The sequence below is a fragment of the Sarcophilus harrisii genome, chromosome 1 (genome assembly GCF_902635505.1).
Source record: "Sarcophilus harrisii chromosome 1, mSarHar1.11, whole genome shotgun sequence".
In the NCBI taxonomy this organism is placed as follows: domain Eukaryota; kingdom Metazoa; phylum Chordata; class Mammalia; order Dasyuromorphia; family Dasyuridae; genus Sarcophilus; species Sarcophilus harrisii.
Window position 1 is genome coordinate 62,010,233 of NC_045426.1, and position 144,179 is coordinate 62,154,411.

The 144,179-nt window shown below is 36.2% G+C and overlaps 2 protein-coding genes across 3 annotated transcripts; both read right to left on the reverse strand.

Moving 5' to 3' along the window:
• Nucleotides 1-11,634: 11,634 nt before the first annotated feature.
• LOC100931381 (tripartite motif-containing protein 54) lies at nucleotides 11,635-26,125 on the reverse strand. The gene is made up of 4 exons (XM_003762514.4): nucleotides 25,884-26,125; nucleotides 23,823-23,981; nucleotides 17,392-17,562; nucleotides 11,635-12,381 (listed from the first exon to the last, which is right to left on the reverse strand). The coding sequence occupies exons 1-4, from the start codon at nucleotides 26,055-26,057 to the stop codon at nucleotides 11,734-11,736; spliced, it is 1,152 nt and encodes a 383-aa protein (XP_003762562.1). The 5' UTR covers nucleotides 26,058-26,125; the 3' UTR covers nucleotides 11,635-11,733.
• A 9,178-nt stretch (nucleotides 26,126-35,303) lies between these two features.
• PTPDC1 (protein tyrosine phosphatase domain containing 1) lies at nucleotides 35,304-100,106 on the reverse strand. 2 transcript variants are annotated; one of them, XM_031956762.1, is made up of 10 exons: nucleotides 99,991-100,106; nucleotides 58,549-58,635; nucleotides 49,741-49,912; nucleotides 48,528-48,608; nucleotides 48,198-48,316; nucleotides 46,590-46,727; nucleotides 43,810-45,077; nucleotides 40,809-40,994; nucleotides 39,748-39,858; nucleotides 35,304-36,913 (listed from the first exon to the last, which is right to left on the reverse strand). In XM_031956762.1, the coding sequence occupies exons 1-10, from the start codon at nucleotides 100,103-100,105 to the stop codon at nucleotides 36,797-36,799; spliced, it is 2,394 nt and encodes a 797-aa protein (XP_031812622.1). In that variant the 5' UTR covers nucleotide 100,106; the 3' UTR covers nucleotides 35,304-36,796. The 2 variants fall into 2 exon arrangements, with proteins under 2 accessions (XP_031812622.1, XP_031812614.1); XM_031956754.1 differs by lacking the exons at nucleotides 58,549-58,635; nucleotides 99,991-100,106 and adding an exon at nucleotides 50,392-50,943.
• Between the last annotated feature and the right edge of the window lie 44,073 nt (nucleotides 100,107-144,179).

The window sequence follows — 144,179 nt, forward strand, 5'->3', positions numbered from 1 at the left end:
ATAAAAGCACTGCTAACAAAAAACAGAAACAAAACCCACCCAAATCCCATAGCTCTAGATAAATCTCAAGTATGCAAAAGAATATGAGAAAAAGGCCACAATGGCAAGCCCATTCCATTCATTGCTTAGTAAGCTGTTGTCAACCATGTATTAACATTTTCACAGCTAAAGCTTGTATGAGGCTCTCCTCAATTTTAATTTTCTCCAAGACTCTTAGGATCTTGATTCATTTTTAGGGGTTCTGCCTTTATTCTAAATAAAAGATATTTACTACATTATTAAACATACTTTTCTGTCAAAACCTACATTAAAAAAAATATTAATAATCTTACTTGCTTATGATGACTTAATAACTGGAAATCCCGTTTGCAACATCATAATAGGCTGCTGTGGAAATAACAGAAGATTAAGACAAAGCAAAACAAAACAAAGCTATGTTAAAGACTTTAAGGAATAAGACTTAACCATGCTTTACTTTAGGAGCTGCCTTATTTTAAAAAATATTTATTCATCTAAAATTTAAAAGCATTAACATTCTATATTATAAGTTAATCAGAAAACTACATAATAAAGGAGAACCTCATTCTACTCCCATCATTTTTACTTATCTAGGAAACTAAGTAACAAATAAACTTGTCATTTTTAAAATGACTACAGCTGACATTCTTTGGAAAAGAATTATTATAAATTAAATTGCTGGTGGAGCAGAGAACTTAGTTATACAACTTCTTCTAAATCTAATTTGAAATCAGGGTACAGAATCAAAAAGGTCTTATGCAAGCTAGAAGACCATAAGTTTTTTTTATAAAGTCAAAACAAACAAACAAAAAACATATAGATTTCTCTCTCAACTTTTGTAAAATATCCATACCTTGGTACTTGGTAAACTTTTTTGCTTTGATCATTTGTATTCCAATTTCAAAATTCTAATCGACATTCTGCTAATCATATCCTTCATGCCAAAATATGCCATTAGAAGAGGAATGGAAATTGAAGAATTCATTTCATTCTATCATTTCCTAATATGAAACTGGATGCAAAGGGTTCAGAAAACACTGAGTGGCAGGGAAGAATGCTGAATTTAAGAGTAAAAAAAAAATTAGTTCAAATTTTGGCCTAACCACTAAGTGATCCCGGGCATATCAACTGATTTCTTTGGGCCCCAGTATCCTCATCTGTTAAAATGTAGGAGTTGGCTAGATGGTCTCCTTTTAGCTGAAAATCTATGAACCTAGAATTTAAATAGTAAATGGATATTGATACCGATAATACAGTATAATAGAAAGGATCAGAGAGATACGGTTATTCCTAATACTACAAATTAGCTTTGTCAATTTTTAAGTAATATTTTTGATCTCATTCTTCCAGAAGATACAGTGGACTAGATCATCTTTATAAACTGCCTATTAGCATCACCTTTGAACCATTCTATGTTTGGGGTGGAGAACAAAATAAAGCACATAAAACAAAATTAACCAGAATTCTACCATTCTACTCCCATGTGAAACAATTCATCTTTAGAAAAACAAAATTTATTTAGATTTTTAAAAAATAAACTTTCAAGATGTCCTGAATTCCACAGATATTCATTCAGACTGCCTGAAAATCAGGATAAAAGAATATTTAGAATGACCAACAGGCTAAAGACAAATGATTAATACATTAGTAAAGTTTCTAATAATGTGAAAATTAAAGGAGTTAAGGAAATATCACTCCCTGAGCATTCACATTTTATTGTACTTAAATTATAGTGAATATATATAAAATGAATGTCATATTACTCATTTTTATTTATCATTCTTTTCATAAAATTATAAAACCTTCAAAGGGTTCCTCAATTATAGAAAGTGTGTAACTTTAAATAGGCAATCTAGTCAGTTCTAAAAAACTTTCTGCACCTGTTATTTCTAGTATTAAGAAGTGTAACTAATTCACAACAAGTCTACAAATATTTACAAAATGTTTCAAAAACATTCAAAAAATGTATGCAGAAAGCAGGAAATATTTTGATTAATTCAACAAAGTATAGGTTACATGATTTTAAAGATTTAAAGCTTTAAAAAATACCTGTTATATATTTCTACCATGTTTAACATGTATTGGACTACTTGCCATCTAAGGGAGAGGGTGAGGAAATTGGAACACAAGGTTTTTCAAGGGCTAACGTTGAAGAATTATCCACATGTTTTGGAAAATAAAAAACTTTATTAATAAAGAAAAGAAATAGAAACACTTTCATATAGGTAACTAAAACAAAAATACCAATTACTTCCACCCACCTCTATGTGGACTTATTTGTTAATTCTCCAGTGGTACAAAGGTGTATTCAAATATTTAAACCACAAAATTATTGATCTAAGTCTTAGATTCCTTGTACTCCCTTACCTGTAAAACAGGTATGATATAAACCTACCTCCCAGGAAGTTAAGTCTTAAAATTATATACACACACTGGTGTGTGTATATTTTCTTAAGAATTCTTAGAAAAAAGTTAAAGAGCAATGAAAAGTAGTTTTTAATCTTTCAAACAATAAATTTGTTTATTCCTCTATCATATCAGAAAACATTCCATCATGTTTTAATTCAAAAATATTGCACTTTGATCATCAGGTTTCCTATTATGGTTAAAATGAAATTGTTAACAAGAATTAAATGTTTAAAATGGAGCTTTCTTAAAAATAAACAGAAATTTGCTCAGTTTTACTTACTCATAAATCAGAAGTATTCTAAAGAAAATAAACTTATTTAAATCTATGTACTGGATATTAAAGATTTCTATGACACTGTCAAATATTAACTAGATGATTAATCTGATTATAATACTCTATAAATATTCTTGTTAGGCAAGCTTTTCCATATAGTCAAGTGCTATTTCTTTTCTGAAATTCACAATACCATATAATGGCATGTTTAAGCAATAGATTACTGACCTGCCCTATAATTCCAAAATAAACCCAAAACCCCCAAAAGTTTTTAACTTTCTCCACAAACTTTATATAAGTGAAAATGAGCAAAATTTTAGGTTAGTCTTCAACTCATAACATGTAAGCATATTATACTAAAACTATTCTTCTAAATCCTCAAAGACACTATCTTTGAAAACTATGAAGAGTACACATGAATTGACTTAAATTGATTATATCCCGGATTTCAAATTTGGAATAGTGTTAAGGATATATTCTATAACTCTTTGTAACAATTAATATGTTTGAAAAAGCTAGGATAGTGCACATTTCAACTCTTCTGAACTAAATCTAATGATTCAAAAAGAGGATCATTATGACTATGAATTATCACAGGATTTAGATCCAGAAGAAACTAGAGACAATCCAGAGCCATATAGAAGTCAGAATTTCAAGTCAAAACACTTGACTATATCTAGTACCTTTTCAATTTTATTTTAGTGCCTATAGAAAAACTTTGGTTGTCTCACCTTTTACAGTTTAGTTTCCAGAAAAACAACTTAAATGCATTTAGCTTCATTTCTAGTAATCACAATTAATTTTCTAGATGCGTCTAGATTTATTGGGAAGTTGAGGCAGTATTTTATGTGAATCTTTACTAGCTAGTATATTTAATGAAAACCTCCAAGAAAATATATAACCAAAATTTTAGTTAACTATATTAACATAAAAGCTGTAAAATTATTTCAACTAGAGATGAAAATACATGCTAAAATATTAAATAAAAATAAATTTAAAAATAAAAAAATACTAAAATAGCTGTCAACTGGAGTCATCATTACCATTACTCACTTTAACACCATTTAAAGTTCTTAAAATATTCCTAAAATCTGTTAAAACTATATAATTATCATCTTGATATATATTTTCTCAGAACACATCCCAGATCTCAGAATTCCCAACAGCCTTTTTTTTTTGTTGTTTTGAAAGAGGAAGGAAATCTTTAATCCTTAAAATATGGAGAAAGAATGAAAATGTTTTGCGAAGACTAACTTCACAAAAAGCTGATAACCATAGCATATCATCACATAATTCGAGAATCTGAAAACACTTTGGGATAGCATCTCGTTCAACTCCTTAATTTTTTAGGAGTAAACAGTGAAAACAGAAATTTAAATTTAAACAGTAACTTTACTTTTTGAAAAACAGTTAACTAATTTGAATTTTCTGTTGTGGCAAAATAATTTGCATCATGTAGAATATATTTGTGAAATAAAGTACATCATACTCTATTTTATTAGTCATTTTAATAACCTTGGGAAGCAAAGGAAGAGTTATTCACAAGATAAGAATTCCAGGCAAGGAGATTATAAAGTTACTTATAAAGTTACAAAGTCAGAACAAAGGAAAAAAAAAAAAAAATCCCTCCCCCCCCAACAAAAAACCTAGCATATTTATGAACAAGAGTTTAGAATAGCTTAATTCTAAAGTTATGTAAAGTAACTTTATAGCTCATTCAGGAATACAATATTTTACAAAGCCATTTGTACTAGAATAAAATGGCTAATTCCAGAGTAGAACAAAAAACAAAATAAAACTTTTAGCACTCAAAATAAAAAATCACTCCTACAAACATTAAATGTATAACCCCTCCTCCCTCAGGTCTTAAGATGAAATGACTAGCCCAGGATGAATCAGTGGAAACCAAGACTGGAACCTTGACTTCAAAAACAAGATTACTATTCTTTCTATTATATACATGTTGGTAATTAATTTAAAAAATTAACTTTGACAAACACCAAAGTATGTTCACAGACTGAAACACAATGCTTTTTCATACTGGAAAAGACCAGGGCTATAAACTGGAAATAGAAAGAAAATAATTTTCAAAACTACCCTCCTGAATCCACAAAATGGAACTACCTAGAGAATAAGGAATAAACAAGATAAGATAATAAATATGTGAATATAGGCAGACTTCTCACTAAACAGTCAGGGCCAAGAAATCTCAGTGGCAACTATATAAATACTATTAAAAAAACAAACAAACAAACAAACCACTTTGGGGTATGTGAGTACCGGTCTAGCAATTGGGAAACTGGTTCTACTTTCAGTTCTATCACTAACTAGTTCCATATGGTGGTGGTCAATCACTTTAGCTCCCCCCTTCCACACTCTTCATGACTTCATTTGAGGTTTTCTTGGAAGAAATAATGGAGTGGTTTGCCATTTCCTTCTCCAGCTGATTTTAAAGATAAGGAAACTGAGGCAAACAGGATTAAATGACTCATCCAGGGTCACAGCTAAAAAGCTTAAGAGGCCAGATTTAATTCAGTAAGATTCATAAGTCTTTCTGCCTCTCTATCCACTTTGCCATCTGACTGCCCATGGGTAAAATCATAGATCATTCCATTTCATTTTTCCAGGCCTCAATTTCTTCTTCTATTCAATGAGCTAGACTACATTAAGCCCCTAGATATCTATTCTCCACACTCTAAAATTACACAAAAAATTTAAGACATTCTAAAGAGTTTCATCAATTTCTCAATTCTGTGGGCAATAAATGCTAAATTTTCTAATTTTCAGACAACTTGTTTTAAAACAAAGAAAAGCATTTCCCTAAGTTGGTTCAATGGAATATAAGAAAAAAAAAAAAACAGGAAAAAAAAAACCCTGCAAATTTCCTTTTCCGTTTCTTTAATAGAGTTAATGTGTTCCTCCTTATGATGCAGAACTTATTCCTTCTAATTTTTGACTTTTATCAATTACAACCAACTGTAGATGATGCCAAACTATTTTCATAAAAATTTACACCAAAGCAAATGGTTAACAATACTGGGCAGTTTCATTCCATATGAAAATATCAGCACAAATCTAAAGGAATTTTTCGAATGATTTTTCCAACTTCAACTTTTAGTGATTTTAAATGGCCACAAAATTAATCTTGAAATTCCCTTTACTCTCAAGCAAAAACTTTCCATACATACCAACCCCCTTTCTCACAGACCAACCTGTGGCATGTAAATTTTACTATAAACACATTGAGAGAGCAATCGATTTTTAAAGATCCCCAAAACATAGTTGGAAAATTGCTTGTTAAATGCTTAAGATGAAAAAGTCTTTCAAATCTGTTTCGGAACTGCAAGGTTGCCAATTAGTAAATGCAGAAACAAAGAAAAGTATCGGTCTTCTCACGCCACAAGTTTTGAGTGTTTGTGCATTTAAGGTAGCGCATTAAATAACATTAATAAAAGTTGTAAGGGGGAAAAAAAACCTTTTATCGCTAAATATTCCACCAACAATTAAGCACTTATGTACAAATGGAATTGACAATTCTATACCTGCCCCATTTACTCATCCATAAGGTTTTTCTTAAATATTAGTCCACAAACTTCAGATTGTTTAAAAAAAAAATTATTTCCCACCTCAATCAAAGTTCGCCGCCTTTAAAGCAGTAGGCAGGTGGTCAAAGGGAAAACAAGATTAGGCAAAAAAATTTCTGGCCAAGGACATAGAGGTTAATACATTGTTCATACTAGAGCATCCCACAGCAAGTTTATTAGCTAACTATATAGGAGAGCCTCGATTTCAAGAGCCCACAGAAATGACCCCAAATGACCCCCAAATAAAATTAATTTATCTAGCTTTAAAAAGCTGAAGAGGCAAACCTCTAGGGCTGGTACTTAAAGCTGTTTCCGGTGACTCAACGAAGCAAACCTGCTGCTCAAACCCGCGAGCCCCATCCCACGAACTCAATTTCCTCCTTCCTTCCCTCCTCCCCCTCCCTCCTCCCCAAGGACGGCTGCGGCGGCAGACCTTCAGCTTCAGCGGCAGCAGCTGCTGCTCCGGGGATTGGAGGATGCAAATAGCCCGATAGATAAAGGGAGGTCAGAAGGAATGCAGCAGCCCCTCCGAACCCTCCCCCATCCTCCCCACCTCCGGCCCACCCCTTCCCTTCAAGTTTTCCCTCCTCTCCTCTACTCCCCTCCCCTCGCACTCCCTACCTTCCCTCCTTCATCCCAACCCCTAAGGCCAAGGTCTCCCCGGCCCACAAACCTGATAGCGGAAGTGACGGAGAGCTCGCAGCCCCCGCGGCCTCTCACGCTGGGGCAGTGGGCGCCGCCAGCCAATGAGCGCCGGCCGGGGAGGAGGGATTTTCAGGCGCCTCAAGTTTGATTGAAGTGCGGGGAGGGGGAGGGGAAAAGGTGTCTCTCCCTCTCTCACTCTCACTCTCTTTCCCCACACTCCCCTCCCCCTCCCCGCCGCCTGCTCCCGGCCGGAGTAACCTCCTTGGGCCTACTTCAGGCCCGGTGCGGGAGGCCGCATTTGAGCGGTCTTACTCCCCGCTCTCCCCACGCCTCGCATTGCGGGCACCTGTCACCGCGGGCGCCGCCGCGGGCCCGGGCCCAGCCCGCCCCCGCTCCCACCGAAGCGGCCCGGCAGTCCCAGGCATGCCATGGGAGAAGTGGCTCCGCCGCGGCTCCTCACCCAGCCAGGCCCTAGCTCTCCCCGCCTGGCGCGACCGCCGCTCCCCCCTCCTTTAGCCTCACCCCACAGGCCACCACCGCCACCTCTTCCTCCGCCTCGGAGGGCGAGGAAAATGGCGGCCGCTCCTGCCTCACCCACCTCAGGGCTGAGGGGAGGACCGAGGCCCGGGCCCACCGCCTGCAGTCCCGGCCTCGGGCCCCCAGCGCCGGCCGCTTCCCCGGAGCGCCGTACGGGGTAACCCGCGGCGGCGAGGACCCGGATGGAGTCGCGGGGGCGAGCGCCGCCGCGGCAGCCCGAGGTAAAGGCATCGCGGGAAGGAAGGAAGGGAAGGAGGGAAGGAAGGTAGGGCCCCTTGGCGGAGCTGGCAGCTCCCCGGCCGCTCATTGGAAGAAAAGAAAGGAATGACAGCCCCTCCGATCCATTCCTTCCCGCCGCGCCTACTTTCTCCCGCTCCCACTGGACTAAAGCAAAAGGAGCCCGCCCACCTCGAGGCTGAGATTCCCGACTCCCTTTGGTGAAGGGAGAACGCTGAGCCCGCCTTCCCCGGATCCCATCCTCCTTTCCCATTTGTGTAAACCGAGGAGTGACAGGCCTCGTGGCCACCCTCTCTGCCGTGTCCCCAGCTCCGCTCCCGCCCGCTGCAGATTGACAAGCCCGCCGTCACGTGGCCGCGGGGAAGCCGTTAGGCCCTCTGTGATGCAGGGGCTGAGGATCGGGAGGAGGCCCACGCCGAGGGGGCTTCCCTCGGCCAGTTCCTAGAGCCCAAGACTGCCTAGGTTTCGCTTTCTGTGATAATTCCCTCCCAAACCTCTTTGTAAGGGGAGCGGCAGAGCCAGAGCTGGCGCTCATTCTCATTTTTTCAGAGGAGCCGGGGCCCAGAGAGGTTCGTTGATTTCTCCAAGGTCACACAGCGGGGCCAGGTTGTGAGCCCTGGTCTCCTGAGCCTCGCAGCTCCCCTGCGGAAGCCTGCGGACGACGGAGACGAGGCGCGACTGGCTCCGGGACAGGGCGGACGAGCAAGGATGGGGGGTCAAAGGTGAAGGACTCCACGTCCTGTCCAAACTCCGCCTTTGATCCGCTTTGGGGCAACCTCTGGCAAAGGGTGTAGAGCAGGGGGGAAGCTTCAGAGGTGCTGCGGGAGCGCTGCGCCCCATCCCCGTTCCCCTCTCCGCCCGCCCCCCCTGCCCGGGCTCAAGGCCTCCCACTCCCACAGAGCCCCCCCCCCCCCCCCCCATGTGCGCTTCCTTCAGAGCAGGGCTCGCGCCCCGCCTTGCAGGGGAGCCTTTGCCGGTCCCCCACCCCCACCCCCCCGCCGGTTGGGTGCTTTACAAATGCTCTGTTTCCTGCCCCTCCAGCTGGAAGAACTCGGGTGCAGTGAGTGGTCAGCTCGCAGTTAGCAAGGTGGGGGGTTTGAGACCGGCCAGCCTGGAGGCAGCCGCCCTAACCAGCAGCTAGTGCACGTGGGCTGCGCTCTTGCGAATCCGCTAGTGAAGGTCCTAGGTTTGTGTCTGATGCCTCAACGCTTTTGCCTTAAGACGTTTGAGATAGAACTTGGCAAGACGTGGAGTTGGAGAGACAAAGCAGAAACGTGCGGCTTCTCACCCCGCTTTGTATACCGGGCGCGTACCAAAGTAACTTCTTCTAGAAAAAACGCAAAGGCAACTATTACAGCCCTGGTAGGGGCCATCCTGGTTGAAAAATAGGAAATGGAAACCTCTTAGAATCCTGCTCTCTTTCAAGGGAACTGAAGCTTTAAAATATGGCAAAGTTGTAGCAGAAGGGAAGTTTGTGAAGTTGGAAAGGTCCAGGGACACCCTCCGATCCAGGTGCTTCTATTATAGATTAGAAAACTAGGTCCGGAGGAAAGTGATGGACCCAAGCTTGTGACCTTGGACACTTAAATTGATGGTCAAACTAAGACAGTCACCTTTGGCTCCTAACTCCAAGTTACTGATTTGTTTAGGAGTTTCATCATGTTTAAAGACCTTTAGGAGATATATACTCTTCCCTTCTAAACTACTACATGTACTGTGCACAAAGCTTGACAGAATAGAAGCTTTGTGTGATAGTGAAGACAGCCCAACAAGAAATGGAACTGTATAGAGGTCCTGGTTGGTGGAATTCCTCTAATGATAGCCCCAAGCACATCCTCCTTGATGTACCAAAATGCCCACAGCATGCAAGCTTAGACTGCCATAACTTGGCCATTGTTTTACAGAGGATGATTTTTTTTTTTAAATAGTATCTTTAGCTATTCAACTCTACCTAGTCCCTTATTGATAGGATTGTTTAACAGTCAGAAGCAGCTCTCCAAAAAAACAGCAGGGTCCAGCTTGTATAGGTAAAGGAAAGCAATCTGGACAGAAGTTTACTCAACTATAGTTTAGAGAATGATGAAGTTATAGTTTAGAGAATGATGACGTGGGAATCCACTGAAATGTTACATGACTTACATGTAGGCCCAGGACCCATACGTGGTAAAATGTTTTTACTTATAGTTTCCTTTTTCTCCCTCCCTGTACCCTATCTCCTTTTCCCGCCTTCCCCTTCCCCTTGCCTAGAGCATTTTGCTATCCTGGATTCTTTAAGATGCATCTGACCACTCATGTAGTATCCCATTCCACTTAGCTTCCATGACATTCATATTCCAGGTTTTTTTTCCCCCCTCCTCATTGACTTACCTTTCCTAGGACCTTTTCCTTCTGCAATTTGTACTTAGCTAATCTGATAATTTTTCTTTAATTGGTGCAGGTGCTCCCTTCTCTGATGCTGATCACTACTCCTCTGTATCATAGTACAGTTTCACTGTACTTATAACTGAAAAAGTTAGTTGCCCCATGATCAACTCTAAGGATAATCTGTATCTAAGCTGATCCACAGATGACTTAACACTCCATTCCTGAGCATAGTCAAAAGCTTTTTTAGCTTGCTAGGACGTGTCATAGCTTGCACTCCATTAATCTAAAAAGGTAATAGTGAATAATTTTGGTGGAGATGCTAATGTAGTTATAGATATTAATGGGTTACTCTTTGCATTCCTGGTTAACAAATCTGCCTTTATCACTCTTGGGACTCTTGGATTTATAAAGTACACAGCCTATTTCTGATAATTACAAGATTTAAAAAATCCTTGAAAAACACAAGTAAAACTTTAAAGCCTCAATACCATTGTGTGGGAGGAACATGGATGCTTCCAAGTAGATTATAAACTCTTGGATGGCAGGGATTACAGTTTACAGTTTACATTTATTTTATAGACTCTTCAATCTCTAGCTCAATGCCAAAAACACTAGAAAGAGGCTACAGTGGAAAGGGGATTAAGGGGAGTCAGGAGACCCCAGTTCCAGTTTGGACTCTGCTTCTCATTCACTGTGTAAATGGAGACAAGTCCCTTCACCTCTTTTAAACTTCTATTTCTATAAGATAGTGCTAGCCACTTCCTAAGACTATTTGGAGGGAAGTGTTTGAAGCCACTAGAAAAATGGGAGCCATCACTTTTCCCCTTTCTAAACTGAGGCTCTTATGGGTGCTTTTTTTTTTTTTTTTTTTTTTTTTTTTTTTTTAATGGAATAGAATGTAGAACTAGAAGGAACTTGGAATTATTCTAGTGTTAAAACAGATAAAGAATCTGAGGTCCAGAGAAAAGGAAGTGACTTTGCCCCAAGATCACAAAAGGTAGTAAGTGGTAACGTCAGCAGTGGAATCTAGACTCTGGTGCTCTTGGGATTGTATTGTGCTGTCCACTAATTGAGACTTCTTTTGATAAGTATTTAGGAGGTAGAAGTATTTCCTCCACTTCTGCAGAACTACAACAGAATTCCTAAGGGAGGCTTTTCCCAGCAGTTAACTTCATTCAATAGAAGGGGAAAACAAAGGGGAAGAAAGCACAAGCAGGAATTTCTCCAAGGCTTTCATTGCTGTGGAAAGAAATGTGTTAATAGAATTTCTAACCAATGAAAACTGTTCTTAGGCCAGCCCTAAGAACTGACATTCTATGGCAAGTAATCGGAGATAATCACTCCTCTACCCTCCTGCTTTTTTGTCCTGGTATATTTCTCTTCTCATTAGCCAAAAACTCAGTTCCCAATCTTTCCAGATTGAAAGCACTCACTTGCTGACCTGAGATATAATCAGTCCACAAGTAAAGCTTGAAAAAAGATCTACATGAAGTTTCCATTAAAAAATAATTCTCATAAGCTATATTCCCAATGAAGCCCTTTGATTTCAAAGAGAGGGAAAAAATCACAATTTGAAGAGTCCTTTTTTTTTTAATGTAGTTGTGTCTTTCTGACTGCATTTGCAGTGATAGAAGCAGCATTCATCTTCATGCACTAAATATTGCCTTATACTGTTGACTCTTTTGACCCAGCATCACTTTCTTGAGTGCTAATGGGAGTAGATGGACTACAAGCTGAACAGGATGGGTTTCGAGGAAGGCTGAGCTCCTTTTCATTAGGTTTTCGAAACAAACCCAGCACAGTCTTGCAGAAAATCTCATCTGGTATATCTCCTGACAAAGTGCTTTGTGTCGGACACCCTGATCTCCAGGCTTCACACAGTTCGGCAGTATTCACCAACACCTGGTCTGTTTTAGAAAGAACAAAATCAGTGATGTTCATGCCTTTGATGAGCTCTTGAAAATAGTGCCTAATGGAAATGTTATCTTTTATTGGCACCTTTGGGAGAGAGTTGCCTTCCATAAGTCTCTCCATTTCTGTCCTGAGCTTTTTATCTTCGTGAAGGAATTGCACTGCATTCAGATGTTGCTCCAGAAGAGTTTTCATCTGTTGGTAAAGCTGTCTGGGAGCTTGAAGTTCCCTGGCAACAAGCTGTAATTTCTCTAACTTGGTAGAATGTTCATTGTCTAATTTCTTTTTCAGTGTGGCAATCCTAAATTTGATACCATTTAATAGGCTGCTTCCAATAGTGTCGATCATAGCTCGAGTGTCTGCTGTGCTGGTGATGAGCTCGCTGATCAGTTTTTCTGTTTCCTGTCAAAATGGCATACATACTTTTTTAGTGAGTCACTTCCACATCTCTTTGTCCTAGTCAGCAAATATGTGAGGCATATAATATTCAGGTACTGAGTTATGGACATGGAGAATATTATTGTTGTTAAGATCTGTTAGTCTGACCCCAGAGAGGCAGAGGATCTAAGTTCTAATTTTGAGGCTCTGTTCTTTGTGTGTGTTTGGTAAAGTGTATGTTCTTGTATGTTCTTGATGAATTCACTTTACTTATCTATGTCCTTGGTTTATTTATTTTTTAAATGAAGGTTAAAGTAGATGGGAGGAAATCTTAACTTTTTGTGCGTGTGTCATGGACCTTTGAAGTCTGCTGGACCCCTTCTCAAAATAATGTTTCTTAAATACATGGAATAAATTGCATAGGATTACAAAGGAAATCAAATATATTGAAGTATAGTTATCTATTTGTTTTTTTAAAAGAAGCATACAGATCCTAAGTTAAGAATCCTTGAATTAAGATTTGGGGAGAAAAAATATCATCTTGGATAAAGTCCTTGCTAAACATATAAAGACCTAATTCTGAATCCCATTTCAGACTTTGTGATACAGGGCAAATCATCTCTCAGGCACAGTTTCCTCGTCTGTAAAATGTGGATGATTATAACACAAATCTCATAAGGTTCTTGTGAAGACCGAACCAGATGTATATAAACTGTTTTCCAAACATTAAAGCTTTATCTAAATATGAGCTATGATTTCTATGTTCTGTTCTAGTTTTAAATCCTATGATATCTTTATTGAATGTGTGTGTCAGGGGAGAGAATGGCAAGGAAATATTATTCCTGTTTAGATTTGGGGGCAATTCAGAGTGGACCCAGAACTGAAAGGAATCTCAGATCATCTACTGATGTCTTCATTTTTTGATAGGAAAAAGGACATCTAAAAAAAATAAAATGACCACACATGTAGCAAGTATCAGAAAGAGCACAAGATGGGGAAAAAAATGCTGGATTTAAAATCTATAGACTTGAATTCAGCCTTGGTCCTAATAATTAGAGCTAGTTGTTGGATCAGTTGGCAGTTAAGTCCTTATTAAGCCCTTCTATATGCTGGTTACTGTGCATATATTATTAGGGGATTTAAAAACAAAAATGGCAGTTTCTCCTCTAAAGAAACATATTTTGTTGGGGGAAATCCATGCACACATATAAATAGCTACAAAATGAATACTGGATCATGTTGGGGGAAGGGAAATTTTAGCAGCTGGAGAGATCACGAAACATCTAATGGGGGTTGGTCACTTGAGTTGAACTTTGAAGAAAGCTAGGTATTCTAACAGGGAAGTGAGGAAGGTATGGACTTCAGGCATAGAGAATGGTCAGTGGAAAGACAAGGGTAGAGTTGGGTGATGGAGAGCCAAGTGGGAGGAGCAGGGAGGCTAGTTTGGTTGGACCTTAGAGTGCATGCAGGGAAAGGAAGTAATAATGAAACTAGAAAGAATAGGTTTAAGTTGTAAAGGACATTAAAAGATAAATAGAAGATTTTACTCGTTTATATTTTATCCTAGAGGCAATAGGGAGCCATTGGAGTTTATTAAGTAGGAAAGTGGCATGATTAAGGAAAATCACAAGTGGAAAGACAGTCTGGGAAGGCAATTAAGAGACCATTGCAATAATCTTAAGTGAAAGATAATAAGGACTTGAATGAAGATGGCAGCTCTGGGAGTAGAGACAAGGGGTTAGATTGGAGAAGTGTCATGGAAATAGAAATGACTTAGCCACTGATGGTTATATGGGGTGAAGAAAAAGAAGGAATCAAGGGTAACTCGATGGAACCTAAGAGCCAGTCTCCAGTGCATCCCTACCTCATCTCTACTGCTTAAAGTTTTTACCTTCAAGGCTCAGCCCAGATGCCACCTCCTAAACTAAAGATGTTAGTACTTTTTCACTAGAATTACTGTACATTACCTTTACTTATCTATTGTTCCTGCAGTAGAAAAGTTACTTGAGGTCAGGGCCTCTTTTGTTTTTGTCTTCCATCAGCCTAGAGTAGAACTTTAATAAATGCTAGTTTAGTTAAGGTCACTGCCCACTCTGGGTCATGTATCCTTATCTATAAAATGGAGGAAACTGGGGGATTGGGGTCAAGACAGCATGGTGTGTTGGCTGGATTACTGGATTTAAAACCGAAGGACCCAGGAAGAAATCAGCTCTGCTATTGATGATCTTGAAAAAGACCCATTTTTTCCTGACTTGATTTTCTCTAAAATGAGCTGGGGTTGGACAAAATCTCTAAAATCACTGCCAGCTCTAAGTCCTGTATTTCTATTGTGGGGTGTGGGAAGCTGCCTAGGGGCTTCCCACAGATGTAAAATAACATCTAAAAAAAATCTCTTCTATTCATGGAAATTGCTAGAACTACAGTCTACCTCTCCAGTTGGAGATGTAACTCCACAATGCAGCAGGCTTAACAGATATATATGAGAACTAGAACCCCAGGAGGCAATACAGAAATATAGTTGGTGGTTTGCTCATTTATCTGAAATAACCATTCTTACCTAACAGCTCTGGAGCATGAGACTGTAGAACAATGTTTGGGTTGGCTCAATGTTGAAGTTTATGCTGAGCATTTGGTGAACATTCAGGTGATGAACACACACACACACACACACACACACGTTTAGTGGCCTACTGGCTTTTGGAGCTTTCCCTTTTCTCCCCTCTTCCATCTCCAGTCTAACCTTCAAACTATTTCCAGAATACACCTAGCTATGTTATTCCTCTAAACAAAACCTTTAGGGTTTCTATCGCTCATGAAATTCAAAGCTTTCTGGTTAGAATTGAAGACCACCTAGCATTGAACATCCTGTGTTCTGGATCCTTTTTATACGCTAAGTGACATTTTATCCTAAGTCCTTTCCAATTGATACTGAAATGATACAACTTAATATGTGTGTGTAAAATAATGTTATTGTGCATATTCATGTAATAAATTTCAATATATTTCACCTTTTTTGTTTGATTTTTCTTTCTCATGTTCTTTTTTCCCTTTTGGCTTGATTTTTCTTGTGTAACATAACAACTATGAAATACATTTAAAAGGACTGCACATGCTTAACCTATATTAGATTATTTGCTGTCTTGGGGAGGAGGAGAGGGAGAAGAAATTTGCAATACAAAGTCTTACAAAAATGAATGTTGGAAACTAGATGTATTTGGGAAAATGAAATACTACTGGGTAAAAAAAGATAAAAGAAAAAAAAAGGCAGTCACAAACTTTCAGAATTAGGACAGTCTTCACTGGACAGTCTGACATGGAGAAGAATGCCTGGCTTTCCTTATTCCCAAGTTTCAAAATATCTTCATATTTTTGGTAGAATATAAGTAAATATACTCAAGTCTTTGGTCTGCCTGAATTATGCATTTTGTCATTTAGGAGAGGGCATTAGAGTGTTAAGTGGTCAGTGAACAGAGCCCTAGGCCTAGAGTCAGGAAAACTTGAGTTCAAATGTGGCCTCAGACACTCACTAGTTGTGTGACCCTGGGCAAATCACTTAACCCTGTTACCTTAATCCACTGGAGAAAGAAATAATCCACTGGAGAATAGAAAACTATTCCACTATCTTTGCCAACAAAACCCTATGGACAGTATGGTCCACATGGTCATGCAGAGTCGAACACTACTGAATGACTGAACAACAACTAGTATAGAGAGAAGCCAAGATTTATAGTCAGGAATCCCAATTTCAAATCCTGACTACCACAGAGCTGTAAATAGGAATTCTTGTCCCTGAAGCAAATTCACTTGGGGTAGAGGTAGAGAATTAACTTTAGAGTCCAAACACCTACTTTAAGATCCCAGTTCTGCCATATTCTAATTGTATCATATTGGACAAATTGATTTAATTCCCTATGTCTCACTTTCCTCATCTGTTAAGTAGAAAGTATTTGCCTTTGTACTTCACAGGGTTATGGGGATCAAATTAGATACATTAGGCACAAATTATTATCTAAATAAGACATGGTTTGTTATGTTTAGGATGAAAGCTTAGACCCACAGTGTCTATTGCCAGATGACAACATAGTTGTCCATAGAGATCTATAACTTTGATCATTTTCTTTGGTTGTCAATATATGCTTTCCAGATTAACATTTAACATAGTTTACAAGGGAAAACTATATGAATGCAAGAAAAACAATGACCTGACCTATGTAGAAGCTGAGATGTGGCTAATAATTTGGACTTGAAATAGCATAACTCACTGGAGAATTAATCAACAGTTGTCTATAGCCTTTAACACAAATCATGGTCTTTTGTACATAAAAATGAGCAGAATGTAAAAGTTAACACATTTCAGAGCAACCTGATGAAAAACAATTTGCTGCTAAGTGAAATGAGCAGACCCAGGAGATCATTGTACACGACAACATTAATATTATACGACGATCAATTCTGATGAATGTGACTCTTTTCAACAATGAGATGATTGATACCAATTCCAATGTGATGAAGAGCCATCTACACTCAGAGAGTGGACTATGGGAACTGAAAGTGGATCACAACATAACATTCTCACTCATTTACTTTTTTTTTTTTTTTTTTTGGATCTGATTTCTTTTGTGCAGCAAGAGAATTGTATAAATATGTTTATACATATTGCATTTAACATATGTTTTAACAAATTTAACATATATTGGATTGCTTGCCATGTAGGGGAGAGGGTAGGAGGAAGGAAGAGAAAATCTGAAACATAAGGCTATGCAAGGTCGATGTTGTCAAATTATCTGTACATATGTCTTGAAAATAAAAAGCTTTATAAAAAAATAAAAAATTAAAATAAAAAACATTTTCTACCAAAAAAAAAAAAAAAACCAATTTACATAGCTTATGCTATGTTATTCTTTCCTTATGTTTGGCCCTCCTCCCTCTCTCCCTTCACCTCAGTGCCCCAACTAGAATACATGTTTAAACTTGAACAAAATATGATCTGGCTATGTCTGTGAGTTCAGGGGAACAAGTCACATAGTCCCCTACCTCTGTTGCTTGAGTTGTGCTTTCAGATTTCTGAAGTACCAGCTGTATATCCTCAGCAAAAGTAATTTTCCTCGCTGAATATGCTTCTGAAATTTTTGCAATCCTGTGAGGTTTATGGTCACCAAAGAGTTTACAGATTCCACATATTGGTTCATCATCATTCAGGCACATCTGAGATTTTGAGAAAAGAAACTGCCGTCAAATCCTTGATTCAGCTCTGAGTCAGAGTCCATTTCCCCTAGATTCCATCAGTGAATGGGAGACAGTTTGACCCTGAGATGAGGTTTTCCTGTGTACCATATACTATGAGTGTTACTGAACAGGAAATATGGAGGCCTGCCAAGACTTGTGAAGTGGGTGAAAGATCACTGGTTTGGGAATGAGAAGATCAAGCTTTGAGTCCCCAGCTTTGCCCCCTACCAGCTATGGGCCTATAGACAAGCCATTTAGCCTCTGTGGGCCACAGATTCTTCATACATATTCATGAAATGGGAATAGTAATCCCTTGCTGAATACTTGCCCAGGATATTGGGAGGAAAGCCCTTTGTAAAGTGTAAAAACTTGATAAAAAACATTTTGGTTCAGAACACAAGTTTAACATGGCTGCCATTCTATAGGATAACTATTAAAATGAGAATTTAAGCCATATATCTTCCCCAACCCTTATGTCTGTATTTGGCAATAAGTGTCTAGGGCTATGTCTGTAAATCAATTTCACCAATTCCATGAATTTGGATTGGGGAGGAGAGGCAGATTGACATTTTTATTTTCATTAACCTTTGGTTTCTAAACTTATTACCAGCTTGATTCATACATGGGAATTACAAAGTATAATTAGTCACCTCATAGTGTGTCTATATTGCCATAATTGATTAAAAGAACATCAAGTGTCTTGCAGGACATTTCTCAGTATATCTACTTATCACATGAACAAAACCCCAAACCATCCAAGCCAAATCAGATTATCTTCCCACCTTACCCCAGAAGCAATTAAAGCGGCTACTACGGATATGGTGGTAAATGATCACTGCCTTTTAATGGCAAGTCTTATAATATTTTCTACCCTCATTTCTTTATTCTTCATTATTCTTATTGACCATGAATTGTTTCTGGTTAAGATCTTAGATAGACTGAGAGACAAATCTGCAAGGTTCTTTACAATGTCACGACAAGGGGTATAGTCAGCATGAACTATAGTTTTGGCCTGAGGAAGTGCTAACTTTTTCTTTATGGAACTTAAGGTAAACTGAAGTGCAGAATTTTGAGCTTTATCAGTTTATATGAACTGTTAACAAAGTGGGTCAAATGGCTACCTCATAGTTAGGTCAATGATCCAGAGGAGGAGGCACAGCTCCTTTATATAAGCACAGAACAAACAACAGAACTGAGAGGTGAGGGAAAATATATAATTAATAACATGACTGGCAGCATTATGGGAATAAGGACAACACAATTGATTGAAAACTGGGCATGAGGGTCTGGCAACAATTCTCTCCTTTCCTCTGGTGATTAAGAAATGTTCGTTATTTGAATCTATCTGTAAAGACAGAGATCATGGACCAAGCTTCTTTGGATAACAAATCAGACATCCTTGAAGGGTAGCTTTATGGTGTAAAGATACTGGACCAAACCCTCTGGTGGCCACCTGCATTCCTTAAGGATAACAGATTTTCTTAAGGCAAGACTAGAACAGTGAGTAGCAGAACTGAACTTCTAAACTTAGTTCAGAGGCTAAGAGACAGAAATGTGGCTTGAGCAATCATACAAAATGGAATCGGTTACAAAATAGAATCAAGTATAAAATGATAGATTCAATTTAATTTCTTTACCTTAAAGACGAATACCCTAAAATATGTACAGGTATTTCTGAGGCCCCACCATTCAAAATGAAAAGATTTCAAATTCAGCATCCTCCTTCTTGCTTAAGAGTTACAGCTGTTTGGGGGCCTTTAGAACTCAACTCTAAGATAAAGGTCCAAGGGGGAGACTGAAGATGAAGAATCACTCCAGAGCAAATCGATTCTTGACTTTGTCTCTAGCCCTTTATCTGCCTACAAAATGTTGCCAAAAATCTATCCTCAGTTGCTAATCAATGGGCATTCCCTGTCTTTGTCTTGGGAAATCTTTATGTAACAATTAGTGTTATTACATATTTGAAGCTGATTTAAGTAGAAAACACATTGAAATGAAAACATTAGGCTAAACACAATTAATTTCCCTGAGAATGGAGCAATTGTACTCCTAGGTATATATCACTCAAGGAGAATATTGACAAGAAGAAATTTCCCTGAACTTTCTTCCCTGAAATCTAAATATTGATAGCGGCATTTTTTGTGGTAGCAAAGAACAGGAAACTTAAGTAGGTGCTTATTGATTGAGGAATGGATAAATAATTGTGGCACTTACGTTACAATGTTTCAAGAACCCATGAATATGATGAATACAGAGAAGCATGGATAGACTTAAATAAACTGATACAAATTGAAATAAGTAAAGGCAAAAAAAAAAAAAAAACCCAATATATGTAGCTAAGTGTTAATGGAAAGAACAGGAATGAAACAATTGAAAGTGAATGTTGCAGAAAGGAAAAAAAAAGAAAAACAAAACCCTAGTATGGACCCAAAGAACTATGAGTAGGTAACTTTTACCATTCATTTGCAGAGATTATAGAGGTCCAAAAATATGTATTGAGTGCATGTTTGGACTTTTTTGATGTATTGATTGGTTTTACTGATTATTTTTAATCTTCCTCTTTTTCTTTAAAAAGATATTCTTTGTTTTATATGTGATGGCTCTGTGGGAAGGAGGAGGGGGAAAGACAATTGAGAGAAATTTAAGTGATGGAAAAACAAGAGATATCAATAAGCTTTTATTTTTGAAAAAAGAATGGAAAGTACATGGCATTTGCTAGCTTGACTTGAGACAGATAGCCGTAGTTGTCTTTATCATAATGGACTAAGGTCAGTATTTTTTTTCTTTTTGGGGAACGATTGTTTACTGTAGTGAATCATTTGATTAACTGTATGTACCCTTTACAATAACTTGATTTTCCTTCAGAAACCCTAACTAATGGTTTGAGAACCATTGTTTTAAGGCTTTATCTATGAGAGAATGCATTCGAAATTCTGAGCAACCAGTTTACACTGTTTTGTTTCTTTATTTTTAAATATGAAACTGATTATATAACCAAGATTGGAAAAATCTTATAGTTGTCTTTAGGATGGGGAGAAATGGTATCTAAACAAAATGGTTTATGTAGAAATGTAATAACATGTATATGTAATAACATATATTCTTATAAAATATACTTTAATATAAAATTGTGATTGTAAGGCCAATTATTTTACTCTTTTACCCCCAAACTACACTTTTTTTTAAACTGGTCTTCTTCCTTCCCCACCTACCACTTACATATGTGACATATTAACTGCTACCATGTTGCTGCAGACCATTCGGAGTTATTACATCAACAACGTATAATGGACTTGGAATAAGGAAAGTCCAAGTTAGAGTTCTTGATCTCCCACTGGCTAAATGACCTTACATATGTCATCCTTTCAGAACTTCATTTTTTATATGTATAAAATAAATAATCATCCCTATGCCAACTTATCATACATTATGAAATACAATAAAGCCATCTATAAATTTAAGTTATTATTTTTTTACATTTGGTGAAGCAGGGCACAGACAAATAACCTAAAATTAGCTATATAAAGACTAATTGACAAAGAACTACTAGCTTAAGGAAGAGCTTGATTTGCTCAGAGTTCTCTTTCCTTGCCAAGTTTTTGCTCTAAAGAGGCATGTACTTGCTGTATGTAATAGGAGTCAATCAATCAATCAACAAGATTAATTAAAGCCTAATATGTGCCAAACACTATGCTAAGTGTTAGGAACAGAGAAGAAAAGCAGATTTTGTGATTTCCCATTTATTACAATAGAAATATCTTGGCTTCTGCTTCCAGGGAAAGGCTGCAGATGTACTTAGGTGGCCAACTTGGGTGGTGATTTTTAAGTCAGGAATATGAACATTTAGTTACTGACTACAAAAATGACAAATGTAATATTTAGAAAACAAATATTTTGCTCAGTCCTCCACTCTGGCATTTCAGATAGTATTCTCATTATTGCTTCTACCCCATTGCTACCACTCATTTTTATTCTACTCTGCTTAAGATATTAATAGTTTATAAGGTTTCTGGGTACAGGGACTGTGCATTTTTTCATCTTACTATCACTATTTCCTCGAACCACAGTGCTCTTCACTGTGCTACAAATATGTGTGTTGAATTGATTCAAATCCCTAACAACTTCCTGTGGCTCATCAGATCAGGAAAAAAAAATACTGATTTTGGAAGCAAAGAAGCTGGGTTTGAATCCTTGAGTTTTACTACTTGAGTGACCTTGAGCAGAAGACTTAACTTACCTGGCCCTCAATTTCCTTCTCTATAAAATAAAGGGACTGAACTCAAGGATCTTTAAGGTCTTTTCAGCTCTGAATGCTATAGCTTGAACATCTTTGTAGCTTTCCAAGCAGACCTGCCATAATTTAATCCCTCTACCTTTTCGATCCTATTTAAAAAAATTTTTTTGTAAACACTTTTGAGCTTCCATGCACATATTATCCTCATAGTGAATCTTGTGCTTCATTCAGTCATAACCAAGCTGGGGCTAGGGGCAAGTCAGGTATGCAGCTGCCTAATACACAGCATGTGAAGGAACTGGGGAAACAATGAGGGACACTATGCAATTAATTTTTACACATTCACATGTTTTTAATACTGGAAAATTCCTCTCTGGCATATAGCATTTTATTTTATAATAAATCAAGTGTGTACAATAATGTCTCAAAGCTTTTAGTGGACAAGAAACGGTGGGTGGGGACCCACATTTTCAAACTTTGCCTGAGGTATCCAAAGCCTATTGTCTATTCTGATTTAGAATTCCATCTCCTTAATCTTTTCATAAGCCCTAGCTATATATTCATCATCCATTTCCATCTATGTCTCATTTTTATCCTCATTCTGTTCCCTCTACTTAAATGGCCCCTCTGATTTTCCATCTCTTAAATCTTGTCCATCAAAAGCCAATTTAAATCTTTCTCTCCATGAAACCTTTCCCAACTACTCTCACTATACAGATTTCTTTCTTTTCCTTCTTTGCAGTTATAGAACTTTGTTTTTATCATGCGCCTTAGTACTGACATATTAGGTTGTATTATGCTGTGGCCTTGTATATACCTGAGGAGCAAGACATAGGAAGTACTTATTAATAACAGTTCTTTAGTAACTATGGTTTTCTCTGTTAACTTTTTTACTTTTCCGAAGTAGTCTAGTACTCCGGAGCCATTTATCTTGGATAATTTTGTCTTTGGAAGTTGAAAGGATTTTAATTAAACTTTTTATTATGTTCAAATGTATCTTTAAGGGAACCAGAAGGCTCTGATATTTCTCCATTTGTCTGACTTCCTAGCTCCTTTCCTCCCTCTTTCCTCCTTTGAGACATCACAGGCTAATCTTAGCACTGATCTATACCGAAGCTTTACAGAAACTTTAGCCTGTTCTTTTTTTTCCTGACCTGAGCTGATTTGCTCCTCCTTAGCCAGCCTTGTAGCCCTTTGCTTCAGAGAATTCATCATATTCATGTTGGATTCAATGTGAACACATAACAGGCTTTAGATTTTCTGCAGCTCAAAACCTCCATATTCAAGTGACTCACCAGCATAGTAGCAGGAATCATAAACTTTGGCCACTGTGTCTGGCTCTGATAATTATTTATAAATATTTCTTCAACTTCTTTCAGTAGCAAAGCTTTTCAGGTACATTCTTTCATTTAATAAATATTTACTATTATATAGACACTTTGTGCTAAATGCTGAAGATATTAAAAAATAAAACTTGTCCTCTGCTCTCTAGCATAGGAGTCCCTTCTACTGTAAGATAGAAGTTAGGGTGTATATAAGAAATCAATATAAGGCATTGTCTGATAAGTTAGGAAGGCTGGGAAAAGAGCCAAAATGAGAGTAAAAACATTTAGTCTTAAAATCACTTTTGTCATGACTACATGTGAAAATTGGGCAAGTTATTTACTCTCTCTGGGTTTATTGCCTCATATGGGAAACGGAAATTTAAGATGATTTTAGGATCCCATCCTATTCTGAAATTCTGAGCACCACATTGGGAGTTTAGAGGAAGCATGGGTCATTTCTGACGGTGGTGATTAAGGAAAGGATTAAAGGAGGAGGTAATATTCAAACTGGAACTTGAAGGATGAGTTTCTCTTATAAATACTGGAGAATTAGTTTATTTGGGAAAGTCCAATCCTCCTATAATTCCTGGCAAATATCAGACCACTTTGAAATGAGTAAAATTACCGGTTAAAGATTGATTAGTTGGGCAGCTGTGTAAAAGGAAAACGTAAGATGATACCAGATTCATAATTTCTCCATGTTTTTCACACATTTGAGCAAGCTGGTTTTGCTCCTTGGCATGGATAGTCTCCAGTTCATCTTTAAATTTTTCCAGTATGTTTTCTGCCAGAATGTTCCTCTGCAATCCATTTGTCCCCCTTCCTCTCAAATATATGACCTAAAACACAAAAAAACATCATGAGTTTGCTCTACCACATCTCTTCTTGAAAAATTCAAACACAATATAGACAAGATAGAAAAAATGTACCTGCATTCTTCATCTTTTAGAATGCCTAAACACTAAAGAAAACAAACGCCATTGAAATTATACATCACAGCACTGCAGCATCCTTCCCTCAAGTGACTCTATTTTATCAGCTGCTGGAAAAGTGATGTTGTATAGAAATTGATCACCAGCCTAGGAATCAAAATACTTGCGGAATTTGATTCCCAGTACTACTTCATACTATGTGACCTTGCCTTAGTCAAGTGGCCTCCCCATTCGTCCCTCCACTTTTTAATTTTAAAATGAGGGAATTGGACATGATTATATCCAAAATAGTCCTTCCTGAATCTATCATTCTAAGACTCTCTGAATGGTGTTTGTTACTTATGTGTTAAGTAATGCCCTTTTTATTTGTCTTAAAACATTTTTAAGGTCATATGAGCACTCTTTGCTGTATTATATGAAACTGAATGAATGTATGAATTCTGTCCACGCACTTTAAAATTTTTAAATTAAAAAAAGATTGGTCTGTCTCAATGTCTGTCTATTCAGGTTGCTGAAAAAAACTTTCTTCCTATTCCATGTGTACTATATTGACAGCTAGGTATTCTATAAGAAGGCGGTAAAGAAATTTGCTGGACTAGAGAGATGGAAGAATTTGGTAAGGGAGGTTGTGGCTTGAGTTTGAGACCTAAGTGGTGAAGTAGTTTTAATTACTGTGCCAACAGATGAATGGAGTAGAGATAAAGGTGTCTGGAGTTCAAACAACACAGTCTACTATATGCTATCCATTATGCAAGATACTTTGAGGGAGGCAAGGAATTACGAGGTTATAGTATCAAATAGGATAACAAGAGAACTGTTTTTTTCTTTGATAAGAAAAATTAAGTATTTATTGAATGAATGAAGTATTTATTAAGTACAATAGCCCAGGAGATGGAAACTGGGCTATTGTACTTAATAAATATATTAGTATATATATATAATATATTATGTACATAATATAATATATAACATATTATACACACATATATAAATATAAAAAGGAGACCTATGAATAAACAATATGGCTGCCAATCCCCTTCCCCCACCAACTCTGCCTTCAAGATTTTTGGCTGAATAATAATGGCATAGAATGATAGATTCCATATATTGGGTCATTCTAGGAGATAGATGTAAGTGTTTTGGAAATTTCCATCAAGATTTAGGGATTCCAAGGAAAACATGATTTAGATAAACTTTATACCATAGAACATGGGTAGCAAATCTAATAAGTTATTATATTATTTTATGTTCAGTAAATCTATTTTATGTTGTATGTTTTTTTTTCCATTGGGAAAACCATATTGCTCATCTTCATTGCCATATGCAATTTAATTTCCAAACCCCATCCTCAGTCTCTGCACCCCTAACTCCTTATCTCCAACATTCCAGTGTGAATCTATTTTCCCAATCCTTATAAAGCAGGGAAAGAAAAAGTAGTTGTTGGCACAGAGACCCAAGGCTGCTCTCATCTTTCTACCAAGGTATGGCTGATGGAAATTATTGGTCTCAGCATGACTCAGTCCACTCAGTCTTTTACACCCACTTTCTGGATTAGAGGACAACATTGTACTCCAAAGCCCGGTAACCACACATCTGGGTACTTAATAAACATCATTCACAAGCTAACAAACTCACAGAGCTACTTCCCCAAGTATCCCCTCTCCACTTAAGTGGGAATGACATTTTTGGTTTCTAGCAACTTTACGAAAATAACAGTATCACCTTTACTCTGTCTTGGGCTCCCTATTGTATTAAATATGAGAAAATTAGCTTGAAGTTAAAAGTATTTCAGAGAAAGGTGAATCTTACTTTCCTGCATACTGGACAGCAAAACTGCCCATTCACATGGGTGCAATTCTGGCAGAGAAGGATCTGCTCCAGGCACTGTTTGCAGAAGTTGTGAGAACAGGAAAGGACAAGAACAGGTGGGGTGAATAGATCCAAACACACTGGACAGGAGAGTACCTTCCCCAAAGCCTCCATGACACACCTAGAAGTCAATTCTCTTTACCAAGTGGTCCTGTCATGATCTAGGGTTCTAGAATAGGGTTGGGATGCGTCTCCATGGAGACTGGCAGTAACAGTGTAACAGCAGGACTAGATAGATACCAAAGCTTGAAGTTTAGAAGAACCCTGATGGGCTTCTCAGAGTCAGCTGGGGAGGCAGAATTTTTTTTTCTCATATCCGCTATAAAGTGGAATCCCAACCCAATTCCCCACTTTTTTTTTTAGGTAACCTGCTAGTTAGGTGTATATACTTTAAAAAATTTTTATTTTACTTTAAGATCTGCATTTTTTTTCTTCTCTCTCCTGAGAAAACAAGAAAAAACAAGCTCTAAACATATAGTCAAGCAAACAAATGCTTATGCTGGTCATGTCCCCTCCTCTATCTCTTCCCCCCCCCCCAATGTCTCAGTCTGTACTCTAAACTGATCAGTTCTCTAGAGGTAGGTAGCATCTTGAGTCCTTTGGAACTGTGGTTGGTCATTATGTTGATCAGAACTTGTCTGTTTCAAAATTTCATACAAATATCAGGTTCCTCAGAAACCATCCCTTTCATCCTTTCAGCATGGTGATAGTCCATCATATTCAAATATAATTTTTTTCAGTTTTTGATTTATTAAATGATATATGTGATATATCATAATTATTATATGTAGATATATGCAGTATGTCAAATATTACACATATCTGATATATTTGGAGTATATGTAGACCTAGAAAAAGTATCACTGCGTCAAAGGCTATGCATATTTTTAGTAGCTTTTTGGGAATAGTTCCAAATTACTTTTTAGAGTGACTGGACCAGTTCAGTTTCAGGAATAGTGCCTTAAATGACCTGTTTTTCCACAGCTTCTTCAGCACTTGTCATTTTCCATTTTTGTCAGTTTTGCCAATCTGATGAATGTAATGAGGTGGTACCACAGAATTGTTTAAATGTGCATTTCTTGAACTTTTAGGGATCTAAAACATTTTTTTTCATATGGCTTTTGATAGCTTGGGATCTCTTTGTCTCTTTGCCAGTTTGGGAATGGCTCTTATTATAAATTTGAATCATTTTCCCTGAATATTCTCAAAATGAGACTTTTGTCAGAGTAATTTTCTGCAAAAAATTTTTTTCAGTATTACTTTTCTGTGTTTACAGGAAAAAACTTCACCATCCATCCACTGAGTGGTTCTTGAAAACTTTGTTGAATTATTTAACTCTTGACTTTCTTAACTAAAATAATAAATATATTTTAAAAAACAATTAGGAAAGTAGAAACCATGTGGTAGGAGAATCAGCTGAGGACACAAGAAATATTTAGCTGAAAAAAAGAACACCTGGGAGTAGGGGACAAAACATGTTCATGATCACCACCTTCAAATGACAATATCAGGGTTTCTTCACTGGATTAAAGAGATCATGGATCTCTTTAAAGCAATATGATGAAACCCAGAGACTCCTAAGATGATTTCTAAATGCAAAAAAAAAAAATTAAATACATGGGGTTACAAAAGAAATAGATACCAAGGTATTTTAACAAAAAAATTCACAGGCCCCATGTTAAGAACCCCTTACCTAAAGTTATATGTAAAATGAGGAGACTTGTGTTCTGTTCTATACATCAGAGACTTAGAACCAATGATTAGAAATCAAGGGGAGGCAGATTTTTTGATAAAGTGAACATTTATTGAACACTTACTATGTGTCAGGAAGAACTTTTCTGAAGTTATTGCAAAAATATGTGTTATTTTGAAAGATGGCGAGTTTCTTATCACTGGAGAGCTTCAAGTAGAAAGCTCTATGACTGTCAAGAACTCTGTAGATGGTATTCAAGCTTTGGCTATGAGTGAGACCAGATGACCTCCGAGATTCCTACTTTAAAATCTCGTGATTCTATAAAATACAAATGGGATCTCTTTCTCTCTTAACCCAAGCTTTCTTTTTTAAGGTAGTTGCTTTTGATTTTGTATTATATGTAATCCTTCCCCCCTTTCCCTTACTTTTTACCCTATTATGATAACTTCTTTCCTTACTTGTCCCATTTCTTGTCTCATTTCTGAGATGTTTCTGTCATTTCTACCCACCATTTTGTCTTCTTGTAAGCCACTCAGATATCCATAAGAAACTTCCATTTCTTGTCCTTGCTAATTCACACATTAAAATATATTTTCACCACCACTTATCTCTCAAGAGCTCCAAGAACTTTTAAAATTGCATTTCATAAATCTTCTCAGATTTGACTAACAACTCTCTCTGGTCTCTTTCATATGTCTGTGTACAGGAAGGTAAGGGCTTTTCAGTAGATGTTTGCAACTTGAAAGAGTGATGAGTCTCATAGATAACTTGTTCATGATTAAAGATGTAGTGAGTTTACCCCATTCCCCCCATTGAAGATCTTCAAATAAAGTCTGGATGACCACTTTGGAGGCATGTTGAAGAGGGAAGTCTTTTTTTCTGACATGATTTAGACTAGATGATCACTAAGATGCCTTCCAGCACTGAAATTCTGTGATTCTGTGAAGATAGGAGCAAAGGATTATGTATTTCAAGAGATTCTTTCAGATTGCTTCCTCTCCCCCAAACCAGTGTAGAAAAATATGTGCCACAGGGCTATTTCCTGAAGATGTTTCCCCTTAGTCAATTAAAAAATATAAAAATAATGATCATCTTTTTTATTCCATTTGGTTTCATGAACCCTGATTTATGTGGTCCACAAAGAAAGAATTTGGTTTATTTATATGGATTAAAAGAAGTTTATGATCTCTTGCTTAATATTCACCAAAGTACCATTTTACATTTCCTTACTAGAGGGTTTATTTGACCCAAGAGAATTTCTCATGAGCCATAACTGTTGGGCATAATTTTTCCCACCTTTGGTTAAGAACTGTGATTTTATTGGAAGAACTCTCTGTGGACACTGATTCAGATAGGCAACTTCATAAGTTATGGTTTTAGAGAGTTGCTTGGAACATCAAGACATTAAGTGACTTGTTCACAATTATACAACATTATATCTCAAAGGCAGGCCTAGAACCCAGATGTTCCTACATTCAAGGCTGGCCCTCTAATCATTTTACTATACTATTAGATATTATATCATATCAAACCTTTTTTATGTCTAAGAATTTGTGGACTGTTCTAATTGGGATCTCCAACAAGAGTAAGTCTTTTTTTAAAAATTTAAGTCAAATGAACAGAAAGCCTTTCAATAAAACTGTAAGTTAAAACTCTAAATTTTTTGTCTTATAATTAGCAGTTAAAAGCCATTTGCCAAATAAAGAAGTCCATGAACAAAAATAAGTATGTGGCTTATTATGTGGCTGCGACCAATAAATTTCTTTTTAATCTTTAAATATAGAAAACAAACATCTGGTGAATTATTTTGTATTTTGAATGGGTGGTGGCCAAAAAAACCCCAAAAAACCCAACACAAAATACAAGCATTAGTCAGAAGCTATGAAAAATGTTTTACTTCTAAAACAAGTAATATTTAGAGAGAGAATTGAGCAGCATGTTTGGTGGCATCTGCAAAAGAACAGATTTTCTTTTTTCTCATACACAGCATCTTAAAGTCTCAGTAGCAAATGAGAAATCTGGATATTTAATACCTAGTCCAAGATTACTTAAAGACACTTTGGTTCATAATGTAACATGCAGAGTTAGTATTTAGAAAAGAAAAACTTGTGAAAATTTTTGCATCTAGATTTCCTAAGACTAAATCAAAATACCTGATGAGGAAAGATTATAAAAACCCTCAATAAATATCCCAACTCATTTCTCTACTGCAAGCAACATGTGAGAAATGCATTAAGAAATTTCTTAGGACACCCTCTCATGGTGTTTACATTCTCATGTTAAGTGAAGAGCTATATTAGTGAACAATTCTTTGAATCAATCATTCCTAAGATATTGATTTTAGATTGAATTTTTTCATTTCTGATCTCAGATTGCCTTTCTTCCACTGACAACGTTTTGACTATAATTAATTTGGATTCAGAATTGAGGTGGTTTTGGACTGCATAACCTAGGTCAATATAAAGTTACTAATTTCTGCAATTTTTCACTGCTAAAATCAGGGAAAGTACAGTATCCTGCAGCTATATGGAGAATGTTTACATAGAACATTGTAAACAACTACAATAGCTCTTATAGAGACTCCATAAGGTCATGGAGATCCGTGTATTACTTAAACTTTGGCTAATCCCCTTTTGTCTAGCATAGTGTTTTATCTAATTGTTGAAGCAAAAAGATCCTGAGCATTCAAGTCTAGGTTGATTTTTTTTTTCCAAGGACAAGACCTTTTAATTCTTACTAAGAGTCTAATCCTAATCACTTTGGTAATCTGATTTCCAAATTTAAAAATTATTAGTATTGAATTAGAATTGGGTTGGAAGGAGAAAGGAAGAAAAGGAAAGTCTTGAGGCAGATATACTCCTAGAAGAAATAACATTGGTCATGGAAAAGATAATCCTAAAAAAGCAGGCAAAAGAAATTAAAACAATACAACAGCCTGGGGCTGTTTAATGTAGGGACAAAGAGCTTCACAATCACAATAAAATGGTGGCCTTAAGAGTACCAAGACAAGGTCAAAAATATATTTACTCTTATCCATTAGAGAAGGAAGAGAAGTATATTGTTGTTTTGGGCCCAGAAGATTCCCATCACCTGGACATACTATTGTTTTGCTGCTATATGTCTTCTTGAAGGGCATATGAAAAAAATGATTAACAGTTCTTTCCAACTTTGGAAAGAACAACTTTGGTGGAATGATAAAGTTAGAGGCTCGATTGTAATGGATCAAGAGAGTTAATAGCCTTTTTGGGGAGTTTAGTTACAAAGGGCAGAAGAGATATAGGATGACAATTAGTGGGGATAGAGGTATTAAATGAGGGTCTTCGTGCTTGTAGGTAGTAGGAGATGAGGTTGCAGAGAGGGAGAGATTGAAAATACTTGAGAGTGGGGATGATGGAGGGATTGCTAATCTGTTATAAGAGACAGTAAGGAATGGAACAGTTTGGTCAAGTAAAGGAGAGAGAATAGGGGAACCTTGGGAAGCTTAAGAAGAAAGGAAGAGATTTTAAAGAGCTGGTATGAAAAGGAGGACAGTGGGTTGATATGGGAGGGATATCAGGACTGCCTAACAGTAGTGAAGGCCCAGTTGACATTCTATAACAAATACATTTGTAGTAGATCCTCTCAGAAGTATTACATGATTTTCTCCAATTTTTAAAGTAACACAAGGTTCCTAGATTGGTAGACTGGAAGAATGCCAGAGATATCATTTACTTAGATTTTGGCAAAGCATTTGACAGTGTCTCATATTATTCTTGTGGAAAGATATAGACTGGATTCAATCCTGGTTGAATGAAGAAACTCAGAGTAATCCACCAAACATTTTCATGTTAAATTGGAAGGAAGACTAATGGAATATCACAATTACCTGTGCTTGGCTCTGTGCTATTTAGGTTTTCAAAAAAAAATCAATTATATAAATAAAAAAATACTTGGTATGGTTATCAACTGTGCAAATGACACAAAACTGGGAATGATTACAGAGATTACATATGTTAGGTTCCAAAGAGATTTTGACAGGCCAGAACACTGGGTTGAATCTAAGTTGATAAAATTTAATAGGACTTATGTTATATTTAAGTTCAAAAGCTCAACTTTACAAATAAAAGATGAGGGTGGCAATTCATCTGAAGAGCATCTGGGAGCATTAGTGAACTGGAAACTTAATATGGAAGCTCAAAGATGTGAAGCTGCTGCTTCAAAAAAGAAAATGCAAACTTGGGCTATGTTGAGAGCTCTATATTCCAGGCAGAAGATACTGCCATAGTCAGACCACATGTGGAATACTGTACTGAGTTCTGGGTGCCACAGTTTAAGAAGACAACAAGCAACTTGACAGAGTTCAAAAGGCAAACAAGATTGTGAAGGACCCTGGATCCAAGTCATGAATTCATATGAAAATAAAGGGAACTATATAGTCTGAAAGACAAGAGGGGAACAGGATATATATATTCAAGTATGTTGAAGGAGTGTCACATGAAAGGGGAATCAAAATTTTTTTTTTCTGCTTAACTCCAGAGGGCAGGGAGCAATAAGGTAGCAGTGGTTTAAAAAAAAAAAAAAAAAAAGGAAAATTTAAGCTAGATATAAGGAAAAACTTCCTATCAATTAGAGCTTTTCAAAAATAGAATGTGCTTCCTCTAGAGCTGGTGAGTTACCTGTCACTTGAGATCCTTGGATAGTTACTTGTGGATCTGTTGAAGTGGGAGCTCTACTTGGATAGGGTTTACCCTAGATGGTTGCTAAGACCTCTTCCAACTTTCGAACTTCCAACTTTTCGAATTCTGCAATTAGGGCTATCCAAAAATAGAATGAACTGCCTTAGTGAAGAGTGGGTTTTATCTCGCTAAAGAATTTCTGGCAAAAGCTGGATGTTCAGTTGTCAGTTATCTTGTAGAGAAGGGATTCTCTTTCAGGTTTGGATTAAATGACCATGTAAGAACTCTTTCAACTCTGAAATTCTGTGATTCTGTGACCCCCTAATAGGAACTATCAGTTACAATACCTTGTGTTGGTATATTCTTTGTAAAGAAACTGTTGTGGAGTTTGTATAAAATAATTCTTCCCTCCTCGGATTCCCTGAGTAAATCATCTTTCCTAAAAGAAAGCATTTAATTAAGAAAGAATGCCAGTAGAATGGAGCATAAGATAATGGTTTTCTATTGCTATGTAAATTCCAAAGGATATATGAAACTTTTCATTTTCAATGAAAGGTATCTTATGACACTATTCTCTTAGAGGGACTCTATTTTTACCTCCCTAAAATGACTGAACCAGATTCAATCACGTTGTTTTAATGGATGTTAGCATAGTAGAAAGAAGGTTGACCACAGGACCATTATGAATAATTGCTCCATTGTGATTGCTTATAAATCAGTCTTATTGTGTGTATTTCAGCTAATCAGAGATCAGCTCATCCATAAAAGCACAATTAAAATATAATGCAGCACTGTAAAGAAGAAAGCTTATGATTGGCTGAATTCTTCTCCTGCCATTTTTATCAGTAAATAATGGTCAGCCATCTAGCACTGTGAGTCGCTACTTAACTTCCTTCTACTACAAAACTAATCTTCTGCCAATTTCCCGATAAAGCATTAAGGACATTTAAACTACATTCTTGAGTTTATCTGCATTCAAAATTTATTATTGCTAGCTAATTTGGAACAGACACAAAAAAGATTCTGTACACTCTCATTCTGAATGAATTCCATAAGTAAGCTTTTTGCTCAGAATTGTTTAGGAATGATGGTACACAGAGAGATTGTAAGGGAACTGAAGGTACAGAGGACAGGCTATTTGCAATGTACTCACAAAGCTCCCAGTGAGTTTTAAAAGAAGACAGCAGTGGACAACTCAAGAGAAAAATATCTTAAAACAACCTAGGACTAGTTTGAAATAGAATAGGACCAGAGCTTATCTATAAGCATTCTCTACTTAATATGAAAATGGAGAAATTATGTCTAAATTGGCTTGTGGTATTTGCGGAAAGGAGTGAATGGTGGTTCATGTTTTATAGTGAATCTAATCCAAAATTTACAGACTATTTCTCAAAGCCAATCTCGATAGGACTAAAAATATCAGCAGCAGAGCTGTTAGTGCTTTTGAGTTAAGCTAACAGCAGAGATAAGCAGTCATTGAATGGATTCTTGATTGGAATGTTTAAAATAGAGGTGGTTTGTCACAGAAGGCAACAGCAAATTCTGGAAATATAGCTCAATAATCACCCCAGGAAAAGGAGAAAGTTCTATCAGTTACAACAAAAGGGATATGCTGAAGGCCTTTGCAAACAAAATACAAGCAAAGTTTCCCCTTTTGGTCAGAAAAGATATTTTCACATTTGGTGGAGTATAATGGGGTGATTGAATGTGCTGGAAGAAACCTACTTCTGTAATCTTCCTTCTGGTGCTTCTTATGACCTTGGGCAAATGATTTACCTTTCTAGCCTCAGTTTTCTCATTTGTAAAGTAAGATATTTGTACTAGATAAACTTTAATATTCTTCCCAGCTGTAAACCTTCCAGCTGATGATTCCTTGAACTTTACAGCTACTATTTGTACCCCTATCCCTATTTTGCAGATAAGTACATTGAGGCCCATGAGAGCAAGTTGCTTTAGGCAAAGACACATAGCAAAAAGCTCATTTAGATGGTGGGCAAATATTGTCTCTATGTTGACAATTAAGATAATCTTTTAAAAGGTACAGTTAGGACCGAGGATGTTTCCATCATCTTGGCTAATTTTTTTTAATCCCAAATCATTTTGTATTCCCTTAAAGGTTTTATCAACTTTCCCATCCCCTATCTTGAGCTCACCAGTGTCATCATGATGCTCATTGTGAAAGGAAACATCAGGAGACTAAAGAAGTACACTGCTACTATTTGGGGTTCTATTTTCCATTTTTATTAAAATTAATACAATACTCATCTACAGCCTGATTTCTTTTAGCTTTTCATTTCTTTCAGGTCCTTGGCATATACTAATTTTCACAACTGTTTTTAACTATAGAATACTACAATAGCATCAGGAACATACCATACTTGCTCTTCAAATTGAAATTAACATTGTGTTTGTAAATAATCAATTTGTGAAATGAGTCATGGCTGTCATTTGCATATATATATATATATATATATATATATACACACACACATACAGTATAGGGCTTACAACATTTTGATTTAAAATTTTATTTTTCTATAATCTTGCTACTCCTTTTAAGTAAAACAGAGGTTGTTTTTGGTTGTTCTTCCCACTTTTTAGGCACTTGAAAATGAATAATTTTAGGCATGACTTGGTCTATACAAATGGAGGCAAATCCAGTTCATTACAAATTACTGGAATGTCCCTTCAAGAAATTTAACATCCAACAACTAAGTTAGTAATGTGGAAAATGACCATTATTTCTGATGAACAGTAAATTTGTAACATAAAAGTCAGAGGGCATATTTCAACTACTGTAATTCAGTTGAGCTTTCCATGAAATTGTCTTTAAGATAGGTAGTATCCTCCCCCTTGGAGTTATTTCAGTAAATATCAATAAAATAAGGGGTAATTTCTCCTGGATGCCATTTCAATTCTTGTCTTCATTATGATTACGATTAACAATGCCAGTGATAACTGACATTTCTATAACCCTGACAATTTGCTTTGCTAGGAACTAAGGCAAGAAGTCAACTTATTCTACATAACATCACTCAGTTGTTAACTGAAAAACAGTACCCTGTTTGGACCAAATTTAATCCATTATAATCCCAAAATGATAAAATCTTAATAGGGCAAACCTTTGGAACTACGTGGTCCTGATGAGATAGGGTCCATAAAGCCCCAGAACTAGAAATGGTATAGAAGACAATGATGATAAGACAAGAAAGCTTTGATGCTAGATTCCCTTTAATATCTCTTCCACTGTGCCTAATATTCTCAGTCCCATCATCATCATCTCAGCCTATTACCTCCTATCTCAAGATATGGGAGTTTCCATAACGGAACTAGGGATTTATAAAAGGAGCTCTAGATGACGTGGAGTAACCATACTTCTAGAACAACTTCTAGAGGAAAAAAATCTTTAAAACCTTTCAATCATGCCCTCACTCAAAAGGACAGAATATGCTGGGGTTAATGAAACTCCTTTAGGATTCCATAATCCCTATAAGAAATTCTTGAACCACAATTTTCTTTACTATGAAAAATGCTCTCAGTGGTCATGGGTCATTTTATGAAAACCTAGCTCTGTCTCTTACTGTCAAATCAGTCCTTTATCCTATTTTCTTATTGAAGATAATTTGAAGATAAGCGTGTAGCTATTTGGCTAAGCAGTTACCCAGTACAGAGGAAATAAGGCTTTAGGTCCTGAGAATGGATACTGCCTTCCTAGGATGGCAAAGGCTGGTGTGCGGCAAAGTTCATCCATGGTCCTGACAAATAAAGCAGATCTACTTTTCCCAAATACAAAATTACCAAACCAAATTACATTCAATCTTTTAACATCAAATTACTTATATTGGAAAAATATACCTTGAAATATTTTGCCATATTAAAAACAAGAGAAACTCAAACAAATGAAAAAAAATTCTTTAAAAATCTTGCCACAGAAACATAGTCACAAATATAAAACAACATTTCAAGACACTTGGTGACTTATTTAAGTTACATATCAGGAAGGAATGGCTATATAGTGTTGTTTTACTATTAAAGTATCTATTTTTTAAATTCCAAAGACATTTTAGTCATTAAGACAATTGTTTTGGAAAGTAGTGTCAGTTATCTACAACAATATAAAACAGAAAAACATTAATGTAAACATCATGTACTTCAAATGTTAATACAATAACATTAGTTCAATTCACTAAATAAAAGGAAATGGCACTGACTTTATGGCAATTGTTCAAAAACAAAAATAAAGCATGTGGTTGTGTTTTTCAGAATCAATAAATAGCCTCAAAATAATATCATACATAATACAAAATGATATCACTTTAAATGAAATGCCACAATAAAACCACAAAAAAGCAGCTCTTAAGAACTTCAACATATTCACATAGGAACATAAATGTTATCATGGTCTTCAGGTTAAGTTAAGATAAACATTGAAGGGCGAAAAAGTAGCTGATTAAACAGATCCTTCTTGGGATCCACAGAAGACCCCCAACACAGAACTGTAAACATTAAGAGGTGTGTTCTGATCCTTCTTTTGTAATCTTTCTTTTTTCTTCTAATGCGTGCTTAAATATTTTTTTCAGAGTGTGGTAAACCACTGGTCCATTTTCAGAATCAAAATTAATCTGGTAACAAAGAAAAACTTTATTAATAGAGCTCATTTATAAAATGTTTTCTTAGTTAAGGCCAATGAAGGAAAAGAAAAGTATATTCTGCCTTTAAATTATTTGAGATGAAGAAAATGCTTTTCTGACCTATTTCCAAATCTCATACAAAATTATATACAATTTTCCTAAAGTATAAATAGAATGAATTTCACAGATTCTGAGTTTTTTTTTTTTTTGGGGGGGGGGAATAGAGGGAAGTTAGAGGATACCTGTAGAGGGCTAAAACTCTGAGTCGATGCACCTAGGTCGGACAACCAAGCACTTAAGGCTAATTACCAATTGGACAATACTCTATAAGCATATGCTTGGAAAATGGGCCTTCCCACTATCCTGTGCTGGTTCAATGATTGGTGTATACAGAGGATTGTTGAAGGGACTAGAGGGTAGAGTAAGACTAGCTAGGGTCACTTTTGCGGTGGACAAGGAAGAAGGAGGTTGTGGAGATCTTGCTCCCATTCCCTTCACTTCTACCCCTAAAGACTAAGGATTTTTGTTTATCCTTACTCTGGCTGATTCTAAGGTATCCTGGGTGCTAGCAAGGTCATCATAGATACCTATGACCTTCAATGGAAGAGAGAGCTTTGGGTGACAAGCTCCCTGCAACAATGAAGGTCAATTATTGCAGGCTCCCTAACAGTTACTTAGGCCTCTTCAAGAATGGCTTGAAGCATCCCAAGGTGAAGTGACTTCATCTGTATCCCACAAATCTACGATGAGTCAGAGAGGTACCTGCACATACTCATTTTAAATCAAGAACTATACCAGATTAGGTTTCTTGAAAGAGCAAACATTTGGATAAAAACTAAAAAACCTAATCTGTTTAGCACCACATGGATAGCAGAGAATAAATAGGACTGAACGTACAGGTGATTGTTTAAAGATTATGAATTATTTGACTTAACACTCCAAATGAAAATTAAACCTTAACAATAATAACTTGTTTCTTGAACTAGACACTTCAGCTCTCCTGTCTAATCATTTTTCCTGGCTGCCCCCCAATATATAGTTATCCTCTCCTTCTCTATCTTACCTCATATCTCTACCTCCTGGCTTCCCTGAAATCACAGCTAAAAAGCTTCTTTTCTACAGGAAGTCTTTCCAGTCTGTCTTACTTTTAGTATCTCCTCTCTGCTGAGAGGATTTATTTGTTATATACTCATGTATCCAGTATTTATTCACATATTGTTACTTGCATGTTGTCTACCCAGTCAGACTGTGAGTTCCTCAGATTGTCTTTTAACTTTATATGCCCAACACTAAGCACAGTGCCCAGCACTAAGCAGACACTTAATCCTTATTGATTACTACTATCTTCCTCACTACCTTCCCTTGTATTATCATTTAGATTTGATTCAATCTGGTTCTGCTTACCATTTTAATTCAAAACATAAGTGTCCATGTATAACAAATGATCTGAAAGTTTTCTAAAGTTTAAATATGAACAGAAATAGATAATGTTATAGCTGAAAGGAATTTTGGAGATAAGCTAAACTAATACAATTAAGTGTCCAGATGAGGAAGCTCAGATCTGGAGAGCTTTCATGACTTTCTCAGAATTACTCAGTTAGCTAATGACCTTAGAGAAGTTACTCATGAAAAATGAGGGATACATGTTTTTAGTAAAATTTTCAATTTTTAACAAAAGTGATTTTTAAAAATAAAGATATATATATACTTTAAAGAATGACTTGTATTTTTGCAGATTCATGCATAAATTTATTTATTACACGCTTCCCCAAATATATAATGTTTAGAAATTATCTACCATAGCAACACCAAGGTTTTCCTTTCTTTAAAACTTTATTTTCTCTTTTTTGCATTCAATGGCATTTTTTCCATTAAATGTAGATAGTTTTCAACGTTTCTTTTTGTGCGATTTTGAGTTCCAAAGTTTTTTTCCTTCCCCTTTCCTTCCCCCCTCTCCAAGACAACAATCAATCTTATATGTTATATATATATATGTGTGTGTGTGTGTGTGTGTGTGTGTGTGTGTATATATATATATATATATATATATATATATATATATACAATCATGTTAAAAATATTTCCAATTAATCATGTCATGAAAGAAGAATCAGAATAGAAGGGTGAAAACACAAGAAAAAACAAAAAAGTGAAATTAGTATGCTTTGATCTGCATTTAGACTCCATAATTCTTTTTCTGGATGTAGATAGTATAAAATATAATTTTCAATATCAACCACTAGGAGGCACCAGATAATTTGAGAAAGAAAAAAAAATTTTTTCCCCTTTTAATTCTGAGACTTTCCCCTGTAAGTAGATAAAGCAGTCTCTCTTCAAAGACAAAAAGTATCTGTATGAGCAGGAAAGTCTTTTTTTTTTTTTAATTAAGATTTTCTGGACCAAAACACAATACTGCCTAATCAGTGTTGAATATGAAATACTCAAAAAAATTATTCTTTGTTTCAATCCAAAGCAGAATGGATCAACAAGATTCTGACTTCTGTTGAGCACGTTATTTTCAACGTATTTTCAAAATCCTGAATATCCATTTGCTTCTCCCTTAAACTAAAAAATAAGCTCTTCTAAAGTTCTCCAGAAAAATAAATAACCCTATCTTTACACTTCAAGGCTTTCCTAATATCAGTTACCTATTCTTTGGCCAAAAGTTTGTATAATAGTGACTATAAATTTTAAACATATTTTCTTTAAAGTGAATATAGCTAATGACAAATTCCTAAATATCACTTCAAAGACCCTACTATTCATCTGATATGAGTTGAACGAAAATGAATTACTTGGCAGGGAGTAGAGGGAGTATCATTTACCTTGGTGAATGATTTAATGGCATGGGCAAGGAAGGCTTCCTCTACATCAGCTGGAATGGTCTGCAAATTCACTATACATTGCAAGATACAAAGAATTGTCTGGTGTTGCCCCTGTTTTTAGCAAAAACAGATACAAGTTGTTTAAAAATCTTCAAGAAAACAAATTAGTGGCAGAGATCTGAATAAGCCTGTAACCAAACCTTACCTTCTAAAAAGTTAAAATAAGCCATGAATGTTATCTAGCCAGTATTATATGGATCTTTAAAGTTTGCAATGTACTTTATACATTAACCTTTGGTCTGTACAACTCTGTCAGGTAGGTGGGTTATTATTCTCACTGCACATGAGGAAACTGAGGCTGGAACATATTCAGTGACTTGCTCACCTGGAAAATGCCTGTTACTAGATTTCACCTGAGGCCTTCCTGATGTCAGGCTTACTGCTCTATCACTTCTTCCATTTGGCTAGTGATATTAAGTAGTTAATAATATTTTCACTGTAACTTGAAGAGTATATGCTAACTTGATCAATGAGACTGAATATTATTTAAAAATTCCAAAACAATATGAAGATTAATAATTATCCGTAAGAAAATACCCAAAACAATCCTTGAGGGTGATGGTTTCACTTGTCTTTCTATATTCAGTGCCTAGCATATGTTGCTTTACAGAGTAGGTGCTTTACATATTTACTGAGTTTCATTGAATTTTAAGTGGTTTCCCCCATGAATATGATTATTTCCCTCCCCTATTCTTATTTTTCTTGGGTGTAATTATTTCAGTTAAGTAATTATTAGGATGGCAGATCATACTAAAATTAGATATAGACTTCATGTTTAATCAGTCAACAAATATGTTTGAAGTACCTGTGTGACTGAACCAGATGCTATGAAGGAAGGAAAGGAATTAAGGAGAACACAGAGAAAACAGTATATGCCCAGTAAACCACCGAAAAGGCTGGGGCCAATAGTTTGTGGGAGAGGCTGTTAGGTTGTGAGGTCCATTCCAGGTCTGGGATTCTGTGATAAATAGTCATTGAAATGGACATAAAGGCCACGTTACCTTTTCTAATAAGGAAAGTGCTTCTGATACATCAGCACAGTTGTTGACTAGCAGGTCAATATCCTCTTTGGTTATAACAGGTTCCTTTAGTTGCTCTACCCAGGACCACATCAAGCCACACAGTATGAAAGGATCTTTTTCTCCACATATTCTTTCCCAAGCCCCATCTCGAGAATTTAATTCTTTCTAAAAAAGAAAAACAAGGGAAAGGGGAAAATTATTGAAGTTTAATAATCTACGTTTTTAGGTCTATAACAAAGAATCCTAGAGTCTACAGCAAAGTCAAAAATGAAAGACTCCCTTCAAATCAATTTTTAAGACAAATTCAAATGAATGGTGGGCAGGAGGGATCTCAGACCTTGAGACAAATTTCTCTAGTAGGATATAAATTGGCTTTAATCGTGGGCCCTATGGATTAGAACTGTGGCATACTTTCAATAATCCAAAGGGAGATAGGAGAACGAGAGGTATCCATTGGGAGGGAAAGAACAATACTATGTGAATCCTTATTTCAAATAATTATTCTTGTTAAATAGGTGATAAACTCAACTGTTTCTACCTAAGGATACTGAAAGCACCCTCTAAATTTCATACTCTAGGATTAAGCCCAAAGGTTCTGGACTCCAAACTATAGTTCTGTCCATATCCTTTGTTACTCTGACATTTGTTGATTAGAGGCTTTCAAAAAGAAACTGTTCCTTCTCTATGTAGAATTCTGGAGAGTATAAAATTTCTCGAAATGCAATTCATATTGAAGGAGTATTAAAAATTCAGAGAGTCTGTAAATTATAGTGGAATTTATGGAATAGCTTTTGAGTGTGAATAAAAATAACAGCAGATTAAATTTATGTTTCAATTGTCTAATAATGCTTTGGGATTGAGTGTAGCAAATCTTTGTGTACTTATTTTTTTTTTAAAGAATCATAATGTAGTCATTTAGAACATGATGAAAATCATACCATATTCTCATAGGATGAAAACAACTTGAAAACTTTGACAGGAAAAGCTACATAAATTTGGAAACAACCTAAATGGAAAGCTTTATACCTTATTCCATTTGGAAGCTATGAGTGGGGGTAGAGTGTGAAGGGGAGCACATTAGAAATAAGTGATATACAAATTTCAATATATTTTTGACGGCATCCAAATATTTGTTTTAGAAAATAAAATTCAGTTTTACAGTACTGGGTTCCTCTTTAATTACTCTCACATTTTCCAATATTTTTTAACTCATTGTTAATTATTTAGCTTTAATCTATTAATCTCTTTATTAAGTACCATAAAGAGATTAAGAAATCTAGCCTAGTTAGCGAGCCAGAAATAAGATATCAATTTCCAAAGAATCAAATCAACTAAAAGAAGCAAGTGGTTATTTCTACCAAGTAATTTTCCTGGCAAATTTAGTACAGTTATGATATATTCTGAAGCCTTCTGAAATGGAACTGGATTTATGTTAGCTAAAAATATATTATTAAATCTATTTTAAAAATCTGTCAAACATCTTGCTTTTAATTTAAAAAAACAATCCCCCCAAATCACAATAAATTAAATCACATTAAATTATCCTTTGAACAGAATGGCTTTTCTACTTTCTCTTCAATTCAAGAAAGGACTAGTTAGATGCTGAAGCAAAGGAAATAGCAATATCCCCAACAGATCTTCAGTGGGGTGTCAATGCCACATAGCTATGTTTGGGGAAAATCTTTCCATAACTGTTCCCAATCCCTAAATCTCTCATGATGTCACTTGAAGAAATAATGAGCAATGGGACTAAGGAAAAAATCGGGGAGTTCTAGGCAAAACTACAGTTTAACAAAATGATTAGAACAGGAAATAAAGAAGACTCTAAACTTAAATAATTAATCTGTTAAGATGATAGCTCATATAATCAAAGAAACTGTCCCTTCTAATGAATGAAGAAAGCTTCACTTCAGTAAGTGCTTTTTCCCCCCATTAGTTTTATGAGGACTGCTTTAATTATTAATGTGTCTCATTGAGGCCACACACTGAGTCATGCCTATTTATTTCTGAAATCTAGGGATATAAAATGATACTGGATACTTTAAAGCAAAATGACATATATATGTACTTAGTACAGTACCATGGTACATGGTAAGCACTTCATAAATGCTCTACCCACCTACTTATCTATCTAAGTAATTTTAAGTAAGTTTTTTATGTTAATATACAACCTTTCTTATGGAAAAACAGCTGTATGGAAGAATAATTTATATCACACTGACTGTAAGGTAATAAACCAAGCTGATGTGGTTTAACATTAGCTGTTGTTTGTTATTGAATTTTTGTAGTTACATTATAGAAATTTAAAATTCACATTGTGAAAGTTTAGAGATAAGTACAATAAAGTAAGACCAAAATTAAATTCCTAGAAAACCTTTAAAAAAGAAGGGCCCTTCTGCCGAAACCTCAATTTACCTTCAGAGCATTATGAGGGTGAACTGAACCCTTGTTCCTTGCTATGACAGGTTGTGAGTATACCTGGAGAAGGCCTGGAGTAGGAATTTATCCAGTTATCTAGAATTCAGCTTCTTAAACTGTGGTTCTCGACACCACAGGGGGTCTCATGACTAAATGTGGAGGTTGTAAAATTATGATTTGTTATCAGTAAATGGTTGATTTTTATAACTATTTTATATACCCAGGATCAAGTAAAAATTTCTTGGATGAAAAGGGGTCATGAATGGAAAAAGAAGCCCTGAATTCTAGACTATCTTTCTTAAACTTACTCAAGACAGAAAAGAGTGTTTATGTAATTTTTGCCAGGCAGCACATAATGAACACAATGTAGTAAGTAAACTTGAATCTTAACCTCTTCTAAATCTGACTTCACACACAGCCTTGTCCCTCAAATCAGCACCAAGCATGATTAATCTGTCTCACAAACTCAGCAGAGGATTTGAAGGGGCTACTGGAAACCAGAAAGGAATTCTGCTTTGATGCTAAATTTATTTCCTGTAGGGAAAAAAGAAAATAAAAATACCTGCCACATTTCCACCTTCTGTTTTATTTCCGTTTCTTCTATAAATTCATTCAAATTTGCCAGGGCTTTTGCCGCCAACACTCTTCGAGCTTCCACACTCAGGGGCATTGCTTGTGGTGGGGCATTACTCTCTTGGTTTTCAGATTTGACAAAGCCTTCTGCCCCAGGAGCAATGTCATAATTCTGAGGGACACAGTAATTCCCACCACAAGCCATAGGATCTTGTCCCCAGTTACTGTCTGGGTCATATTTACAGTGGTCAGCTTTCTGGGACAGGCTGCTTGGTGGCCCAGGTACATTGGCAACCTTGGCTGGGACTGACTCTCCAGTGTTGTGCACACCTGAAAAACCCGAAGAAAAGGTTCTACTCCGCTGGATTTCCTTTGGAATCTTTCTCCTAAGGAAAAGGGGTGACCCCTCATCTCTGGATCCCTCTAGACCACCACATTTAGGTTGATTCCAGAAAGTAAATGTATTGCGGACCAAAGCTTCTTTATTAAAGTCCAGAGGAGGCGATGGCTGAACACAAGCTTGGCTCACAGGTTGCGGTGGCAGTGGCTGCTGCTGCTGCTGCTGTTGCTGCTGCTTGAGGTCACAGCACAGGACTACTTGGGTAGGCACTGTCCATGGAGTCTCTCCCTGCTCCAAAAGAAATTCAGCTCTTTTTAGGTCTGAGTCACTGTAGCTGAGCCGTCTTTTCAGATGAGTCAGAGGCTGAAGGCATTCAACATTCCGCCTCTTCCAAAGAGGATCAAAGTCATGTTCACTGGAGAAAACAGCATCCTGGTTCTCAAAAGCTACTGCCACTGATGAGGGGGTGAATGGAAGGGATGCGTCATTCACACGTCTCATTAACTCTTTATCTAGCTGCATTGTGACCATCTCTGAAACGGTCTTTTCAATTTCAGCGGAGAGATCAGGTATCTTTAAAATGTCCTCTTTTATTACCTGTCTGTTTTCAGCTAAGTCCAACAGCAGTTTGCAAACCAGATGAATAATTTTTGGCACGTGCTTTAGAAGTCGAGCTTCATAACCATGAAGTAAATGACGCTGGCGAATTAAGTACTGTGATAAAGTAACAGCATGTGCTTTGGGCTCACAGCAAGAAAACACGTTGCGAAGAGGAATCAAAAACTGAGTGAACTCTCTTATGCATAATAACTGGCCCCTTGTTTGTATTGAATTTGGCCTTTTTGCCCGAACAAAAATAATTGCTTGATCTGCAGTCATTCTTGTTGCAAAAACTAAATAACAAGCTATTAAAACACCTAAAAAAGTGGGGGAAGAGAATAATTTAACATTTGAAAACTTAACCATTTATTTACCATATTTTTAAAATTTAAAATGTAAATAATATATTTAAAGAAACTTATATATGTGAACATTTTAAGGATAATTTAGAGTTATTATCATTACATATGTAATAATAATGATAACTATATAAATTCAGTTATAAATTTTGGTCTTTTACTAACCAACATCAAATAGTTATGGTTGGTATGACTAATAGCTAACAAAACTACTGGGCCATAATGTTTAAGTTCTTTCTTATCTTCTCATTTCTTTCCCTGGATAAAGAAGAGATTTAGCACCTCCGCATCTGATTTAGACTTCCGTTCTTGTCTCTTGAGGTTTGGGGCTCCAATGCCTCTTCTTGATAGTTCACTGATCTGCCCTCTTGAGAATTCTATGCGTCTGGGTTTCTTGCCCTATCTACTGTACTCAGGGTGTTCAGACATTCCACTTTCTAACCCTTCCCACACTTATCACTGCTTCTTTTAGATTAGTCACATTCCCAACCTACTTTCTTTCCTGACCATTAGACCATCTTGTGCTTGTCCCCATTATCCTTCTTTTAGAATCAGCACATTGCTTTACTTTTCTGAATACATTTCTCTCAAAAAAAAAAACATACATGTTTTTTGAACCCACATAATTCTAACCCTGTTCTGTAAAGGAGATAACAATCCCTGTGGTTCTTCATGTTCTATGAGTTTGTTTTAACTTCGTGAAACAAACTTTGCCTTAGGGAAGGCCTTCAAACTGTCATACACAAACCTTTTCTATCCTGGGCTAACATATGCCCTTAAAACTGCTAACTGTAAATGTGATCAATTCAGGCTATAAAGCTAGTTGTTTTTCCAAAGGACATGGTGATGGATGGTTGAACTACAGTGCAAATGTTCTTCTTCCCTCTGCTACCAGCTGGTTCCAAACTATTTTTAAGTAAAATTATTGCTTCTTGGAGTAATTGCATCTCATAAACAAAATCCTCATTCCCAGAAAAGACCACAAAGAGAACATTTACAAGGGAAGTCATGTTTTAAAAGAGGACTACTGAAATGAAACACAAAGTTTTCACTGAGAAGGTTATGAAGCTCAGAAGCTCTTTTTTATAGGAATGAAAAAAATAGAGTCCTTTACTGCAAAAAGCAAGCCCTTAGTCACATCACTTAAAGACCCATCAGACTCATACTTATGAAATGATTTAATCTGGTCATTTGCAGAGTACAAATGTTAGGTAGTGTTCGGAGCAAAGACAAAGAAAAAGAATCTGTTACAAGGGAGTTTTATGATTCCATAAAAGGTCCCAAAGTTTTAGATATTTTAGGCAGTAAGATTATACTGAATGCATCAGACATCTCATTTGACCTTTTAGGTAAAATGCAGTGAAAATTTGGAAGCATTCTTAAAGAGTATTTATTTTTATACTTAGAAAATATCACGTAATATCTATATGGATATATTTAAAATCATAACATTCACTGACATCAATTTACCTGTTCGACCAAGCCCAGCATGACAATGAATAGCTACTTTCCCTTCCTGTAAGGCAAATGTCATCACCTTCACCATATCTAAGATGGTAGTAAGAGATGCTACACCATAGTCCTTCCAGCCAAAATTGTAGAAGTAAACTAAAAAAAAAAAATGAAAGAAGGAAAAAATCAACTGCTTATTTAGATTTCTAATAAAAATCAAACCAGGACAAAGTATGATCCTGAAGCTGTCTTATTAGATTTACATTTAACATGTATGTTGTCCTGATAATTCTTTTTGGTCTTGCTTAAGACATGTCCTATTACAGATCCAAAGGATTTATGAAGAAAAATGCTATCCACATCCAGAGAAAGAACTGATGGGAGTCTGAATACAAAATGAAACATACTGTCTTTTTAATTTTTATTTTTTGTGTTTTTTTCTTTTGGTCTATTTCTTCTTTTACAACATGTCTAATATGGAAATGTTTTATATGATAGACATAGACTATATCAAATTGCCTAACATTTTAGGGATGGGGGAAGGAAGAGGAAAAAAATTAAAACTCAAAAAATTTTTTAAATGAATGTTAAAAATTGTGTAATTTGAAAAAATACTGTTTGTTTTTTTTTAAAAAGGACTTGTCAGGGCAGCTAGGTGGCACAGCAGATAGAGCACCAGCCCTGAAGTCAGGAGAACCTGAATTCAAATCTGATCTCAGACACTTAATACTTCCTAGCTGTGTGACCCTGGGCAAGTCACTAAACACCAATTGCCTCAGGGGGAAAAAAAAAGACTTGTTCAATTGAAGCTCTGTTGAAATAACTTAGGAAAAGGTAGAATTATGAATTTAACAAGTGAAGTGATTCATACAAAAATTATTAAATCATAGGTAGAAAATGTTTTATGCTGTCTCACCATGAAAACACAAGAGGTTGCAAGAGACAACCTAGTATAAATCTGGCCGGCTAGCTGATGCAGTGGATACTCTGCTGAACTTGGGGGTCAGGAAGACTCATTTTCTTGAATTCAAATTTGGCCTTAGACACTTTCTAACTAGGTGACCCTAGACAAGTCACTTAACCCTGTTTGCCTTAGTTTCCTATCTGTAAAATGTGGAGAAGGAAATCACAAACCACTCCAGTATCTTTGCCAAGAAAATCTCAAATGGGTCATGAAGAAGCAGACATTACTGAAAGCCTGAATGACAACAAAGTATAAATCTACATTTTATTTCTACTTGGAGCAAATCTTTAAAAAAAAAAAAAAAAGTAGTTGTTACATGCAAACCCTCAGGAGAATGCAATTTTGAAACTACATTTCTGTCAGTTTCAAGCAGTACATTTTCTGATTCTCTTAGTAAAACACAATAAATATGACTATGTAATTATGGTTGTTAGCTTTAATGGGCTTAGCCTAAAAAAATCTCTCTCACATGTAAAAATGAGCTTGGGCTTCCAACAGCAGCACCTCAAAGATAGAAGTATTTATTTTCTTTTTTTTTTTCAGGAGATCTTGTGTGTGAGCAGCATTTTCCAGGCTTCTCTTAACTAAGGAACATAACAACAAAGATTCTCTAAACATTATATTTGCTAATTAATGAAGAAAATCAGCAGGAATGAACTTACTGCCAGCTTCCATGAAAGCTTCAGGGAGGTAAGTGAAGCCACTTTCTGGTTCTAGGGTGTTCCCACAGCTTGCATGCTCTCCAGGTCGCTGAAGGTTAATTACTGTTTTTATGCCATAGCTTAAGCAGAAAAGAAAAATCATTATATTGTGATCGGGAATTTTTAAAATTCCTTATTTATACCTTAAGATCAGTAAACCCTTGCATCTGTAATTTCTTGTTTGAAATGAAGCTTCTACACCTTTTTTTTTTTTTTTTTTTTACCTCATATCAAAAGTGATGTTGTTGGCAAATTGAGGAGCCTGAATTTATGAGCAATGAGGTCATTTACCTTTGAAACTGTTCAATGATGTTGTACTTTTCAATTAGCTCAGTTGATGGTCTGGCCATTGCAAGTATGTTATCTGTGACCCTGGAGAGGCAGGAGGAAGTCAGTTATTAAATGCAGAGAACCCAAAAATTTTAGAGCTGGAAAGGACCCCAGAAATAAAGTACAAACCATTTTTCAAGTCTTTCCTCCTCCCCATTATTAGGCAAGAAGCTATCTATACCAATCTGATTTCAGTTTTACGTAATGATTAGAAAAGGACAAAATGTACCCAGATCTTACGTTTTAGCTTCATAATATCCTGGGGAAAAGGGAAAAAAGAAACCTTTCCTACTATCAGAACTTTAAAGGTAGAAGGGATCTCAGAGGTCATCATCAGTGATTCCTAGAGAGATTAAAGCAATGATTTCCTGACTCCAGGTCCAGAGCTCCAGTCACTCTGCCTCTTATGTTTCATCATGATTAAATATCATATACAGAATAAATACCACATATTCCTGTAGTTCATGTATACAATTCAATTTACAGAAGTTCTATTCATAGCTCTTTAGTTATGTAGCTAATGCATAGAGCAAAGTGTGATTATCTACCTTTCTATCTGCATACATCTCTCTGTTACCTAATAAAATCAGTAAGTATCAGAAATTGTCATTTCTTAAGAATAAAAAAACACTACCAATTATGTCAACATGTTTATATATATATTCAGGCATAATAAGAATTGGCAAATCATTAACACTTTTCAAAGATGATTTCATTGATCCTAACAATACCTCTCTAAAGTAGACAGTGAATTATCCAATTTATAAATAAGCCCAGAGAAAAATTAAGTGGAAAAACTAGAAACTGATCCCAAGACCTCTGACTAATCACACACTCTCTCCATTAAGCCAAGCCATCTTCAATGTAGAGGAGTAGGGAAATTCCTTGAACTTGGTAATTAACATCAAATAAAAGTCACTATTTCAAAGATTAAAAAAATAACCTTAGGGCAGATGCCTCAAGATTTTATCGAATTCCTGTCTAGACATTAATAATATTACTAATAATTTCAGAAACAAACTTTCAGATCTCCTAACTAGTAGCTGTTAATGTCTCCAAGAACTTAATTTCAAAGACATTATGCTTTAAAAATACAATAGCTATTAGGGTTATGGTAATGCATTCACACTGTTTCTTCAATGACAGCTTTGTGAAAACCAGCCCACCACATTACCAGGAGGAATAAATCCCTTTGATGGCTTGTTCCTGCTCACTCCAGCGTGCTGGATTCTCATATTTGCACGCTCGACCACCACATGCCATTGAACATGCCACATGTCCAGGAATAACATGTCGTAAACGTTCCCCAACTTTAGTATATTTTGGTGTTGGACGTCGTGAACTTCCTATAAAAACCAACATAAAATATAACATCATAATAATATCTAAAAAATTCATGTTAGCTCACCAAATGGTGTAGCAATATAGAAAAAAAAAGACTGATGTTATTTCAACCTTTAAGACAGCTAGCTATGTTTTAATTATGTTCCTTTCAACTTTAATGTATGGCATTCTTTCTATTAAAGGGTTTATACCTACATCAGTACTTATTACCTCATTCAGACTGCCATTTAAACAAAATTTAAAAAAAAATTAGATGTTTCACAAGAAATTGAGCTCAATTCAGGAAATGTAATTAGTAAGAGAATCTATAAAAAACTACAAACTATTCCATCACTTCCTCATAAATGCTTTTAAAATATGTAGATCAAAGACAACAAGAATTACATGTAGTCAATACTCAATTTACATACATAAAACAGCAAAGCATAGCATGCAAAATGAAATACAAGGATGTTAGTAATCTAAAAGAAAAAGGCTTTACTTTTTCTTTCAGGAAAAGTTGGATTTATTTCTGCAGTGCTGACAGAAGATATAGCCACCATAACCCGATGGGAAGATGAAGAAAGCACTTCTATAACTGAATTTCGTCGTCTCTGGTGCAAACGAAGCAAAGGATCAGAAGTAGAGTGCCTTCGACCTTGGAAAAAAGTGCTCAGAAAATTCACAGCTGAGAGCCTCCTAGGCGAACCCTGCATTGTCCCACTTGCTATGGACAGATCACACTGTTGGAGCAAGTGTATATGAAACCAACTTGCTGAATGATGAAGTTACACAGAGATATGTGCATCATTCCGTATGATCTAATAGTGATTCAGGATAGGCTGACTGGTTTCCATAGTGACAAACAATGAAACCACTGATTCCCATTAGCTCTGGGGAAGCTAAATCCTATATGAATGGATTTAGTTTTGGACAAATTGTTCAAATGTTGATAATAATTTGTATTTCAAACTAAACATGCCCAAATTTAGATTGTTTTGTTTTGCTTCTGATACACATAGAAAAAATCTGATAAGATTAACACAGAAGACTGTTAGAGGGTCATCCATAAATCACAGGACATTCCAGATTATCTGGTCTATGCCATCATTTTACAGATGAGGAAACTAAGAGCCTGAAAGGTAAGATAATGTGTCCAATGTCACAAAAATCCAGCATCAGAATGGGATTCTGAATCTGGGTGCTGTCAGGAATCTAGAATTTATCAAACACATTGCTTTTTCTAAAATTTACATTTACACATATTTATTTAAATACACATGCATTTTCGCTCCCCCCCCCAAACCATTTGTTTTTCTCTACTTTATTTTAGAACATGCTAGAGAACACCACTTTTCTGCTGACTCTTCAAAAGGAAAGAAGAATTCACTAGCATAAGTACAATGTACTATAAAACCTGGGCCATTAACTGATGGATCATTTATAGGGATGACAGGATAATAGATTTATAGCTACAGGGAAGCTTAGAAATTGTCTAATCCAGCCTGCTAATTTTACAATTGAGGACAATGAAGCCCAAAGATTTCTCTCTGGTTATCCAAGGTCATAAAAGCAATCAGCATCATTAAGATTGAGTCTAGTTTCTCTAACTCCAAGTCCAGCACTCTTTCTACTGGCCATACAATATGGGTTATTACCCATAATGCTATTTCCTTGACCGAGCCCCTCACTAAGCACTTTGATTCAGGTATAAATATATATTAGAATTAAAATCTCAAAGGTTGTAAATATGGACAGTATAGGCTCAGTTTTTTGTTTTTGTTTTTTTAGAAAACAATAGATAATTTTTGTACTTGCCATGATGTTAATAGTTAATAGTTAAATATACTGAATAATATTTAACCTTTTATTACTACATTGAGAAAGATACTTAAATAATGCCTTCTTAATTTAGACAGATACATTTCCCAAAATTTACTAATCATTATATTTTCAGGAAGCTAAAAACTTGAGAACTCTAATGTGAGAAAGATATAAGGAAAGAAATGAATCACCACTGAATGAACAGTCTTAGCTTTTCCTTCACAGAATTCCAGAGCTAGATAGGACTCTAGAAGTCACCTACAGTCAACCCATATATGACTAGAACTCCTACGACATCTCATTCATCTAGCATCTAGTAAGACCTTAAGTGCTAGAAAACCTATTATTTCCTGTAGTAGAACACAGGATAATAGGTTTAGAGGAAAAAAGGACTTTTTCACTTGTCATTCTAGTGAAACTCCTCTTTTTACAAATGAGGGAACTGAGGCTCAGAGAGGTATGACTTTCTCAAGGTGATACAAATACAGGGAGTAAGTAGCAGAACTAATTTAAATCCATTCTTTCCAGTGGACCACACTGCCACATAATAAGATTATATTCTATTTTCCAACATAAAAATGTTGGAATATATTCTCCATTGTTTGCTTCTAGACATACTGAAGAACTCCCCATTTCCCTTTCCTATAAAAAAACAAAAAATTAGGAGATAGTCTATTTGAATAGAAAAGGATATGTGGAATATTAGACTGTGCAGTTATGGACCATTCATTTTTGATTAACCAAGAAACATACCTCTTTTTCAGAGCCCTTAAGGAAGTCAATTGAAAGCACATGGATCAGGGAGGATACTTTTCCCCCTAAAGTAAACAGTTTTCACTTATATTGTTCAAGTTAACACATTATACCTAATGGTAACAGAATATGCTCTAAAAGGCACCCCTTACCCAATATTTTCCTAGAACTATTCAAGACACAAGATGAATAAGATGTGATCTAGATATGATCTCATCAAAGAACTTATGATCTAGGAATGGAGAAAAGTCATATACTACTGGCTACCATACAAGGAAGAACAGAAAATTCAGAAAGAGAAAAAAGGAGTTCAGGAGAGGTAGCTTTTGTTTCTGATAAGCTGGCTGAGTCAAATGCTTTGATGTTAAAAATATTTTTTATTAACTATCTTCCATTATCAATTATGTCTTCCCTCTGATACTATGCTTAATTTATCTTGTCTGTAATCTTGTTTTCTTCCCCATTAGACTGTGAATTCCTTGAGAGCAGAGGCTCTTTGTTTTTTTTTTTTTTTAACCTTTCTTTGTACCCTTAGGACTCAGCCCAGGACTTGACAGATGGTAGGAACTTAATGTTTGTTGTCTGACTCCACAAGCATTCCAGAACATCATTGTAGCAAAAAGATGGATTTCTGAAGGACATGCCAGTAGCACATAAGTTCCACTAGACTCTACCAAGCTGGAAAGGCTTCAAGTACTGTTTCAATGAAAGACTATCCAAGATTAGAGAGCTAAGTTTGGAAAAACTCATTGCCATAAACTTGAACACTAGATGATGAGTCATTTTAGCCAAAATGATTCATGAAAAGAGATTGATTAAAAGTGTCTCCATGTAACATTCTTCTACTTCCACTGTGATGGTGGCAGAGTACCAGAAAAGTGGGCAGAGAGTGCTAAAAATCAGTTTTTAGACCATATAAAAACATTCCTCTAATTTCTGGCACTCTTAATTGTATGAGCTTTGATCAACAGCCAACAAATAAGTAAACTAGCTAAGGAACTGGATCATTTTAAAATTTAAAATAATTTTAAAATGAATCCAGAAGACATAAAGAAGTCGAAATTAAATGGAAAAAAATAGCTCACAGGCTCTTCTATGAGAGATAATGAAAGGAATTGATTTAATCATATGCCCAATTGAAAAAAATATTTCACTGCAACTTGGCTCATTTCTCCTTGCAGTAAGTACTCAAGAGGAGCACTAGTATAGACCACTAGGAAGAAAAGTGCAAACTCTGAAGATGAGGAATTTTATGAATAACTTGACAAGGCCCTCTAAACTAAGCCAACATTTAACCTCGATATTCAGAGACTTCAATATGAAGGTTGACATAAGTACTTCCCAAGTGATTACTATGTGCCAGGTATTATGATAAATGCTGAGGACACAAAAAATGACAAAAACACTGCTCTTGAATTAAGGAGCTCACATTCTAATAAAGAAGACAACATGAAAGTAACTATGCAATAAAATATATACAGAGAATAGAGAAAAAAAAGTTTAAAAATATGGTTTATCCATAGTTCTTTCCCTCTATTCAGGAACTCCTTGAAGTTAGGGACTTTTAAACATTACAGAGTCAAACCTCCATTGCTAGACACATACCCAGAAGGTTCAATGATGAAAAGAATGATTCCATAAGCATGACAATGTTTTTACAGCACTTTTGATAGCACCAAAGAACTGGAAAAACAGAAGCAGTCTATTAATTGGGCAAGGGCTGAACAAGTAGGAATACATGAATATAAAAGAATATTACTCTGTATAAGGAAGGATAAATATGTTGAATACAAAGAAGCCAGAGGAAGCTATAGAAACAATATCACAAGTCAAACAAGGAAATCAAATTTGCAGGTGACTGACAATATAAACAGAAAGAACAATGGGAAGAAAATGAATGCTGTGACCAAGCTTGGTTGAAGACATATAAGAAGGTACCATCCTCTCTCTTTGTAGAGGTGGGGAACTATTGGTGTGGACTGTAACATATACTGTCAGACTTTCTGATATATGAGTTACTTTTGTTGAAACTGATTTTGTTTTGTTTTTATTCTTTTACACTTGGTTACAAAGAATTGCTCTGGAAGTGGGGAGAGTTACACTGAGAAATGTAGGTGACATAAAAATAAAAGATATCAAAACATAACACCTAGTGTCCAGAATGGAATAAAACATTCTGGATGTTATCCGAGCAGGGCAGAGTTCAGAAAAATTATCATGTCTCTTGTTTGGTGTCTAAATCCTCTCAATACAGCCTAAGACCATCAGTATCATGGGTGCTTCCTCTACTCATGGTCAAGAATTACACAGGACAAAAGTATGTGAATACCTCTCAATCTGTGAGAGGAGCTGCACAAGCAGTAGGAGTGCCTACACTGATAAGACCATGGATGTACTAGCAGGGGTCCTGAAACTATGGCCCACGAGCCAGATGTGGCAGCTGAGGACGTTTATCCCCCTCACCCAGGGCTATGAAGTTTCTTTATTTAAAGGGCCACAAAACAAAGTTTTTGTTTTTACTATAGTCCAGCCCTCCAACAGTCTGAGGGACAGTGAACTGGCTCCCTATTTAAAAAGTTTGAGGACCCCTGTACTCAAGTATTCATTACCATTTGCCCACTTATCAACTATAAGTTTCAAAAGCATATCATCTTGTAAAACTCAAATTACTTTCCAAGGGGCTATTTCCTAGTTCTAAGAATGCACAAACATTACTCCTCTGCTTTCCTGAACTTCTTTAGTCTTTTTTCAGAAGTTCTAGGGTTAATTTTATGAAGATATATGCCAACACTGTTTGTTGAAAAATCTGATACAAGATTATTCTGAGTGGATGTTAATGGTGAATATATTTTGTACATAATGATTTCAATTTAAATTAGAATCTCTAAAAATAGCATACTCATGGTCTGTTTAGATAAATATCAATAGATAAAATTATTTAATTTCTGTTTAACTGTATTATGATGAGATGTTTTTAGATCAAGAAGTAATTTTGCAGAGATTTGACTTTTTTAAGTTAGAGGAAGTTATGCAGCAATCCTATTTTTAGGGCAATACTATAAAAAAATTAACAATAGAAAATAACTACTTGTACAAAAATATTTATGGAGGCATTCTATGTAATAGTAAAAGAAAAACCAGAAACAAATTATGTGCCCAACAACTGAGAAATTGGGTAGTATTATGGATAGGATGCTAAACCCCTGGGAGTCAGGAGGACCTGGGGTCAAATTCTATTTCAAATAAAAATGATGATGGCCAACATAATCTCATTTTATCCTTATAATAACCTGAAGACAGGTACTATTATTATTCTCATTTTACAGATTAGGAAATTGAGGCCAACAGGGTTAAGTGACTTGCCCAGGATCACACAGCTAGTAAGTCAGATTGGATTTGAACTCCGGGCCCAGCACTCTGTCTTCTGCACTGCCTATTTACATAATAATTCTGGGACCTGGGCAGGCTTCTGGACTTATTTAGGGTTTCAGCTCTTCATTTGTAAAACGAGAAAGTTAGCCTCAGTAACCTCTCTGGAACTTTGGACTACTTAGTATGAATTTAACATTATTATTTCACTGTGAGACACCTACTCGACTTGCACCCTCCCCCTTTTCCATTTGAATGCCTTACACTCTGCTCCATGCTCTTTCATCCAGCAATAGTGGTCTCCCGGCAGTTCTACAAACAAGATCTCCTTTCTACTCCGGGCATTCTCTGGCTGCCCCCCAAGACTGGATAACTCTCCTCCTCCTCTCCAACTACTGACCTCCTTGGCTTCCTTCTAAGTCCCACCTCCTACAAGAAGCCATCCCCAGCCTTCTGAATTCCAGGGCTTTCCCTCTGTTAATCACATGCTCTTTATCCTGTACATAGTTTGTTTGCACATAATTGTGTGCATATTGTGCAATAACATCAAAATGGGACAGGGACTGAATTCCAGTTTGGCCCACTGGAAGCCCTCCTTTCATGAGGATACAATAAAAAAGAAACACAAAAGGATATATACAGTGCACAAACTGGAGGGAAAAAGTCCAAAAAGACTAAAAGGAAAGAAAAATAAGAGCAAAGCAAAGGACCATTTCTTGGAAAAGGGCAAGAAGCTGGAGAGTGGGAAGGAAAATTTAGGATGTCACATTTATGCAGAAAGGGAAAGAGAAGGGTCAAAAGAGGGAAAGACATAGATAAACAAAAAGAAAGGAAAATAAACAATGTCAGTTAAATTCAAGGAACTTAGGGTATAGTGTTAAATTGAAAGGTAATGAGTCTTTGGAAATAGATTAGCATAAGTCAATCATGTAAGCAAAACTAATTGTAGTGACAAAATACTGACTCAAAAAAGTAGAGAGGTAAAAATTAATACCAAAGAAAGACAGGAGGGAAAACCATAATCTTAAATGTGAATGGGTAAACGTTCTAACAAAATACAAGAGAGCAGCAAAATGCAGAAATACATCCCAGAAATTTGCTTTATGTAGGAAGCATGACATAGAAATGGGCACAGGCCAAAGGACCATAATCCAGCAACAGAAGGAGCTTCTGACCCCCTAATCTACCCTGCTAAAAGATGATGAGGGGGAGGCTCGAGAGGGGAAATGCAGCATACAAGGTCACATGAGCAACAGAGGTGGGATGGAAAACCAGGTCTGCAGCCTCCATTCTCTCCACACCCCGACAGGGACATTCCGTTGGTTGGAAGACACGCTGAAGGCCAGAAAAGAAGGCAGGCTCAGCTCCAGGCCCTCCAGAGGAGGGCCCACGAGCTGCGAAGCAGGAAGGTCTTCCATGGTAGGAGCCCAGGCCCACGGGGGAGCAGACTGCTGGGATTAGACCAAGCCAAAAGAAGTGGGCCTGAGCCCTCACGGAGGAACCAAAGAGAAGAACTGACAGTGAACATTATGAAGGCATCCTGATAAGACAGAACCAAGGCCTGCATTATAAACATTTAAACCACATTGAGAACAAGAGGAGAAGAGAAGCATCTGCAGGCTGCTGTCGAGATGAGACAGTGGGTATAAGGACTGGACCTGGAGCTGCATCACAGCTTATAGCCTCATTGGTGCACTAGCAGCGTGCCCCTGGGCACAATTAGCCTCGGTTCTCTACCTAATGGAGTTATTTTGAGAATAAAATTATATTTGTGAAGTGTTTTGCAAACCTTAAAGTACTATGGACATACTAGCCATTACTACACAGGGTAACCTGAAGCCAGAAGAATATGTACAGCATCAAGACTCTTGGATTTGAAGTGAGAGGACCTGGTTGGAATTTTGGATCTTCCATTTATTTCTTGTTACCCTCTCAAGATCCAAAGTGAGAGTATTGGACTAGGTGACCTCCAAGTCCCTTCTCGGGCTAGATTAATTCTAAAGAAAAAGAAATATTGAATATTTAGAAAACCCCAATATTCTAGCAATGATAAGCCAGAACAGAGAAGTTAGAAAATTTCTGGATTTCAGTTTTCCAATTAGATGATCTCTAAGGTCCCTGCCACTTTCTGCTGAGAAGAGTAGTACACATCCTTTGCAATCAGATTTAGAATAGTGGTGGAAAAGCTGAGACCCAGGGGCCAAATGCAAGAGAGAACCTGGACAGATCCTGGACACCTGGAGAGTCTGGGGTGACAGACGTCAAGAACCTCCCTCCTAAGAAAGAATTCCAGTAGTGTGGGAAGATGACAAAAGCATGAATAAGAAATCTGGCAAGAGTGGGGTTAGAGAGCTGCTAAATGTGGGGGATGCTTGAAAAGAGACACTTAAAAGTGAATAATAAGGAAATTGAAGGTTGAGTCATGTACAGGCATTTGATTAGAGAGGCAAATGCATAGTTTTACTCTGAGAAGAAGATACAGAAAGCAGGTATTATTACTAAATTTCTTCCTCAAAAGACCATCTTTTCTATTATTTCAAAACAAGTTAGAATAGAAGAGTTAAATTAAGAAAAAAAAATGTTAACTTGTAACTTAAGATATGGTTGAACGCATTTTCTCTTTTATTTTTATTTCACTCAGATTGATTTCTTTTTTGAAACTCCTATAGCCTTTTTAGCAAAAACAACAAATAAGGAATTAAAGAAACCTTACCTTCCATGCTTGTTGTAGGAACATTATTGTTCACTGAGAAGTAAAGCTGTTCATTTTGTGACAAGACTCCTGTAGCCATTGCAGTTCCTGTTGAAATAGCAGTAATTTTTGTGTTGATCTCTTTTGTTTATTGAAGACAACTGTTTACTTACTGTATAGAACATACCTAAAAACAAGGCAAGTGAAACTGTAGCTTCATGCTGACATTCAACAATTCCTACTATTGTTGCCTTTTGACCAAAAACGATAAATAGGTCAGAATAAATGGGCCTTTACCCAAGATCCCAAAAGTTAGGACCCCTTTGTAGGTTCAAACAACTGAATTATCTTAGCACCTTGTACAAGTAAGTTCCTTCCCATTTCCTCCTTTAGAAAAAACCCATGTTCTCCCTTGTTTTTTATCTCTTGCCAGGTTAGTGCCCCAAGATCTCCAGAGGTATTATTCCCTGAAAGTGTGGTGTTTCAGGATTTCTTCCCATGAAGTTTTATGACTTGAACTCCCCATACCATCAGAGCAACTAAATTAACTTTTTTAAAAAGTAAATTAAAAACATATTTAGTGCTACTTACTCCAGTGACATTTTTGTAACTAATTTGCTAGTTAAAATTGTAGTAAAATAGTAAAAAATTGCTTGTTAAAACTCTGTTCTCCAGGGTAGGTAGAGTCAAGGTGGAACAGACACAAGAAAAGGTACAACCCAGCTTCCCTACCCTCACCATTTTTTTCCACAGAGAGCAAGAAGATGTACCAGATTGAATTCTGGTTGAGAAATTTCAAGAAAAAAAATCAAGAGTCATTTTTTCAGTGTAGTCCATAAGGATACAAACAAATAGGTCTGTGGTCACGGGAGACAGAGTCTGAATGGACATGCTGGGCAGAGCAACCCAGTGCCCAGAGACTGAAAAGACCACCAGAAGATGTCCTGGGGCAGGAAAGAAGATTCCTGAACTAGTTAGTGCAAGAAGTGGAAGCTCTTCTGCTTACTACCCAGTTCCAGGGGAGAACAAGGAGGGGAACAGAGTCCAAGAGTGGCACTCGCTGTAGACTGGGTAAGGAACAAGTTCAACAATAAAAAGTAGCTATATGGCTCTGGTTCTGCTGGGAGCACAGCAGTCATTTAGTTCTAGCATTTAGCCCAGGGTGAAGTCTGCAGTGGAATAATTATGACAAAAATCCCTTACTAAGCAGGTTCCTACTTGCAACCAGGGACAAGGAATGGTCTTACTGAGAGCCAAACTTGGGTCAGAGACATATAGAGCTCGGACCGGGAAGGCAATGACAGATTTTATCATTTTGGGAATACCAAAAGTTTGCAGGTTCCCCAGCCTGAGCTACCACTGAGAACCTGGTATAATATAACATTTAATAGCCCCAAGAAAGCAGCAGAATGACCCAAGAGGAAAGAAGCTTAGCCCAGACATTCCCAAAAATGTCTTGAAAGTATATAGAGCTCAGTTTAATATAAAATTCAAAGTCAAGAAATAAGCTAGAAGAATAGACAGACAAACAGATCTACTACAAAGAGTTATTGTGATGAAAGAGAAGCTTAAAAACAAATTCTGAATAAGGTTTCCAAAATATTTAAAAGCCTCAAAGAAAAATTTAGCTTGTGCACAAATTCAAACAGATTTCCTAAAAGTGACAAAGTAAAAGTTTAAAAAAAAAGAATGCAAAGACTAGGGGAAATGAATACACTGGGATTAGGGAAAAAGGGGGAGAAAATGGGCAAAATTATCATACATTATGCAATAGAAACCATATTGTAAAGACAAAAAAAAAAAAACTTTGAAAGACTAGGAGTTCTGACTTGTACAATAACCAGATATGATTCCAAAGGATTAATGATGAAATGTCACCCATTTGCGAATAGATTAGTGATGGATTATGCCGATGGATATATATATATATATATATATTTTTTTTTTCCTTCCAAGGTAATTTGTTTTTCTTGACCATACAGGTTTGCTGCCTTCTCTGTGGGAGAGGAGGAAAAAGGAAAGTGAAAGGGAGAGAATTTGACCCTAAAATAAAATTGAATTTAAAAAATTTCTCAACTCTTGTTGTTGCCCATGCCTGGAATCTTTCCCCATTTCCAGCTCCTAGGCTCAGCTGAAGTTCCACCTTTGAAAGAAGCCTTTCCAAGACCTCTTTAACAGTACTTACACACTACCTCAAAATTATCCTGTATTTTTAGGCTTGTTTGCCTACTATCTTCCCCATTAGACTGTAAGCTCCTTGAAAGCAGAGTTTATTTTACTTCTTGATCTTTGTATCTCCAGCATTAATAATGGGGCCTGGCACATATTAAATGCTTCATAAGACACAACTAGGTGTTAATTAATAGAGGAAAGGTTTTAGAATGGAGAGAGGTTGAGGAAGTCTTCCAGTAGATTTTGGTTGGGATTTAGGGAAAGCTAAGGAGGTCAGCAGGTGGAATGGAAAAGGGAGAGCATCACAAGCTTGGGGGACAGCCATAGAAAGGGCCTGGGACTGCGGGATGTAATGTTTTCCTCATGGGACATCTGGGAGACCAGTGTCACAGAGTCAAAGAGTACATGTTGGAGAGTAAGATGTAAGAAGCCTGGAAAAGTCGGAGGGAGGTCTAGGTTAGAAAAGGCTTTGAACACCTAACAGTATTCCATATTTAATTCTAGAGGTAATAGGGAGTTACCGAGTACCGGAGTAATGTGATCACATTTAAGCTTTAGGGGCTGAATGGACAACAGAGTGGAGAGGGCTTAATGACTATTAGCAATGTAATGCTCAATTGTACAGGACACTACAAGAAGCTCATGGAGCTTTCTATGAATGTAGTTGAGGTGAGGTCTTATTGTCATCTTCTTGGATTGCTGAAACAGTTTCCTAACCAGTTTTCCCAGCTGGCATTTCTACCTATTTCAATCTAATTTACATATAAATTCAAAATTTTCTACTTCAAGCACTATTTTCACTATATGATATTTATAGTGACTTCTTCTTGTCTACTGAATCATTTACTCATTCACGCATTTAATCATCAAATCCCTACTATGCATTTAATATAGTCAAGGTATTAAGCCAGGGAACTGTCTCAAATCTAAACTTATAAAAATAACAAAAAAGGTTAAAATACTATGTTGTTGTCCACATTTAGTTCCCATGGTCCTCTCTCTAGGTGCAGATGGCTCTCTCCATCACAAGTCTATTGGAACTGGCCTAAATCATTTCAATGTTGAAAAGAACCACTTCTATCCCATTTGATCATCACATAATCTTGCTGTTGCTGTGTACGATATTCTCCTGGTTCTGCTCACTTCTCTTAGCATCAATTCACGTAAGTCTCTCCAGGCCTTTCTGAAACCATCCTGCTAATTGTTTCTTATAGAACAATAATATTCCATTACATTCATATATCATAACCTATTCAGCCATTCCCAACTGATGGGCATCCACTCAGTTTCCTCTTCCTTGCCAATATAAAAAGGACTGCTACATAAAATATATCTTTTATCTTGCAATTGAGAATTCTTCTAGGTTCTGTGAGAGTTTATATAAAGGAAGAAGAAAATGATTTGAGATGATGAAAGGAATTGTGAATGTGATTTGTCTTGAAGGACATAGTGTTTGAGTTGAGTCTTAATGGAAGCCACAGATCCAAAAGGCAGACCTGCAAAGGAGCAGAGGTGGGAATATGGAAGACACCACATGGGCCTTCCCAAAGCACAGAGGACATGACCGGGGGGTAGAGGTAAGGCATGATCAGTCTGAAAGGCTGGATAGGCACAGAGTATGAAGGACTGATTCTAGAGGCAGTAGGGAGCCAGTGAAGCTTCTGGAGCACAGGTACTTTAGGAGGACCACTGTAAAGGTATGTGGGAAATGAAGTAGAGAAAGGAAGGATAGAATGCTCAAGAAGGGAATGGGGAAGCAAGGAGGGTCTAGCCTAGATTTGGGCTAATTTTCTTGTAATCCCTGAGCCCTTTCTTAGTTGCCTTCCCTGAAAACCCAACCAATGTTCCACTTTCTCTATGAAGTCTTCCCTTACTAGTCCAATCTCTCCTGAATTCTTATAGAATTTGCTGGAAGTACCATGCTGGAAGAGTTTAAACAACACTATTTGGTCTCCTTACTTTCCTTGAGGGGGGAAAAAAATCAAACTCTGGGCATTTTCATTGCCTATGTCAGATACCTGGAATTCTCCCCCTTTTAATCTGCCTCAGGGATTCCCTGACTTTCTCAAAGTACTAGCTAAAATATCATCAACCCCAAGAAATCGCTTCTAAAAACCATTAATGCTAGACCTTCTCCCCTTTAGACAGTGAGCTCCCATTTGCTTTTTGCTTTTCTTCACAACCCCACTACTTATCCAATGCCTAGCAGAATAGTAGACACAACATATACTTTCTGACTTTATTTAAAGTTGATGTAAGAAAAATTACTCATTAAAAAATTGCAATGTTCCATCTAGTAGATATTTATGACGTTCCTAGAAATCCAATATATTGGCCATATATTTTATCTATTGCCTTATTAAGTAATATACCCAATTTACTTCCTCTGATGTCATAAAACTCTGTTACTATACCCAACTCTTTAGTTGGACAGTTTATTTTATGTACTATATGGTTCTTTTACTGAAATCCTATTCTACTAAATCCTACTCTAAAACTTATTCTATGGGATAGACGAGATCTTGGTTTCTCAAAGACTGTACCAGTAGAGTGCAAGCTCTGAAAGGTCATACTCCAGCCAGGAAGGCTTTACATACTGTACTGATTATATCATTTGAAAATTAATCTCGGTTCATAGAGTATCACTACTATAAAGCTGACAGATTGCCAAGTGATTTATAATTACAGATGTATGTGTGTATGGGTGTGTGTATATGTATGTATGTATGTATAATGTCCATAAATTGTCTATTGACAATTGTTTCTGTATCTATTGAGATATAGAGTGAGTAGTGAATAAAATACTGATCTCCTCAAAATCAGGAAGCCCATGGAAATAGTAAATTGTCCACTATTCACTCAGCATGTATCTCAAATAGGCATTAACCACTGATCCACAGAATCTTTCCATTGCTGCTTGTAAGGAATGATATAGATCCTGAATTATCTTAAGAGTCTAGCCTAAATTGTTAATGCTGTATAAGTTACCCATGCATATATCCTGTAAATAAAAGGCTATTAAATTAAAAAAAAAAGAGTCTAGCCTAGATGACTTCTACATTTGCTTCTAGCCCTAAAATATGATGCTTTTAACATACCCTTCAAAGGGGATTCAGTACAATCTGATTAGTGGAAGAATCAATACTAATTTCAGTTGGATACAATCATCCTTATAGTTGCTGCATTTTAGTTCCAGTTTACCAATTATGCATTATTTTCAGAAGAAAAATTCTTAAATGTTCTCTAAAAGTAATTTTCTTTACTAAGCTTAATAGGGAACATTAATTTAAATTGCATTTACTTTAGTGTGCTGTACAGCGTGTTCTGTGCTAAAGATGCTGGGGATGCAAAGACAAAATCGAAACAGTACCTCCCTCAAGGAGTCTACTTTCTTTTGAAAGGAGCATATAAATAAGTATAGTACAATAAGAATAAGTAAGCAGGTAAGTGTAGTATACGGAAAATTAAAGAGGGAAAGGGCACTACTGACTTGGGAGGGGCAATCAGAAGTTGTTTCCTGGAAAAAGTGGCAGCCTTGGAGTAAGACAAGGATCATGAGAGAGATTACAGAACATGGAGTACCACAGGCACATGAGACCAAAGAGGAAGTCAAGGAACAATTGCCAGCCTACCTAAAAAGGAACATAAAGTCTGTGATGTGAGTAGTATAAAATAAAGTTGTAAGGCAGATGGGACTGTCCTGTAGGCAGCCTGCAATGCCAAGGGAAATTTATATTTTATCCTAGAGGAAGGTTAAAGAAAAGAATGGGAGGAGGATACTTGAGCAGTCCATATGAGAGGTGATAGTGATCTGAATAAGAAGGGCTGTGTGTACAGAGAGAAGGGATATGTTGGGAAAGATGCCATGGAGACACAATCAATAATGGGCTCTAGTGCTTTTAAGTTTACAGAGCTCTCTACCTACATTATATTTGAGTCTCACATCAACTCTCAGGGTTATTATACCCATTTTTCAGGTAAGACAGATTCAGAAACTCATCAATGAGTAAAAATTTTTTTGTAAAATTTTGTAAGATATTAAAGCTAGCAAAATTTTGAACACATGGTTTGTATCCAAATCTTTACTGATTTTAAGCCCGGCACTTTCCACAACATTGGCTCAATGGTGAACTCAGATGTTATACTTATTAAAAATTACATTTCCCATTCAATGTTAAAATATTTGAGTTTAGAGATAGACTTCATGTATTTTGTATAAAAATAGACAGATCAAGAAAAAGTATCCTTCATTATCTCCATTAATTGTTTGTCTTTTATCTTAAAAGGCATCTCCTGAGACTGACCAAATGTTTAACAACATGGTAGGAAAATCTTGCTGGTAATTAGTTATTTCCACTTGGGGCTCCTCTTGAAGATTTACTGAACATAGATTGTCTTCATTTATATACTAAATTAACTTTAAAGCTGCCAGATTGCTGAGTAAAAAGGAGATTACCACTATAAACCTCATCATTCTTGGTATATGCAAATCATATTATTTAATATAACTTCCTGTTTCAAATTATAAAAATTCTATTCCCCTGTAAACTACATTTCAATTTTGGTTTTTTTAAAGCCCATTATTGTTTCATCTGTTTAAGCTTAGTCATAAGCTTACTAATTGGAACCTAATATTTTCAAGTAATCGTACTTAGAACATTACTCATACAGTTCAAAATAATAGGGAGGAAGTAAAAGATAAGACACATTCATTGTTAAAATGACAAATATGTAATAGTCTGTAAGAAGAGAGAAGCTCCTCCAGCCTAGAAGTTTACTTCAAAGAAGAAATCAGGCTCTGGGGTAGAATGAGGAAATATATAAGCTTTAAGCTATACAAACAAAGCAGTGGTTAGAAATGGATGGAGATAATGCTAATAAAACATTGTCACCCTGGTATAGTAATTGTTGAGCTGACAAAATATTTTCTCCTCCATTATCCCATTTGAGCATGATGCTTTCTTCTATGGACAGAGAATTACATTTCAGTGGATTTATTAATGATCTTGTGCAATCCAATGATTTCACATTTTAAACTGGGAAAAAGCCAAATCTTAGCCTGTATAATTTCCTAAGCTCAGAGTTGCTTAAGAACTTATTAGGGTGAACACATTAAAAATGAAGAAGTGTACAGAGGCAGAGCTGAGAAGCATTCAAACAAACTCTCCCAAATTTCTCTCCAAACAACTCCAAAGTATCACTTCAAAATCAGGTGAGGCTGAGGCTATTTTCTATCCCAAGAGGTCAGCAGGAAATATCTGTCACACCAGCTGGTGTTGGGCCCGAGAGGTACAAGCCAAGCCTTGTGGGCTGCTGCACTGGCAGCATCAGATCTCTGGGAGCTGGGCCCTCAGATAGCAAGGAAGCTGGAGCTAGATCTGAAGGAGGCTGCCAAGGACCCTTTGTTGGAGCGGGGCCAAAAGGAGTAATAAGATTGGCTGTCTAGTGGAGTGAGGTTTGAGGTGGTGCTTCCAGAGCAGGGAGGAAGTGCTTCTGGCTGCTCATGGCAGAGGAAGGACCCTGGTCGTAATTTCAGGACAGAGGAGAGCTCAAGCAGTTGCGGCTGCATGGGAGCAGGGGAATTGGTCATAATCCCAGGGCCAGAAGTGCTAGCATTGATGCTGCAAGTGAACAAGGTTCCCTTCTGGGAAAAGACCAGAGCATAGACAGAGAAAATAACCACTATACCTCCTCCATATCACCTTGAAAACATCAAAAACTTATAAACTCCCAAAGCTACCTCCTGAAAAAAGCAGCAAGAAAGGCCTAATGTTGGAACAGTGTCTCCCTTTAACTTGGGAGCAGAGCCCGACTTTAACAAAGTTAAAAATCAGGAAAAAGGCTGGAAAAATTAGCAAACAAAAACAACAAAGAACAAATAATAATTAACATGATGACAAAGAAGATCAAGACACAAGCTCAAAAAACTCCATCAAAGCATCTATAAGCAAAGCCTCAAAGAAAAATTGAACTGGATACAAACCCAACAATAATTCCTGGAAAAATCTCAAAAAGGATTTTAAAAATCGAGAGAGGGAGAGAAAAAATTGGGAAAAGAAATGAGAATGATACAAGAAAATTATGAAAAGAGAATCAGAATCAATAATTTGGCAAAAGAATCACAAAAATCCACTAAAGAAGACGTCTTGAAAAACAGAATTGACCAAATGGAAAGGAGCTTACTGAAAAAAAATTCCTTAAAAATTAGAATGGAAGCAATAAATTTATGAGATACCAAGAAACAATAAAACAAAATTTTAAAAAAGGGGGAGAAATAGAAGAAAATATGAAATATTTCACTGGAAAAACAACCAACCTGAAAACAGATTAAGGGTAGGTAATTTAAAATTACTGGACTCTCTGAAAGCCATGATCAAAAAGGAATCTGGAAACCACATTTCAGGAAATTACCAAGGAAATCTGCCTCAATATCCTAGAACTTTATAAAAGGTAAAATAGAAATTTTAAAAATCCACTAATCCCTTCTTAATAAAGAGATCTCAAAATGAAAATTCCTAGGAATATTGTTGTCAAATTCCAGAGCTCCCAGGTCAAGGAGAAAATATTGTATGAAGTCAGAAAGAAACAATTAAAATATGGTGAAACCTCTGTCAGGACCACACAAGATTCAGCAGCAGGAGGGCTTGGAATAATGATATTCCAGCAGGCAAAGGAGTTAGGATTACAACAAAGAATAATCTATCCAGCAAAACAGTATAATTCTTTAGGGGGAAATGCATATTTATTAAATAGAGGACTTTCAAGCATTCCTGATGAAAAGACTAGAACTGAATAGAAAATCTGACTTTGAATTACAAAACTCAAGAGAAGCAATAAAAGGTAAATATGTAAAGAGAAATCATAAGGCATTCAATAAGTTTAAAATGTTTATGTTTTTAAAGGAGAAGTTGATAATTATAACTCTTAAGAATTTTATCATTATTAGAGCAGTTAGAAGGAGTATCAACAAATAAAGGGCATGGTTGTGAGATAACTCTGATGGGATGATTTTTTTAAATTAAGGAGTAAGAAAGAGATTCTCTGGAAGAAAGGAAAAGAGAAGAAGAATACAGAAAATTATCTCACATAAAAGAGGCATGAAAGGAAGAATTGTTAAAATAAAGGGGAAGATGGGGGTGGTGGCGGCAGCAGGCAATGCTTGAACCTCACCCTCACTGAAAATGGCTGGGGGAATAACATACACACTCAGTTGGGTATAGAAATCGATTTTACAGGGAAGTAGAAGGGGAAGGGAATCTGAAAAAAGAGAAGAGAGACTAATAGAACAGAAGGTAGATTAAAGTAGTTAGTGGATTTTGAAAACAAAACAGACTTAAAGAGACACAGGATAAAAATGAAAGGAGGAAAAGTAGGGGAAAAATAGAATAGGAGGAAATTCACAGTTAATAATCATAACTATAAATGTGAATTGGATGAACTTTCTCAAAAGCAAAATGGGTTAAAAACCAGAATTCAACAGTATGTTGTTTATAAGAAACATATTTGAAATAGAAAGACACACAGAGTAAAAATCAGGATCTAGGGAAGAAGCTATTATACTTCAACTGAGGTTAAAAAAAAAAAAAAAAAAAAAGCAGAGAAAAACTGGAAAACAGGTTGCCGGAAATTAGGTATAGATCAACATCTCACATTGTATACTGAGATAAGATCAAAATAGTTGCATGATTTAGGTATAAAGTGTGATACTGTAAGCAAAATAGAGGAGCGTGGAATTTACCTGTCAAAATTTATGGGAAAAAATAATTTATGACAAAAAAATGGAGAAAAGCAAGCACAATGACAGCAATATTTAATGATCATCAACTGGGAAATACTTTGCTACTCTAATCAATGTAATGATCCAAGACAATTCTGAAGGATTTGGGATGAAAAATTTTTACTGCCAGAGAGAAAACTAATGAATTCTTGAGTGCAAATTGATGTATAATTTTCTCATTTTCTTTATATATTTTTTGCAATATGGCTAACATGGAAATTAAAAAAAAAATATTTCACATGTATAATTGATATCATATCGCTTGCCTTCTCAGTGGGAAGTAATTTGGAACGCTAAAGTTTTTTTCAAATTAAAGATTGTTTAAATAAAGGAAAATGAGTCAAATTTATAAAAAATAAGTCATGCCTCAATTGATAAATGATCAAAAGATGTGACCTGTGCCCAAAGGGCTATAATTTCCTTTGACCTAACAACACTGCTACTTAACAAGAATACCAAAAGATTTTCGGGGGAAAAAAAGAAAAATGACCTAAAGGTATGAAAAATAGTCATAGCACCTGTCTTCTCAGGTTAAAAGAGTTGGAAATTGAGGGGATGAACATCAATTGGGGAACAATTCAATAAACTGTGGTATGTGTTTATGATGGAATATTATTGTTCTATGGAAAATGATGAGCAGGATGCTCTCAGGAAAAAAAAAAAAACTTGGAAAGTCTTCCATGAACTCGAGCAAAGTGAAATGTACTGAGTACAAAGTAACAGCAAAACCATTCATAGCAGGTCAGCTCAGAACAATGCTATCTGTTCTCACTATTACAATTATACCTGACTACTCTGAAGGACTTATGATGAAAAATCCTATCCATATCCAGAGAAGGAACTGATTGTATCTGAATACAGATTGAAGCATTCTTTCTTTCCTCTCTCTTTTTTTAAACCTAATTTTTCTTGAAGATTTTTATTTTCATTATGACTTTTAAGGAACTGTTTTGTATACCTTCAAGTGTGGTTTCTTTATTGTGGGTAGGGATAAGAGAAAAATCTAGAATTCAAAAATTTTAAAAACAAATGTAAAACAGTATTTTTGTTTTGAATGTAAGTGAGGGAAATATTAAATAAAATAAAAGAGAAAAAAAGAATCAGCAAGATGATTTTAGAAAGACCCGAAAAGACTTATGTGAACTGATAATAAATGATGAAGGGAATAGAACCAAGAGAACATTGTACATAAAAATAACAAGATTATGTGATGTGATTATGTCTCTTTTCAACAAAAAGGTGATTCAGAGTAATCCCAATATACTTGTGATGGAGAGAGACATCTGCATCCAGAGTGAGATGACTATGGAAACTGAATGTGAATCACAAAATAATATTTTCACCTTTGCTGTTGTTATTTGCTTGCTTATTTTTTTCCTTTTTGATTAGATTTTCCTTGTGCAGCATGATAAATGTGGAACTATGTTTAAAAGAATTGCACAAGTTTAACCTATATTGGATTGCTTGCTATTTAGAGGGGTTTGGGGGAAAGGAGGGAGAAAAATTTGGATAGAGTGTTTCCATGAAAGTTCAATGTTGAAAATTATCTTTGCATGTATTTTGAAAAATAAAAGGCTATTATTATAAAAAAGATTATTTAAACATAATTAAAACAGGGCATTTAGAAGCTAATGACTCCATGAGATAAGAAGAAATATTACAACAACAAAAAAAGACTGAAAAAGTAAAAGAAAATGTAAGGTATTTCATAAAAAACAATAACAACAAAAAGCTGATTCAAAAAAATAGATGTAGAAAAAACTACTAAAAATCTTTGGGCAACCTGAAGCTATGATGACCTCTCCTCCCTCAAAAAGAGCCTAGATATCATATTTCAAGAAATCTTGAAAGATGCATAGATCTCTTAGAACCAGAAAGCAAAGTGAAAATAGAAAGGTTTCACAGTTCACCTCCTGAAAGAAACCTCCAAATGAAAAAGAAAAAAGATCAGAGAAGAAGAATAAACTAGTGAGAGTAGGAAAGGAAGTTAAGGGGAAAGTAACTTAGATAACTGGGATGTACAAACACAAGTCTCTAAAAAGAGGAAGAGGTAAGAGGAGCAATTAACACTTGAACCTCACTTTCATATGAATTGGTCAAAGGAAGGAACAACAGAGACTCAGACAATTGTCTAGAAGAATACATTTCATTCAATAGGAAAACAGAAAGGAAAGGAGAGAACATGAATGAGAAAAAGGATAGTTATTAAGGGAAGAACTAATCTAAAGCAAAACTCTCTAACAAAAATATTTGTGCCCTTTTTGAGATGACAAAAAATGGGAATCTGTAGCAGCAGTTTGGTCATTTGGTCATGTCCAACTCTTTATGACTTATTGGGGAATGGATGAATAAGTACATTACAGGATATAAATGTATATAAATCATATATACATATCATATATGATATAAATCATATTCTATTATGATTGTACTGTAAAAAAATGATGAAGGGCATTGTTTTAGAGAAACCTGGGATGCATATGAATTGATATAGAATAAAGTGAATAGAACCAAGAGAATAATTTATATAATGATGACAATACTATAAAGACAAATAAGTTGGAAAGAGGAGGAACTCTGACCAACCATAATTCCAGAAGAGTAATGATGAAACAGGTTACTCACCTCCTGAGAGATGAAAGACTCAAGTGAGGAATGCAAAAAAAAAAAAAATAAATAAAACACACACACATATACATACTCACAAGATAGTTAGTTGGCTACATACACAGACACACACACACACACACACACACACCTTTTTCTTTTAAATATGGCCAATATAATAATTCGCTTGACTACATGCAATTGTAAAAGTGTTTTGCTTTTCTTTCATTCTCAATAAAAAGGACAAAGGGAATTGGAAAGAAGAAGAGAAAGTGGATTTTTTTTAACTGATTTAAAAGTTTAATTTAAAAAATATTTTAGTTTACAATTATATATAAAATATATTACAATTCAATGTTTTCCTGATTTATGAGTACTCATTTTCTTTGCTACTACAAAAGCATTGCTATAAATATTTTAGTATATATGGGGATTAAAAAATCATTGATTTTCTTGTTATTTATATGTATATGTGTGTGTGTCCATGTTTCTCCTCCCCTTATATACACTTATTTTATAGTCACATTTAGAGAGAGAGTTCTTAACCAAAGAGGAACAAGTATTGAATAAATGCATATTATACTAAGTGCTTGCCAAATATTATCTCGTTAGATTCTAACAACCCAGTTGTTGCTATTATTGTTCCCTAATTTACATTTGAAGAAAATCAGACAGTCATTTAATGATTTTCCTAGTGTCACTAAAATAATAACTATCTGAGACTGAATTTGAACTCAGCTTTTTCCGATTCAAGGCCCAGTGTTCTATGTACCACACTACCTAGCTGCCTCTGGACATATAAGGAATATAAATGACTATTTTTAAAAAGATCATTTGGAAAGGAAAAAAGCTTTTACATTAACAATACAGTCCTACAAAGAGAAGCACATAAGTACATTGCTAGTGGAGTTGTGAATTGATTTCTCAATTTTGGAAAACAATATGAAATTTTTTAAAAACTAAAATGTCCTTATTTTTTTACCCAGAGATTCCACTGCTAGATATATGTATATGTGTGTCTGTACACACATACACACACTCCTACACATTTTATTTGATGCATTTAAAAACAGTATTTCAAGAAGGGATCTATCTATCTATCTATAGTTTTCACCATACTGCCAAAAGGAGACCATGAAACAAAAAAAGGTGAAGAACTCAGACTAAAAGATGTCTTAAGGTCTCTTCTAGCTTCAGATTTATGATCTTAAAAACATATCTGGCAAGTGGACTTCAACTTTTGCTTAAAGACCAATACTGATGGGGAACCCAATAGTTAGCATTAATAAAGGAAACAATAATATTTTAAAGTGATTTTATGAACTTACTAACTTTTTATCAAAAACAAGCTGTACCTATTAGTCTTTGTCTTTTTGTGACTCCTTCAACATTGAATATGCAATATGCCCTTCCTTTGTCATCTCTGCCAATCTTCTGCATTTGTGCTGACTTACATTTCCTTTATTATTAATGATATGGATTGATATTTCTTGTGGCTGCTAATAGTTTGCATTTCTCCCTTTGGTGAACTGCAACCTATTCTTTAAAAGCAACTGTTCACAATTAATTAAATCTATAGCATATAATATTTTTCATTTCTACTAAAAGAAAGTCATTTAAAATATTCTGAAATTTGAGCTCATTATATGAGCCTATTAAAAGATATCAATAGTCTTTTTTTTAAAAAATGAAATTGAAATATCAAAAGGGCTATATAACAGATCAGAAAGGACACAATCAATTCTACTATCTAGTCAATTTCCGAGCAAAAATCTTCAAACTTTTCATATTTAAACCTCTTCCTAAAAAACTAATCATTACTTATTATTTTCAATTGTAAGAACCTCTTAGGTAATATCTAATTAGATATTACCTAAATCAAAGATGAGACAGATGTCAAGGCCATGCCTGGGGGGGTTAAATCACTCCAGCCATTTTTCATTTTGCTGTTGCTACTCCACTTTTCAAATCATACACCAGAGGTCATTCCTGTGAGGGGCTAAACCCCTTCTGTACTCCCTAGAACTAAATATCCTCTTGGTCATTCTTTTGCCTTGTTACCTTCTGAGTACCCTCTTACCTCCTCCCCAGTTTCCACCTCCTTCTCTGAGAATTATAATCAAATAACCACAATTGTTTCTGTAAAGGAAATTTGTTAATGGATTGTTTTATTGTTCTGTTCACCATCTTTGCACCTGCCCAGATCAAAATTTCCTTTCATAGCTACCACTCCCTTTTATATATCCCACATTTGAAGATAAGCTACTTGCGGGCAGTAGTCTCACTTTTGTTTTTGTACCTTTGGCACTTAGTATAACATTAAGCATAGAGAAAGCATCTGATAAATGCTTTTTGTTTAATCATTCATTAAAGGTAGTATGAGGATAATAATAATTGTTATTGTTGTTATTAACAACATATGACACAATCTTTGTCCTCAAGGGAGTAAAAGAGACAAGACAAACATGTGATTCTAAAGGCAATAACAGAGTAATTAAATAACAACATAAGATAATAGTCCCCAAAAAAGCATGAGGCAATATAACATTAATACAACCAAAGTTAAACTGTCTTTAATTGAAAAAGAAAGATAATATTATGCGAATCTCACTTTGTTCTACCTGAAAAGCCTTTGGAGGGTGAAAATAACTGACATATTGATCAATAATTGATCAATTTTAGAGTCAGAAGCAACCTTATAGATAATTTATCCAATCCCTTCATTTTAAAGATGGGAAAACTGACATCAGAGATTAAGTAATTTGCTCAAGGTAAACACAGTAGATATCAAATGTACCTGGCCTGGCTCTCTGACATCTGGTGCTCTTTTCATAATGCAGCCTTTCAACTATCAAAGCCTTCCATCTTTCATTGGACTAATCATTTGTCTTCATTTTTAAACTCAAAGAATCACAGAATTTGAGAACTGGAGGCGACCATCCTATATAGCTATCTAGTTCAACCCATACATGAAGGAATCCCCATTAGAGCACATTGGATAAATGGTCATCCTGACTCTGGAGGCAAGGAGAAAACTCACCAGCTAGTTCATTTATGTGCAGGTCTAATTGTTAGGAAGTCTCTCTTGACCCAATTTCTTCCATCTCTTTGGTATTTTATTCAAAAGGACCGGAAGAGAACATAGTAAACTTACTGAAACCATCAAGGAAGGAAGGTATGTGGTCCTCGGAAATGAACACCCTTGAAATATGCAATACTATAAATCAGTGGTCCTCAAACTTTTGTTCTCAATATCTTTATCCTATTAAAAATGATTGAGGATCTGTCCAAAGAGTTTTTGTTTATGTGGTTTATAGTCATAGATATTGATCACATTAAAAATAAAAACTAATTATGAATTTGTAGACTCTCTGAAAGGATTTCAGAGATTCCCAGGATGCTCTGGACCAGACTTTGAGAACCACTACTATAAATGGTGGGGTTATGGGGTATTGCCATGACAAGGAAGCTAAAAAGCATTAAAACTAGAGAACTTGTGGTTCTTCAGCAGTATAGATGTAAGGGTGTTTAATAATATCTAGTTATCAAGAATAACCAGTTACAATAGGAAACCAGATGGCAATCAGGCTGATTTACGGTAACTGCCAGACCCTACTCTGGCCTCCTAACCCACTCCTTTAACTCCAGCCCCTGCCATAACACAGGGCTTACTTCATGCTGTTTGCTGCAGACACAAAAATTCCTAGTTTGTCTGCCAGGAGCTAGACAAATATTTCCCTTAATAACAGTATATAGCCAAAGTTTACAGCAGGCAAAAGAGCTTCTCTTAAGAGAATATTTTACAGCACTCCTCAGTACAAAAAAGATTGACTCACTAGTTTCTTCCCACCCATCAAAAGAAATATATCCTCCAAAGATGGATTGTGATCCTCAAAACAATTCCACTTATTTCTTTAATAATAATCTAATAATATAGAGTGTAATTCCTTGAAAACAATTACAGTTTATATGTGTGCACACACACTGCTTAATAAATGTTCAATTATTTTATGGCATAAAAAAAGTTTTCAGTATCTCAACTAATTCTCCTAACAGTTAAGTAAATAACTAAAATGCATTATTTATATTTGACAGGGGAAAAACAAACTCAGATGATTTATCCATAATCACATAATGGCAGAGACAGAATTAGAATCAGGTTTATCTTAACATCATCTTTCTGGTCCCAGGCAGCTGTCTCAGCTGCTGAAGATTTACAAAGCTCTTAACGAAACCATCACCTTCTGAAGGAGGTCCATTAACCCTGGATTCTAAGTAAAGCAGATGAGAAGTGTGCAAATAACATATCTCTGGAGATGCAGATGAATGAAGATCATTCCTCTTTAGTAGAATAGTTATATCACTGCTCACAAATAGGAGAGTTCTTTATTGTAACCACAATGTTCTTAAAATGTTAATGATACTAAATTTTGGGGAAAAAATTGTAAATTTTGCTTCAGTGAAAGACCATGTAAGAAATTACAAAGCATCCAATCTTTTAAAAGGAAACTTAAAAGAATATATTTTAAAATATCAAGGATTATTACTTTTGAAAATTATTCGCAAAATACAAGCTGATACACTGCATTTTCAGTCAATTCCTAGCCTAAAATAAAAATATTTCATATATTAGCCAAATATCCCAAATAGCACCGTCCTAAAGAGTTACATTATTTTAACAAGAGATTTATAAAAGGAATACTTTTATGAGTGTATTTTGCAAGAATTGCATTTCTAAACAAGAAAAAAATTTCATTTCTAGCTTAGAACAATAAACTTACTGACCTTTATCTTTAGTTTTTTTTCTAATTTCTTCTCCAGTAGTTCACAACAAAAGGAAAAATAAAAAGCAATATTCAGCTACATCAAAGTAATGCTAGTGAGGAAGTGCAATTTTAAAAAAGGAATATTAAAAAACAGGACTGATACACATTTGTACCTTTCTTTCACGTTAGAATAGTAATTATCTCATTGGAGGAAAGGACAAATACAACAGAGTCAAATAACACAGAGTAAGGTACTCAACTGGAACAAAAGGATACAGAACTCAACCGAAAAGAAGGCGTGGTTTAAGGTAGTAAACAGGTGTGATTTAAGGTGGCTCTACATCAAATCGTAGTCTAAGGCAGGCATCAGCTCAGCATTAAATTCTTAACTATTTTCACCATAGCTATCATTTCAAATATGGACTCTAACTGATATTATGGCACAATATTTAGGTCACTGCCCATATATTACAAAAAACATGACAAACCAATCTGAACTAGTGAAATGCTCGTCAGTTGCACTGACTCATCAGTCTAACACTGAATAATACATGCAGAGTTCAATTCTTCCCATCACAAATTACATTTTAAAAGTCTGAATTTGCTATTTTGTTCTATATTTGGTACAACTTAAAAGCAAAACACATTCTCAGATGAAGAGTGTTAATTGGCCTCTGAGGTCCCTTCTAACTGTAAATCTATGTTCTGCACTTATTGTAATACACATAGTAATTAGAATAAAATCATGGTGTTCATTTGCTATAGTTCAATTTTCATAAGTAATTCATTTCTGTTCCTGCACCTTATCTATTTACTTAGGAAAAATAAAAAAGGACAGTTATAGTCACTGGCTTTTTTGTGAAAAGACAGCTTTATGGCAACGAACAAAGAACTTTATTCCTTTCATTTTTAAACCAGTAATTATAATGAGCTTCTCCAGATTACTGATGCAAGTCCAATCCAGTTTTTCCCATAGCCATAGCCATTTCCCATAAGGCTGGATGGATTGTTACCGCAAAAACATCTTTTTAAAAACTGGTTCAAAATAAGGATATTCTGAGAAATGGACTTAACAGTTTGTCAGAGGATACCCACTCCTCTTAAATGTGTACCTCATTTTCTAATTAATTTAACTAGCTTTTGCTTTAAATGTGCTGAAAAAAGAACACATCTAGCCAAAACCAAAATTTCTTGTTAAATTGGAGCTTTAAAAATGTTTTCTATAGTGATATAACCAAAAAGATTTACCCAGACTAAGAGGAATCTTTACTACAGATGCTTAAGTGATTCTACTTTAGAAAAGCAAATAACATGTTGAAAACAAAAGCAATCAAAAGCAAGTGATTATATAAATGCAAAAACAAATTATTAAAAATCCTGCAAAGCCCTGAATTCTGGGTCAATGACCCAAAAGACGGAGGACTAGACACTTCTCTTTTTTTTTTTTTTTTAATTTTTTTTTCTTTTTTTTTTTTTTGACACTTCTCTTTAGGACCTCTATAACTCTCCAAAACAGGTATTATGTTCAAGAGGTAAAACATTCAGGAGTCACCACAGTTTAAGGAACCAAAAACCTTAATGAGATAAAAATAAGATGAACTAAGAGCAGAAAAGACTAATCCCTAACTTCTAATATTATCAGCACATCTAACCCACTGGGTTACATGCTCTGGAAGGGCTGCACAAGCTAACTCAGTAGGCTTGTAACAGAATCTCCTCCCTGTATTGGGGAAAACCAAAAGACAGGAGCTAGCTTTGGCTGTAACTGCAGCTAGGTTATACTGCAAAAGTCTTCAAATGGAGAACTGAGGAACAGAGGAAACTGCAGTAGGGCACCAATGTACGAGACCCTCAACCAAGTCTGAGGGAAAGGGTTTAGCAAGAAGCTAGTTCTGTCTCCCTAGAAATAACTTGAGGTAAAGACTGAGGTCAATGAAAAATGAATTCTCCAGCATAGGAAGAAATAAGAAAACTCTGAGGTTCCAACTCCAAGCACCATTAAAGGGAAAGCAGTCAGAAAATAAGCAATATGAAAAAATAAGGGGAAAAGATTAAATCATCAAAGATCTCAAGAAGAATAAAATCGTAAAAGACTTTGAACATAAGCAGTTAAACCAATAGCAAATAAAGAAACTCAAAAATAATTCAGAGCTTTTAACTGAAACCATTAAATTGGCAAAGATAGGAATAGTCAATACTTCAGGATCTATGGAAAGACAAGCACACTGATTTGATACTGGGGAAGCTGAAAACTGATGGAAAGTTATACCTCTTAAGATGTCATTGTTGGGCATATACCCTCACAAAGTTCAAAGATAGCAAGGATTTGGAAATAAAAAATATTGATAGCTGTACTGTTTGTAGAGGCCAAGAATTAGGAACAGAGTTATCCATTCCTTGGGAAATAGCTAAACAAATTGTTACAAATAAATTTAATGAATTGTTACAGCAGCACAATAAATTAAAATAAGAATAAAATATAGAAAATTATATAAAATGATAAAAAATTATATTACGTAAAACTAGAAAAACAATATAATGGAAAGAAAAAAGTAAACTAAACATCGTGCAATTACATCCACTCCTAAAAATGAATCAACAATGTATCTTTTAAATCTCTTTTTTTTTGTATAAGTGAAGGATTGTGGATATGAAACCCATACTGTCACACTTATTTTAATGTGTTGGTAAGTTTTGCTAAATTGCTTTCTAACCCCTTCCTATTTTTATTTTTTGTTACAAGAGATGATTCAATTAGTAAGGAAGGGGAAGATTATATTCAAAAATGAAAGGGATGTAAAAAGAAAAGCTAACAAAAAATTTAAAATCTTAAAAATATAGGAAAAGACCATTCCTATATCCTTCTATTCCAATGCATTATATACTATGTGCCACCATTTATAATATCTAGAACAAATTAGGAAGTGTTAATATTTATAAGATTTATAGGATTAAAGCTTAAAAAATTAAATGATTATTCTTCAGAATAAGATAGTGAATAAACTTGTTGTTCTTTCATGTTCCATGAACAGATATGTATCATTACTTTGTGGATATTCCCTTTCTAAGGAAGTTATGTCTCTATACAACTTCCTATTCCTTAGTTATCCCAAGACTTCCCAACTGGCTTCCCTACAATGCATGACTATTTGCTTTCCTGTCTAGACAAGATCTTCCAGGTACCAATGTCTTCAGTTTAAGCCAGTGCAATTCAATTATTAGCCTTCTTTTGACTACATACTTAATACTATATAATTATATGTATAATGTCATATTATTTACTTTGTTTATATCCCATATTTATATTTTCTGTTGTTTTTCAATAAAAATAAACCTAAGTTACTAAGGGCAGCAACTGTTGTATTTTTTTTCTTTCCATTCCCAAAGACCTAGCATAATACCTGACACATTGGAATTGGACTTGTGATTTCTTTGGTCTAAAGAACTCCCAGGTGAAGAAAGCCCTTTAATGGGATGGTTGGAGCTGTTTGTCTTTGGTGAGATGAGTGATGTTAGCTGGTATTGATGAAGTTGCTACTCACAATTGCTTTTCCAGGTTTCTGTCAGTGAGTCTTGAGGGCAGCTGACCTTTGCAATGCTATGTTTTGAAAAGAACTGCTCTCACCATTAAGTTATTCTGAGCATAATTGGATATTTACATGAATGTCTCCTCAAAGTGAAAACTTCATCATTGCTTATGTAATGTTTATGGAACTCAGCCTGTGAAAGGTGATTGTCCCTAGAGTTCAGCTCATCATAGCTTCACAGCTGAATGATTTCATGTTCTACCTTTATCAGGCACATCAGCTCATTTCACATGGAATGGTGTAGCAAAGATGTTCAGTTCCATTTCTTTACTTTTCACATTCTTGAATCTTTCAATAAATGCCTCAATTAGTATGGCACATTAATTAGCATATTCAAGTGTTGTAGAAGGTTTTTGCTCTCCCAGAGAGGGAAATGCAATGCATTATTCCTTTCCAGTTGCACTTTCCACAGCCTTAATTGACCGCTAAATCATTCAGTCACTTGCTATCACTGCGTTTCCTGACAAGTTTTCCCTTCACCTCCATGAACTGCCTGACTTCACCCTCAAGTTTGTAAAGCCTCATGAGCATGTTCCCTGGACAGTGCAGATCACAATGATATAAACAAGATCACTGTGCTCAGAGTCAAAATCATTTAATAACTCTTTAAAATGTCGATTGTTAAATCCTCTTCTTTTGACAACACTTATGCACAACACACTGCTGTTGACATCACATTGTTGGGTCATGACAACTGTGCCCAGAGATGTTCTTGGTGTATGATGTAGTAGCATGTAATTGAATCCCTTGGATCAAGACGGAGAGGGTTCACTTCTTTCTCCTCCCATCATCAGTTTTGCCACCAATGTGCTAACACTTTTGCCACCTGTACACTCCAGCCTGCCGGACGCTGGCTATCTTCTGAGTCACCCCAACACGGGCCAGCTGATGAGAAGCATACAGGTCTATCCCATCATGTAATGTATGTATCTATCTGTCATAGACATTCCTTGCTTATCCCTCAACATCTATATAATAATAATTATTCACTTAATATAAATTCATGTTGCTTTGAAAAAAGCTCCTCACTTTATTAATTTCAAGGCCCTTGCCTTGGCTGCCTTGGCAGGGCCAGACCACATGATTTTGCGGACTTCCATGGCCCTCAGGCCAGATGCTTCCTATGCTGGAGATACCAGAATCAAGGGCACTGGCAAAAACCTTTTTAGAAGGTGGGATTTCAGCCCAGTTTTGAAAGAAACAGGGCAGCTAGAAGGCAGAAGCAACGAGAGTATTTCAGGCATAGATTGTTAATGAAAAAGCACAAAATCGAGTGTCTTGTGCCTTCAAAAATAGCAAGGCAGCTAGTGTAGCTGATTCATAAAATATATGGAGGGGAGTAAGGTGTAAAAAGACTAGAAAGGTAAAAAGAGGTCAGCTTGGGAAGGGTTTAAAATCCCAAACAGAGAACTCAATATTGGATTCTGGAGGTAAAAGAAAGCCAATCTGACTTCCTGAACTCAGAGAATGATGTAGTCAGACCTGAGCTTTAAGAAAAAGCACTCAAGTAACTTGGTAGATAATGGATACATCTGTAACTACATCATAATTTCCCTGAGGCTGGGGCAGTTTTAAATTTTATCTTCTATATTGGCTAGTACTGAAGATACACTTAACAGAAGAACTGCATAAAGTGTGTTTAAGCATTCAATTCACTAAATAAAGTTAAAGCTCAACTGTGCTGTAATACGCCCTAGTTGATATTAAAATACACAACTTACCTGACTTTACCCCTGCTGAAGACACTAAAGCTAATTTTGAATATTATTGAAAATATGCAATATTAATTAAACAAAAAGGCCACAGAACTTTGTAAGTCAGAATGGTTCCTAGAAGACATGTGTCATGTATCCCCCTTCAATCTGCAGATAAGTAAATACAGATGGTACCACAAGTCCAGATCCCACATTTGCCTCCTAAGGCAGGGTTATTTCCACTATATTATGGAATCAAGAGTGAATCAAAGACTTAAAAATAAAGCAAACCACACAATTACTTCAGTCTGTGCCCAAAATAAGAGAGCAATTGTTTTAAGCACATTTTTCATATTTGTCCACCCTTCTCCAGTCTCAGACATACTTTCTCCTCCTCAGCATTGTTAAAGATGTCCCTAAAAAAGTCCAGGTTGGAAGTAATAGTAGAATATATTAATTAAACAAATTAAAAAACAGAAATATGAAGACTTGGATAAAGTGAATAAGTTTATAACTAAAGTGCATGAAACAATCAGCATTTAGAAAAAGTGGTTCTACTATTCTATGAATGGTGAGACCACCCCCATGTCTTAAAGGTCAAGTCTGATAATCAGGCCAAAACAATGATTTAGGGAGAAAACAATTCAATGTTAGGCACATTCCTACTTCTATTTATTCAAAAAAATAAGAACAAATGAAAACCAAATGAATCCTTTAAGAAGTATCCTAAAAAATAAATTGAATCAAACAAAAACAATATTTTTATAAAGGGAAATAAATTCTTAACAATCAATAAGGTGGTGGCTATATATAAAAATTGAAAAGAATGTGAAAGAAATTACAATACCAAACAATGTAATTATGGAAAATGTTTTATAAGAGATAATTGCCTTAAGGACAAGAAATTTTTAAAGATGTGAAATAAAAAATGAGTAAAGAAAAGAAAAGACTGAATTTCCATAGGAATTGGTATTGGGACTGAGTTTATCTAAGTTAGAAATTGTCTGAAATTGGATACTTCAACAAATATTTATTAAGCACCTGCTTTCTGAAAAGCACCATGCAAGTTCTTGGGAAGCAAAGACTCAAAAACTCCCTGTCCTAATGCCATCACAACTGTTCTCTAGCTATATAAAGAAAGATTTCAGGAAAGAGTTGGCATGTGAGTAGGGTTTCAAAGTGAGGAGAAGATAGATATGTAAGTCTTTGTTCCAACAGTGATAAATAGGCAATAGATATTACTCCTTCCCAAAGTCTAAAATGACCTTTTCTAGCTAGAGAAATTCCAAGCTTTAATTAATGGTGATGACAATAATATTTTAAAAATGGATGTTAGAATAGGATAAGGAAGATATAATCCTTATTTTCCCCTGTCTGCTACTGGAGTTGTATTGAGAATGCTTTCAGTCAACAGAGGATGAATGTCTATCCTACCACCTTTATTTAATTACAAAAAACAGTTATTTTCTCTACCTGTCCATGCAAGAGTAAATATAAAAGAATAATAGTAGGATGGCAACTTGTCCAATGATCATTCCTTTCCAAACCCAATCCAAAAACATAGAATAGAGATAATAAAACTAATAAATTCATTTATATTTTCCTCATAATAATCTATGACATAAGTACATGTTTTTATTCTTGTTTTGCAGATGACAAAGCTCAGAGAGGGTAATGATTTGCCAATCGTTAAACAATCAGTAAATGTTGAAGCAGGTGTTCCTAGGTCCTCTACCTTTTCTGGTATGGTATGCTGTTCCAGAATACCTTACGCTAAAGTACTTAAATGGGCAGAAAATACCAGAGCACCTTTTCAGTGGGCAGAAAATAGCCATGAATTTATAAACACAATAGAGCTGAAAATAAGACAAGGCTACAATGAATTCCAGAAAAATGATCAGCTAGTCTTTGCTCAGGCAGTTCCAGGGCTAGCTCCCCATTTTGCAAAGCAGCCTACTTCCTATAATGTGCTTTTTTATATTCATTCATTCTTTTTCTTTTTTATTCCAACTACAGTCATTGCTCTGATTATGTTACTCCTACTCAAAAACCCTCAGCCTTTCCCATTACCAGCCAAACAAAATACAAACTTCTGATCCTGGCATTCAAAGCTCTCCATAATCCATAATCTCCATAATTGATTTCAAACTCCCTGACTAACCTTGTCTCCTGTCATTCCTTTTCCCAAAGTCTTGCCCAACTGGAATGCTCTCGGGCCCTCTTTCTCGACCCACCCTCTCCTGTCTCTCAGTTCATGGTCTCTCATGCATGAAATATCAGGGGATAAAGGGCGCTAACAATGGAACATTGGCAGAAAGAAGGGAGGGGAATCGGCAAACGCTTCTCATAGAAGGTGCAACATGAGTTGAGCCTAAGAGGAAGATAAGAAACTTGGGGATGCAGAGGTAAAGCCTGAATTCGGCATCTTCTCTGACTCTTCTTTATACTTCTACCCTCTGGAATTACATGGAAAAAGACATAAAGAAGATGGGCATAACCCAGGGTATAGAGGTTCTAATGCAGGTCAAAGGTAGCAAGGGATGTGGTGAAGTTGGGAATAATCTACTCACTCTAAGCTATCAAGGAAGTTGGGGAGGGGGGGTCTTAGCATCAACAGAGCTGGTGATTACGTAAGTTAGTCCCGAGGAAGGGGCCCTTGTGTGGGCAGCGAGGCACAGCTACTTACATACTTTAAAGCTACAACTGTGTTGATTAACCTTCATGCATATTGTCCAGAACAGCCTTGGTCTCTGTCTCTCCTGATCTCACCCAGGTTTGGGAGGCTTGGGATGCATGGACCTCATCACTGACGGGCATGAAGCCTATTCTTGAGGGAGCACTGTGCTGGGCTTCGGCTGTTGTAGCATAAAGCTCTGGAACTCAGACAACCAACCCATCAGTCTCAGCCTGGCCAGCAGCAAGTGCCACAGGCAAGCCACGCCACACCTGGCTTTAAGGTAGACACACACACATACACACACACACACACATGCACACATACATACACATATACACACACATACACACACTCTGATACTCTCTTTGAAGGAGAAGCCCCCAATATAACACACACAGAAGCATCACAGAGGTCCAGCAAACAGCTTTGGAAGGCCTACTCAGGATGCTGAGGCACCCCTGACGCACTGCCAGACTGTTTCCAATAATTATAAGCAGTGTTTCAATTAAGATACAAGGTATCAAGAGATGCTCCCTCTCCCCCTGCCCTGGAAATAGGATTGGTTTTAAATTTTTTTTAAATTTCTTTTATTTATTTGGTTGGTTTTGCTGAGGCAGTTGGAGTTAAGTGACTTGTCCAGGGTCCCACAGCTAGGAAGTGTTAAGTGTCTGAGACTAAATGTGAACTGAGGTCCTCCTGACTTCAGGGCTGGTGCTCTACCCACTGCGCCACCCAGCTGCCCCTGTCCCATATAATTCTTAACAATATATTCTGATCTGATGACCCGTTACATTTGTGTTTGCTGCCAGGTCTGCTTGGCAGAGGGGACATCCAGGCCATGGGGCAGCGGGTGCAGGATGGGCCTAGAGTCAGAAGACTCCCTCAGTGCCGGCGGGGAGGCCCGGAGCAGGAGGAGCAGGAGGCACAGACCTGGGTTTTCATCAGTGCAAGGAGTGCCCAGCAAGTAACTTTCTTCATCAACACAGAACAACCACTCCTTTACCACTTCAGAGAATGGAATATTTGGAGAACTGAGAAGAGGCTTTGAAGCCCGCCTTTCTGAAACAGACACCAAGAAAACTGAACCCTAACCAACCTGCACAGTTTTAGAGAGTTGGTTTGGACACTGGGAAGCTAAGAAATGCCCAGAATCACAGAGCCAGTAAGAGTCAGAGGTAGGACTTGAAAACCATCAAATAAACCATGCTATAACTATTAAAGGATATTTTTTATCTTTATGATTGTTTTTAAGATATTTTTGAGATTATAAAATTTCAAAGATAAAATTCTAGAAGATCTATTACCTGGGGCACTTGCAAGCTTACACATCATAAAGAGAACATAGAAAAATAGACAAAGCTACTAACTTGAATAGGACAGGAATTCTGAGGGTTATAGCATTCACAATGTGCTGTTTTCTGCTCTGCAAACAGAGATCCAGAGGCATCCCTCCATAAAGCATATGACATCTTGGTAGGAAAACAGAGAAAAATTTTCAAAAAAGAGTCAGGGAGCAGTCGGCTTCTGGCTAACATCCAGTCAGGAAGAAGTATATACATCATAGCTAGGTTCCAGAAATGACAAGGTCAGGTTGTTAGAAAGACTATGGTTAAGTGCTAATCTAAGACAAAAAATCAATCATGTGTATATATGTATGTATGTGTATACATATGTATGTGTATGTGCATGATTGATATATAAACAGTTCCTATGTGCCAGGTGATGTGCTAGCATCATTTAAGTATAGGAAAATTTTAACAACTAATGAGCGAATATTTTAACCAAAAATTGAATTTTCAAGGTCAGTAAATGAGACCTCTGGAAAAGTCAAAAAACAACCACAAGATCAATATAAAATAGTCTAAAATCTGGGAAGCATAAAAAAGGTGAAGAACAGGAAATGGGCACTCTATGCTAGTCGAGCCAATCTATGGTTATACTTTTAGGATAAAAAACATGTTTGGTAACTTGTCATTTCTATTCTGCCATATTTTTTGCTTTCCCCTGTATTCTAAAAAAAAATAATCCAAATTTGTCTCAGATGAATTCTGTGCTCATTGTACCTAGGCCAGTTCAAGAAGGATCAAGAGTTTTATATCTAGTAGTAAAGCATGGCGATTAAATATGTGAGCTTGGTTATTTACCCACCCCCCACAAAATAAATTTCAGGGGTTCCCTATCATCTCCAGAATCAAATACAAAATTATTTATTTTATTATAAATTATAATTTTATTATAAATTATAAGCTAGCCCTCCATCTCTTCTGGCTTCTTACACACTCTCCGCCACTTTCTGAGTCCATGACACTGGCCTGCATCAAGCTGTTCAATATGAACAAAATATTCCACCTTTCAGCTCTAGGCATTTTCTTTGCTGTCACCCAGGAAATCTCTTCCTCCTCCTCTAGGACTACTGATCTCCCTGGCTTCATTTAAGTTCCAACTAAAATTCCACCTCCTATAAGAAGCCTTCCCCAACCCCTCTTAATTCCGCTGCCTTTCCTTTGTTAATTATTTTCTGTTTATTCTGTCTAGAGCTTGCTTTGCATATATTTCTTTGCATGTTGTCTCCCCCCATTTGATTGTAAGTTCCTTGAGGGTAGGGACAGTTTTTGTATTTCCAGCATTAAGCACGGTGTCTGGCACAAAGTAGGCACTTAATAGATATTTTTGATTGATAAGGTCAATCTGGCTAGATTGGAGAATTCAGGAAGACGAGGTATATCTATTTAAACAAGGGTGGAAAGGTTGATTGGAGTTTTATATTTGATCTGGAGTTAATAGGGAAGCTAAAGCTTCTTGAGTATGGGAACAATGTGGCCAGAACTGGGCTTAAGTAAAATCATATGGACAGCTGTATGAAGGATGACTTGGGGAGGGAAGAGGCCGGAAGATTAATTAGGAGGCCACTGCAATAGACTGGAGGTGATAAGGGACTGAATAAATAGGGTAGCTGTGTAAACAATTCTGAGAACTAGATATGTTAGGGAGAGGGAAGAGTCAAGGATGACAGCAGGAAAACTTAGTGCACTGGAAAAATGGTAATCCCTTCAATAGAGTAGGAGGTTTAGAAAAGAATTAGGTTTTGGAGAAAATACAATCAATTCAATTTTGGACTTGTTTTGTTTGAGATGTCTATGAGACACCTACTTTGAAATGTGCAATAGGAAATTGCTGATATAGACCTGGAGCTCAACAGAGAGACTGAGGTGAGATACAAAGATGTAGCACTCAGACATATAAATTAATCCTATGAGGGCTGATTGGAGATCACCAAGTGAAAGAATGGCCCAGAACATAAGACAATTTGGGCATGTGCCCACAGTTAGGGGGCATAATATAGATAAGGACTAGCAAAGTAGCCAAAGAAGAAATGGTCGAACAGGTAGGAAAAGTCAGGCAAGAATGGTGGTCAATAAGTCTTAACTGCTATAGAATCAAGGATGAGTAACAAGAAAAGACTATCAGATTTGACAATTAAAAAGATCTCTGGTAACTTTGGAGACGACAATTTAATTTGAGTGATGAAGTTGGAAACCAGACTGCAAAAGCATTCAGAAATGAAAAAGTAGACACAATGTTAGGAAATTTTTTTTCTAGGAATTTAGGTGAATAGGGGAGTAAAGGTAAAAGCTTTAAACACATTGGAACAAAAAGAAACAATTCTTTTATGAATTATATAAGATCTGTTCTCCTCCCCCCATATACACACATTCTTCTCCACAAAAATGTTCCTTGATGTCATATTCTGAAACAAAACAATGAGTTGGGTAGAATGAATTTATATGATTCAGGGATAAATCAATCATTATAAAATTAGTCTGTTTTATGGATATCATGAATAAAATAAGGAATGTTAATATTTCAAATATAATTGAAATTAACTTTTTTCTGACCTGCAAACTTAATTGTTATAATTTAAAAAACACAATAATATATACATAAACATTATAACAGGATCAGTATGAATTAAACTCTAAAAATGTGAAAAAATATATCTATTAAATGAAAAATGTACTATATTTGTTCTCCTATATTCACTAATAAAATCCCCATTTGTATTAAGACAATAGGAAACATGAGCTCCAGTCATAGTGATTCACTGCCTTGTACAAAAGAACACAGATCTTGGTTATATAGCAGGTCAGTTTGTTCTGAGGGCCAAGAGTTGTCATACAAATTTTCTTTTTTTTTTTCCTACCAGAAGGGACAACAAAATACAAAGATAAATGAGATCTTAAATGGGTCTCCTTCAAAATCCTGAAGGGAAATAAAAAGACCCTAAGGAAAAAAATCCCACCTGAAAGACTTCTCCTGGCCATATTCATTGCTTGAAATGACTTTTTAAATTTTAGTTTCTAAGACTTGAGTTCCTTAGCAAAACTTTATCCAATTAGTTAGAAGATAGTATTTTCCCCAAAAGCTTATGTTCTGATTATATGGTCACTTGTAAGTGCTTTAACAAATTCTTATTTTCTCCTTTCTTTCCTTGTGGACACCACAAATATGAAAATTAACAACAGATGATACAAATGTTAGATATTTGATTTTATGCCATAGCCCCAAGGTGCTACATTAGTCAACTTCAACTATGTGCTTTAAGTTATCAGTTTCCAACTTTTTTATGTCTAGAACTATGATTTTATTGTTATTAGGAATTCTCTGTAAAAACAACAACAAATGTCAATTAATGCAGATAGCAACTGTCGTAAAATTTACAATCTTTAAGAATTGTCTCCTTTATCTTCAGACTAAATACATAATTTATAATCCAATTAGTTTTACCTCATAAAATAAGAATGCTATTATTTCTCAGTAGAGATTGTTGATAAACATCTTTTTGGTGGCTAAAATAAAATCGAATCATTCAAAAGAGCTTGTCCCCACCACCCACAAACAAAAGACCAAGGGGATGAAGGATTATCTATTGCTCAGATAATGACATGCATTTGGATGGGTAACATCTCTTTTCTATCAGTATTTATATCAGTATATACAAATAGTGAGTTGGAAAATGAATCAGGACCAGATTTGAATAGAAGAGCAGGTTAGATTGCCTTTGGGAAAGACAAAGCCCTTTTTTAATAACTTTAAGGTTTCCTTGAAACAAAGGCCCAACTTTGTTTCTACTTATGTTGTTATATGCTATGTTATATGTTATATGTTATGTGTCCCTGTCCCCTTAAGGCACTTTTCATGTTGAGAAGTTTAGTGCTAAAAAGGGGGTAAGGTGGCATAAAATTTAGTTTTATGTAAAGGAAAAGATTTAAACCAATTCTTAAAAGATGTGAGATATTGCTGCCTATTAATATTTTGATGCCTAAAATGGGTGAAAAATGAATCTTATTTTAATAAAAAACTATTTCTAAAAAGTATATAGATACATACTTCATATTAGATAGAAACAAATTTCAAACTAGTTTTGAGTAGTTTTGAATAGAAAATGAACTGTGGCATAAATATAAGGACTAAAATAACGCTTTATTTGGGGCAGCTAAGTGGTGCAGTAGATAGAGCACAGAGTTTGGAATCAAGAAAACTCCAGAAGTAAAAGATACCATCAATCAAACATATAGAAAGAGAAGATGGCTGGTTACATGGCCAAGGTAAAGTATGGATGGATGATAGATGGATAGCCAGATCTCTTTGGATAAGATAAAATGTGCTCAATTTGAGGTGACCCAAATATAAATCCCAAGATAAGTGTTTCTACAAAGAAGCCTTATCAACAGTCTTCCTTTGTGCATAATTTCAAAGACTGTCAAGAAAGCCTTCCATTGACTTAAGGGGGAAAAGCATAATTGAAGACCAAACTACTACTCTATAGTAATTCTATAATAATTTAAAAGGCGATGAGCATTTATACTTTTAATATCCAAATAAAGTTGTGACTAAAATATCACCATTGCTATTTTTGTAAGTCTGAATTTGTTAATCATCTTTAGCATTAGCCAGATGATTTGTTATTCAGCACTGGAACACCATTCTTTGTGTTTTGGTATATCTAATCATTTGGGTCACATAAAGAAGTCCTCTCTAAATGAGCTCATTGTACACCAGAGAGTATACATTACCCAGTCATGGAGTAAAGAAAAGTTTCCCAATGGCCTTCCTCCCATACTTTCTATTCCCACTGGGCATATGCCCAAAGGAAAGAAACTACCCAACATTTTTAAGCACAGCTCTGAAAAACACACACAGAAAACAGTTAATACTTATTCCTGCAGAATGATTTTAGGGGAGAAGAGGGAGAAGGGAACACATTTATTAAGTTATTATATGCTATAAATATGCAAATCATTTTCTAAATAATACTTCATTGGATCCACACAACAAACTCTAAAGTATTATTATCTCCATTTTACAAATAAGGAAACTGAGATAGGGAGGATAAGTAATTTACCCCAGGTCACACTGCTAGTAGGTGTGAGTCTATATCTTAATTAAGGTCTTTCTAATTCCACTGTCTCTATGTATGGCATTGTTAAACATAGAAACAATTCAGAACCAAGCCCAAATTTTTACAATAATCCACTAAAAATTCACTTCTAGGGAAAGGACCTAGCTTTTTAAATCTGATTATTCTATTTCTATTGGGAGCTTCAAAATGTTTGTTTTTTTTTTGTTTTTTTTTTTTTTTCTGATAGACATAGTAAATTTTTGATAAAAATCTGTGGAACTGAACTGAGGAAAAGATCATAAAATTAAATTATGACTCCATTTATAAGATCAAATATAATTTAAAAAGAACTGATGATCCTAATTTGATTTTCAAAGGTAAAATATTCTGAAACAAGTTAGCCATTTAATTGTCATAAATTCAGGATATTATGTTTGCATGTTATAGAACATTAGCTCCATGGGGACAGGGATCAATTAGCATTTATCTTTATAACACCAACACCTAGCACAATGCCTTGCACAAAGCAAGGGATTTTTAGTATTTTTTTTTAATATTTTGATCTTTTAAATATATATATATATATATATATATATATATCTGGAACAAAAATGGAATCTTTAACCTGAATTAATTTTGCACAAGTTCTTACAGACAGCAGTGACACCTATGGTGACAATGAAACTGTCAGGAAGATTTTAAAAATAAAGCAGTGACGTAATACTCAAACTTCTTAGTAAAGAAATTACAGAGTACTGGGGGTAAGGTGGGGAAGGACTAGGCAAAAGCCAGCATAACATTTCTTCAGTGTAACAGTTTTCTTTTGACTAATATAAGTTTTTAGGGTCAATCCTTTCATTTTAAATCAGTTCATTCATTTATTCATTTACAGAACAAACATGAATCACCTCTGTGAAGAAAACAGTGTTAAACATTGGAAAAAATATAATAAGATATATATATACATATATATATATATAAAATATGTATAAGATATATAATATATAAGGTAACATAAAATAAGATATATAAAAATATATGTAATTGGAAAAATATAATAAGACACTAAGTATCTTCCCTGACTAACATGGAATAAGATAAAAACAAAGAAAACAAGAATATACTATACTGGATGATAGGACAGTAAAGAATTATAAAACAAAGACGTACATGAGTTTAATCAATAAGTCAACAAGCATTTATTGTTGTTATTCAGTCGTTTCAGTAGTGTCCAACTCTGTGGCAAAGATACTAGAGTAGCTGACCTTTTTTTCTCCAGCTTCTTTTAAAGTTGAAGAAACTGAGGGGAACAGGGTTAAGTGACCTGCCCAGGGTCACACAGGTAGAAAGGGAACTCAGGAAGATATCTTCCTGATTCTAGGCCTACTGCCCTACCCACTATATCATTGAGTTCCTGTATTATTATTTATATCATCATAATAATAATAGTGATTATTAATCACTATATTCCAGGGCCTGTGCTAAGCATTGTTGGTACAAAGAAATGCAAAAATACATTTCCCACCCTCCAGGAATTCACATTCTAACAGAGGAAACTACATGCAAATAATTATGTATAAACAGACATATACGGTATAATAAATTAACCTGAAAAAGAGAGGGAAGTCAGAGCACAGAAGCTGAGAAAAGCTTCCTAAAGATTAGATTTAAATCAGGAATGCAGGGTTAGTTCAATATTAGGAAAACTCTAAACACAAAGAGATTAGGGCTTCTTAAACTTTTTCCATTCATGACCCCTTAAGAAAATGGGTAACCAAACCTAACAACCAAAAGCAAAAGATTAGAATAATGGATGAAGAAAAGGGTTTTAACAAAATACAATATCCATTTCTGTTTTAAAATAACAATAAAAAGGGCAACTAGATGGGGCAGTGGATAGAGCACCAGCCCTGAATTTAGGAGGACCTGTGTTCAAATGTAGTTTCAGACACTTAACACTTCCTAGCTGTATGACTCTGGGCAAGTCAGTTAACCCCCAATTGCCTCAGGGGAAAAAACAAGAGTAAAAACATAGGAACAAAAGGATCTTGCTTTAACATAGTTATTTCAAAAAAAAAAAAAACAAAACTATAGGTCAATATTACTAAGAAATAGCATATTCATTGAATTGTTAGAAAAATGCTACCACAGGATATTTTTTGTTAAGACATTTGCTATAAAAAAGTTGGTTTTGTTTTGTTTTGTTTTTACTAGAAACACAGACTACATCAAAAGAATTGAAGGAGCTACTTGAGTTCATTCGTTAAAGGTAAAGAAATAATGCATAAATATAATCTGGATGCTCTGTGCTAGGAGGAGAATAGGAATCAATTTGTTTGTCAATCTAGAGTAGAAAATATAAAGTTGGAAGGAAGCTTGTGAAATAACAGCAGCAAAGATGCTTACTTAACTAAGGTTTGCTGGGAGAAGTCTACTTTTTAAGTTTTGCCCAAGTAGAATTAACAGAGCTCAACTAATACTAATATCTTGATATTGTGACAGAAAATTATGTTTAAAAACAAGAAAGACTATGTGAACACATAAAGAATATTTGACATTTCTTCTGAGCCACCAGAGAATTCTTATTGCAAAGAATCCATATAAGGATAATAAGTATAAGAATGCCTTAAGCAACAGCTCATCTTTTAAGAGCTCTAAGTAGATTCAGACTCACTGAATCAGAAAGGTTTAAGAGGTCATAGAGTCCATACCAGTACACTGTGAGGTTGTTACATCTCTAACATCTAGCACAGATGCTCAGTAAATGCTTATAGAATTTAAATGAAGCTATACACTATAGGAAAATGAATTCCAGTGTGAGAAATTAAAACAAAAATACACAAGTAATGAACTTTAGCTGTATTTTATTTCTTTGAAAAAAAAGATTATAGAAAATTAGAAAAATATCTGCTCTCTGGAAATTTCTATATGTGAAAACTTCAGACACTCAAAGTTGTATAGTTAATTATTAAAAAGGCTATTCTATAAAGGTTTGCTTTTTTGTTTTAGTTAAGAAAAAGGTTACATAGGATCTGGAAAAATTCCTAGATACCTCATAACCACAAAGATTTGCTTTGCAGTGTTGTGCTAAGTTTCTTGAACACTGCTATTCCTGGTCCCAATGTAAAACTAAACACCTTTCTCAAGCTTTCAGATTAATGGCTATCAAGCTGAATAAGCAACGCTGCTCTGGCTGCACCATCTTGAAATAATTCACTGGGGAATGTTTGCCTAAAATAGCCATTTGTGCCTTTTCCAGATCTGTCCTAGAAGCTGTTCTTTGGTCATCCCAACACAAAACAAAAAGGTCATGTGTCTTTTTGTTGAAGTCTCATGTTGTCCTTGTGGTTTTAGTTGTTACCCAAGAAGGCACAAGTTACAATTATGAACTTTACTTTCCACATAAGAGAATATTATATTAGATTTTAAAATTCCATGGAAAACTAGAGCATCTGTGGAACCAGTCATGAAAGCAAATAGATTATCAAGATAAACATCTGAGATTTATGAAACTGCAGCAAAATCCATATTAATATTTTTAGATTAGTCCCATGACTTCAACATATAGATGTTTTTAGCACTTAGGAAAAATGATTTACTTTCAAATTTTTAAGTTGCATCATGAAATCCAAAGTTCCTATAATGTATGCAACATTTCAGACTGGGAATCGATCTGTAAATTAATAAAATTAAAATGACCCAAGATCTCTGCACTCTAACACTAGGTCTCTGTGCCTGATGATGTGCAACAAACAATAATTAATCACTTTTAATTTGGAATTTAGATAATCTAATATAATAGCAAGGCTCTCCTAAAGCTTAATAATTATTTAAAAAACCCAAGGTAGAATTACCTTGTCATAACTGCCAAAATAACCAACTGAAAAAATATTTATTGAATGATTATTTGTGCTCAGCATTATGCTAGATATTGCAGGGGATATAGAACTTTATTTTCCATATAAAACTTAATTATATTATGTTTTAAAATTCCATGGAAAACTATAACTATAAGACCAATTACTGAAGCAAATTAGAAAACAAAATAAATATCTGCGGTTGAAGTCCCTGATTATAAGGAGAGTAAGTTGGGGAAAATAAAACTAACACATGGAACAATTATGCAACAATATTTCAGATGACTTAAGCACTAAATTATATAATACAAAAGTTCACAAAAGACGTGACTGAGAAAAAAGAACTTGAACTGGGGTCTTGGAAAATGGGAAGGATTTAGATAGACAGGAGAAAGGGCATTTTAAGAAAAAGGTAAAATATTCATGGGGACATAATCACAGAAGTGATTAAATAAGGGCAATAGGATGCAAGTAGGAATACAGATGGAAAATCAATTTAAAAACATCTATTAAATGCCTACTATGTGCCAAACTCTTTATTAAGTACTGGAAAAAGTAAAACAGATCTTAGACTTAAAAAGTTGGTCACAAGTTTACAAGATACAAAAATAAGTTATCTTTCCAGTTTTTATGTGACTTTCAGGTTTAAGTATATAAAGGTACCTTCCTAAACAAACCAAACAAAGAAAAAAACCACATTTGTTTTTAATCTATGAGACTAACTAAACTACATGACTTTAAATTATTGAACCTCAATTCCCTTAACTATTAAAAAAAAAAAAGATTGGACTAAGGATCTAGCTCCAAAACATTGGTTCTAAGTAAACTTTGACTAAATGACTTACAAATTGTTATTATATAATTTTTGAAAGACTATACATAGTTAAAAGTTACTTTTTTCCCAAATGTTTTGTGGGAAAAGTCATACTTTAGGGTTCTCAGCATTCCAAGAATTCTGAGACATTTTTACAGTATTTATCTAGACTATCACATTTAGTTCTATTCCTCTGAAGTAGCTAGGTGATATGGTGGAGAGTATGCTGGACTTGGAATCATGAAGACTGAAGTTTAAGTCGTTCCTAAGATTCATATATATATATATATATATATATATATATATATATATATATATATTTTGTGAATCAGAGCTAATTTAATTTTAGCTTCATTTAAGTAAGAATTTTTATTTTCTAAAGCAAGGAGAGGGATCTGGAACTTAGCGTTGTTATTTTTAGATAGATACTTTAGTTTGTTATGGTAGTATCAGAACTTTTGTGACAAGTACAATAAGGAATAGTAGCATTTACCCCACTTTTGCTGCTACAGTTTAATTGAAGACATTTTTTATGTAGAATACTGCTAGAAAGATCAGGTTATTCTGTTATGAATTTTTCTGAATTACTAATAGCTATAAACTGGCCAAGCAAATCTTAGAATAGTTCCCAAGGTTTTCTTTCCTCTCAATGGGGATAAGTATGTATGATACACACACACACACACACACACACACACACACACACACACATATATACATACATACACACTTATTTAAAATAGTGTCACTTCAAGTGTTTCTAGTTTAATCCACAAAGAGCCCAGGGATGTAGATGGAAGGTTTTCTTCTTATTCCATTTCATGTGAATAAAGTTTAGAAAAGAACCTTTTCCTCCCACATCTCTGATAGATGTAAAAAGCCAATCTTTCCTTGAATTCTTCCAATAACAAAGGCAGTAAGTTATGGTGGAAATCATGCTGGATTTGTAAAGGGCTGAAACTCTTGAGTTGATGTACTGAGGTTAGACAACTGATCACTTAAGGTTAATAACCAAATGGACAATATTCTATTAGCATATGCTTGGAAAATGGCCCTTTCCACTATTCTGTGCTGGTTCAATAACTGGCATATACAGAGAATTGTAGGAGGGATTAGAGGGTGGAGTAAGACTAGCCAGAGTCACTTTTTGGGCAGGAGATGAAGCAGAGAGGTCATGGAGATCCTGTATCCATCCAATTCACTTCTACTCTTAAAGACCAATAATAAAGATCAAAGATTTTTGCTTATCCTGACTCTGGCTGATTCTGCAGTATCCAGGATGCTAACTCAGTCTTCACAAGATTGAGAGTCAGAATGATCACCAGGCCAAGTCTAGTCTCTGACAGATGGCTATATGGGCAAATAAATCATTCAATCTCCAAGTTTATACCAAGAGTAAAATACTTATTATAGTATCCAAAAAAGATCAAATCAAATATGTGAATATCAAATAATCTAATATATGTAAATGGTTTGTAAACCTTAAAGCTACATAAATACACCTCAATAACTCAAGGCAGGAACCATTTCACTTTTGCATTGGCATCCCTAATGTTTAACACAGTGAAGTCAGCAAGTCAAAACCCATTTTATTAGGTGCCTAAATTGTTCCAGGCTCTGAGCTAAAATGCTGCAGGTACAAAGCAAAGCAAAACATTTCCTGCCCTCAAGGAACTTACAAACTACTGACAAATATGGTAGATGCAATGCCTGGCATTTTATGTATTCCTGCCTAATAAACACTTGTTAATTGTCTGGGAAATATTAGTTATTGCTATAGTCAACAGCATGCTCCCTTTCCTAATTTAATAGTCAGGATCTCATTAAAAATTTGTATGAACTGTCTCCTAAATTTTCTTTCATTTCTTTCCAATGCCATTCTGATCATATAAAATAGATCAAGTTCACAAAATGTTGACTTTTTTCCCCCTGTGGATTATCACTGAATTTTAAAAAGTTCAAATGGAAATCTTAAGTCAAGCACAGAATTTTTACCTCAAAAGATAATCATTTTTTTAAAAAAAAGGGTCCTCTCAGGTACCATTAATTCTTTTAGATTTTCTTTCCTGACCCCAGCTCAGGAGCTTCCTCTAGGAAGTCTTTCCTGATCCATTTAGTAGTTAATGCTCTTTACTCTTGAAATAATTTTCTATTATTTTGTATTTATTTAATCCTATCTATGCCACATCCCATTATAGTATAAACTTCTTCAAAACAGGTACCATTTGGTTTTTGCCTTTATGTTTCTAAGACCTTTAGAGCATTGATTAAAATGGACAATAAATCATGATTGAATTGTTGTCAGTGAAAATGAAGAAAAATCGTTTGAACATTTCTTTCCCACATCAGCTAAACCTTTCCATATTTAAATTCTCTTATATAGACGTAATTAGATCATTACAGCATGATGAGGATAATTATAAAAATCATGCTATTTTTCTGGCATTGCTACTTTCAGGGCAGGATTGTTTCAAACCAGACCGCTGATAGAAGGTCAAATATTAAGCACCTAATCTGTACAGAATATCTAAGACTAATTTCATGTGTGTTTTGTCTTCCATAAAAACTAATCTACAACATTTTCCCTATTTTTCCAAGAAATTAATATGCATAACTTATTTTTCTTCCGCATCACTTGCTAATGTCCTATTTCAACTCTGGGTCCTTGAAAGTGATACCTTGCTGTGGAGCAAGTTCCAGCATAGTGGGACCAAGCTACAAATAGCTGCTTCAATGGGTTGTAGTTAGGAGTTAGCCTCAGCAATTTTCAGAAAGCAAAACTGTGATGATTTTGGCAGGGTGGGACAGGGGAAGCTGAATCAACTCTTTACTGCTGAGACATTTGCACAAAATCATACTGGTAGTGAGACAGATTTAGAAAATCTTTTCCCAATGAATTTTAAAATGAATTGTATGTTTTCTTTAAACAAAACACAATAATAAAATTTTAGAGCACAAATTCTCAGGAGTCTAACTTGATCTTCTAATCAATGTAAAAATTCCCTCTTCAACATTCTTTGATAAATGACATCCAGCTCTAACTTGAAAGCTTCAGAAATGGGGCATTCAATATGCCATTGCTTTTGGCCTACTCCAACTGCAGATCTTTGAAATGAGTTTCTGGTCATTGCGTTAGTCCCATCCTATAGAAACTACACAGAACATTCTCCTTCCTTTTCTATATAACCACCCTTAAAATAATTGAAGATTGTTTTTAAAATACACATGAGCTATTTCATCAGTTCATGAGATGGCATGGATTCTAGATCTTTTCCCATCTTGTCTGAAAAAAACGACACTTGTCCAAAGATGGCAATGTCCCTCTTGATGAAGGCTAATAACAATAAAGCAAAGCAATTATCAGATGCTATCTCATCTGATCCTTGACAATCCTGCTCCTGAGTATCAGAAGCAGTGACTACAACAAATAGCCTTTGTTAGTGGAAGAGTTGAATGTGAGGCTGCATGATCTCTCAAGTATGTTGTAGACTTTTTTTTTCCATGTGAAATTGGAGAAATAAAATTCACTTCCACCTACTTCACTGGGCTATTTTGAGATTACAGTTGTAAATACTAGAAGCACTTGGGGAAAAAAGACAGAATATATATATATATATTTAAATGGATTAGACCACTAGAGAGGAAAGAAAATCTTATTTTGAAGGTTTTATTTTCAGTTCTTTTTATGATTCACTGGGGAGTCTGCAACTGGAAAGAGAGATGTTTGAAAGAAAAAATTAATGGAGCAGCTAGGTGACCCAATGGATACAGCAGGACCAGGAGTTAAAGAGACCTGAATTCAAATCCAGACTCAGCTTCTCACTATCGGGGTGATACTGGGCAAGTCACTTGACCCAGTTTGCCTCAATTTCCTCATTTGTAAAATGAGATGGAGAAGGAAATGGCAAACTACTCCAGTATCTTTGCCAAGAAAACCCTAAATGGATAAGTGAGACACGACCCAACAATAAAAAAATGACTATATGTTTAAAATGTATCACATCACTGGAGATGAAAGAGAATCTCAGATTCTGGGATCTGTAATTGCTTAGCACATCTAGTACTGAAAAAAAAATACCAGAAGATGGCCTTAACCGCAAACAACAAATATTGCTTCCTATTAAACAGTAGCAGGAAAAAGAGAATGCGCTCATACGCCACGCGCTAAATAAGCATTTATTAAGGGCATATTATGTGCCAGGTCACTGGGGATATAAAGGAAAACAAAGACAGTTTCCACCTTCTAGGATTTCACAATCTATCAGGAAAGTACATGCAAAGTACAAGCAAGCTGCATAAATAATAAATAGGATACAATCAACCGAGGAACAACGCTAGAAATTTAGAGGAATTGGAATTCAGAAGGACTTCCTGTAGACGATGATTTAAATTGCTACCAAAGAAAACCGAGGTAACTCCCTAAAAGCATCTTCCCTTAAGTTATGGCTCGGACCTCCAGGATGGGGCCAATCCACACGGGGTGGGGGTGGGGGTGAGGGAGGGGAGACAGGAATAATATTAAAAAGAGAGGCAGGGTGTCTAAGACTAGAGCCCTGGAAGCAGACTTTTTCGTATTTTTGCACCACGTTCAGTCCATCAATAAACATGGGTTTCCCCACAGCTTAAACAAAACAAGTTCTCGCTGCCTCGTTCTATCTAAACAGACAAATCAAAGCTTTTACTGAAACGAGCCCAGATTTACCCGTTTGCCAGGGAGTGAACTTCAGTGATTAGATTTTATTAATCATTATGTTTTTAAACGAGCAGCGACGGCTTTCCCGGCCCTCGGGAACTCGCAGTTGGGATGGAGTTCTGGGACCGATCCTCGCCGGCCCGGGAAAGGAGAGCAGGAGGAGCTGTCCCTGCTGATCTCCTCCGGCCGGGAGCCGGCTAGTGAGACTGCGCAGGGGCGGGGGACGGGGGGGGGGGGGGGGGGGGGGAGGGGGGAGGGGAGGGGGGGTGGCGGGGTGGGGGGGGTGGGGGGGGAGGGGGGAGGGGGGGGGGGGGAGTACCGCGACGGCGTCCTCAGAAAGACCAAGGCCCCGCCCTCTCCTCTTTCGCTTCCCTCCCTCCTTCCCTTCCTCTCGTCGTAGCCGGGCGGGATAAAAGTACCTGTCACCCGTCCTCCCCGCCCCCAGTCCTTCTTTTCTCTAGATTCCCGGGCCTTTCTTTCCCCGGCCTTCTCGGGATCGCGCGCAGGGACGGGCAAGTGACTGGCAAGTGACATACGCACCGCCCCCTGCCCCTCCCTCCTGCCGACTACCTCTTCTCTCCCTCTCCCCTCCCCCGAGTCTCCCGCCCCTCCCTCTCCCCTCCCCCGAGTCTCCCGCCCCTCCCTCTCCCCTCCCCCGAGTCTCCCGCCCCTCCCTCTCTGCCTCCTAGGGACCGCGCGCCGGGTCGGCGGATAGACTGTACGCACCGTCCCTCCCCTCCCCCCGAGGGGTGCGGCCGAACTAACTGCCGGGGTGACTGACGTATAGACGGGAGGCCGAGTGACTCACCCGCCCGGCCTCAATTGGGCTACATAGGGCAGGGCCGCCACCGGCGAGGCGCCGCCGCCGCCGCCGCCGCCACCGCCGCCTCCTCCTTTTCTTCCTCTGTCTCCGCCGTCACAGCTGCCGCCCGCAGGCTTAGCCACCAGCGCCCGCATTTGAAGCTAGGTCCCCGCCGGCCCTGGGCCCGCCCCCCCCCTTCTCTCCCTCCCCCTCCTTTCGGGGCCCGAGGCGGGGAGCAAAGCGGGCCGGACGGTGTGATGATGTAATTTGTAGCCAATCAGAGCTCCGGGGAAGGGCACGTGATACACGATGGCCAATGGTTCGCCGTAGCCGAGCTCGAGAAGGCGAGCTCTGGATTCTTTGGTGTTTTCAAATTAACGTGGGGTCGCAAGCGGAGGGTCTTCGATTTCAAACAGTACATACGGGGAAACTGAGGCCCAGAGAAGTTCGGAGCTTTGTGCTGAGGTCACGTACCTATTAAGTTGCAGAGTCAGCATTCGAACTCAGATATTCTTACTCCAATGGCGGAGGTTGGCCTCGCCCCTTCGCTCGGACTTATATTTTGGGGAGTCCGCGATTGGGTCTCCAGTCTAAATGGACGTTGTTGAGTCCGTAGGGGCTTTTGTCTTTCTTTATATCCCCAATTTTGCTGAGTCTCCCGAGTGAATTCGAGCGCCAATGCACGCGCCAGGGAACGTACCCCAGAGAAGGGTTTCTCAAACTGGTGCCCCTCGCGACCCCGCTAGAGACACATGAAACGGTTACTGATGACAAGTCATGCTTTTAGTTATGCAAACCACGATTTAGGAAGCTTTGCCTGGAAAGACCTGGGCCACGCTCCAGGGGAACAGCTCCGCTATTTCTAGGACTTCCACTCTGCACGTGGTCGCAGCCAAACAACAATCCCTTTCCCCGCCCCCTCTCAGCCTTTCCGAACCCGAGGGCGCTCCCTTTCTAGCCCTCGAGTAAAAGGATGTCATCTTGTCTCCTACACGGGATTCTGTGCAAAAACTACTGCACTGGCCCAGATGTCCGGGGATAGGGTTGGAGCGAGCGCAATGGGGACAAAGTTATAAATGGGCAATGAGCCAGAAAGCATTAGAGTGCAACGTTTCTGACACTAATGAGGTAGTGATATTTGTCAGTTTCGCTAGATGTTCTGCCTCAGGTTTGAGGATATACCGGGGTCTGCGGCTAATCAAAACCACAGCTTGTGAGACCCAGAGGATGTGTTTGTTTATTTAAAGAAAGTCAATAAAGCACTTAATAAAATGTGCACTCAGGACTCAACACTGGCAATACAAAGAAAAAAGTGAAAATCCCCTGTCCTCAGGAACTTATATTCTGTTTCTGGGGATGATATATACAAGGGCAGGTAGGAGATGCAGTGTGGGCCGTGGGAGTCAGGAAGACTCCTCTCTATGTCAAATTTCACCTCAGACACTTAACTAGCTGTGTGACCCTGGGTAAGTCGCTTCCTCCTGCTTACTTCAGTTCCTCATCTGTAAAGTATGCTGGAGGAAGAAGCCACTCCAAAATTTCTGCCAAGAAAACCCCAAATGGGGTTAAGAATAGTTGGGGCAGTTAGTTGTGTAGTGGATAGAGCACCATCCCTGAAGTCAAGAGGACCTGATTGATTTACATTCAATCTCCATAGTTCTTTTTCTGGATGCAGATGACATTTGTTGTGCCAGTTTCCTTTTATTGTTCTTCTTCAGTTTCTTTGTGATCTCAGACACTTAATACTTCTTGGCCGCGTGACCCTGGGCAAATCACTTAACCCCCAACTGCCTAAGGGGGAAAAAAGAATGGACACAGCTGACTAACAAATATATGTAAAATAGGACACGTTGGAAGCTTGAGGTAGGCAGGAGAAGATATTTCTGGTAATGCTTGAGCCAATCTTGAAGGAAACTGAAGTATTTAGAGTCATAAGTAAAGAGTAATTAATGCATTCCAAATGGGATAGCCATTGAAAAGGAGACTTCATGGAATAATAGGAGGAAGAGACTGCATTGTAGATTGCAATAAGGAGATTGTAAATAAGGTTAGAAAGATAATTGGAGACAGGTTGTGAAGAGCTTTAAATGTCAGAAGTTAAAATTTGCTCCAAAGGAAATAAAACTCCATAGAAGTTTATTGAGTAGAGGAGTGACATAGATCTATACTTATGGAAAATAATTTTAGTAGTTGTGTATAGAATGAATTAGTGAGGAGAGATTTTGAAGGAAGGAGAGCAGTTAGGAGACTATTGGAGTAGTTCAGGCAAGAGGTGTTGAAGGGCTGAATTCAGGCTTTAGGGTGGTGACAGTATAAGTGGAGAAAAGTAACATATTTGGGAGGCATTTTGGACTTAGAAATGACAGTAGTTGTGGTTCAGTGATCCAAGGCAATTCCAAAAAACTTTGGATAGAAAATTGTAATGCTGAAGAAACTGAGGCAAGATAGAGATTAGAGAGTTTTTAATATTTTATTTGAATATCTGAGAGAGAGAGATTTCCTGGGACCAAAGGATTCATTTTGATTCCAGGGGTTATGTCTTAAAGCATTCAGCATCAGTATCCAATGTGAGATTCCAATGAGTTATATATGGCTCGCTAGCAATCGGGAAACAGAGGCAAGGGGTAGAGTCCAAACACTGAGAATGGAAATTTCCAAGAAGGGACCATCAATCTGGTTCTGAGAGGTTGGGGGTAGGACCATAAATTCTGATAAACTGGGAGTGAAGGGGGTAGTTAGAGACAGAAAGTCTGGAACTTAGAGATAGAGGATCCCAATTAGATATCTGAGATAGGACATCTGGAGTTTTATCTTTTGGAATGCTAGAGTGGCCAGATCTCTACAGCCCTAATTCAGCCCAAATGAACAGGAAAGGGGGGTTTGCAATCAGGGGGATTGGAGACAGAACAATTTAGGGAAACTGAGGCAGGACTATTTAGAGAAACTGAGGACAATTTAAAGAAACTGAAAAAGAACAATAAAAGGAAACTGGCACAACAAATGTCATCTGCATATTTATTTCTTTTTCATGTTGTTTTTTTTCTCATGGGTTTTTTTTTTTTGTCTTGATTTTTCTCATCCAACATGATTCATAAAAAAAATATGTATTTTAAAAACAAAATAAAGGAAAAATGGCAGTATTAGACAACTTTGGGTATGTGGGGTGAGAAAGGATGTGAGTTGAAAATGACACTATTTTAGAATCTGAATTAAATAAAACAGAGCTTCTAAAACTTTTTCTATTTGTGACTCATTCTTCCCCCTCCTCCCCAGGAAATTTATATGTAACCCTAGGCATACAGATATATAAAATAGACATACAATTCAGTTATTGATAATGTCATAATTTCAAGACCCTCACTCTCAGTTTCAAAAAGATAGTTGGTTCTTAGTTAGTTCTTAGTTGGTTCTTAAAGGATGGGTATGTAATACCCATTATTACTGGTCTATAATAGGAGAGCTCAAAAGAGAAATTGGGTTTGTGGGAAAGAAGGGTTCTGTTTTAGGGATGATGAATTTGAGATGTTGTGGGACATCCAGGTCAATCAAGAGTGTTGAGGTTCAAAAGGAGACCCAAAGGTTTGGGGTTGAAGATAGGAGTTGCAAGATATCTCAAAAGAATTTTCAGGCTTGAACCCTTTTCCAAGTCGAGGGGCAAAGTTTATTGTAATTGTAATGCCAATTGAATGGGACTAAGTTCCAAATGGGGCTAAATCTTTTAACAGGGAACCTGGAGAATTAAGAAGAGTTGAGCCCATTGAGAAGAGTTTAGAGAAGCTCTCCCTTCACCCTTACCTTGTCTTATCTTCACCTGTCTTCTCTTGAGTAATTGAGTTGAGTTTGCAAATTATCTCAGAGCTGCTTGGAGAAAAAATATCCAAAAGGGAATGAGGAGGAAGCAGAACTGACTGGCTCAAACACCAGTATCTTAGACAAAGGCCCCCAAATCTGACCTAAGGATAAAATTGTTCTCACTATATTTCATACAACCTTATGACATAATGTCTACCTTGTTCTTTGTCAAATGAAACAACATATATAAAACACTCTGCAAACGTTAAAGTGTTATATAAATGCTAGCTATTATTGTCCCCAAATACTAAATTATACAGCATTATAAAGCAGTTATGCCTAGTCTTGAATCTAAAATATTACATTTTAAAGTTGAAAGGCATCTAAAGTTCATTTTCAGACTAATTTTATAGATGGGGAAAATGAAGCTCAGGTAAATGAAGTGATTTCTTCAATGTCATATGAAGTTAGTGACAAAATAGAGAATTAGACTTTCTAGTAGAGTGCAATGCAAAGCACTGATTCAGGAGCCAGAGGATCCAGATTCAAATTCCAACTCTAAAGCTTACTAACTATAGGACCTGGGGTACATTACTTAAACTTTGAGCCTCAGCTTTCTCAGTTGTAAAATGGGGGTGAGAATGGGAATTGGACTAGATGGCCTCTAAGATTTATTTCTAGCTCAAGATCTATAATCCTATGAATCTGAATCTACTTAACTCTCAGGTTATTGTTCACCTGGCACCTTAAGTCAAGTAAGTCTCAAAGTAATCTCAATGGTAAGATTAATTTTAGTTGTCATGAAATAGTTTGAATTTACTGACTTCTCTGGCTCCTGTTTCATTTCCAAGATTTTCAAGGTTTTAGAGCTGTTGAGTCATAATGTTGTGGGATGTGAGCCATTGAAAGGATGAATTTAAATGAAATTGTATGATCATTCTTTGGTGACCATGAATGCTAAGTGTTTCTTAATTTGATTTTTATTCTACAAGTGAACTTCTTGAACTAAAGAAAACAAAACCCAAATCTTTCTCTCTGACAAACAAGTACTTTAATCAGAGGGAATTTGGGATGAACAGATCACTATCTCAAAGTATCACAACTTCAAAGTATCTTCTTTTTTACATAATTCTCCCAAGAGCTGTATTTTTCTGTAATATCCTGTTTGCCTAAAATTTCATCAAAATTCTTTCCTATTGTAATCACATCATAAGATTCTGTAAGAGGGCTTTTGAGTGCTATAATAATTTATGGGGTGAGGGTGGCAGTGGGGGAGGATTAAATTTGCATGATTGGCCAGGAAACTAGCACAGAATGCTCTAAAAACACTAGGGCTCTTACCCTTAATCTCTTCACACAATGATGTTATTTTTTGAAGAGCTGTTGAGATCCAAGGCCCCTACAGCCCGAGGAGTCTCTTCTTAAAGATGTACACTTGGAATTATCATAATAGATAAAGGAATGAAGCTGAGTTCTTAGTTGATTAATGTGTCAGTTCTTGACTCAACTGTTCTGTCCTGCCCTAGGGCAGACAAATTCACAGAGAAATCATCTAAAATCCTGGCAAAGGAAAGCCAGGGTAGTTTCCTGGTTACTTCATTTTCATTTTCTGTTCAGTTTTCCTTCTATGTTTCTGATAATCAGGCAGCACTTGGTAAATTGCAGAAGATGCTTTACCCCATTGGTATCTTATCCTGGGAAGAAATAGCTAAACTATATTAAAGGTAGTACAGATTCAAATCACAGGCCAATTTTAGGAATTCATAACTACTAAGAAGTACTAGATGTGAAAAGGAAGAAAGACAAGTTTGACAAGTTCTTCTTCCTACAAAATCCATTTTGTGTGTATGTGTTTTCAGTCATTTAAGTCATATCTGACTCTTTGTGACGCCATTTTAGGGTTGTTTTGTCAGACATGAGTCCTTTGCCCATTCCTTCTCCAGGTTGTGTGGAAAAGGTGAAGAACTTACAGATCAAGCACATATTGATCAGTGACTGTTAGCTAAATTAGTTGAAGCCTTAAGGCCTCAGTTTCGGCTTCTTCAGAGTCACGTGATTTTAGATATGGCCTGGACTACATTCCATTGTCCAAAGAAGGAATTTTAAAAAGTATATGTGGCCAAAAAATCTATGCCATTGTGGTGTTCTTCTTCTTTTATATAATATATATGATGGTTCCCTATGAGCAGGTTCCTCAGGGAGGTTTTCTGGAGGCACCCTTAATTTCAGTTCCATGTAATAATCACCTCAAATGCAGCCAGCTGATAAAATCCAAATGTTTATTTTCTTCTTCCAAGTCTTGTCTCTTTCCTTGGGCCCGGTTAGCTTTCTTAGAGGCCTCTCTCCCTCCTTGGTTCCAAGAGCTCTTGCAGCTTGTCTTTTGCCTGTGCCAGCTTCTCAATCTCCAACTGATGCTCCCCTCTCAATCTTTTTCAACTGAACTCTCCTGACTGAGCTCAGCTGTTTTTTTTATGCTCTTTTAGAGGTGTAATTGACTCCTCCTCTGAGAGTGGGATTATAGGAGGTGTGAATTTGGATATCTCATACTGAACCCTGAAATCTCCCAAAGGTGTGAACTAATGTGTGAGCTAATGTGTGAACTCTCAAAGGAGTTAACTTAAGCATTGTTTCTATCAATATTAGTGACTTAACACCTTGTAAGGATTTGCTCTAATGTGTGAACCAATAAGCATTGTATCAATTCCATTGAGTTAACATTGAGTTAACACCAGGATTCTAACATGCCATCACCTTATCCACTGCATTTCACTGACCAAATAGGGGAATAGAGACTTATGTCTATGTATAGAGGGTGGGATTTGGGGGGTTCTTTGTCTGAAATGTATAAAAACTGTGAGCACTCTCAAGTGAGTAGCCCTCCTGCTGTGAGCATTTTTACTGTCCTTTCGGCTCACAGAAATGGATGGTCCACTTCTCGAGATTCTAATAAAATTTCTGCACTTCACTTGGAGTGACTCCTAGGTAGTCAATTTGGGTAGGTGTCTTCGTCCCAAACAAACTCATTTTACAGATGAGAAAACTGAGACAAACAAGGTTTAGTAACTTACCCAGAATCACACAGCTAGGAAGTGTCTGAGGCCACCAGATTTGAACTCAGTAAGATGAGTCTTCCAAACTCCAGGCCCAGTGCTCTGTGTACTATGTCAACGCCTATCTACCCTTGGCCTAGATACATTCCAAGATTGTTGTCAGCTCAGATCCTTTGACCTTGATAGTAGTTTATTTGGATAAATTGTCCCTAATGTCTCTGTGCATATGTCTCTTTTAAACATACATACACACACACACAAGAGGCAGAGATATGCTGTATTGATAAAAATATAGGCCATATCTTTTTTCCCCAATCTGACTTGTCTCAAACTTGAATGTTGTCTTTACAGTATTCATGGTGATTTTTCACTGTTCAACAATGTGATTCTGTTCAACAAACATTTATGAAGTGCCTGTCAGAGTTGTAAATGGAATATTTTCACCTTGAGCAAAAATAGTTGAATATGTTGTGGGAGTAGGGGGAGTGTGGATAAAACAACTTGTCCAAGATCACACTATTAATAATAGCAGAGATGGGTTCTAAATTCAAATCCTTTGACTCCAAAATCCATTGCTTTTTCTGTTATGCCACATTGTCTTATTTTATAAAGCTGGACATGAGTCACCAAGTAGTAAATAGCACAGTTAAAATATAAGTGTCTGATGAGTTATCCTGTAGAACAGAAATTTGCTTAATCTGCTTATCCCTCGAGGGCAGAACATAAAACAGTGGTGAAAGTAGAAGAAATTCAGAGTTGAGATTGGGAAAAATTTTCTAGCTCTTAGGGCTATCTAAAGATAGTACAGCTGTCTGGGTATATAGTGGGTGTCCCCTTACTGAAGGTCTTTAAACAAAGGTTTATATGATCACTTAGCTAAATTGACATACAAGTTGAACTAAATGACTTCTAAGGTCACTTCCAACTCTAATTCTGTTTTTCCTTATGATAAAGTGTCACAGATAGATTTGAATGAATAAACAAGATGGAGGCTTTTAAAGAGGGATAAGAGAAGTGATCCTCAAAGGAAGAAGTCTGGCAGTGATTGGAAGTAGGGGTGGGTAATAGAAGCAGGCAGCATTGATAGAAAAGGCGAAATCATTGAGGGAGAAGAGGCAAGCTGAGGCTTAGCTCCACAATGATTAGGAAGGAGAAGGGATTGGCATCTTAGTCCAATGTGTAAGGGTAGGAACTTAACTCTATTAAAACCTATGAACCCCCAGAAAGAAAATGGATTATATTATATATATATATATATATATATTATATCTTTGCAAGGCTTACTGGACTGTTCCTGGAATTGAAAGCATTTTGAAATTTTTCTTTTCTTAAAGTACAAATAAAAAGGAAGGTGACCCAGACCAGAAGGTATTTCTGAAATTCCCCAGACTAAAAAAATGAAGAAAGAGTAAGAGAGATGAGAGAGAAACAGTAAACCTAAATGATGTTCTCTGTCTCTTTTAAAATTTATTTTTAAAAGCTTTTTATTTTCAAACCATATGCACAGATAAGTTTTCAACAATGATCCTTGCATAGCCATGTGTTTCAGATTTTCCCTTCCTTCCCCTGATCCCCTCCCCTAGATGGCAAACAATCCAATATATGTTATACATGTTAAAATATATGTTAAATGCAATATATGTAAACACATTTATACAATTCTCTTGCTACACAAGAAAAATCAGATCAAAAAGGAAAGTTAATGAGTAAGAAAACAAAATGCAATCAAACAACAACAAAAAGAGTGAGAATGTTATGTTGTGATTCACTTTCAGTTCCCACAATCCTCTCTCTGGGTGTAGATGGCTCTCTAGTCACAAGATCATTGGAATTGGCATCAGTCATCTCATTGTTGGAAAGAGTCACGTTCATCAGAATGGATCATTGTATAATATTAATATTGCCATGTACAATGATCTCCTGGTTCTGCTCATTTCACTTGGAATCAGTTCATGTAAGTCTCTCCAGGCCTCTCTAAAATCATCCTCCTGATCATTTCTTACAGAACAATAATATTTCATAACATTCATAAATGATAACTTATTCAACCATTCTCTAACTAATGGGTATCCACTCAATTTCCAGTTTCTTGCCACTACGAAAAGTGGTGGCTGCCACAAACGTTTTTGCACATGTTGGATCCTTTCCTTCTTTTAAGATCTCTTTGGGATATAGGCCCAATAGAAACACTGCTGGATCAAAGGGTATGCACAGTTTGATGGATGTTCTCTCTCAAACACATTCTGTTCTTTAGTTTCAGAATCCCTTAGCTCTACCAAATTCAACTTTAAGTCTTGAGAGTAGCTTAAGCTTTTTCACAGAACCAGGATCATTGGTACTATCTACACTTGAAATATTAATTGGAGGAAAGAAGGAAAGAGGAAAAGGGGATCTTTAAATCATTTCACTTTTGGGAGTGTCAGGCAGGATGAGTAGAATTGAGAAGACACTTCACCCTCTTTAATTAAATCTCATGGGTTTTTTCTCTTTTTTTGTTTTCTTTAATGATTTCTATCCTCTAAGTTTGGGGAATGCAATGAGGCCTAAAATTGCTCCTTTTTCCCCCCTTGGCCTTAGTACATTTAAGAATTAGGCCTATGGTTAACCCAGTGGAGTTACTAAGTCCTCAAGGAAAGAGAAGTCTAAGAGAAATCCTGCCCAACTTTAAGTTGGTTTCTCATTCTTTGATGATTAAAAACTTAAACCTACCTGCTACTTATTTTGGTTCCAGTTTGCCCCTCTGCCTGGGTAAGCAGATGAAATTCATTAGTTATTTCATTTCATGACCTCATTGTCACATGACCACATTAGCAAGCAGTCTGTCAGTGTTCTTTCATCCATCAAATATATATTTTGTACCTATTTAACATAAAATTTAATATCCAGTTCTAATTGCTAGAAGAGATTAAAAAAATATATTGAGACAATTTTTTTTATTATCACTTTTTATTTACAAGATATATGTATGGGTAATTTTTAAGCATTGATAATTGCCAAACCTTTTGTTCCCATTTTTCCTCACTTTCCTTCCAGCCCTTCTCCCAGATGGCAGGTAAACTAATACATGTTAAATATGTTAAAGTATATGTTAAATACCATATATGTATACATGTCTATACAGTTATTTTGCTGTACAAGAAGAATCGGACTTTGAAATAGTGTACAATTAACCTGTGAAGGAAATCAAAAATGCAGGCAGACAAAAATAGAGGGATTGGGAATTCTATATAGTGGTTCACACTCATTTCCTGGAGTTCTTTCGCTGGGTGTAATTGGTTCTATTCATTATTGAACAAATGGAACTGATTTGGTTCATCTCATTGTTGAAGAGGGCCACAGTCATCAGAATTGATCATCATATAGTATTGTTGTTGAAGTATATAATGATCTCCTGGTCCTGCTCATTTCACTCAGCATCAGTAAGTATTGAGACAGATTTTTAAAAAATTATTATACAGATGTGAGCAAATAATATTGACACAGTTGCTACCCTCACGATTTATAATCTAGTAGGCAAGCTAAGATATGTAACACATTAATAGCTGGCATTTATGTAATACTAAAATGTTTAAGGTCTTCCACGATCTGATTCCAATTTACCATTCCACTGTTGATTACTGGTCATTTTTATGTGCTTGGCATTTCAGCCAGACAGGTCTAATAACTATTCTTCAAAGTGAACAGTCTGTTTTCCACCTCTGTATTTGTACATGCTATTCCTTTGCCTAACATACATTTCCTCTTCGTCTCTCCCTCTTAAAATCTTTAAAATGTTTTCATGGCTCAACTGAGGTACTACTTCCTTCATGGAGTTTCCCCAACTCTCTCAAATTATTAGAACTTTTTCTTAAATGACCTTGTACTTATGAGGGTATATACAATTTCCCTCCAAGAAAATGTACACTCCTTGAGTCCCTAGAACAGTGCAATAATGTGTTGTTGAATTTATTGATGAAGTTTTAAAGTTATGTGTGTGTGCATGTGTCTACATATTCTTCACTGGACCCATAGGGTGCTACACATTATTATGCCCATTTCACAGATAGGGAAACTTAGGTTCAGGGAGATGACATGGATACATAGTAACAAAGAGCATTGTTTTTACCTTCCACACTGCTTTCTAATAGTCAAATAAATACATTATACATTCAGATATAATCTTGGATAATTTACTTCAGCTTTCTGGAGCTTATATTAAGTGACCAGAGGGATCATAGGATTCAGAATTAGGAAGGACCTTAGAAATCATTTAGTCCTCCCATGTCCTTTTTTAGATGAGGAAACTGAAGCCCACAGAGCCAGAATTATATCCGAGGTCCTCTGATTTCAATGCTATTGCTCTTTCTACTCCACCACACTATTTCTCATATCTAAGGTTTTTTCCAGATTTGAAATTCTTTTATTCTGAAAGTATTTTGGGGCACTTAATCTTCTTAAATGAAACTGTAACCATTAACTAGCTACAGTAATCTGTACTGTACCAATAACTTGTGACCAGGCTGTAAGATAGATAGCAAGACCATTTGCATGAGAAGTTTTTGGTCTCCTGGAATCTTTTGAAATTTAGCTCCTTCAAGAAGAGACAGAAGACTGATCTGTTGCTCACTTCCTGTGCTGCACTATTTCTGGGGATATCTTCAGCAACATTCTGAGCCAGCTTGGAATTTCCAGAGACTGTTGGAATTGGCACACTTAGCCTTCCCCAGAGCCAATGCATGGGTTTTTGAGTCCTCAGAAAAGCTAAAATGCAGACAAAAGTAGCTTTCTCCCATATGGAGCCTGATTTAACTCCCTGGCTGTCTATGCTTATGTGATTCTCAATATGTGTGTCAGTCATACTCTCAGTAGAGCAGGCATAGCACCTCCCAAGTATGTATGACACAGACAAATGGCAGGCGTTGTTAGGACCTAAAAAGGAATTTTAGAGAGAATGCAACTTTCTGAACAAACAGTTGCCCAAACATCTCCTCTAATGTTCTATAATAGAAGTATTTGGTGTCCTACAACACAGTCATTTACATTTCTAGCAGTTCTAACCATGAGGAAATTCTTCCTTAGATTGAGTCCAGTCCACCTCAATGAGCCTAATTCTGCTTCCTTGTAGATTCCATTTTTTCCCCTACAGAAATAACTACAAAAAAGGCATCCTGATTATAGGATCTCATAAACACTGTAGAACATGAATACATGCAACAAACATTAACACCAAATACAAAATAAAATGGGAAAACAAATAGCATCCTACCTGTAAATAGAAGGTAGCATTTAAAGACAACGCTTTCTTGGGACCCATTTTAATCAAGGATCTTTATCAGCAAAATTAAATCATTAATTTTTATCTTTTTAACATATGAAAAAGAAGTTTGCTGTTGATATTAAGAGATGGGGGAAGGGTGTCTGCCATATTTTGCCAGTCCCTTTTCTGATCTTCCCAGAGCTTTGACTTGCTCTCATTTCTGACCTGGGATAATTTGTCCCTCCTGATTGGCTGAGCCCATTTTAGCTCAGAACTCCTGCATCTCCATGGAATTTTACACGTCTCCCTTTTTCTCTATTCACATAGTAACCACTTTATTTCAAGTCCTAATTACCTCTAGCCTGCTCTATTGTAATAACCTCCCACTTCTTTTCTCAGCCCCAATTCTTTCCAATTTATCTTTCACACAAATGCCACATTCATAATCCTAATGCACAGGCCTGACCATATCAGTTTCCTGATCACAAAACTCCAGTGATTGGCTTCCTATTGCTCTGATTAAAATATAAACTCCTTTGTTTGATTTTTAAAACCCTTCCCAACCTGAGGTTAGCCTGCCTTGTTGTACTTAGGTCATATATTCCTCCTTCATGGATTCTGGAGCACAACATGCCATCTGCCATCTCTATGCCTTTGCATGGGCTAACCCCACCTAACTTGGCCTGGAACTCCCTCCTTCTTCACTTCTGTTCTAAACTCTACTCCTATATAAGGACTTTCTTGATTCATTACCTTTTCAAATCCTATCAAAATTGTATCCTATTTAGCAGATTGCCAAGGTGATAATGGATTGTGCTTGAAACTAAGAGGGTCTAGTTCAAATCTTACCTCTGTTATTACTTGTATGACCCAGGGATAGTCACTTAGACTTGATTTCCCTAGGCAGATTTCTAAGTCTATATCTTGCAAAAAAAAAAAAAAAGGTGCTAACTTGTATTGGTAAAGGGTGCTACACCAGTGATATCATAGACCCAGATGCAGCCTATGTTTTATTTATCCTATATATATCTGCCTTGAATATATTTGTTTGCATATTGTCTTTCCCATTAGACTTTAAGCTTCTTGGCAGAGACTATCTTTTGCTTCTTTTTATATATCTCTAGTACTTAACATAATGCCTGGCACAGAGTAGACACAGAGTCCCTTATACTTTGTATGTCTTTATATGCTGAGATAAATTTGATAGACTATAAGCAATTTGGAGCTAAGTTTGATTTTTTTCTTTATACACTTGGTGCCTTATATGTGTTTTTTAGTTGAATTGTTTTATGTGTGTCCAACTCTTCGTAATTGCATTTGGAATTTTCTTTGTAAAGATACTGGCTTTCTCCAGTTCACTTTACAGTTGAGGAAACAGAGTAAGGTGACTTGCCCAGGTTTATGCAGCTAGTTAAGTGTCTGAGGCCAGATGAGCCTTCCTGATTCCAGTGTCTCTGAAGTTCTCTCCTGCATCCTCTTCTCTTCTTCTCCTATACTATTTTACTTGATGATTTCATTAATTGCCATGGACTTAAAGACCATCTCAATGCTGTTAATTTTCATATCTTATTGTGCCCCAGTCTCTTGGCTGATCTTCAATCTTGCATCTCCAAATGCGTTTCAGACATCTTGAACTGGATGTCCAGGAGACATCTTAAACTCAGTATGTCCAAAATGTATATCTTGCTTTGTGAGCGGGAAATTGATATGGTCAGGCCTGTGTATTAGGAATGTGATAGCTGTGTGAAAAATGAATGGGACAGGATCAGGGCTGGGAGGAAGAGTGAGAGACTATTAGCATCATCTTTCCCCCTAAAACCCTCCCACTCATTATATCCAAAATGGAACCCATTATTTCCCCCCCTAAACCCTCCTAACCCTAACCCTAACCTCTCCCATAACTGTAGGGTCTTTTTTTTTTTTTTTGACTCTTAGCCTCTCAGATTCTCAAACTAGGACTCATCCTGAATTCCTCATTATCTTTCTCTCTCCATATCCAGTTTGTTTCCAAGGGCTATGGCTTCAACCTTAAAGTATTTCTTGAATATACTTCTTGCTCTCCTCTGACATTTCCATCATTTTAGGGCAATCCCTCATCACCTTACATCTAGACTACTGAAATAACCTACTGGTATATTAGCTTACCTCAAGTCTCTTTCTACTTCAGTTCATCCTTCTCCAATTATCCACTATAATAATTTTCCTAAAGTATAGATATGATCATGTCACTTCCCTATTCAATAAACTTCAGTGGCTTCCTATTGCCTTTGAAATCAAATACAAAATGCTCTATTTGGCATTCAAAGCTCTTTATAGCCTAACCCCTTCCTACCTTTCCAGTCTTTTTATACATTACACTTTTACATGTACTCTTTGAATAAGTGACACTGGAGAGGACACTCCATCTCTTAGCTCCTTGGTATTCCCTCTGGCTTTTACCTGCCTAATGTTATGCCACAGTTCTCTTTTATTGTCCTGACTCAGTTTCCATAAATTGTCCTGCCTCAGTTTCCCTAATTGTTCTGCCTCAGTTTATAATTGTTCTGTTCAATCCTACAAACCCACCCCTCCCTCTTAATCAGAATATTTGATAAGGATAGAATATCAGAATGCCTCTCTCCATCCCAAGCTATCAGAATATCAGATACTGTCTTATCAAGATACCTCCCCCCATCTCCAGTGGCTCACCCCACCCTGTCAGAGTCCCGTTTTGGCTCTCAGCACCCTGACTCTGTCCCTGCCTAGAAGTACCCCCTGTGTCTGAGCCACGCGCGTATATAAGTCATTGATAACACATTGTTTGCTGATTTCTTGGAGATGATAGTCTCATTCAGCCCTGGGACCAAACCATGGATCCATTTGATCCCAGTAAGTATCTCCCTTTTAAATAAAATATTAAATATTCTCTAATATCTATCTTGCCTCAGTTTCTCCAGCATTACACTACAGTGCTCTCCTTCCTCTGCTCTGCTTATTGGCCTTCCTGGCTTCATTTAAGTCCCAATTAAAATCCCACCTCTACAGGAAGCCTTCCCCAACCACTCTTAATTCTAGTGCCTTCTCTCTGTTAACAGTGTCTTGTTTATCTTGTATATACTTTGTATATATTGGTTTGCATGTTGTCTTTCCTATTAGACTAAACTCCAGCAGACTGCCTTTTTCCTCTTTTTATATTTCTAGCACTTGGCACAGTGGCTGGCACATAGTAGATTCTTAGTAAATGTTTATTGATTGATGGATAATAGGGAGAGGAGAGGTGTAGTAAAAGTGAAGATGGTTGTGAAATGGTTGCAAAACTCTGAGACTAGTAGGAGATATTTAGAATCACAGCGTCATATATGCGAGGGTTAGCTAGATTTCTTTCTTATGGACCATGTCTTAAACCAAAACTGATCCAAGCCCCACTTGGTCATTGTTTGGGTCCTGATTGACTCAGATTGAATGTAAATAACAACCCTTTTTGCTTTGTCCAGAAACCCTAAGGATCTTCCTCTTCATTTGTTTTTTTCATTTCCCATTTATTCATTTGTTTAAATCTTTTGTTGTTGTTTATTAATTTATTTATTTACTCACTCACATATTCATTCATTTATCTATCTATCTATCTACCTATCCATCTATCTGTTTATTTTTGATTAGATGAAAGAGGAAATTCTTGGCCTCATTTGCTATCTAGCCTTAATCATTGAATGGTGTGACCTCAGTCAAACTGAGACTTGTTGAAGATCTTAATCTTCTACTTAATCTTAAAATCTTAATCATATTTCATCCAGAGCAACCTCCAGTCATCTTGATCTATATTTTGCCACTGGACCCAGATGGTTCTGGAGGGGAAAGTGAGGCAGATGATCTTACACAGCCCTCCCTCACTTAAATCCAGTTCATTTGAATGACCTTAATAGCCACAGAATCCAACTTTTCATTTTACAGATAAGGAAAATATGGCCCAGGGAAGTTGACTAACTTGCCCAAGTTCACAAAAGTAGATAGCAGAACTGTGGATATAATGGGAATTAATTATGCAAAACAAGGAGAATATTAACTCTTCCTCCTCCAGTGTGTGGGAGACTTGAAAGAAGATGTATCCAGTATTGAAGAGGGTGGTCAAGAACACATCATCTGGGATAAACTAAAGTTGTTTGATTGGAAGAATATAGAAGGAGTGTGAAAGGAAGATGTGTTACATAGGAAGTGCAATTTGTTATTAATAGCTTTGGAATTTCAGAAGGTGCAAAGTGAGAGCTGGCTGGGAATGAAGGAGTAGGGTATGGTAGTACAGAAAAGAAACTTATTTAGACAGCTTTCAGTTCTGAATCTAAAAAGGGGAGTTTGTGAGCCATGACAAAATAGATTTTGTTAACAAAACTTTACTGACTTAGTCTCTAAACTATGACTAGCTGGAGCTGTACAAAGCAGGGCCAAGTTATAGGTTTTAGAGATTAGTAGCAGCTTAATTAGTCATTTTCAGAGTGAGGAATACAGTTTGAACACTGGAAGTTCTCGAAGGCAGGGGACCTCTTTCTGCTGCGGGAAAGGCAAAGATTTTATACACAAATCATAAGTGGGAAGGGAGAGAGAAGGTGATTACAATACAATCATTTTCAGAGTCTGAATGGTTTCCCCTGACAAACCCACAAACATAGGACAATATGGGTATTCTCCAGGCCTGTGGGAATAGTTCATAAGTGATTGTTTCAAATTGTGGGGGTCATTGCTTGACGGGGGGGGGGGAATGAGACCTTAGTTCTGTGATGGGAACAAGTTCTACAATCTTTGATTCACTTCATTTAACATACATAGGAGAGCACTGTCAAGAATTGATTGATCATTTCAAGTTGCTTTGTAAGACTTTGATTCCCAAGCCAGAAAAGGCAACTCTGAGAGATCTAAATTCTTAGCATATTCATTACACATATCATCTTGTTACAATGATGAGAATCATAATTTTTCCTCAGGATTATACCTTATCCAATAGCAAAGGAGGTTGTGCCTGAGATGCCTCCCTTCCCTCTCATTGGGAGGAGAAGGAGGGTTAATGGGCCAAGCGGCAAGAGACTTAGTGTCTGGATCTATTTTGCTTATAGAGATGATTGATTTATTTACTCTCCCTAGACAGCAGACCAGTTCTGTGTCAGAACCCAGATCTTATGTTAATTTGATTATCACTTTCTGATCCTATAGAGGAAGTTACATATGCTCTCTATCCATCTTGGACTAGTATGGAAATCAACCTCATTTTACAGATAGAGAAACTGAAGTTCAGAGAGAAGAAGGGACTTGTCCAAGTTCATACAGTTAGTAGAACTTGGACTTTTCCTAGACCAGGTTTCCAGTCTCCTTTTTGTTATTATCAATCTCACTAAAAGTTCTGCTTGCCCATTTTTACTAATCATTTATAAATATTACTGGCAAATAAAAGATGATAGCATAGGGAGGTAGATATATAGATATATGAAGACTTTTTCTTAGAATCATATTTTAGAGCCATAAGGTATGATCCAGCTTTGACATTACATTGTAGTTGGAGCCCTAGGATGTGGGTCTAAATCCCATTTCTACTTATGGCCTGCGCAGCCTGGGAACTCTTTAGAGAGTTGAACTAGGTGATCTCTGTGGTACTTTCAATTTGAAGTTTTGTTATCGTGTAACTATATGTAATATATTAACAAATTAAATTATATTTATAAAATGTTTTAAAATGCAACATCTTAATTAGAATAATGTAGAAAGAGTGAAGAAAAATCAAATGAATTACTTGGAATGTCACATTTTGATACAGTTGGGAATTTGATAGTAGAAACATGTGCCACCTTGTGGCAACTAAGTTATATACAGATTCTTTATTCTTTTTAGAAACTAAAAGAGATCCTAGTATAAAATATACAGGAAGTATTTGAATTTTTTTTTATTTTGGTTGAATGAATTAAATCATTGAATGATATTTCCAAGTTGTGGGCACATACTTGATTGAGGCTTTCATTATGTTTCCATTAAAGACATTATATATCTAAGTTGTATTTTCACAGATATTCCTTCTTTAAAAAGTAGTTTTTTCTTTTATTGAGAAAGGTAAAAGACAAGAAAAATGTTACTGTTACTTTTCCTAATTTCAGTAGGAATGAATGGAATGTACTAGTTATTTCTACACAAACATATATTTGGAAAATGCAAATATTTAATCCAATAATCTGAGTATTTTGTCAATAATTCCAAATGTCTAGAAAATTTAAAATATCTGGGTTTTACATAATTTTTATCCTTATTTTTGACATCATGTAAATAGTCAAATATAAGTTTTTGAATTTTGTAAAGAAATACAATAAAGCCCCTACTACATGATGAAGGACTTTTCTAATGAATAATTAGTACTCCATCCCCTTGAACCTTTATTTCAATATAGACAATGGATTTATATTACAGTAAAAGGAATTTAAGCTAGAGTTATACAATATTAGAGTATATTATCAAGGAGTTTTCTTTTTAGGAGAACTTTTAAAGACTTCAATCCCTCTGACTCTTTGGTCTCATTGTGATTCTTTTACGGAAGGGGTTATCTATTATATGAGAATTTTAGGAGATGATCTTTGTGGCAGATTGAATTATTCTCATTTTTTGACATATTGGGAATAATATCTGATCCTGAGGCATTTTCTTGTTTTCTCTTTAGGAAACACAGATATCTAAATAGCTCAATAATAAGGAAACAATATGATTGGATTCCATATTACCACAATGTTATTGTGGCATGGGGGTATGATTCTTGTTTCTTTTAAGGTCATTCCTGAAGAATTCTGAAAAGCTGTGTCTCACTAGACAGGTTTCATATGTGCAGTTTGTCCTTTTCTGTTTTATGTGAAGATTTAAAGCTTATTAATTAACTAATTGACTAATTAGTTAACAAGGCTTCAGTCTTTTGAGTTCTAAAAGGTTAGGAGAACAAGACTCTAAGTGCCTGAATGATAGATTTTGAATTCAGCTTAACATTAATGAGACCTTTGGAACTTAATCCATGGGTATATGGGAAAAGACTCATCTATGCTGGATTTGGGTATGAACTTGGTGGGATGAGGGTTAGACTATGTAGAAACTGTGTTAAATCTCAGCCTGCTTTACTGAAAGACTGAGATTGGTTACCTCTAGGTATATGTGTGTAAAATATTTGTACTTTTGTTATTGCTAAATCTTTAAAGTAAACATCCCTTTGTAAAAGCTTAAAAATTCTTCATCTGCCAAGTTAAAGGATATTTGTAATTTAGGTTGTTGGAGGAAATATCTACATTGATGAAATTACAGTTTTTAAAATTGAAATGGAGTATCAACTATTGATACCAATGACAGGACCTGCATTCTGGAGGAGCTCTGAGAGGTAATTTGAGAGTAGGGTATGACAAACTGTAGCATGGAGTTATATACTCCCTTAATTGCCTAGGTGGATGAATACCCAGTTTGGCTTGGAACTATTATAGAGGTGAAGATGTTATTTTCTTCTGGAAGTTATGAGGGCACTAAACTACCTGAGTTTAGAGAAGTTCACAAGCCATGCATGATTGGTTTGCAATCTGGTTCCTAAGTGACAATTCTTTCCATTTACTTTATGAAAGATGTAACATGTCTCTATAAAACATATAGAGATTACTCCTCTAAATTTGGTGAAAAGAATTAGCCACATTTGGGTTGTGTCAGTATGAGCTTAAAGTTCCTTCAGGAAGTAGATGTCAGAAAAAAGAGGTACTCATTGTGGCTCTCATATGCCAAACCTGGAGAAAAATTGTGCTGTATAAGCATCAAATTATCAAAAAAGAGGTTAATGGTGACAGTAAACACCAAAAGAATATTAAGTCTTCATTTAGAATGGATTTAGATCTATTCAACTTTGATGATTTGAGGAAGAAATTCACCGCAAGGACTTATGTGTTCTCACTGAATAAGTGAAATGTCAGTTTGGGTGTATACCTAAGCAGCAATGCTAAAAATCCACCTTTATTATTTCTGAGCTTTTTAAAATGAATTTTTTAATTCAATTAGATCTGCTTTTTCTGCTGTCTACCAAAATCTTCTCCACAAACATTGGAAAAGAATAACAAAAAACAAAACAACAAAAAAAAAACGACCTCTCCAGTTATAAACGTATTTTCAAGCAAAACTAAATTAACCATGTCAAAACGCACACACACACACACACACACACACACACACACACACGCCCACACCACAATCTGCACTCTAAGCCCATCCCTTCTTTGTTAGGTGGTGGGTGGGGTGTAGGAGTGTTCAGAGAAGACTAGTATCTCTGGTATGAAAGCTTCCAGACACTTTTTAGGGATGCTTTCCACCGATAGTGTCTACCTGATTTAATCAACTCTCACCAGTGGCTCGGAGAAGCTGTATATGTCCAGTGACAACACTCCAATAAAACTATTTCAGCATACAGGCTAACCTGGGTGAGGGTTCTCTCTGGGTGAGAACCTGAGGGTTTTCAAACCTATCAGTGAATTAGAAGGGTGGTTACCCCAAACATGTGAAGACCTCCCCCAGCAGAATGGACAGATAACAAGAGTTGGTTCCAACAGCCATGAAATTGCTGAAGGAAGCACTGTGGACACTTAAGAGTTTGGTCAGATACTAAAGACAGCAAACTCATACACTGCATTCTGAGCTACCCCGAGTCAGTTTGACTTTTGTCTTTCCACTGGACTCTGATAACTCTGGAAAAGAAAGTAAGACCAGAAATTTAGTACAACTCTGTCTCCATTAAACTCACCTTATACTTGGATCAAAAGATGTCACTATAAATTTTGCCATTACGAATGTTTGTGGCAGCCCTTTTTGTAGTGGCTAGAAACTGGAAACTGAATGGATGTCCATCAGTTGGAGAATGGCTGAATAAATTGTGGTATATGAATATTATGGAATATTACTGTTCTTCAAGAAATGACCAACAGGATGATTTCAGAAAGGCCTGGAGAGACTTACACGAACTGATGATGAATGAAATGAGTAGGACCAGGAGATCATTATATACTTCAACAACAATACTATATGATGACCAGTTCTGATGGACCTGGCCATCCTCAGCAACGAGATCAACCAAATCATTTCCAATGGAGCAGTAATGAACTGAACCAGCTATGCCCAGAGAAAGAACTCTGGGAGATGACTAAAAACCATTACATTGAATTCCCAATCCCTATATTTATGCCCACCTGCATTTTTGATTTCCTTCACAAGCTAATTGTACAATATTTCAGAGTCTGATTCTTTTTATACAGCAAAATAATGTTTTGGTTATGTATACTTATTGTGTATCTAATTTATATTTTAATGTATTTAACATCTACTGGTCATCCTGCCATCTAGGGGAGGGGGTGGGGGGGTAAGAGGTGAAAAATTGGAACAAGAGGTTTGGCAATTGTTAATGCTGTAAAGTTACCCATGCATATAACCTGTAAATAAAAGGCTATTAAATAAAAAAACTAAATAAATAAATAAATAAATTTTGCCATTTTTATATACCTCAAAATCTTGTGGTAAAAGGCGAATAATAAATCAGCAGATACAGGAGATGTGTGTGTGTGTGTGTGTGTGTGTGTGTGTGTGTGTGTGTGTGTGTATCCCTGTGTATATACTGGGAGCCATAGTGACAACCCTTCATATAGGCAGCCTAGGTCATAGGGTCATTTTCTCACTGAACTGAAGCAATAGTGGGATTTGATAGCCTTCTGGGTGTCTAAGAAGCCTTTTTAAAGGACAGCTCTACTCACCTCCTGGCATGAGAAAGGAGCTGGAAAAAGTGCCCTAGAATTGTCTGATTTGCCCTACTCTGCTCTGCTAGCCATGGAAGGTGGGAGTCCCAACTTATGGTTGAAATAAAAAAAATACAGAGACTTTTGAGACAATGATTCCACTTCATATATGAAATATGTGCATGCTCATGGACAATATTAAATCTAGTAGACCCCCCAAATGAACAGTTCTTGTTACAAGAGAACTCAGCATGTATTACATCCAAATATTAGTGAAAAGGGTAAAACAAGGCTGGCAAATGAAGGCCAGCTACTTGAATAAAAGCTAGATACACATTTTTCTGGAGTGACTGGAGAGCACCGTGAAGCTGGCATAGATTTCATTATCAAAATGAATTTAATCAATAAGCTTGTATGCCTCCCAAAAGGAGTGAACAACAAGTTCATGACAATGGAATAGGAAAGCACCACACTACTATCATCAGTGGTTGTAATATCACCATAAAGAACCATGATAAAGTCAAAAAAAAAATTTTAAGAAGACCCAGAGACCCTCATCATTGATGTACCAAATGAGGACAAGCTTATCATTCTTACTTTAATGTCAGAGTAGACACAGACTACCAGACATGGCAGGGAGTACTCAGAAGAATATAGTCAGAAACAGCAACAGCAGTGGTCACTTATACTGAAGACTTGTGTATCTCCTGATCTTATTGCAACTGTCTTCTATTTACCTAAAAGCAACAAAATTTCATGGAGAAACCCTCGCAGCAAAAACTGATATTTAATAGACTGTCATTGTAAGGAGAAGACAGGATATAAAAGTGACAAGAGATGTGTGATACAGAGGCTGGACTGATCCTAGATATCCTCTTCAAGCTAAACATTCATATTCAATAAAAGCAGAAGTCCCAAGGAAATATGATTTAATGTTAACAGATTAGAGTGCTTCTCTGAGCTTAAATAGTTCATTGCTAATTTGGAGGGAAAACTGAGCCAACATATGATTGGCAAAAGGGGAGCAGAAAAAACTAGTCAGCTTTCAGAGATTTGATGTATAGTATCACATTTGCTCATCTGAATCAGACCACTTGCAAACATCAAGTATGGTTTGATGAAAATTATATGAAATTCAGATGCTGCTAAATGAAAAACAAGAACCCTGTGGAGGGTTCAGGATACTTTGTCTGTCTCTGAAGGCAGAGTTTAACTCAACAAAAGTAAAGTGAAAGCAAAGCTTAGAGATGCAGGTATTTTGGCTTAGTTAGAAGGCAGATGAAATTCCTTTTTATGCTGATCGTAATAATCTAAAGTGCTTTTATATGTTTTGATGACTATTTATGGGCCAGAGACTTATGGTGCATCTCAATTACTCAGTGATATTGAACCCACATTGATTAGTGATAAGGATGTGATTCTAAAAAGATGAGCTGAACACTTTCATGGTGTTTTCAGCAGACCATCATCAATTATGCTGAAGCCATCAATAATATACTCAGACTGAAATCAGTCTCTCCCTGGTCAAACTTTTAATTGAAAAAAGAGATTTTGCATGCAATTAGGCTTCTCTTGTGTTGCAAAGTAACTGGTGCTTATTCTATTGCAGTTGAGATTTATAAGACAAGTGGTTCACTGCTTATACAAAAACTGGCGGCTGAAATTTTCTGCATTATATGGCTGGAAGAGGTATCCCTCAGGAGTTCATGAATGACTCCATTGTCCATTTCTATAAAGGAAAAGATTGTCCTATAATAAATCACAAGGGTGTCTTTCTCTTAATCATTGCTGGCAAGATTTTTGTCAGAATTTTCCTAATAGGCTTATCCTTCACTTGGAAGATAGTCATCTATGGGAAAACCAGTGTGGCTTTAAAAATGGCTGGGGAAAGTTTGATATAGTATTTGCCGCCTGACAACTCCAGGAAAAATGCCAGGAGCAGAACAAAGGTCTGAATACAACATTTGTCAATCTGATCAAGGACTTTGATGCTGTCAGTAATGAAGGCTTCTGGAAAATTTTGTCAAAATTTGATTGCCTGGATAATAGATGATGCTCTCACACTTTCCAAGTGATCAGTGGAGTGAAGCAAGGCTGTGTGCTTGCTTCCATACTTTTGAACATCATGTTTTTAGCAGTATTGTCATATGTCTTCAATAAGAAGGAAAATAGCAGCAAGGTCAGCTACTGCAGTGAAAGTAAATTATTTAACTTAAAAAGGCTGCAAAACTAGACTAAAGTAGAAAGAGAATTAGTGCATGATTTTTTTGTTTGCAGATGATTGTGCACTCAATGCAGTCTGAAACTGAGTTGCAACAAAGCATAGCGCTCTTCTCTGCTGCTTGTGCTAATTTTGCCCAATACAATTAACATCAAGAAAACAGAGGTTCTCTTATTATTCAGCACCGCACCATGCATATGTAGACCCATTGGTTACAGCAAATGGAGAAATTGTTAATGCTGTGGATAAGTTCACTTGGCTTGGCAATAACTTTCCAGGCACATACATATAAATGGTGAGGTTGGTACATACATTGCTAAGCCTAAACCAATGTTTGGAAGGCCCCCGAAGGAAAGTGTGGGAGAAAAATATTAGACTGCTTGCCAAACTGAAATTCTATAGAGTCCATTATAAATGCTACTCTCCATAAGTAAAGCAGAATTACATTAGCTCAAAAAAAAAAACTGTGAGAAAATATTTCTTTTGAGCTACTATAATTCTGATTTTCTCACAAACTTAAAATTGTTTTTACATGTAATTGGAAAATAAAATATTAAAACTTTAAACAACAGCAATAAAAGCTAATATGAACATATCATTATATGGTTTATAAAGAACTTTACACTTACTATCTCATGTGATCCTCTCCTTTGATTCCTGGAAGTAGGAGCTATTATTATCTATATTTTGTTTCACAAAACTTGTGTCTATGGCAGGATTCAAATTCATGTCTTCCTAACTTCAAGCTCAGCACTTTATCTAATACACTGTCTACCTATTTTTTTCTATCATGATATGTTGTCAACTATGTACCCTTAGTTTCATCAGATCTGTTGGTCTATAATCCTACTCTTGAGTTTATTGATAGTCCAAGGAGAGTCCTCCATTCTTAGTCTCACTGGCTTATCAAACATGAATTTGTGAATTACCTAAATTAGCTATGTCCTTGTTTAGGCACTAAGTCTAGTCTTTGTTCCTGAGGTGTAGAGGGCTGGAATGATTGCAGAGAGCTGGAACTCTGAAAAGGTATGCTTGAATGTAAGACAGCAGAGTACTTAAGACTACCTACTCAGTGTGAGATAATGGTTCTATAAACATATACTTAGATATGAAGATGTGATGGCTCTCCTCATATTTGGCACCTGCTGCATGTGTTGTGGTGAGATAATCGTAGGGAAGGATTGGAGGGCTGATGGGAGAGAGTCAGAGTCTCTCTGCAACTGCATGCTCAGCAGGGAAGACTTCAGACTCCAGACTTCAGAGTTCAGGACCCATCTTTGACGAGACACGTGGCAGCTTGCCTGCCTTCTTCACTTCTCCTCCTAAAGACCAAGGACTTTAACTGATCCTGATTCTGATTGATCTTGAGGCCCTCCAGAAAGCTAGCCAGAACATTATACTGAGGGACCTCCACTATCTGGCTTATTTTTTAAAAATATTTATTTATTTATTTATATTTTTCCCATTTATATTATATGTAAAAACAACCTTTTTTGGGGGGGGTTACACATGTGTATTCTTTGTTTTGCTTTGGTTTGGTTTTATATATTTCCTTATGAATCATGTTGGGAGAGAAAAAATCAGAATAAAAGAGAAAAAACATGAAAGAAAAAGAAAACAGAAGAAAAAAAAGTGAGTATAACATGTGTTGATTTACACTAAGTTTCCATAGTTCTCTCTCTCTGGATGTGGAGTTTTCTATCCAAAGTTTATTGGGATTGATTTGTTTTACTGAACCATTGAGAAGAACTTTATCACAGTTGATTATTATACAGTCTTGCTGTACATAGTGTATTCCTGGTTCTGCTTATTTTACTCAGCATCAATTCACATAAATCTTTCTAAGCTTTTCTGAAATCAGTTTGTTCATCATTTTTTATAGAAAAATGGTATTCCATTGCTTTCATATATTATAACTTATTCAGCCATTCCCTAATTTCCAATTCTTTTCCACTACAAAAAGAGCTGCTACAAACATTTTTGCACATGTTGGTCCTTTTCCGTTCTTTATGATTTCTTTGGAATACAAAGCCAGTAGTGGCACTGTTGGCTCAATGGATATGTACAGTTTTATAATCCTTTGGGCATAATTCCAAATTGCCACTAGCTGGAGTATTAAGGAGGAAAGAATTGAACTCTGAATGAATTTCTGACTCTCCAATAGGTACCAACATCAAGAATAATCTCCTGAGAAATTAATTACTCTCTGTGCTGCTTGTGAATGGATCCTTCTTTTTAGAATTTGGATTAATTCCCATTACTTTTTTATTTCTGCATATCAGAGAATTCAATCAATTCATCATGGTTGCACTGAGTCAGAAGGCAAAGGTGATTTTTGATCAAATATAAACAGGTATCAGGTAAGACATAGCATTGTTCCCTTCCCCCCTCCCCCAACATCCAGACAACAATTAACAATGCACGCACTTGGAGAAACAAATTGGGTCCAAAGCGTTCAGTCTGCATGAGGATTTCTATACAGTTAATATACTGTTAAAGGAGTAAAAAACAAGATGTAAGGATAGAACCCCTTTTGTTTTTATTGGTGGAGGGAATTTGGAGACATTGGTGAGAGGCAAAGTAGTCTTGTGACTTCTTCATGATCAGATGACTTACAAGAAGTTGGAACTTAACTTTACAAAATGGTAGATTAAGGCAAAATGGAGTTATTCATACTATTTTTAGTGTGTAACATTTCCCCCTTTGATCCTGAGGTGCTTAGCCCCCACAATAACTTATTTAAACACTTTATCTATTAGAGATTTCTGGATGGAATAATAATCTGCCTTAAAGGACATCAAAGGAGTGGCATGAAAGGCACAAAAACTAAAAGCATTCACAGTCTCATATGTCCTCTAAGACATTGTTAAATAGATTCTATAGGTAAACTAAATCAGGATATAATCACACTACTTAGAAGACTGCCCATAGACTAATTTGAGAGGGGAAATTTACATGTCATCAGTATAATCATGAAAATTCAGTAAACATAAACACCATCAAATAAAAAACTAAAGCAATGTAATAATGATTACCAATATTAAATAACATCAAATTCTTGTGAACATTGTATGCTTTCATTAGGAACCACATGTTGATTTTGTTGAGAGGCATCTATGTGGTTCAGTGAATAGAATGTTGAACTACAAGTCAAGAAGAACTTAATTAAAATTCTATCTCAGGTACTTATTTGCTTTGTGATATTTTCAGTTAAGTCACTGAATGTCTCCCAGCTTCACTATTCTCATTTATAAAATGGAGCTAACAGTACCTACATCACAGGATTGTTGTGAGGATCAAATGTCATGATATATGATGTACATTGCATGTATTAAAGTGCTATATAAATGCTCATCATCATTATCATACTTTCAAGGTCAACAATGCATTTCATAATGTACAGTGAAAATGCTTAGACAATAGGTAACCTGGAGGATGCAAATGCATAGTGCTGGATTTCTTGACTGTTGTAAAAAACAAAACAAAACAAAACACCTTAAGTAGCTCGCTCTTAAATTTTCTATCTTAGTCAAAATTAATCCTGGCATAGAAGGATTCTTTTTTGCATAGAATAATAATTCTTCCACAACAGTTTGTCAATTATAGAAGCTTTGATTCTCATTTGGCTATGCCTGTATCTACCATATGAAGTGTTCTGTTATCACTAAGATGTTGTTCATATTTTTCCTGTTTCCTTTAAGGAATGTAAAGGCTCTACAGGCAAGCTCCAACTGTTTGCTGGTACTTATAGTCTCCAAGTATGAAATATGAATTGGCAGAATTTTCCTTCGAGCCTATTTACCACAAGTCTCACACTTCTGACTTATCATATTTTTCTGAGAGACCAAGAATCCTTAATTAGGGGGCAGATAGATGAATCAGTGGATAGAGCACAGGATTCAGCCTCAGATACTTAATACTTCCTAATTATGTGACCCTGGGCAAGTCACTTAACCCCAATTGTCCCAGCAAAAAAAAAAAAAAAAAAAAAGAATCCTTAATTAAGCTAATATCCTGTCTGAGATCAAGGTGTTTTTCTTATATGGAGATTGGGTTTTCTTTTAATATTATTGATTTTTATTTCTCTTTTCATAGATTGTCCTTCATTCCCACATATTTGCATTTGTAATAAATTATTCTCTCCTTTGTTTCTTCAGTAAGACTTGCTACCTTGGATTCAAATTTTTCTATTCTGCCAATTATTTCTGCTGTAGATCACAAATTCTGTGTGTTATACTCCTTGTTTCTCTTTTAAACTATTCAGGAACATATTGCTGTGGTTTCATGTTCTCTTGGGAGTCCACAGATTCCTCTGCCTCCTCAGGTGTTGATTCATTTTCCTTTGTCATATAATATTTATTCACAGATAAGTCCCACTTTGAATGAATATCTGATACCATGTTATGATGGGAAAATCTATTTCTGGCCATCTCTAGAATTCTCTTTTGAATAAAGTGTTCAAATGTAATGATGTCATGGTTGTTGAGTAAAATGACTTAACTACTACCAAAAGCTCAGTTATCACCTATGTGATCATTTTGGTATAATATCCCTTTGCATAATTCTTTCAATGGCTACTCTCTGGAGAATAAAATTTGAGTTTCAAAGGTTTACCCTTGCTTCTTAGATTATACCATTCTTTGTAGTTCTTTATCATGTAGTTACAGATGATTACTACATCATCCAAGGACAACCAAGATAAAGAGGATCAGTTTAACCCAATAAAGTTCACATCTACTGATGACATTTCGCTGGCAGGTTTCCCAGTGTCTTAACTGTAATCATCTGTGATATTGGCCTGCCTCCCTATATGCTACAAATTATCCCTCTGTAGGATCTAGTAGATATCAGATACATATCAGGTATCTTATGAGATAGTGTATTTTCATTTATGTTAGTTTTCCGGGTAAATAGTTCACACTACCCTGAGAGGTTTATTGATATCCATCTCCAGTAAACAACAACCAACTTAGTGCTAGTCAGAAGATGCTGGTAGATTGTTTTCAGTATATATTTTTATTGAGGTCTATCTGCATAGTCCTAGAACCTACCAATGACAGATCGTTTCAAAATCAAGAGTTGTAATTTGTATGTGAAACAAATCTCATTATCAGTAAATCCTTTATGAGCAAATAAGATAGATTTCTTATGACCAAGTCTTCCAAATTAGTATCACTGTGTAAGACAATAAGTTTTCTTGGGTCGTAATAAGTCAGTATGGTCTTTAAAATCCACTACATACATACTTTTTGTTTTAAGGAGCTCTAAATAGTACTAAATGAGTAAGGTCAGATTGCCATTCTTGTCTTTCTGCTTTTATTTCTTCTAATATATACCCATGAATGAGGCCATTGAAGAAGTTATTAATCCTAGAATAGTTCTTCACAAGTTTTAGATAATAACTCTCCCAAATTCTCTGAATATGGAGTGATGAGTGTTTTTCTTTTAGGGCTCTCACTTGCTACTAAGATACTGTGATTTGAGAGAGGGTCTGAAAAACTGTCAATTGACACCTTTAAACCAGGATTTCATATCAACTCTAATACTTTCATTACCACTTTCTCTTATTCTCCCAAAAGTAATGAGTTTATCCAAGAACACCAATATGTCTAGTTCATATCTCCAAACCTTTTCTTCATAAGATGTTGAAATATGGCAGGGCCCTCCTAAAAAATGCTTTAAAAAAATAAAATTACTGGCTACCTAGCAAACAATCTAGGGCATTTTGAACTCTGACACAAAATCTTGTTCCATTTTAGTTCCCTTGTTTAGTATTCAATAGTCTATACATTCCAGTGTACATTCTTTATCACTACTATGGACAAGACTATGGACAACTGGTCTCTGTGATAAAATTGTTGATTAATGGACATTTCTGAGATTTTTCATGTTAGAAAATGTGATCTTTTGAATGATCTTGAAAAGGTCAAGAGAATTTACAGAGGAGAAAATACAAACCATAATAAACCATATTTTAAAAATTTCTAATAATTATGGACATGCAAATGAAATAACTGAGACAAAAACAACTCTGACCAAAAAAAAAGAAAATGACAACTGCTGGAAAAATTGTGGGAGAAAAACAGCCACTATTAGTAAAGTTGTGAGCTTATAATACATAAGTATGTGTGTGTATATTACATATACATATATTTATATATATATATATATATATATATACTATATATAGGCATGTGTATTATAGTATGTAGTTCAGTCAATAAATATTTTTAAAATAATATCTTTTTATTTTCAAAACATATGCAGAGATAGTTTTCAACATTCACCCCTGCAAAGCCTTGTGTTCCAAATTCCTCTCCCTCCTCTTTCCCCACACCCTTGCCTAGACAGCAAGCAATCCAACATATGTTAAACATGTACCATTCTTTTATACATATTTCCAGATTGATCATGCTGTACAAGAAAAATCACATCAAAAAGGAAAAAATGAGAAAGAAAACAAGCAAGCAAAGAACAACAAAATGGTGAAAATACTAATTTGTGATCCACATTCACCCCCCCCTCCCCCCACAGTTTTCTCTCTGGATGCAAATGGCTCTCTCCATCACAAGTCCATTGGAACTGGCCTCAATCACCTCACTGTTGAAGAGAGTCACATCTATTAGAATTGATCATTGCATAATCTTGTTGTTGCTGTGTACCATATTCTCTTGCTTCTACTCACTTCACTTAGCATCATTTCATGTAAGTCTCTCCAGGCCTCTCTGAAATCATCCTGCTGGTCTTTTCTTATAGAACAATAATATTCTATAACATTCATATACTATAACTTATTCAGCCATTCTCCAATTGATAGGTATCCACTTAGTTTCCAGTTCCTTGTCACTACAGAAAGGGCTGCTACAAACATTTTTGTACATGTTGGTCTTTCCCCTTTTTTGTGATCTCTTTGGGATACAGGCCCAGTAGAGACACTGCTGGATCCAAGATTATGCAGTTTGATAGCCTTTTGGGAATATTGCTATTACTATGTATACAGCACATATCACTTTGTATAAATTCATGGAGAATTCTCCAGGTTTGGGTTTTTGTTGTTGTTGTTTTTTTTTATCATTTCCCATAGAACAATTCTAATAGCATCTTTAGTAAAATAGTATCAGCACACTGATATTTTCAAACATTTTACTTCCCCTTTCCTCCCAAGATTTTTAGCACCTGGGGGCATGGATTAGATAAACATGTAATAAGGCTTTTGAGAGGGACTTAGAAGAGAAATAAGAAGGGATTGGAACTGCCATGGCAGTTGCTATGTGTGCTCCATTCTGCTCTAGATTTTAGAGATGGCTATTTTTCCTCACTTTTTGGTTAGGTCATCCATTGGATAGATACTGATACATACATGTTATTGCACTAGGAAACCTCGTGGCTATTGCTCCTATTTGGCCTACAGATCTCAAGGTTTGGGTAAATGGCACTATGATGCAATAGGAAGTATACTGTATCCATTCAATTCTTGGTTAAGTGGCCATGGCTTTTTGATACTAAAGAAAATTTTATTCCCAACCCTTTAGTTATGAAGATTGGGGAAATGCAAGGTTGCTTCCTTGAACCATAGGTGTTAGGAGAATTTATTTCTAAGATATCCTTGATTTCATGATTTTTTTTGTGTTAAATAAATTGTTGGGCTAGGTTACCTCTGAAGCGTCTTCCAGCTCTAGATCTGTGCTCTTTTGATCTATGATCCTAAGAAATTTTAGTAATTTGTTAGCTATACTAGATCTCAGAAAACAATAAGGAGTTGCCAATAGGTGAGATGAAAAGAACCAAAGATCTTGGAAGCTGAAGGGTTATACCTCCTGATTGCATGTGAGGGTCAATATATAAAATCAGTTTTTGTCTTTTTCCTTTTAAATGTGCTCTTGGGAATCTAGAGTTTGTAAAGTTATCTCATGCTAATGTAGAAAATAGGGAGAGACTTAAAACTGGATTTAAAATTGATTGAATGGTCATCCTCAAAGAGCAGTCATTGATGGTTCCATATCAACTTAGAAAAAATTTTCAGTGGCTTTTCATAAGGATTGTTTGGCTAACAATAACAGATAACACAAAACTGGCTGTGGGGAAAAAAGACAGCTAACACATACAATTATTACAGAATCAGAATCTAAAATAATCCTGATATGCCAGATCAGTAGACTAACTCTAACAGGTGACATTCAATAGGGATAAATGTAAAGTTTTAACCATGAGTTCAAGAAATCAACTGCATAAATGCAAGATGAGAGGCACATGACTATACAGTAGTTCATCTGAAAAATAATTTGTGGACTGCAAACTCAATGTGATCAACAACAAGATATGACTTCTAAAAATGGACTATTTTAGGAAAGGCATAGCTTTCAGATATAAGAAGATGATGATTTTACTATATTCTGTCCTGGTCAGACTAAAACATCCTTCTTAAAATTATGTGCTCCGAATGTTTGTGGCAGCCCTCTGTGTAGTGGCTAGAAACTGGAAACTGAGTGGATGCCCATCAGTTGGAGAATGGTTGAATAAATTGTGGTATATGAATATTATGGAATATTATTGTTCTGTAAGAAATGACCAACAGGATGATTTCAGAAAGGCCTGGAGAGACTTACACTAACTGATGCTGAGTGAAATGAGCAGGACCAGGAAATCATTATATACTTCAACAACAATACTATATGATGACCAGTTCTGATGGCCCTGGCCATCCTCAGCAACGAGATCAACCAAATCATTTCCAATGGAGCAGTAATGAACTGAACCAGCTACGCCCAGAGAAAGAACTCTGGGAGATGACTAAAAACCATTACATTGAATTCCCAATCCCTATATTTTTGCCCACCTGCATTTTTTATTTCCTTCACAAGCTAATTGTACAATATTTCAGAGTCTGATTCTTTTTGTACAGCAAAATAACTTTTTGGTCATGTATACTTATTGTGTATCTAATTTATATTTTAATATATTTAACATCTACTGGTCATCCTGCCATCTGGGGGAAGGGGGTAGGAGGTAAGAAATGAAAAACTGGAACAAGAGGTTTGGCAATTGTTAATGCTGTAAAATTACCCATACATATAACCTGTAAATAAAAGGCTAGTAAATAAAAAAAAGAAGGAAACCAGGGGAAAAAATAAAATAAAATAAAATTATGTGCTCATAAAATTTAGTTTTAGGCACCACATTTTAAGAATGATGTTAATAAACTGGAGAGCATTCAGACAAGGGTGAGCAGCAATATAATGATTGATATTGGGTTCATTCCATCTAAGGACAGATGAAAGAACTAGGAGTTTTAGCCTGGAGAAGAGCAGGCTCAGGGTAGGTATTAACAGCCACCTTAAAACATGCAAAAGCTTGTCATATAAAAGAGCAATGAAACTTACTTTGATCCTAGAGGGGAAAAACTGGAAGCAATGAGAGAAGTTCCAAAAGAATAAATTTAGACTTGCTATAAGGAAAAATTTCCTAATAATTAGAACTAGTCAATAATGAAATGGGCTGTATTAAGAGATGGATTGCTCCCACCTAGAGATACTAAAGAGAAGGCTGGATGATGACTAGTTGGGTACAGACTAGGCTAGATGGCCTTGAAGGACCCTTCCAATTCTGAAATTCTGTAATTAGTAAACAAGGAAAAAGGCATTGTAAAGAGCACTAAAATATAGTGGCAGGAGAGGGAATTATTAGAATTCATTTGGAACCAATGTCCCAAGAAATCAAACCATTTCAGAGATCTAAGAGGTCCAGAAAATAGTAACTTCACAATAGAAATGTTTTCGAATTTTTAAGAGGAAAAAAATTATTCCTTCTAGAAGAAACATTTATGTTTCTTTACCTCAAATTTTCTATTGGCAATGAAGTTTTTTGGGTGTTTCCATCTTTAATTCAAAACTACACCTTGATCCTTTTTCAAAGAGGCATCCAGCTACTTGAGGATATATTTATTTCGCAGGGTTTCAGTATTTGGGAAAGTTTAGATGGCATTGAAAGACAAAAGGCAAGCAGATGAGATGATTTTTGGGAAAGGTGATTGAAGATAGGTCAACTAACCTGGTCCAGATCCTTCATTTGCCTCTTCTCATAGGAAATTCTTGATGGAAAACAAAGTCAAATTAAAACACAGAGATAACATCATCATACCTCAAGCAACAAAGCAACCCCTGAAAAATAATGAAACATAATAATCTGACAAGAATGCTCATATTTTTCCATATAAGTCACTAAGGCAGGAGGAATGGTCTCTTTTCCACAAAATATGAGCCCAGAGAAAACCGAGAACCAATGTCCATATTCTCTCTGATCTTGGATAAGCAAAAATGCCTATAAATGGAGCTTGCTGAGTAAAACCATGGGCATGCATTTTTAACAACTCGGAAAATGTCGTTTCCTCTTCAGAGGAAAATTCCTAGACAAAAGCAAAATAAAACCCAATTAACAAGTAGCTTTGTTGTTTAATTCATATCTTAACTAATTAATATAGATTGATACTTTGAAATAAGCAGATGAAAGAAACCAGAAGGGCAATGAGAATCCATTCATTCCTTCCTGAAGTTTCAGGTTCTGTGATCCTGCTCCTGGCTGAGCACTTGTAAAAATGTACATCCCCAAAATCTGCGTTGAAAAAATAAACTGGGTGTTATTTTTGAATTAGACATAAGAAAACCCAGAAAGCAAGAATACCAACATAACGTTGGAGGATTGATTGAAACAAAAAGGTTTATTTTTCTCCTCTATTTTGAAAAAAATTTCTATTTCCATCGTCAAATTTTATTTGACAATAACATTACTAAGATAAGCTCTTCATCTATTTCTCTTCAGGCATATTTCTCCAAAATTTATTTAGAAATTTTTTCTATAGGGAAGATTTGTAGTTAAGTATAATTTTCACATGTTAAAAACAAACTGCATTTTTGCTTCCAGAGCTTTTTTTTAACATAAGAAAAATTTTGATTGGGTGTTTTGTGTTAACTTTTGATCTAGATGTTGGTAGGCATGTACCTATTTTCTAGGCTAAATCTCAAACTAGTAGAAGTGGAATAGGTGCTATCTATTCCCATAGACATTGGAAACAAGGAAATAATATTAATAGATTAGCTTGTATTTATGTTGCATTTAAAGATTACAAAATGCTTGGAAATATATTTTCTCCTTTGAAACTCAAGTAACCTTGTGAGATAGGGACTATAATTATCCCCATTTTACAGTTGAAGAAACTGAAACAGACAGGATAACCTGCTCAGGTCACATAGCTAGCAAGAGTCTGCAGGATTTAAATTTAGATCAATTTGAATTTAAGGTTTTCTGTCACTACCTATTATTCAACCTGGCTACTTCTTAGTTCTAGCTTTTTTCAAAAGGTTTGAGATGAAAAGGAAGAATGAACAAAGATGTTGAAGTTGGAAGAAAGAGTTGGAAATTTCTTAGTGTCTTAGATAAATACCTTCCCTCCCTCCTGCATAAAAATACATTCTCCAAGGACTCTGGGATGTTTGCCCCACCAGACCTTCCCTATCTGTAGAGAGCTGGAACTCTGGAGAAGTATACTTGAAACAAGGTGTTAATACTCAGTGGAACTGATGAGATGATGGTTCTCTAGTTCACATATATACTTAGTACTCAGTATGGTGATGCAATGGTTCTCTAGTTCACACATATATAGTATGCTGTAATGATATAATTGTAATAGGGTATATAAGGACTAAGAAGGACTGAAAGAGGGACATTCTATCTTTGACCATCCTTGTGATGGCTCTCCTGCCTCCTGCACTAAAAGGGGGAGACTGGTTAAGACTGGCAGACTGCTAGAGGAGATTGGGTCAGACTGAGACTGAGTCAGACTATGACAGACAGCCTGTGTAAGAGACAATAAAGACTTTGTACTCTATTCTTGTCCATTCTCGTGGTGTCTATCCTGCTGAGACCAAGGCCCTTCCGGATGCCTCCAGAAAGCTAGCCTGGACATTACACCTATCAATCAACCTTAAGGGCATATATTTTCTCCCCTCTCATTTTCTGAGGATTTTTAGGGATCGAAGAACATAAAGTGATTGCCTCAGGAGAGCTAAAGACTCTTCTTGGCTTTTCCTAGAGTGGGACTGCCAGAAAAGCTCTGCGTTAGCTCATTAAAAGATACCAGGTGACAGAAAACCTGTCAGCGTAATTCATTACTTTTTTTTTGGGGGGGGGGCAATCTTTGACCAGGTTTTGTGTTCATTCTGGCCACTGTCCTACCATATTGAAGCTTGCCTGACATCCTATTAGCTTCTATAGTCCAAGACAAATAGACAAAACAAATCTGTCTGTTCCATTGCAACCCAGCTGGAGTCCTGGATGGTGACTTCCTGCACCCCATCTGGCTTGCCAGTAAGGAGTCTGATTCATTCCCACTGTTTTCCAGATTAGCCACCTGAATCACCTTTGCCCTGTCTCAGGTTCTGAATTTTAAGTAGCAATCTTCAATTCACCTGGCCAAGTGCTTTTCCAATCCCCCACTTTAAATCTCCAGCTTCAATGCCTATCCATTGGCCAAAATTTTTTTTTTTTTGCTTATTCATTAATAACTCCTACCAGCTAGATCTTGTCTCATCCTGAACTTGGCAAGCAAAGCCACAGGACTTAACCCCTTTAATTTAAATCAAGCTGTAATCTGATCAGGAAGCACCTGCCTTGCCCTCTTTTGGCCTGGGATTTAAATCCATAAAGTTGTGAAAGTCAGTATGTGTCTTAACTGAATGATAAGAGTCATTTTAGGAGATTGCTGCTGCTACTCCTTCTCTACTACTATGACTATTTCTGGTTGTTAAATTGTTGCAGTCATGTACAACTTTTCATGACTCCCTTCTGGGATTTTTCTTAGCAGAGATACTGGAGTGATTTACCATTTTCTTCTTCACCTCATTTTACAGAGAAAACTGAGACAAACAGAAGTGACTTATCCAGAGTCATACAGTTGGTGTCTGAGGCCAGACTGGAACTCAGAAAGATAAATTTTCCTGAGTTTGGGCCCAGTGCCCTATCTGTTTCAGTAATTAACTGCTCACTCCTCCTCCTTCTATCATTACAATTTTTAATTAAAGCTTTTTATTTTTAAAACATATGCATGGATTATTTTCAACATTCATCCTTGCAAAACCTTGTTTTCCAAATTTTTCCCTCTTCCCACTCCCTCCTCTAGATGGCAAGTAATCCAATATATAAACATGTACAATTTTTCTATACATATTTCCACAAATATCATGCCGCACAAGAAAAATCAGATCAAAAAGAAAAAATGAGAAAAAAACAAAATGCAAGCAAACAACAAAAAGAATGAAAATATTATGTTGTGATCCATACTCAGTTCCCACAGTCCTTTCTCAGGGTGCAGATATTTCTTTTTGTTACAAGATTATTGGAACTGTCCTGAATCTTTTCATTGTTGAAGAGAGCTACATTCATCAGAATTAATCCTCCTATAATCTTGCTGTTGCTGTGTATAACAATCTCCTGGTTTTGCTTATTTCACTTAGCATCAGTTCATGTAAGTCTCTCCAGGACTTTTTATAAGGAATTCTGATCATTCCTTATAGAACAATAATATTCCATAACATTCATATATCATAACTTATTTATCCATTTTCTAAATGATGGGCATCCTCTCAATTTCCAATTCCTTGTCACTACAAAAAGGGATTCCACAAACATTTTTACACATGTGTGTTCCTTTCTTTCCTTTATCATTATCATTATCATTATTGACTATAATGAGGCATTGAAATAGTACTGGAATGTTTATGTAGCACTTTTAAGATTTGCAAAATGCTTTACTAACATGATTTCATTTGATCCTTATAACAGCTTTGTGAAGTAGATGCTCTAACTAGTGCTTCCTGAAGAGCATGACATATCAGAGGAACATCATATTCTTTCTTGACAGGACAATTAGACTTTTCAGGACAGTGCTGTAGCTGTAGATGTTTAGATTTCAATGGGACAATTGACATATTCTCTCATGATATCTTTGTAGACAAATGGAGAGGAATAAGGGTTAGCTATAATATAGTTAGGTGCATTTGGACCTAGATAAATACTAGACCCAAAGAGAAATTATTAATGTCAACTGGTCACTAGTGGAGAACTCTAAAAATTTTTGCTTGGTCCTGTGCGATGCAACATTTTTTTTTTATGAGTAACCTGGATTAAGACTTAAATTGTATTTTGGTGAATTTTCAAATGACATAAAATGTGGAGGCATAGCTAACATACTGGATGATAGTTTGGATCTAACTGCCTTACCAGAAAGTTAGACCAAATCAAGAAAGATGAAATGTAATGAGTATATATGTAAAGTTTTAAGCTTAGTTTCAATTTAAAAAAAAGTCAACCTTTTTTCTTCTTTTTTTTTTTTTTTTTTTTATGAGGCAATTGGGGTTAAATGACTTGCCCAGGGCACACAGCTAGGAAGTGTTAAGTGTCTGAGGTCACATTTGAACTCGGGTCCTCCTGACTTCAGAGTTGGTACTTTATCCACTGAGCCACCTAGCTGCACCTAAAAATCAACTTTCTAAGTGGGAATTGTTGGACCACAGTTTCTGTGAAAAAGGTCTGAGGGTTTAGTGGACTTCAGATTCATTATGAGTCAAAAGTGTGATTAGATATTAAAAAGTTAGAGGGAAGATAATCCTTTCCTGCGCAGCCTTAAAAGAACTACTGTTTCCAGAATGAAGGAAGTAATCCTTTTCTATTCTGCTCTGTTCAAGCCAAATTTAGAGTATTGGGTTCAGTTCTGAATACCATGTACTTGTTTTTAGTAAAGATCTAGACAGTGAAATACAAACAGAAGAGGCTGAGCAAGATGGTCAAAAAATTGGAGAATGCACCGTATGATATGAGATTGAAGAAAAAAGGGAAGAAATTACTTAGAAAGCTCATGATAGTCATCATCAACCGTATGAAGGACTGACATGGAAATAGGATTAGACTTGTCTTATTTTTTAAAAAAATGAATTGATGCAGAATGAAGTAAATTGAACTAGAAAACAATATATACAATGACTATAATACTGTAAATCTAAAAACTCAATACTAAGACAAAACTTAATTATGTGTAATTATAATGACCACTCTTTGCCCTGGACAAAATATAAGAAAATGTATCTTCCTTTTTTCTTTAGAGAGATGGAAACTCTGGTTATGAAATGTTAAATATGCTATCAGATGCCATCAATATGTTGGATGATTTTACTTAACTTTTTATTTTCTGTTAAAAGAGAAGATTCAATTGAGTTTGATTGGGGCAAAAGAGTATTCAAAAATGAGAACTGTGATAGAAAAATAAAAAGAAGCTGCTTGGTACAGTAAAAAACATATTTTAAAAGTTAAATGAAAGAGTAAGTATATGTATTCCATGGTCTTGAGATTCATCTTTATGTAAATTTTTTAATGAGGTCTTCATTAATTTTCTAATCACCAGATCTATTGGGCATTTTTCAGCTTTCATTTTCCTTTACTTTCTGCAGATTTGACACTGTTGACCTCCTTTTCTTTTAGAATACTTTCTTTCTTTGGCTTCAATAATGCCATGCTTTCCTGATTTTCCTTCTAGTTTATGAATTAGAGAAAATTGTATAGATAGACTAGACTTTAGAGATGATTTAGTCCAACTTTGTTATCTTATAGATGAGCAAATTGACAAATCTGGCACTAGAACTCAATATCTTCTGTGTTCAATGGAAAGAATGCAGGATTTTAAGCCAGGGAACCTGGATTCAAATCTGATTCTGGCCCCTTTAATTCATATGTGACCATACGTCTTAAAATCTTTGGGCCTCAGTTTCCTCAACTGCAAAATGAGGGGGTTGAACTAAGATCCCGTCTATCTTTATATTTATAATCCTAATTTAATGTTACAATTTAATGTCACAATATTCTTTTTTTTAATGTTTACTTCATCTCTTTGTAAAAAAAAAAAATAATAGCTTTTTATTTACAAGATATATGGATAGGTAATTTTACAGCATTGACAATTGCCAAACCTTTTGTTCCAACTTTTTCCCTTCTTCCCCCCACCCTCTCCCCTAGATGGCAGGATGACCAATACATGTTAAATATGATAAAGTATAAATTAAATACAATATAAGTATACATGTCCAAATTGTTATTTTGCTGTACAAAAAGAATTGGACTCTGAAATAGTGTACAATTAGCCTGTGTCACAATATTCTCTAATCACAACTCTAAAACTTTCACTTGGTCCTTTTTATCTTCCTGTCTCCTACACATATGCATTTTCCCAAAGTTCAGAGCTTGAACCTCTTTTTTTCAAATTTCTATACTTTGAAGATCTCAACTATTTCTATGATCATTTTTGCTAGTTACTTAGAACTCTGTTTCTCTAGACCAAACTTTACCACCTCTGAGCACTGCTCAGTGTTTTCTTTGCTAGACTTCTTACTTAGGTACCCCACCATATTCCAAGCTTTTGTTTACTTCTCCCAATTCTGGCTTTCCTATTTCTCTTAATGAGACCACCATTTTTCTTGTCATACATGCTAAACTCTTGAAGCAGTCTGTGACTTCATCTTTATCTCTGTTATCCCTTCTATAAAAATGCTCTCTCTGAGCCCCATCAATTCTTCCTCTACAATAGCTCTCTTATCTGTCCCTTTCTTCCCATACTCATTGTTGGAATCTTTACAAAGTGTTAAGTCATTGGAGTTGATTTAATCTTAGAAAGGGTTATTTTGGGCCAGAACTTGAACTAGGTACTAAGTACAACGGATGGAAAATAATGCTTGTGTTCACACCTTTAGAGAGCTCATAAGTATCTAAGTACTCAATGGAGTTCACACATGTAGGGCTTAGTCTGAATTCACACCTCTCTCAGGACCAGAGAGAACTCTGGGAGATAACCTAGAATCCCTCTCCCTCCAGAAGGCGGAGTTAACCTTTGGGAGATCACATAAATAGAGGGAACTCTTGGAGCTTGGGACAGACTGGAGATTGAGAAGCCACAAGTTGGAGCTGACTGGAGGCTGAAGAAAGTAGAGGCAGAAGCCAAGGACAAAGCTGCAAGATCTCTTGGAGCCAGGCAGAGAGATAGGCCTCAACTAACCGGGCTAAATTTGGAAGGAGAAATAAACGTTTGCATTTTTACCAGCTGGCTGCGATATTGGAGAAATTATTTATTTCAGTAAGGCTGCCTCTCGGAAAACCCCCACAACTCATTTCTCCCTTCTTTCCTCAATCCTCAGTTTAGACCTTTGCAACCTCACCTCCAGAATGCTTCAAAAGTATCTTTAACTGGTTTCCTTCCTCTCCGATTAATCCTGTTTACTATCACATTACTCTTTCTCAAATACTTTTCAGATCACTATGATTAAAAACAAACAAACAAAAATTTCAGCCTTTTCACTGATCTTCACTGAGGAAGCCTATTTTCCTCAAGCTGTTATTTAAGAACCTTCACAATTAGTCTTTTATAACTTTTCCTCATGTATTTATACAACTCCCTTCTACCCTACTTCAATCATATGATGTCCTGAAATAACTCTTCTATCATTCAAACAGTTTTTAAATTTTATTTTTTGTTATTTTTAACTAGACAAACACCAACAAACCCAAACATTTCTATATACAAAGAACAGAAAAAAGTATTATATAAGAAACCACAAATCTCATTACTATACAGCTGGTTTCTTTATTTTTAAAAATAAAAAATAAAACATTTACTAAATTCAGTGCATTAGTTCCCAAAACTATCTTACTTGTTTGCACTTCTCTCTGAACTGCCTTCTTTTTTGTGAAATTTTTAAAAAAAGCTTCATTGATGTTCTCTTCTTTCCTTCCTTTTCTTCCTTTTTTTGCCTAATTATAACTACCTCCCCCAAAATAAAAATAAAAACCTCTCCCTTGTAACCTGTTACACAAAATAGATTTACTTGTTGCTCATGTATGAAAATATATATATCTTATTTTGTATCTCTAGTTCATCTCTCTGTCACCAGTGAAAAGCATTCTCTGTATTCTGGAATTGTAGTTGCTTTATTTATCAGTTATTAAATCTTTTGATATTGCTCTTCTTTGTAATGTTGAAGTTTTCTACAAATTATGCTGGGACTGTTCACTTAACGATGCATCAGTTCCTAAAAGTCTTTCCTAATGGGAAAAACATCTTTTTCCCTATTTCTTAAAAGTCTTGTGACTGGTCATTCCTCCCCCATTCTACACTACTCCTCTCCCCCATCCCAAGGCTTAAAGATACATGTTATCTCCCTAGACATTTTGGACACTCTTCTTGTGCATTTTATAATGTTCAGTGTCTTTTGCATTATCTCCAACTTAAGTACCTGATTTGGAATTTCATTCTAGGGTTAGGCTCTGCTTGCCCCATGGTCTTGACTCAAGGAATCTGGATTTGTTTGATCCTGACAGCAGGTTTTGAGGCTCCTCCTGTGGTGTGTCTGCCTTTGAATGCTGAAAATAGTTTGTATCCCCAATTAGAACTCTAGTATTGGTGTCAGAGTGCTACTGTCATGTTCCCCAGATGAGGCCCTCCTATGATCTTTTATCCCCCCAAGAACATCCCTATTTAAGATAGGGAACAGAGGACTTCTCTCCCCAGGGTCTTTTGTCCCTCCTGGGACAGGGACTCAATCTTAGCCTCTATTCCCATAACATTAAGCTCAATCCTGAGCATACTGGAGTTGCTCAATTAGTATGTTGAATAAAGAATAATATTTAACATTTTTATAGACACAGTAGAATGAATAATACATAGAGCTAATTTGTCAGTACATATATTTTGGACAGATATTCCAAATGGTCCAAGAGGTCCATGCCCTTTAGCTAGGAGCACTTAAAATCAGGTATGAATATCAGTCCATACAAGTTGAAGTTGAAAATCATTGATTCTTTTCTTACAAGGAACAGAAATTATATGTATGTCCAGGGGTAATTCTATATTCACCTTTTCATTTTCCCTAGTGTCCAGGATAATTGCTATGACATATCAAATAACTTATGGAAGTAAATGGTACCGTGTTAGCATGGGCTACTCAAATAATCTTGATAATCTGTTTGTCTCATTACTAACAGCAGCTCTGAGTATCGAACTTAATAGGAATACCCCATAGTGGCTGGAGGCTTCACAGAAGAATGTCCAATTAAGCAGTGATTAAGTCAGTGGGTAGCTTATGTACACTGGGGGTGCTCTAATGGTAAGTGGACTTAGGAGGAGGGACAGATATTGTTAATATAGTAGGAGGATCTGGGAAATTTAGGATTAGCTTCTAAAATTATAATAAAAGGAGGAAAGATTCTAGGCTTCATAACCAAATGATTTTACAATTCTTTGTTTGTCTGGATTCTTTTCATCTTTGCCTTAATTGTTAATTAAAAACTCTGAAAATTCATATCTGTTTTTAGATGAGCTAAGGGGAGGAAATAGAGGTGAATACATATACCAAGTATATTCTAGTGGCAGTATGAAAAAAATAGAGAAGGGTAGAAAGTTCAAGGTAGAACTTAGGATTTTGTTGTGTTCCATTTCCTGACTGGGAGAGTAGCCATGTCCTTGTAGATATTAACAACATTGTAGAAGTTCAGCATCACAGATTAGTTTCTTTGGAGCTCTGTCAGTCCTATCTCCCAATTAGCATAACTCTTCCTTACTCCCTTATGCTTTCTGCACACAATGACCCACAAGCTCTCCAACTACCCAGAGTTCCATCAGACAAGATATTTTATTTAGACCTGCCCTCCATATCTCCACTCTGGGCATAAAAACTC

What these genes read in the sequence shown, in the direction of transcription:
- LOC100931381 (XM_003762514.4), bottom strand. Translation starts at nt 26,057, where the DNA reads ATGGAGGCTTTGGGGAAGGTACTCTCCTGTCCAGTGTGTTTGGATCTA. An exon ending in GCTGTCCAGTATGCAGGAAA is followed by an intron (nt 23,982 to 25,883) that starts GTAAGATTCACC and finishes TTTGTGTTTTAG; the next exon opens with GTCATATATTTGAGAGGAAG. An exon ending in GCACAACTCAAGCAACAGAG is followed by an intron (nt 12,382 to 17,391) that starts GTAGGGGACTAT and finishes CCATTTTGACAG; the next exon opens with GAAACAGAAAAACTGATCAG.
- PTPDC1 (XM_031956754.1), bottom strand. Translation starts at nt 50,605, where the DNA reads ATGCAGGGTTCGCCTAGGAGGCTCTCAGCTGTGAATTTTCTGAGCACT. An exon ending in TGCTGGGCTTGGTCGAACAG is followed by an intron (nt 45,078 to 46,589) that starts GTAAATTGATGT and finishes CCACTTTTTTAG; the next exon opens with GTGTTTTAATAGCTTGTTAT. An exon ending in CACTTTCCTTATTAGAAAAG is followed by an intron (nt 39,859 to 40,808) that starts GTAACGTGGCCT and finishes TGCTAAAAACAG; the next exon opens with GGGCAACACCAGACAATTCT.